A 144179-nucleotide genomic window follows, 5' to 3' on the forward strand; every position below is an offset into this window, starting at 1 on the left:
CAAGATCATAATCATCTCAATTTTACAAGAGAATTATTAAGATAGAAAATGAAGCATCTTATGATGGGTGAAAAGCTGGTAACAAAACCGTACCTATAGGAGTTGGGTAGATAGATATCTTTGATTTGTTGCAAGAACCACTACCCACACATGAAATTTATATCAAGATCGAATTGGAGGGACATGACATTTTACCCGTTAAATTTGATTCGATTCGATCCAAAAAACCTGGATATCCGTAAACTTTCGAAAAGCAAATAGTAAAAATCAATATCCGTTAAAATCAAAGAAAATCACAAATCAAAGCAAATATCCTCTTTTCTCCGGCAGATATATAAATACATGTATATATTGATTATGCTTAGAGTTTTAAATGTATAAGTTTATATAATTATTATTCTAACATATGATTTGATAAATTTTATTCACATTATACTTATAAAAGTATTAAATAAAAAAACATGAAAATTAAGATTTTTTCTTAAGTTTTGTCTTACTATTATTGTAAACTAAGTTTAAAATTTACAAAACATGTACCTTCACTACTATTTTCATTTTCATTTTATATATCACGTCAAAAAAATTTAAAGAACAAATTTGTGTCAAATTTTCTAGATTATTTATATTGAGAAAAACAGATGAGATATCCGCAAGTATTCGTAAATATCCGTAAATATTCATATATTTTTGGATATCTATTTTTCCAAAGCAAAGCAAATAAAAAAATCAGATATCCATAACATATGAAACAAATCACAAATACTGAAAATTCTGTTAGTATTTGATCCGTGCCCACCCCTACCTAAAACTGCATCAGTGTGAAAATCCTCTTATCACCTAAAAAAAAGTTGAGATGGCTGACTTTAGAATTAAATAAAGGACCTACCGGACTAAGGGTTCACACGACCAAGTTTTCACAGTGGGAGCATCCATTAGTTCATCAAAAAGGAGGGCTATGACTTTGTGTCAATTGTCGTGGCCTGAACAAGGTGAGAAATAAGAATAAATATACCTTGCCACCTATTGATGGGCTAGTGGACAAGCTATATAAATCATACTGTTGGTTCTCAAAGATCGGTGTTGCGTCAAAGTATAATTATATTCATATAGTTGAGGAGAATGCAAGGAAAACGACATTTTGAACACAATATGACCATTATGAGTTCATGATAATGTCTTTTGGACTGAAAAACGTGCCCACAAATTTTAATAAAGTTGATGAATAACATATTCATGAAGCAGTTTATAAGCGTATATATGAATGTATTCTAGAAGCAATAATGAACACAATTAGCACCTAAATACGGTAATGATAAGCATACAAGAATAAAGGTTGTATTCAGAACCTTTGTCAGAACCTGATCGGGAAGGATATTAAGTTCAAACGGATACCGATATTTTTGACACGAATGGGAGTCCCTTGTTTGGTGTATATAATTCACCGAGGTTATAGGGACATAGGGTATGCATCAAGATAGCTGTGAAAAATGAGGTTAAGTTATCAGACACATGATTAAGAGATAGCAGCAATATTTTCTCATAAGATATGGCAATCATACCTCTATTCGAGAAAAGTGTAAGTGTTTATGGATTATAAGAGTATGAATAAATAGCATATTCACTAAAGGATACTTCAGTTTAAAGTAGCACATATGGATGAAGCTATTAGCGGATTATGACATATTAGTGTTTTAATGGTTTTCAACTTATGTTATTTATAGAGTCAAAATATGTGTGTTGGTGTCTTTTGGGTGTGTATGGTGTTTTTACAGGTTTAGTTTTATTTGAAACAAAAGAAAATGAATCGGGTGCAAAAAACCAAATTAACTGTACAAAACTGTACAGATGTGTCATAAGTTTAGCAACAAATGTAAGACTTCCCTCAGTGCGATTGAACTCAATTTTTAACACAAGATATAGAATTGAATTAAATTTTCTATGTCGTTTTGAGGTCAGTTCATCGGTTATACCAAAATTTATGTACTACTGAAGGTAGTTTGTTTGTCGGTTCAGTAGTAGAAAAAAATGAAAATCTTGGTTTTATTTTCGATTTGTTTTTGCCTGTAATTCGACCAGGACGCGCGTGTTTTGGACATATATCTATTATTTTGAGCCTTTGTCTAGGCTAAGCTTTATCTGATAACAGACTTTTAAGTTTTACAGCTCTGGGAGACGAGAGATTATTTCTAAACACATGTTATATCTCTTTTAATCTAATTACACAGAATTTATTATTGATATTTTGTTCTTTAGTTACATCTTAGTAGTTTCATAGTTAGGTTTTCGAGTTTGAAAGGAATAGCAGAGAATGAATGTTTAGATTTGCTTAATTAGGGAATCTTCATTATATTTATTCACTTGGATTGCTCTTATTGCTTGAACATGATTGATCACCTACGTCATGATCTTAGGTTATTTGAATAGATCGGTAGTTGATTTGATTGCTTGAAAATAATCCATGTGAGAAAAGTTTCCAAAGCCAATGTGATTTGATGTTATTTTGCTTTGTGAACCTATCGAAACTCGAACTTAATGCATGTTCTCTTATATTCAACCGGAGTTAGTTCTCTATGTTGTTAGACATAATGTTTTGAGCTATGGGAGTGTAAAAATTATATAACTGTGTTTTGAGTCTTAGAATGGTGCTTCGTTGATTCCTTGATAATTATATGCATTCATAATCTGATTTCATGCAATTTTTCTAATGCTAACTCTTTTATTTAAGAGAAAATTTGCTAAAATGGAATAAAAAACAACTACATTGTCCCTTTCCCATAAATATTTTTTTGTTCCATTTTGGACCTAAGATATATATATATATATTCAATTGTTTAAATATGCATATGTATTTTTTTCTTAGCTTTAGGAAAAAAAAAACCTTTTTCGTCATAGCTTAACTATATTCTCGCCAAAGTGGTATGAGCTGCCAATAGCCTACATACTTGTGGTTGTGTTTGAAGGATCCAAACCTAACCTCCCACTTAATCTAATTGATTATATTTGTCTTGAAACTTGGTATAGAGTGGACCAATTTCTTGTTCGGGTTTGAAAATAGTAGTCCGTATGAATATGGCTTCCCGTTTCTCTTCCCTTCAAAAAAGAATATAAGGGATAAATGTCAATAAGAAGTGAGCCAACTTCTTAGTGTTAATACCATTAGTGTTTGGGTTTCATGGAACCATGTCCAATAAACTCAGTTGATAGAAATAATAAAATGACAGCCTACAAAGTAAGGAGAAATCAATTGAGAGAAATGAGAAAAGTAGAAAAAAAAGAAATGAGATTAAGATTGTTTGTTTGATCAGAAAGATGAATGAGTAAGAAAAAATGTGTCCAATGATTGATACCCCAACGTTTCGACTGCGCCTTAATTTTTTTTAATTGAGGTCAGTGGTGGTGAATTTGGATATTTTTAATGAGTTGTGGGCTAAAAGTGGTTAGATTGCTAATTTGCGATTGAATACATAGAATTAACTTCTAAGGTTGATATTTTTTTATGTCGCTTGCAAAAGTTAATGATGAGATGATGTTCTAAAGAATATGTGAGTTCTCATGTTTTCAAACGTTTTCACCATATTTTAAGTTTTTGTTTGTATGTATTTGAAGACAAGCATCAAGTCTGGGAGAATTGATATATTGGTGTTTTTTAATAATTTCTAACCTATATTTTTGAGTATTTTATCAAGTCAAAGTATGTCTTTTAGTGTTTCATAGGTTTAAGTCTATCTGAAAAAAAAAACTCGACTTGGATGCCAAAAAGAAAATGAAGATGCACAATTTTGCAGATGCGTCATACGTTTAGCAATAGATGGAAGACTTTCCACGGTGTGATTGAACTAAATTTTTTACACAAGCTATAGAATTGAATTAAATTTCCGATACCAGTTTGAGATCAATCCATTGTTATATCAAAATTTATGTGAATTTTACTGAATATTGCTCTGTTTGCCGGTTTAGTATGAGAAAAATGAAATTTTTTGTTTTCTTTATTTTTGGTTTGGTTCTGCCTAAAATTTGACGAGGACGTGTTTTTGACCCATATCTCTTATTTTGAGCCATTTAGACTAAGTTTTGTTTTTTTATAATAGATTTTTATGTCTTAGAGCTCTGAGAGACGAGAGATTTTTTTATGAATCCTTGTTATTTCTCTTTTAATCTAGTTATGCAGACTTTATCATTGATCTTGTGTTATTTGGTTATGTCTGAGTATTTTTGTAGTTAGGTTTTACATTTTCAAAGGAATTGAAGAGAATGAATGTTTATGATTGCTTAATTAAGGAATCTTCATTAGATTTCTTTGCTTGGATTGTTCTTATCGCTTGAACTTGATTGATCACCTATTTGATGATCTTAAGTTAATTGAATGCAGCGAGAGTTGATTTGATTGCTAGAAAATGATCCATGTGAGCAAAGTGTCCATAGCCAACGGGATTGATTTTACTGCGCTTTGTGAACCTATTGAAACTCAAACTTAATGCATGCCTTATCTCTTAGGTTCAACCGGAGTTAGTTCTCTCTAGGTTGTTAGACATAATGTTTTGAGCTACGTGAGTGTTTTGAGTCTTAGAATGGCGCTCATTGATTACTTGATAGTTACATGCATTCATAATTTGATTTCATGCGATTTCTCTAATGCCTAACTCTTTTATTTCATTGTTTATATTTGCATATTTATTTTCTGCTTGACTTAAGGAAAACAAAACCCCTTTTTCGTTTTAGCTTAACTCTATTTTTGTATACTTGTTGTGTAACTTTGGTTTCTGTGGATTTGATCTTTTCTGTACTACTATGATTTGTGTGCACTTGCAGTGTGATTAAATGGTTAAAATTTTAAGCTATCAGAATACGACTTGGACATTGTGTATTAACCAGTAAAAGCCAATTAACTGGTCGATGCACTAAGTAGGCAGAAGGATGTCTTGGAAGAAAGAAGTTGATGACCTTGTAGTGGTTTTGGAAAATCTACGCTTGTGCACAAGCACTGTTAAAACATGCAGTCATTCTAAATTTAGTAGGCAATGCAGATTTGTTATGGATAATATGAGAGACACATATAGGGGACAATGTTGTGCGGGCGCTATACTGGAAAAGTGGCTGGATACCACATTACTGCGAATGGCACATGTTTATTTCGGAATAGGACATGTGCCCCGAGTTAAACAACTTCGGCAAGGTATTTACATAAAGCTCACCGATCAAAAAAATTCTATGGTATGAAGAGAGACGTAACTCTATGGGTATCAAATGACAAATAAGCCAAATTGTGAGGGTAGAACACCAAATTACTATTGAATATGTCTATACCAAAATGGAATGGGGTATCTTTTGAGAAACCTTCCAGAAGAAACCAAATTCCACATGAATATTCTTTCCTTGTGGTGAAAGGACTTATGGGAAGTAGGCGTTTTTATTTTAGTTTCTTTTAATGTTTAAGTTAATTTTGTTTTGGGTTTTAGATTAAGGTTTAATTTATGTGAAGTTTGAAACAAGATTTCTTTTTACAGAAATTGAATTATATTTTTCTTTACATGGAAATATGACAAAATTAAAGATTATTTGTGGGTGAAAGTTAAGTGCATGCTATAGCGGATGACACTTTTTTGGTTAAATATGCCACATAGTATAGTATAAATTTGAAACGAATTTATGGATAAATAAGGTTACATTTTTCAAAATTTTAAAATAAAAAGGTCGAAAATTATGAGAGCATACCAAGAAAGAAAGACATAATTTGTGGTTTATTTATTTTTCTGAGTTCATGTGTAATGTTTTATATTTGGAAATTATATGCCCAGTAAAAATGTTATCTAAACGAGTGAACATACCATGTGTATATAAACTAATGTGTCATTCCTTTTTTTTTTTACAACAAACAGCTATTATATTACTCAAATTTGAGGTGGTCTGGATAACAAGACCAGAATATAACAACTAACAAAATAAAACTCTCTATGAAAAGACCGAGCAAACTTAGCTAAAGAATCATCAATTCGATATTACGCTCTTGGGATGTGAGATATCCTAAAATCTGAAAACCATATCTAAAAAGTATGTATCGCCTCCAATTCTGTTGATCCAAACTTGAGGTTCCTATATCATTGCAATTAAATTTTTGTAATATGTCCCAAAAGGTTTGACATCGCGAATATTGAAGCATGCTCTTTTTTGTCCATCTTGGTGCTTCTAATCTGTCATTATTTTTTATAAAAAAAATAATAATGCATTCTCTTATATATTATATATGTAATGTCGGTAAAACATATTGCGTAGAAAAGTGGCATGCAAAAAAAAACACACTCACACGATAAGCATGTTCCGAAAAATAGACGCATGAAATTAACTATACTAAAAATACTTATAAAAGAATATGGAAACAATCATCATATATTGGTTAACATGTTAATTAACTTTTAAAAATAAAAAAACACGCTTCAAAATTCATCACATCATCCTTTACAACTTTTAATTTCTATTCGTTAAATAATAACTTAATCTTATGGAGCTAGTGTTCCGTGTTTTTGTTTTTCTATTTTATCTCATTTCATTTTAAAATAGACAGTTAATACTATTCTATTAAGTGAAATATTCGTCATCTGACCTCACAACCCTATTTTCAATTTTACGGTTTAGGTTGTTCCCATTTTGTTTGCTGCTACTACGGAATGATATTTTCGTACAATATCTTAACTGAATTCTATGTAATGATCAATAAAAGGTTAAAAACAATCATCATATTTTATAATTGATTTTTCTTTGTTTTTTGCTAAAATTATTTTATAACTGTTTCCAGATTCTTTTTCCTTTAGTGGATATTTTTTTAGTCTCCTTTATATATTTTCTTTGTGAACCTTCGCCACTAAGAAACTAAAACGGAAATTTTTGTGTAAGCCCATATATGGGAAACTTAAAGATTCTCATCAAGAGACAAGAATGTGAAGCTGATAGTGAGGCTGCTTTACCAAGCTTGTCTATATCTGATTTGGAGGGAAAGAAACTCGAGAATACACTCTGGAAATACTCGACAACTAGGGGCGTTGATTGCTGAGATAAAGCAATTGATCAGACTACGATTCAATCTTTTGTCTCGTGCTCAGGTTTTGAAACAAGGAGAGATCTCGGTGTTCTCAGCATGGTTTGCTGTCTTTTAAAGTTGCACAGAGTAGTTTTTTGAGTTTGAGTAGAGAATTTTGGTAGTGGGCTGATGTCCAGGCAGAACCTGTTTTAGGGTTTGGGCTTTTTTTGTAGTCATATGTTATATAAATAAAAGAAGAAAGTTTAGGAAAAAAAAAAAAAAAAAAGATTCTCAAGCTTAGCATGCGAGTAGCCAAAGACTCCCGTACAATTATCATGTTATTATCATGCGAACCACTACTTTTCAGTTAATTTAATATTATTACACAAATATGTAATGTGTTTAGTACTGATATTACACTTTTTGGTAATTAAGAAATCGCAGATATTACGAGCTTTAGTTAAGTACTAACGTCAACTACTCTACTCTCCATCTCCCTTTACAAAAACTACTCTCTATCTCTATTGTAATAAATCCTCCACTTTGTTTCCAATACATATCTGGAACGTTCTTTGTCAAAAAAATATCTGGAACGTTAAATGGAACGTTTTCTCCAAAAAGAAAATGTTTAGTGGAACGCTGTAATCGCACCGGCAAATTTGCATGCATGCACATGCGTCACATAAAGGCAAAGAGTGTGACGTACACGCGAATGTATGTGTATATATGTGCTTAAATTAAATTCTATTAAAGACTTTCATGTTTATGTCAAAAAATGAATTGCATGTTTTTAACAAAAAATCTTGAGCCTCTTACTTTTTTTTGTATATATAGATATTACAAAATGATATTCGTTGGAAACTATTTATAAAATAATATTTTCGCTTGAATCTTATATACAATAACATAGAAGCGAATAATTCAGACAGAAACCATATGACAAAGAGATCTCCGTAATCTTTCTTGGAATCCATTGTACTAAAATCTAATAAAGTTTATAACTCCTTCAACTTGGGTTTCTCCACACTATTATAAAATACCTTTTTATGCTACCTTTGTGTTTGGTTAGGTATGATTGCATACCTGAGTTTTCCTAAAAAAAAACTTGATCCACCTGACAAATGACAACTAATTTTAGATGAAAGGTTAAGGTGGTAAAACTAATTATAGACAGACGGCTTGATTGTCATTTTCATTTTTTCCTGCTTTAAAAACATTTTTATATATATTTTTCAAAATTCTAATATATTTGCTTACAAAACCCCTCAATAGTTGAAAATGAATATACTTCTTACTTGAAAGGTTTCGGAGTAACGTATGATTAACTTAGTTAAAGATGAATGTAATCATCAGCTAATGTACTCAATGAGTTTTCGTATAAACTTAAAACATATAACTATTTTGATTAACCAAGTAGAACGAAAATATTCACAGTATAAAAAAATTTAAAACTATTACCATCATCATCACTTAATAAAATAAAATAATATTAATATATAGTTTTAAATATTGTGAATTGTAGACTAAATCTTTCTGCTTATAACTTTAAAATTTACTAGTTGGATGTTCGTGTCCGGTAAGAAGTGTAACAGAAACAAGAGTATTGTCTTTAATTAACACATTTTATTATTAATTTAGGGTATAAGATAGAAAGCAAGAACATATTTTTCAAATTTGATTACTACATTAGGAAGTACACTTAAGAATTTGAGTGTGTATATATATACAATAATATAATGTTATTATGGTAACTAAATTGAATATCGTGAGAAAATTATAAAATTTAATGAAATTACATCATGTATACACAACTCTTTCCCTAATTAAACCAAAAAAATATAAACGAACTTTAAAATAAATAAAAACAGAAATTAACAGAGTTTTCACAAAAAAAACAGAGTACCTCGTGATTCCTCGCTGTATATTCCAATAATTTCACGTGCCCAAGATCCAAGCTGACCACGCAATAGTACAAATTACTGATTAATAAATCACAAATATCAATTTGGAACTTTGTAATAATATACATTATTTATGTACCAATTTTTAATCCTCGGATTAATGATATGATAAAACAAAAAAGAAAACATATTTGGAAGGTGACTTCAATACTAAGACTACAAGTTGTAAGATGGGGTTGTTTAGTTGATGTCATGGTACGTTTTATAATTGTTTGCTACTAAAGTATTTGTGTCAACTGAAACCCAAACAATAATGGCCATTGACATGCGGGGATGCCCCTGAGATTTGGGAAGCTGTAAGCTATATAGTGTAAAAAAATTAATATTTTTTTTACAAATTTGGAAATCTATATCTATGTAATTTTTTTAGAAAAATTGGAAGATAATCATCCCTGCAATAATTTGAAGTCTTGGTAACTAGAATTTGTATGCGATCTCCCTTTCCAAATTAATTTGTATGCGATCTCCCTTTCCAAATTTGTATGCGATCTCCCTTCTGAAGTAATCATCCCTGCAATAATTTGAAGTCTTGGTAACTAGCATTTGGATTCCTTTCATTGAAACCCTGTTTCGAATGTACAAAAAATTACCACATTTTAATATACACGTTAGTTGATCATATTTATATAAGTATTGTATCTTGGTTTCTAACCTATTAAAAGATAATGATAATGGCTAGCCAGTTTTCTTTTAATCAAGAACATATGTTTATATATAATTGATGATTACTCATCGTTCAAGAAAATAAGACTAATTTGACAATACATAAGTTTTGATTGAACATACTTCAAGAAAATTTTACTATATTTAAAATTTCAAATGCCACACAGATATTCAGAGTTTGACATATAATTCATTATGTCATTTGTATTTTCGTTGTGGTATGTTAACATTTGTTAATTAGTAATTACCGTGGTGGCAAAAATACTACTTATATTTAGATTTAAGTTAGGTTTGGACGTTAATATCTTGTATAATTACATGATTTTAGTCATTAATTCTTGTACATTTTGATCATATAGATTAAGAATTAAGCATCTTTAGAATCCATATTGCATTCATTGTCCTTATTAGGTGTTGGAGTGTGCCATGGAGTGATTTGAGATGTTTGGGAGCATTGTGATCCAAAAAGGGGTGAAAGAGGAGCATGGATGGAGACCTTAAAGAAATCTTCTGTTGCTAAGATTTTGTGGAAACACAGCAAATTGAGTTAGCTTTCTAGTGGAAGTGGTTTCAAGTCATTTGGAGATGTAATGAAGGAGTTATGATCAATTTACTAGAGGCATATCCATCCTGGTCGAGCATCGCAGAGTGACCTTCCAGAGCGACACCATAAGGTAGTTCCCAACCCAGAGCGGCCCACCTACGTCACTCGCCTTTTCATCACCTTGGAGGAAAAAAAAATAGGCTTGGAGCGACCTCTCAGAGCGACTACCTGAGGTCGCTCCCAAGCCAGAGCGACTTCCCGGAGCGACACCACGAAGTCTCTGCGCGTCATTTCCTCAGTCGAAACTTATGATTTTTCAGGGACCTTTTGGTCATTTATTTTGACGTTTTACACTTTCTAAACCTAAGTTTAAGGACCTTTTGTAAGGGAAGGAGGCAGATTATCTTTTATCTTTGAGAAAACCACCAAAAACCTCTTGAAAAGTTCATCTTTTTGATTCATTTGATCATATGTTATCCTGTTGATTTCTAATCTATTATCTGTATTTCTCTACATGATTAATCTGAAATCCAATATGGGTTTAAGAGGAATCATGAAGAGTAGTGAGTAATCCACTCTTGAATTCATTGGTTAGGGAGATTAAGGGTGATTAGGCTAGATCTAGGATGTTATAGTGTAGATCCTTCTTATTCCTTGCTAGTAGAGTATTCATAATGCATCTTCTGAGTTGGCCTCTCAAAAGTTGATATTTAGGCATTTCCCATCCACAAGGTGTTTGATGAAATGTCTGAGACAACTCTCCTAAGCTTTTAACATACTTTACCAAAGACATTTGTTGTTAAAGGTGTTAAGATATCCAATAGACTTGTTAGTAATGATTGCTTTCATATTATTCAACCAAAGATATTTGATGTTTGAAATATGTTAGTAAATGAACATTCATCTAGACATAGAGTTTGTTTAAGATTGTATCTAAGCTTAAGGTTGATAGTTTGATTGATCATTTGCCATTCTTAGTTCGAAACTTGATCACCCATGGTCTAATTTCTATACCCATGAGTTCTCTTTTATCATAACCAAAGAAAGTCACTTCTTTTATTGTTTTATTGTTCTGTTATTGCATTCTATTATTAGTAGTAGTTTAAAACCATCCAAATTATCAGTTGCACTTAGATTAAGTACGTACTTGCATTCTCGGTGCTTTGAATCCCTTAGAATTGGTTCGATATTCACTTATATTACAACATTTGTTTTAGGAGCCTTGAAAACTCTTAACATCAAATTGGCGCCGTTGCCAAATTCTGAGTAGATTTGAACAATGAGATTTAGTCACTTGCTTGAGACTAAGTCATTTTTATTTTCTTTTGTTACTGATTCTCCTTCTTCACCTCCCTTTAACTTTCAGGTGTATGAACTTGAGGAGCAGGGGTCCATCAAACCTAGTTCCAAGAGTTGCAAACATCAGAGCTTTAGAGAGAGAGTGTGCTAGAGCGAGAAGAGAATAAGAGCAACATGATCACTTGCAGAGATTGGATATTGATATGGCAGATCCACCGCAAGGGCCAGAACACCCACAGCGAGCAGCTCGACCCATTGGCACTTATGACCGCCCCAACATTCATGGTCATAGACTGGGAATCCGAGCACCAGCTGTGGCAGCTAACAACTTTGAGATCAAATCAGGACTCCTCAACGTGATCGAGAACAACAAGTATAATGGCTCGGCTTTAGAGGACCCATTTGATCACTTGGACAGGTTCGACAGCTACTGTGGGTTGTCAAAAACCAATGGTGTGTCAAAGGACGCCTTAAAGATCAAGTTATTCCCTTTATCTTTGGTGGATAAGGCACGTCAGTGGGAGAAGTCTCTACCCAGCGGCTCTATCGCCACTTGGGATGACTGCAAGAAAGCATTTTTGAAGAAGTTCTTCTCTACTTCAAGAACTGCTAAGCTGAGAAATGAGATTTTCAGCTTTCAACAGAAGAACTTGGAAGGATTCAGAGAAGCCTGGGAAAGATTCAAGGACTACCAAGCTCAATGCCCACACCGTGGTTTCTCTAAGAAAAGCTTGCTGAGCACATTCTACAGGGGTGCTCTTCCTAAATACAGAGCCAGATTAGATACAGCTAGCAATGGGTTCTTCTTGGGAAGAACTGAGGAAGATGCAGAAGAGCTGGTTGACAACATGGTGAAGAGTGACGCAGTCTACTGTAGAGACCGCGACAGAGGCAGTAGAACTGATGACAAACAGACGAGAAAGGAACTAAAGGCTCTACAAGATAAGATAGACATACTCATTTGTGATAAAGCTACCCAAGAGCAGCTGCACTTTGTTGGTAACCCAAACCAAGATGCACCACCTGGGGTCAATGAGGTTGAGGGTTTGGAAGGTCAAGAAGAGCTGTGTTTCATCAACAACAATGGCAGTTGGTACAAGAAAGAGCTCAACTTTCAGTACAACAACTACCAACAGAAATCTTATCGTAACAACCAACAGAGTGGTTATCAGCCTAGGAACAACCAGCAAAGCAACTATCAGCCTGAGCAAAACCCTCCTCTAGGTTTCTCTAACAAAGGGAATCAGTCTTTTCAACAACAAGCTAATCCTTCTACCTCTACTCCTCAGGAAAGCAGTACTGATGTTCTACTGAAACAGATCTTGGAGTCTCTGACTAGAAGTGAGAAACAGGTTGGATATGAGTTGAAGAACCTTCACTCCAAGATTGATGGAAGTTACAATGAGCTCAACAACAAGTTCAGGGCTTTGGAAAACCAGTTTGCTTCCATGACCACTCACCAGAATCGCCAGCAAGGGTCTCTACCTGGAAAATCTGAGCAAAATCCCAAGGAGTATTGCAATGTTGTCCTCTCTACTACTTCTTCAGGGATTGAATTGAGTAACCACAAGAAAGAGGTAGATGAAATTGAAAGATTGGTGTTTGGAACTGAGATTGAACAGGTTGAGCATCTGATTGTAGCAACAACTGAGACAAAGATTGTGGAGGAAGCTGACAAAATGGTTGAAGCAAAGATTTTGAAGGGAGATGAACCTAGGGCAGAGAAACCAGTTGCGAAGAGAGCTGACCAGAAGCTGAAAGAGGTCAAGCTGGAGGACACCACTGAGGTTGAGCAGTCACCCTATGACAAGCTCACATTTCCACAAAGGGTCCTCACCAAAGCTCAGAAGAAGATGATTTCCAAGTTCAGAAAAGACCTCAGTGATATTGGACTTAAGCTTCCAGCGATCTCGGGTATGCGTGAGGCTCATATCCAAATGATGCTCATCAAGGACATTGTAGACCACCAAGCAGAAGTATCAAAGGTTCTCAACATCTCAACTTTGAAACTTGATCCACCAGTCACACCAAAGTCTCTCCCTAAACTAGAATCCCAAGGGAAGTTCACCTTGTCTTGCTCCCTTGGTAAGCTCATCTTTGATGATGCTCTTGTTGATTCTGGTGCAAGTGTGAATGTGATCTCAATGGAGATGGTGAAGAGTCTTGAGATTGAACACATGGAGCTAGATACTTCCTCTCTCACGTTTGGGGATTCTTCTTCTACTACCCCTATTGGTCTCATCAAGGACTTCCCTTTGAAGACTGGATCTTGCACCATCCCTATAGACCTCACTGTCTTGAAGATGGCAACTGAGAAGAGAGTTCCATTGATCCTGGGCACACCATTCCTTACTACTGGGGGTGCTTGCATCGATTTTGCCAACAAGAAGGTCACACTCCTCAATGTGAACAAAGTTGTCTCTTACCCAATTCAGTCTCCACTAGATGTTGAGTATTGTGGAACCATCACTTGTGGAGACCCCTCCATTGAGAAGATCAAGGATGCAGTGGTTGTTAGTAAGAAAGAAAGTCTTGATGGAGAGTCCTCTAAAGAGATGTGTGATGAGCACTTGAAAAGTGCTAAAAAGGAGGAGGTGAGTCGAGCCACAAAGGCTGCTCATGACAAGAAGGCCATAAGGACTCATCAACTCCAAGATGATCCAATCAAGCTTCAAGAGCCTCTCTCTCAGGTCCTCACCATCACTCTTGAAGGTGGGAAGGATCCTTCTTCTCCACTTTCCACTTGAGGTACCACTCCACCACTTTTCCATTGTATATACCAGTTTTTTCTGTGCATTTATCTCTCTTTTAGGTATCTCTTTCAACTTACTAACACAGAGACTGTGTGAACTAAGTTTGGGGGAGGTACCAAGTATTTGATCATGTTTTCTTTGATGATTTTAAGTCTCATGCATTGCATGTACATACATATTTGCATAGAAAAACCAAAAAAAAATTAACTAAAAAAAAAAAGAGTTTTTGAAAAACACAAAAAGAAGCATGTAGTTGCATCTTGCATCTCTAAGATTGAGTCTAGAAACATGCATATAGGTTGCATTCACTTGCATAGAGAGCAATGATTAAAAATGCCTTAAGGTACTTGTCTGGAATCCATCTCTTGTAAAAGCTTGCATGTTTCGAGCCTTGAAGAGCAAATCATTGTACGCATAAATTGCTCATTTTCTTAGATAAATTTTGCATAATGTTCTTGCTCCTATTTTTTAGTGTGAGTCACCACAAAATATGCATTTGAAAACATTTTGCTTCACATTAGACCAATTTCACTCACCAAGCCAAATGATTGAGATTATGTGCTCATTTGTAAGAATTCACCTTGTGTGTGTGCGTGTGAATAAATGTGAGAGTTGGTTGAAGGTATTTGTTGGTTGATGAGCATTGCCGCTTGTGTAAAGGCATAAGAGTATTGATAGGCCTAGAGAAGCTAGAGTATAACAAGAAGTTTTTGGCATTGAGCTCCCACCTTCAAACCTTTCCTCCCTATGAGTTCTTGAAAATTCACTTGAGGACAAGTAAAGAACAAGTTTAAGAGAGTTGATATCTGATGTTAGGAGTTTTCAAGGCTCCTAAGACAAATGTTGTAGTATAGTGATTGTCGAACCAGTTCTGAGGGATATCAAAGCACTGAGAATGCAAGTACTCACTTAATCTAAGTGCAACCAATGATTTAGATGGGTTTTAAGCTATGGCTAAAACTAGAAAGCAATAACAGAATGATACTTTCTTGACTAAGGGAAAAGAGAACTCATGGGCATAGGGATTAGACCTTAGGTGATCAAGTTTCGAACTAAGGATGACAAATGATCAATCAAACTATCGACCTTAAGCCTAGACACAATTCTAAGCAAGCTCTATGTCTAGATAAATGCTCATTTGCTAACATATCTCAAACATCAAATGTCTTTGGTTGAATAATATGAAAGCAATCATTACTAACAAGTCTATTAGCTATCTTAGCACCTTTAACAACAAATGTCTTTGGCAAAGTATACTAAAAGCGTAGGAGAGTTGTCTCAGGCATTTCATCAAACACCTTTCGGGTGGGAAATGCCTATTGATCAACTTTTGGGTGGTCAGCTCAGAAGGTGCATTAGGAATACTCTACTAGCAAGGAACAAGAATGATCTACACTAAAACATCCTAGAACTAACCTAATCACCCTTAATCTCCCTAACCCATGAATTCAAAAGGTGATTACTCACTAATCTCCATGATTCATCTTAAACCCATATTGGATTTCAGATTAATCATGTAGAGAAATAGACAAGAAATCAACAATAACACAAGAACATAACAATCAAAATCCAAGAGATGAACTTCTCAAGAGAGTTTTTGTGTATTTCTCAATAGATCAAAGATATTGTGCCTGGTGGCTACAAAAGGTGTTTAAAACATAGGTTTTTCCAAGTGCAAAACGTCCAAAATAAATTGCAAAAATTTCCTCGCGAAATCATGATTTTCGGCAGCAAAGTAACGCGGAGCGACTTGCAGGTGTCGACTTGCAGGTGTCGCTCCGGGAAGTCGCTCCAAGGCCGATTTTTGGTGTCTCCGGGTGAGAGGTCGCGAGCGACTTTGGTGTGTCGCTCCAACGGGTCGCTCTGGATCGGGAGCGACCTTGGTAGGTCGCTCTGAGAGGTCGCTCCAGGGTCATCTAAGACGGTTCGGAGTAACGAGAACGCGAGCGACTTCATGGCGTCGCTTTAGGAAGGTCGCTCTGAGAGGTGGGACACAGCGACTTCGTGATGTCGCTCCGGGAGGTCGCTCCCATGCTCTGCTCGTTTAATGATCACCTATTTCACCTCCTTTGAGCTCCAAATGCATCCAAATGTCCCCAAGAACTCCATGTGGCACTCCAGTACCTAATAGAGACTCATGTATGCAAAATGCAACCTAAACATGTCTAAATCCTAATCTCTATGATGAAAATGTTTATGAATGAATGGATAAAACAATGCAAATATGCAAGATATCAACTCCCCCAAACTTGTTCTTTTACTTGTCCACAAGTGAACTTTCTAGAATTAATAGGGAGAGAGGTTTGAAGATGGGAGCTCTTAGCCAAAAGAAACACAACTAGCACTCAATTCAACATCTAATCCAACATGAGCACACTCTCTTATTACACTCTAGCTTCTCTAGGCCTATCTCAACTCTTTTTGCCCTTACATTCATCATCAAGCATCCACACATTCAAATCAACCAACTCTCACATTCATTAAGCACAAAACATCAGGTTGATTCTTGCAAATGGTCAATTGGTCTAAATCATTTGGTTGGGTAGGGGAAGGCTTTTATTTAAGAGAGTCAAGAGGTTCAAGATATACGATCTTTAAGGTGGTTTACTCTCGAAACAAGTAGCCTTGACATTGCACATAATATATCTAAGAAAGGGACCAACTCATGCATACAATGCTCAATCTCCATTGTTCTACCATTTTCCCAAACATACAAATCACACAATCATTTCCCAATGTCAAAACCAACTCACACCTCTCACCAAAAGATCCTAAGAACATCAACTCTTTCTCTTTGAAATCTACAAGGGATTTTTCACAACCTCAAAACATTTCTTAGCTCCTAACAACTTTGCTAGTCCTTTTTTTTTTTTTTATATATATATATATATATTTTTTTAATTTTTTTTTTTTTTTTAGATGGGGGCCAAGACTTTTCATAACTTGAGCTAGAGGTTTTTCTACCTATCCCAATAAGACAATTCACTTAAACACAAAGAGTCATTTCTTTTCCTTTTTCATTGCTCCCAAATCATAATCACTACACTCACCCCCCACCTATAGCTAGACAATAGAATGCCCAATCTAGCAAGAATGAAGATCAAGAATTGTCGTTCCCGATACTCTCAACATATGCACATGTTAGACTTTCTGGAGAAGGTCTCACTCATCAAACAATGAAAGCTTAAAAGGAGGGAAGGGTTTTGGGAGTGGTCTACCACTAGAGTTTGTCAAAATAAGATTGGCATAAAGGATGTGACAACTCAAGTGTGTATAGCCATGACTCAGTACACAAGGGACCATGAGCAAGAAGCATTAAGTTCATTCAGTTCAAATAGGGTTTGTAGTTGGCTTCAAAGACTGAGTTTCAGCAATCAACAAGTTTCAGAAAGAGTTTTCAAGGCTCGAAACATACAAGTCTTTTTGAGAGGTGCAAAAGCTACTCAGGTGCAACGTAGTGTTCTTTACAAGGCATTTAAAATCATTGCTCCCAATACAAGTGAATGCAACCTATATGCTCTAGACTCTCCTAGAAATGCAAATGATGCAAACTAAATGATTTTTTTTTTATATATGCAAATAGGTATGCAATGCATGACTCAATGAAACAACATCAAAGCAAACATGATCAAATACTTGGTACCTCCCCCAAACTTAAATGACACAGTCTCTGTGTTGTCAAGTAGAGAGAGATACCCAAAAGAGAAAGCTAATATGCAAAAATGAAATGGTATATACAAGGGAAAGTGGTGGGTTACCATCTATGGAGAATGAGTAGAGGGAGATGCCCCTTCCTCGTCGTCCTCAGGTGGTAACTCTTCAAGGTGCTCATCAGTAAGAGTGCCCATCTCTTCAATGTAGAAGGCTTGCCCGAACACAGTTGGTTTCTTCATTTTCTCCTTGATGTCAAAGTGTAGAACATGCCCTTTACCCAAATGGAGATCAATCGTGCCCTCTTTCACCTTAACAATTGCTCCTGCTGTAGCTAAGAATGGCCTTCCAAGAATCAATGGGTCTTGAGCCTCCTCACCCATCTCAAGCACCACAAAATCTGTAGGTATCTCATATTTTCCAATCTTCACAGGTAGGTCCTCTAAGATGCCCACATGGTACTTCACTGAACGATCAGCTAACACCAGAGAGAGTTTACACTTCTTGTACTGAGTGAATCCAAGCTTCTTTGCAACAGACAAAGGCATCACGCTGACACTAGCTCCCAAATCGCAGAGACATTTCTCAAATATCATAGGTCCAAGAGCACAAGGTAGTGTGAAGCATCCTGGATCCTCTAACTTCTCTGGAACATCAAGCCTTTGGATGATGGCACTGCACTCATGGGTAAGAATCATCATGCTTTCCATTTCCTTTTTCTTTGCAGCTACAGCATCTTTCAGGAACTTGTTGTATTGAGGAATCAACATGAAAGCATCGATGATGGGCATTGCAACCTGAGCTTCACTCATTTGCTTGTCAAACAAAGCCTTGTACTTCTCTAGCAGTTGCCTCTTGAATCTACCAGGGAATGGTAGTTTGGGTTCATAGGGAGGAGGAACAAAAGAATTCTCACTTGCTGGAGCAAGAACTTCACCATCTTTCACTGCTTTCTTCTCTTCCCCAACCTTTCCTTTACCCTTGGCTTCCACAATCTTCTCCAAGATTTCATCATTGATTTTCTCATCAACAATCACCACTTCATCATCTAAGTTGATGGCCACCTCCTCACCAACTTTCTCAGCATCCTTGGTGAGGGTTGTAGGAGGTAACTGCTTACCACTCCTGAGGGTGATAGCTTTGGCCTCCTTGGGGTTTTGGTCAGATTTTTCAGGTAGGGATCCTTGCTGGCGAGTCTGGTGAGTGTTCATGGAAGCAAACTGATTCTCTAAATTCTTGACTGTAGAAGCAAGATGTGAGAACTTGTTGTTGAGCTCACTGTAGCTCCCATCAATCTTGGAATGAAGGTTCTTCAACTCATAACCAACATGCTTCTCACTTCTAGTCTGAGACTCCAAGATTTGTTTCAGCAGGGTGTCAGTGCTGCTCTCTTGAGGAGCAGAGGAACCAGATGAGGGATTTTGCGGAGGTTGATAGCTGCCTTGCTGGTTATCAAGGCGGATAACCACTCTGTTGGTTGTTGGGATAGGATTTCTGTTGGTAGTTGTTGTACTGAAAGTTGGGCTCTTTTTTGTACCAGCTACCATTGTTGTTGATGAAACACAGCTCTTCCTGACCTTCCAAACCCTCAACCTCATGGATAACAGGTGGATCGTCCTGCTTGGAGTTACCAACAAACTTCAGCTGCTCTTGTGTGGCTTTATCAGCAAGGAGGATGTCTATCTTATCCTGTAGAGCTTTCAACTCCTTCCTCGTCTGCTTATCATCTGTTCGACTGCTTCTGTCGTGGTCTCCACTGTAGACTGCATCACTCTTTACCATGTTGTCAACCAGCTCCTCTGCATCTTCCTCAGTTCTCCCCAAGAAGAACCCATTGCTAGTTGTATCCAGTCTGGCCCTGTACTTAGGAAGAGCGCCACGGTAGAATGTGCTCAGCAAGCTCTCCTTAGAGAAACCATGGTGTGGGCACTGAGCTTGGTAGCCCTTGAATCTCTCCCAGGCTTCACTGAATCCTTCCAAGTTCTTCTGTTGGAAACTGGAGATCTCATTTCTCAGCTTAGCAGTTCTTGAGGATGAGAAGAATTTCTCCAAGAATGCTCTCTTGCAGTCATCCCAAGTGGTGATAGAATCGCTGGGTAGAGACTTCTCCCACTGAAGTGCCTTATCCCCCAAAGAAAAAGGGAATAACTTCAGCTTTAAGGCATCCTCTGACACACCATTGGTTTTTGACAACCCACAGTAGCTGTCGAACCTGTCCAAGTGGTCAAATGGGTCCTCTAGAGCTAAGCCATGATACTTGTTGTTCTCGATCACGTTGAGGAGTCCTGACTTGACCTCAAAGTTGTTGGCTGCCACAGCCGGTGCTCGGATTCCTAGTCTATGACCAAGAATGTTGGGCCAGTCATAAGTACCAATGGGTCGAGCTGCCCGCGGTTGGTGTTCTGCCCCTTGCGGTGGATCTGCCATATCAATATCCAATCGCTGCAAGTGGGCTTGTTGTTCTTCTTCTCTTCTAGCTCGAACACACTCCCTCTCTAAAGCTCTGATGTCTGCTACTATTGGAACTAGGTTTGTTGGACCCCTGCTCCTCAAGTTCATACACCTGAAAGTTAAAGGTAGGTGAAGAAGAAGGATCAGTAACAAAAGAAAATAAAAATGACTTAGTCTCAAGTAAGTGACTAAATCTCAATGTTCAAATCTACTCAGAATTTGGCAACGGCGCCAATTTGATGTTAGGAGTTTTCAAGGCTCCTAAGACAAATGTTGTAGTATAGTGATTGTCGAACCAGTTCTGAGGGATATCAAAGCACTGAGAATGCAAGTACTCACTTAATCTAAGTGCAACCAATGATTTAGATGGGTTTTAAGCTATGACTAAAATTAGAAAGCAATAACAGAATGATACTTTCTTAACTAAGTGAAAAGAGAACTCATGGGCATAGGGATTAGACCTTGGGTGATCAAGTTTCGAACTAAGGATGACAAATGATCAATTAAACTATCGACCTTAAGCCTAGACACAATTCTAAACAAGCTCTATGTCTAGATAAATGCTCATTTGCTAACATATCTCAAACATCAAATGTCTTTGGTTGAATAATATGAAAGCAATCATTACTAACAAGTCTATTAGCTATCTTAGCACCTTTAACAACAAATGTCTTTGGCAAAGTATACTAAAAGCCTAGGAGAGTTGTCTCAGGCATTTCATCAAACACCTTTCGGGTGGGAAATGCCCATTGATCAACTTTTGAGTGGCCAACTCAGAAGATGCATTAGGAATACTCTACTAGCAAGGAACAAGAATGATCTACACTAAAACATCCTAGAACTAACCTAATCACCCTTAATCTCCCTAACCCATGAATTCAAAAGGTGATTACTCACTAATCTCCATGATTCCTCTTAAACTCATATTGGATTTCAGATTAATCATGTAGAGAAATAGACAAGAAATCAACAATAACACAAGAACATAACAATCAAAATCCAAGAGATGAACTTCTCAAGAGAGTTTTTGTGTATTTCTCAATAGATCAAAGATAATGTGTCTGGTGGCTACAAAAGGTGTTTAAAACATAGGTTTTTCCAAGTGCAAAACGTCCAAAATAAATTGCAAAAAGGTCCTCGGGAAATCGTGATTTTCGGCAGCAAAGTAACGCGGAGCGACTTGCAGGTGTCGCTCCGGGAAGTCGCTCCAAGGCCGATTTTTGGTGTCTCCGGGTGAGAGGTCGCGAGCGACTTTGGTGTGTCGCTCCAACGGGTCGCTCTGGATCGGGAGCGACCTTGGTAGGTCGCTCTGAGAGGTCGCTCCAGGGTCATCTAAGACGGTTCGGAGTAACGAGAACGCGAGTGACTTCATGGCGTCGCTTTAGGAAGGTCGCTCTGAGAGGTGGGACACAGCGACTTCGTGATGTCGCTCCGGGAGGTCGCTCCCATGCTCTGCTCGTTTAATGATCACCTATTTCACCTCCTTTGAGCTCCAAATGCATCCAAATGTCCCCAAGAACTCCATGTGGCACTCCAGTACCTAATAGAGATTCATGTATGCAAAATGCAACCTAAACATGCCTAAATCATAATCTCTATGATGAAAATGTTTATGAATGAATGGATAAAACAATGCAAATATGCAAGATATCAATATCTTGTATAATTACATGATTTTAGTCATTAATTCTTGTACATTTTGATCATATAGATTAAGAATTAGACATCTTTAGAGTCCATATTGCATTCATTGTCCTTATTAGGTGTTGGAGTGTGCCATGGAGTGATTTGAGATGTTTGGGAGCATTGTGATCCAAAAAGGGGTGAAAGATGAGCATGTATGGAGGCCTTAGAGAAATCTCCTGTTGCTAAGATTTTGTGGAAACACAGCAAATTGAGTTAGCTTTCTAGTGGAATTGGTTTCAAGTCATTTGGAGATGTAATGAAGGAGTTATGATCAATTTACTAGAGACATATCCATCCTGGTCGAGCATCGCAGAGTGACCTTCCAGAGCGACACCATAAGGTAGTTCCCAACCCAGAGCGACCCACCTACGTCACTCGCCTTTTCATCACCTTGGAGGAAAAAAAAAATAGGCTTGGAGCGACCTCTCAGAGCGACAACCTGAGGTCGCTCCCAAGCCAAAGCGACTTCCCGGAGCGACACCACGAAGTCTCTGTGCGTCATTTCCTCAGTCGAAACTTATGATTTTTCAGGTACCTTTTGGTCATTTGTTTTGACGTTTTACACTTTCTAAACCTAAGTTTAAGGACCTTTTGTAAGGGAAGGAGGCAGATTATATTTTATCTTTGAGAAAACCACCAAAAACCTCTTGAAAAGTTCATCTCTTTAATTCATTTGATCATATGTTATCCTGTTGATTTCTAATTTAATATATGTATTTCTCTACATGATTAATCTGAAATCCAATATGAGTTTAAGAGGAATCATGAAGAGTAGTGAGTAATCCACTCTTGAATTCATGGATTAGGAAGATTAAGGGTGATTAGGCTAGATCTAGGATGTTATAGTGTAGATCCTTCTTATTCTTTGCTAGTAGAGTATTCATAATGCATCTTCTGAGTTGGTCTCTCAAAAGTTGATCTTTAGGCATTTCCCACCCACAAGGTGTTTGATGAAATGCCTGAGACAACTCTCGTAAGCTTTTAATATACTTTACCAAAGACATTTGTTGTTAAAGGTGTTAAGATAACCAATAGACTTGTTAGTAATGATTGCTTTCATATTATTCAACCAAAGACATTTGATGTTTGAAATATGTTAGTAAATAAACATTCATCTAGACATAGAGTTTGTTTAAGATTGTATCTAAGCTTAAGGTTGATAGTTTAATTGATCATTTGCCATCCTTAGTTCGAAACTTGATCACCCAAGGTCTAATTCCTATACCTATGAGTTCTCTTTTATCATAACCAAATAAAGTCACTTCTTTTATTGTTTTATTGTTCTGTTATTGCATTCTATTATTAGTAGTAGTTTAAAACCATCCAAATTATCGGTTGCACTTAAATTAAGTACATACTTGCATTCTCGGTGCTTTGAATCCCTTAGAATTGGTTCGACATTCACTTATGACAACATTTGTTTTAGGAGCCTTGAAAACTCTTAACATCAGACGTTCTACCGCAACCGGTTCGGTTCAAATTTAATAAGATTTTGGTTTTTTAGGGGCAGGAAATTTGCCCTCATTGAATTTTTTTAAGTTTGGTTTGAATTCTATTCAAGTTTTTTGGGTTTGGTTCATATATATTAACACATCAAAAACTCAACTGAACCCGTTTTAACTCTGGGTTCAGTTCTACATTAGGTTTCGGTTATCCTAATACTTGTTTATGAATCAAAAGTACACACTTTAGTTTACAAACTTGGCAAATTTAAATAATTTACACTAATTCAGGAATGATCGTTAAAAGGAAAAATATATAAAAAAACTAAAATTAGAAATGCCAACTTTATAAACGTAAAAGAAAGTTAAACTTTAAAATAAAGCAACAATGTTTAAACAAAGTAATTGTAATTGTCAAAACATAAATACTTTGATGTTTGACCAATACCAAAAATATATGTTAAACTAAACATTTGAGTTAATTATTTATATAATATATGCTTATTTAGGTACTCATAAGAATCTTAAAGTATGCTGAATACTTATTTGAGATTTAGTTCAGGTTTGGTAAAAAATTTTTTGAAGAAAAACACTTTTAAACTTTAAATATAGAGTTTTGGAAACTTCAAAATATAGTTTATTTTTGGAGATGCTCTTAAACTTAGTCCATTCGTATAATACTTTCTTTTACTTATTTTTTTCTTTACACTTTCTTTTAATTGATTAGGTCACTCCAACATTAGTACAAAATAAGTAAATACGATTGTCAGTGTTATGTAAAGCTTTTGGAAAAATATTACATCAAAACCGAAGCTTTTGTAGCCTAAAAAACAAAATTAGATGTTGGGAAGAATTTGATCACCTACACCCGGAAAATACTTGTGTTTGTTTGTAGTACTATTAAATTAATTTATAGACCATTTCTATTGATTATTTTATCCTTGAAATATAGTTTAATTATCATATCTACATGAATTAAAATAAAAGAATGTTTGATTGATTATTCCAAATTTCTAATTACCAACTGATTGATGTAGATGATATGATATAAAAAATACGAGTGAAAGAGAAACCAAAAACAAACTAACTAATCAAGGAACACTCAAAATAGAAAAAAAATACCGATATTATAAATCTAGTTTCGTTTCAAATAAAACAAAACCTATTGATTATATTTGCATGTTGGTCTGTCCATTCATGCATACATTAGCATATGTAACATTTCTTGTCAAGTTAATTGATTAATCTTTAATTAACCCCCACCAGAGAAATAATCAGCAGGTAATTGATTAATCTCTATATATTTCGTGGGGTGTTACATGTTATCAGTTATGTTTCAAGACTCACTCGTGAACTGAGAGTCCTTGAGTTTGACTATATATAATAATTAATTATACTCGTAACTATCTATTTCGAATTTTTTTTTTGAAACCATTTCAAATTCATTTATTAGTTTAGTTTTTCTCTGAAGATGGATTTGTAGCAAACTTGATGTTTTTATTGATGTTACTTTCAATCAGACACCTAGCCATAATTATTAAAAACAATACCGATATTTTTTTATCATCATTGATTCCAGAAATTAAGCAAATATGCCAATATATGTGTGGCAATATATGAACAAGCTGATAATTTACTTTTTTCAAAAAGGTTAATAATTTAGTATCGTGCATATTTCTTTTATCTGTTAAGTGTTCAGTTTTAACATTCGTATCCTCCTATACTCGTGACCAAAAAAGGAATTCGCCTACACAATCAAACATTCACCACCTTCTAATGTTATTTATTTTTCAAATATTATTTATTTTCTTATTCTGAATGGTGACGGCACGTTAGTGATATAGGGAAACATGAGAATTTGAATAGCAAAAGAAATCATGTTCAATTTAACTGAATAGTAATATTATTATTTAGTCAGATAAAGTGGCAACATTTTCCCTAATAATTTTAAAAAATTTGCTGGTAGATAAGTGGTAATTTGGGATACGAAATAAATACTTTTGTACTGAATTCGATTTTTCCTATGAATAAAGTTGCTGAAATTTGACAGCTTGGACTTTGGCAAGCAATTTATATATTAATCCAGTAACAGATGATTTATCTTTGAAATTAGTCTGAAGACATTCTAAATCAGATTAGATAGTTGAATATTCAACTCACTCTATAACATTAAATGTGATTCTTCCAAAAACTCACTTGATAACCGATAGGATAAAAAAATTAAAAAAGTGAACCTAGCAAGACAAAAAAATATCAATCGCTAAACAAATTGTGTTGCTAATTGCCAATAAAATAACAGTTTTTCATTACAAATTTTGTCGATTAAAATCACCTCGGAACAGAAACTATATATTTAGATAGGATATTTAATATTTTTTGTTAAATGAATATTCACTTATTATATAGTTCGATTAGCGGTGGAATTCGTTTTGGCCGTAAAACCACCACTACTTCCATCGCAAAATTTATGGACAATTACAAAGATATGTTTTGCTAAAAATCTGTTTTTATGAAACACATTGCCTACCATGAAAAGATTAAATAAAATAATTATGTAAATCCCTTTATGTTTCTTTTTATTTTTTGACAAAGGGCTTCCCTTTATGTTTCTTTACCGTTAAAATAAACACAAACGCCGAGTTTTAACTAACACTTGAATTTTAGGAAACATGCGATAAGAAACATATATGTATTTTCTCATATTAAATTATTCTATGGAGTCAAAATGGTTGAAAATCTTCTTCTTTTTTTGCCAACTTGATAATCTTCTATTTAAACACAAGTTGAAACCGTTCATGTGTATTCTTTGAGTTGCACTCCCTTCCACTTCTATATTATTCATTTCTCTCTCTTTCTCCTGCTCTGATAATATAAATAGTATACACCAAAAAGCTTACACAGTTCCTCTCACATATCTACATTGATCAAGATCAATAAACCCTAAGATTTATAAATCTCTTCCATATTACATACATAATTATGTCTAGCCGAAGGTCACGGTCATCAAGACAAACCGGAGCTTCCATGATTAGCGAAGACCAAATCAACGATCTTGTCCTCCAGCTTCATCGTCTTCTCCCCGAACTTGGTAACAACCACAGACGCTCTGGAAAGGTACAATGATCGAACCAGTTCTTCATTCAAAATTATTTATTTTCAATGATTATATTGTTTTTATTCTTTCTTTATTTACTCTAATTTTTCTCCATCAAACGAAAGTGAACAGTATAATTTTTACTTGTATATCTACATATTGCATTCAAATTAGAGCCTTTAGTAAATTACAACCATAGAATAGCAAAGTCTCGGAGTTTGATTATATGCAGAATCAAACAAGAAAAGCAGATATACTAACTTTTAAACTATAAAAATGGTTTAAACACACACACAAACATGCATACCTAATCTTAAATACCGTGAATTCGTGAGGACTTCTCACCTTTTTTAAACTTGGTATACTCAGTGAGAAAATTATATTTACCTTACAAAAATGATTTAATTATTTTGGATAATTCGTGATTTTCTTATAAACTATTTTATAAACTCACTGTTTAGTAAAAAAAGTTAGAAGGGGTAAATATGATAACACAATTTTGTTACATTTCAGGTTTCAGCATCGAAGGTATTACAAGAGACATGTACTTACATAAGAAACTTGAACAAAGAAGTGGATGATCTTAGTGAAAGATTATCTCAACTTTTGGAATCAACTGATTCAGCTCAAGCTGCGCTCATCCGAAGTTTGCTTATGTAGTGCAATGAATCACAGAGTTCTTTTTTCTATAAACTGTCTTTCTCAGTTGTAATAATCACCGTGTTATTGTATTTTTAAGTGATGATCATTCTGGCCTTTGAGTTCTCTCGTCTATAATGTTTTTTTTTCTATTTAGGGTTTTCTTTGTCAGTTGTTGAACGAACTACGAAGCAACTGGTTGGATTTATGTTCACATTATTTAAGGCAAACAAGTTTCTCAGAATTGTCCTTTTCGTCAGACATCAAGAATATGTATATAACAAGAGAATATATATATAACAAGAGAATATATATATTGTTATAAATCATATCGTGGATGTCCATAACCGGTCCGGTTTATAACCGGCCCAATGCTAGAAGAGAGAGAGTCTATGATTTGTACTCTTTCCATATTTGTATTTTCTTTATCTAGTCTTTCCATTATTCTATGACGGTGTAATTCCGAATGCTTGAATTGAAATAGAAATTGCTTGCTAGGTTAAATGATTTATGCATTCTCGTCTTGATAATGATCCGGCTAGTATTGATAATTTTCATACATTCTCGAATGAACCCTAATTGATGCATTGCTCGACTGTTTGATTGCAATTACATATTGAACTCTTAGAAAATCGTTTGCTAAGATTGAAAACGAATGACCATTGTATTGATTGCATTGAAACCGTTTGCTAAGATTGTAGCCGTGCGGCTTGTTTGCATCATGCATGCATAATAGTACGAACTGATAGCATATAGAATCTGAATGCTAAGATTGAACATGTATGCATCATATACGAATGACCTATTTGCATCATACCTAGAATCCAGATTGCTTAAGCATATTGATTGCATTCGCTTGAACACTTTTAAATCTAATTATGAAACATATGATTTCAGATGTCGAAAATCAACAACTTGGATTTTGCTGTCCTAAGTCTCTCTGGAGATAATTACTTGCAATGGGCACTTGATGCTAAGATCATCTTAAAATTTAAGGGACTCGGTGAATGTATCACCGAGGGCAATAATGCAAGTGAGAAAGATAGATACAGTGCGATATTGATTATACGCCATCATCTTATTGAGAGTCTCAAAGATCAGTATTTGACTATTGAGAATCCTCTAGACCTTTGGACAGAGTTGAAAACAAGAGATGATCACCAGAGAACGATGTTATTACCAAAGGCTATGTATGATTGGAGGAATGTCATAATCCAGGACTTCAAGTCCGTGGACGAGTATAACTCGGCCCTGTTTAAACTGTGTGGTGAGGATATAACGGATAAGGATATGCTTGAGAAAACCTTTTCCACCTTCCACACAAGCAATGTGCTGTTACAAAAACAGTACCGTGAGAAGGGCTTCACAACTTATGCTAATCTGATCTCTTGTCTCTTGCTCGCTGAGCAGAACAATGAACTGTTGATGAGAAACAGTGAATTGAGACCTCCTGGAACAAACCTAATACGTGAGACACATGCGACCGTAGAGGCTAAGAAAGAGTCGAACCATGTCCAGAATGATAGCCAACACGACTGTGGTCGTGGAAAATGGCATGGACGTAGTGGTCAAGACCGAAACTCGTTTAGTCGAGGCCGAGGCAACTCATATGGTCGTGGCTCCTATGGAGGCCGTGGACATGGCCGAGGCCATGGTACATTTTTCAAGCCACAAAACTCGACCAAATTCGTGTGCCATAGATGTGGTATGGGTAATCATTGGGCTAAGACATATAGGATTCCCAAACATCTCGTTGACCTCTACCAAGAGAGTTTGAAAGGGAAGAATCCTGAAGCTCATATGACTTATTAAGATGGTGAAGATGATTTCAATCATGAACGAGATGATCTTATGGATTATGAAACTTCAGATTGTTTAAAAGAATGAAGTTGAATTCGACATCTATGTTTTTGTGTTCTTTGCTTTGTGTTTTCCATGTTTTGATTACTTTGAACTTATTTTATTAATGAATGAAAGTTTTATATGAAGTCTCTAAAGTATCATTCCGGGTATAGCCAGTCTCATAGAAGTCTACGGCCAGGCTAACATCCTGTTACCTAAGGGTACGCATCTAGAGATATCTGATGCATTGTATTCACCCAGCTCTAAGAGAAGCCTATTAAGCTTTAAGACATTTGAATGAATGGTTTTCATATTGAGACTAAGGGCGAAGGAAACAAAGAGTTCCTTCAGATCATAGAGATCGGCCAAGGCTATAAGAAAGTCCTTTAAAGACTATACGTCTTGATAATGATGGTGAGTTCACGTCCCAAGCGTTTAATGATTACTGTATGTCCATGGTGGTAAGTGTGGAACACTCCGTGGCACATGTACATCCTCAGAACGGCTTGGCCGAATCATTCATAAAACGAATTCAGCTCATAGCTAGACCATTGCTTATGAGGTCTAAGCTTCCGGCCACAGCTTGGGGACATGTGGTCTTGCACGCGGCCGAACTGATTCGTATAAGACCGTCTAGTAAACATAGATATTCCCCATTACAATTGCTTACGGGTCATGAGCCAGACATATCCCATCTTAAGACATTTGGCTGTGCCGTTTATGTTCCAATTGCACCACCACAGAGAACAGAGATAGGACCTCAAAGGAGGATGGGGATATATGTTGGATATGATTCCCCCACGATTATAATACCTTGAGCCAACTACGAGTGATTTATTTAAGGCCAGGTATGCGGATTGTCACTTTGATGAATCCGAACATCCAACATTAGGGGGGGATAGCAATAATCTGGTAAAAGAGATTACATGGAATCAAACATCCTTATTTTGGCAAGATTCTCGGATTCAGGAATGTGATTTCGAAGTCCAAAAGATAATACATTTACAAAATCTAGCTAATCAATTGCCAGATTCCTTTGATGACCCGAAAAGAGTGACTAAGTCATATATACCAGCTGTCTAGACAACGTTTGAAACGTGGTAGACCAATAGGTTCCAAAGATAAGAACCCTCGGAAAACTAAGAAAGGTGCAGATAATCAAACCGAGGTTGTTGAAACCCTACACACGACCGCGGCCGTCCCTAAATCCCGAGACTTAGCCGCGGCCGATCCCAAAACCCTAATAGTGATCGCGTCGATCATAAGATCTTAGATGCGCCGGCCCTGATGTATCTAATCATGTTTCTTGGGATGCCAAGATCCAAGGTACTGAAGGTCCTGATAATAATGAGATCTCAATAAATTATGTCTTGTCTGGGATACAATGGAACATAAAGAATGTCAACATTGATGATATATTTGCATGCAATGTAGCACTTGAAATCATGGATGATAATGAGGATCATGAACCCACGTCTATTTATAAGTGCACTCAACGATCAGATTGGATCAAATGGAAAGAAGCTATAAACGTGGAGTTTAACTCTTTAAAGAAGAAAGATGTCTTTGGACCAATAGTCTGGACACCATATGATGTTAAACCAGTCGGCTATAAGTGGGTCTTTGTGAGAAAAAGAAACGAACACGATGACGTCGTTAGATATAAAGCACGGCTTGTTGCCCAAGGATTCTCACAGAGACCATGAATAAATTATGAGGAGACGTACTTCCCTGTGGTGGATGCTACTACTTTTAGATTCCTAATAAGTCTAGCTATAAGAGAAAGCTTAGACTTGCGGTTAATAGATGTTGTAACTGCATACTTATATGGGCCACTGGATAATGAGATTTATATGAAAGTACCAGAGGGTATAGAGTTGAAAAACAAATCGAGTACTCGAGAACAACACTGTATAAAGTTGAATAAGTCACTTTATGGATTGAAACAATCAGGTCGAATGTGGTACAATAGGCTAAGTGAGTACCTAGAGAGAGAAGGATACAAGAATCCGATCAGCCCTTGTATCTATATAAAGAAATTCGGCCAGGGCTTTGTGATTATAGCAGTGTATGTTGATGATTTGAATATCCTAGGAACCTCTGGATAAATCTCTCAAACAGTTGAATATCTTAAGAAAGAATTCGAGATGAAAGATCTTGGAAAACCAAAGTTTTGTTTGGGATTACAGCTTGAGTACATAAGAGATGGAATCCTTGTGCATCAAATGTCATATACAGAAAAGGTACTCAAGAGATTCAATATGGACGAGTCTCACCCATTGTCTAGCCCCATGGTCGTGAGGTCCCTCGGCTTGGACACTGATCCATTCCGTCCTAAGATGGGCGATGAAGATGTCCTTGGTCCCGAAGTGCCATATCTCAGTGCGATAGGAGCTTCAATGTATCTGGCCAGCCACACTCGGCCAGACATATGTTTTGCCGTGAACCTACTGTCTAGGTTTAGCTCTTGTCCGACCCCAAGGCACTGGAACGGGATTAAACATGTTCTTCGTTACCTGCAAGGAACGAAAGACTTGGGTTTATTTTAAACTTTCCATAACAAAGAAGGTTTAGTTGGCTTTGCTTATGCAGGTTATCTCTCGGATCCTCACAATGCTCGATCACAGACCGGCTACGTCTTTACTCATGGTGGTACAGCCATATCATGGCGTTCCATGAAGCAGACGATCGCGACCACTTCATCAAACCACTCGGAAATCTTGGCTATTCACGAGGCCAGCCGCGAGTCTGTATGGTTACGGTCCATGACCAACCATATCCGAGTCGATTGTGGGATGACTGAAGGCAAAGACGCACCAACCGTGATGTATGAGGATAATGCAGCTTGCATTGCTCAGCTTAAGGATGGCTACATCAAAGGAGACCAGACGAAGCACATATTGCCTAAGTTCTTCTTCACGAACGAGCTACAGAAAGCCGGCGAGGTCCAAGTAGTCCAAGTGCGTTCCAGCGACAACTCAGCCGACCTGTTCACCAAATCACTTCCGACTTGCACGTTCAGGAAGCTCACGCATCAGTTTGGGATGCGTATACTGAAAGACCTTCAGTGATGTTCAGAACAGGGGGAGTAATACGTGTTGTACTATTTTTCCTTCACCATGGTTTTGTATCACTGGGTTTTCCTGGTAAGGTTTTAATGAGACAACATCTAAAGCGTATTACAATCCTTGTATAGTTATGGCATCCAAGAGGGAGTGTTATAAATCATATTGTGGATGTCCATAACCGGTCTGGTTCATAACCGGCCCAATGCTAGAGGAGAGAGAGTCGGCCACGATCTAGAGGAGATAGAGTCGGCCACCTTTACCTTTTCCTTTATGGTTTATGATTTGTACTATTTTTATATTTGTATTTTCTTTATCTAGTCTTTCCATTATTCTATGACGGTGTAATTCTCTATATATAAAGACCTCTTTATGTTTATGAATATACAGAAACATACCGATTCTATTCTCTAGTTCCAAAACATATATACAGGCATATAAAATTAAAAGGACGCCAAGAAAGTTTGAAACAAAGAAAAAAAATTAAAAAATACAGCCGAATAAAAAGTATAGTTTGTTAGGAACTATACCAGTGTCCAGCGACAAAGTTCATATATATATATTTGATCTAAGCATGGTTTAGGACCAGAGGGCAATTTAAACTAATATTATTACAGACACTTTATTTTCAAATATTTCATAATTTCAAAACTTGTTCATATATCTAATATTCTTGCTCATAGAATATATCTAATATTCTTGCTCAAGATGAGAGTATTTATGTTCACTCATGCATCTTTTGTATAGTTTCAAGGATTCTTGTGATTTGTAAAGAGTGGATTAAATTCTTGCTTCTTTCAAGAGTTATATTGGGGAAATCAGAGATTGTTTTTCCTTAAGAGTACTCGGCAACTAATCATATCCGAGTTCTTCAGAGTTTGATCCGGGTGTAGACAGTTTGATATATATCTCCGAAATAGTATGTTATTGTTTGGACCACACACACATTAACACTCATGCTCTGAGTTTGTGGTTTGCATCAAAACTCCATCTATCTTGAAAAGAAGTTAAAATGAAAGAAAAAGAAAAGTGTGTTCCCTTCTTCTTTGATTCACAATATGTCCATTTAGCTAATTTGGCATGTTCGTTGAGTAGCAAAACGGAAATCGCCATGGATCGAAGTTTCTAAATCCGTCTCATCCAGAAACCACTATAAACAACACGTCAATTTAAACCACTTTTGGTTTTGTTTTTCAGACACAATTAGTACAATGCTACTTTTTTTTTTGGCTGTATCTCAGTCATCGGAAGGATCAAGACCGATAAATGTAGAGTCCCGCTGTGGCTAAACCTTTATATATATACTGTATATGCATTCATACATAGGTATAATTAACCAATACGATTATGTAGAGTCCAATCTAATTCCTAAACACAACCTCTTAGCTATGTGGAACCCTACCATAGTTATTCCTTTTTTTTTAAACGATATTTATTCATGATCTTAAATCATACTATGAAATGAACATAATAGCAGTATAAATATTAGTTTTAGATCACAAACACCCATCTAATTTACATAATAATCACGTACACACAATTCAAATAAACAAACCTGTAATTCGTTTTTCGTGTGAGAATATAACAGAGCCGAGTCCGGTAAGTTGAGAACTGCAGGTGTGTGTTAGATTCTCATTTCAAAGTGAAGAACGTTGGGAAGCAAAGGAACCGCTTCTACTAACACGTCGGGAAGCAGCGGATCCGCCGACAAACTCAGGATCAATCACAATCCCCTGAACTTGTTGTCTCCGTCCTCTACGTCCCAACAAGCTTACTCCGCCATGTCCTGGTGCCACCGGGTCTGTCGCAGGAACATTGTCAGGAACTGGCATCTCCGTGGAATGTCCTGAGATGCACAATGATCCCGACTCGTCTTGTTGCCAATACACTTCCACCATTACTCCCCGTGGATTCTCTGCATTTTCGGTTCCTGGTATCCCAACAAATCTTGCCCCGACCGGTATCTGTAGATCGAATAGGATAAGCTCTGGTGTTATAAGTCTCTCTATCTTTGGATATATGAGTTTATGAGATGTAAGTAACTATACCTCGACGGATGGGCCAGATGTTAGTTCGAGAGTGACCATTGTACCATCAACAGCAGCGCTTTCAAGTTCAGCTTTTCTTGCTATGTTCAAGAAGACTTCTTCAAGAGTTGCGAGACCAAGTTGGATGTCTGAGATTCCAAACTCGGCTTCTCTGTCTTGCAGCTCAGCGAAAAACCTCTGTATCATTGTTAAGGAAAGTAAATGAGTTTTAAAACTACTTACGCTTAGTTCCACGGTAGATAGTAATTCTCTCTATAATGCTTACTGTCAGAAGATTCTCCTTGTCGTGCGGTATAACAAAAGTCATGAAGGCTTTGTTTTCTTCTACGGGTTTGACATTGAGATGCTGCAAGGAAAATATCACAACAGCTCAGAGGGAGCTACTCTAATTTAACCGCATTGTAATGTAGAAACATGTACAGGCTGCTAAAACAAACTCACATCTTTGAAGAATTTCTTCACTGGCTCGCGTGATTCTGCAGCACCAGCAGCTTCACCATTGCCGTTGTTTTCTTGGTTGTTGCTTTCAGTGAAGCTGATGTTAGCAATGAAGCCTGTGCCGAAGCGGGATTTCAACCTGATCGAGGTCCCAATGCAGCGGAGCCTACCCTTAGCCATTATCCCTATTCGGTCACTTAAAATATCAGCTTCCTCCATCGAATGTGTCGTTAGTATAATGGCGCGACCCTTCTTGGTTTCCTGTATGATATCCCACACGTGTCTCCTTGTGATCGGGTCCATACCTGTAGTCTGCGATCCATGCAAGGCAAAAAAAGTAAGTTGAACTTAGATAAACAAAATGTCAACAGAACAATTAAGTGTTACAACTTAGATAGGAAGGTTGAAAGTAACAAACCGGCTCGTCTAGGAAGACAAGCTTGGGATCACCAATGAGTGAAACTGCAACACTGAGTCGGCGTTTCATTCCTCCACTGTAACTTCCTGCTCTGATTTTCCCTGCTTCTGTCAGTTTTACCTCCGCAAGCGACTTCTCAACCATCTGCATGACCGTGAAGAAGCATTTTAAGCAACAAAGTAGGCACAATATTTGTTTTTATTTGAAATTAGAAACCATCTGTTCTGTTTTGAAACTGTTAAATAAACCAACCAACGCGTTTCTACAATTTGAGTGACATACCGGATTAATCGATGCAGGTGGCAACCCTTTGATGCTAGCAAAGAGGCGGAGGTGTTCTTCACCCGACAATGCATCCCAGAGTATATCAAACTGTGGAAGCAATAATAAAATGCCATTAATCATTTTAGGCATATATCAAATCATCCCAAAGTATATCATTTTAAGCAGATAGCAGCAGAAAATGGCCGACCTGAGGACAAACTCCTATCATTTTACGGATGTTGGACATACCAACAGAGCTTCTTATTGAATTCCCATAGATGAGTGCTGTTTAAGCCAATAAAAGAGTTTTCAGTATGGTGAAATGCTCAAGACACTAGCTTCCACGAAACAAAAACAATAAAAAAAAAGTGCAAGCTTCTTACCATCACCACCAGTAACTGGATTAATGCCTGTCAAACAATTGATAGTAGTTGTCTTCCCTGCGCCATTGGGTCCAAGAAGACAGAACAATTGATCTTTGGCAATATTCATCCACAGCCCCTGATTTATATTTATATTCCAAGAATTAAGTAAGTAAAAGTTGAAACACATATCATGGGAGACTCTCATCCTAAAATGCAATTGACCAACGTAAAAAGAATAAGTACCTTGAGAGCGTGATAAGCAGGCGTTTTCTTGCATTTGCAGCATCCAAAATTCGTAGTCCCAGGATAAGTCTTTGCAAGACCACGTATTTGAACTGCAATGTTCGGATCCACTAAGCCCTCTATAGAGTGTTGCTTAACTAAAGTCTCCTCTTCAAGGACATCTTCGTCATCTGGGGTAATATGATCCACACGTGGGGCTGAACCAGTACAGCTACAAATTCCACCTTCTGCTCAGGGCGGAAACGGTTAATTAGGATACATTTTTCTAGTAGAACATAGGAAACAAGACAGAGGAGAAATTACCTTCCACTCGGTTGCCACCTCTACCGGTCCAGTAACCAGGTTTCAGAAAGTAAAACACAGATTTTCTCACACCAGACGCATTTGGGACAATATTGTCAAAGTAGAGAGCCAGAACAAACCACAAGAAGAATGTCCCAAGAAGCCACAAGTAGATATCATTCTGCCCAAAACCAAATAAGTAATGATCAGAGAACAATAGGACACAGTTATTAAATGGAGTTTATTGTAATAGTTGACGTACAATTGTGATCACACAATCAGTGTCATCGTTGGGTCCGCATACTGCTCTCTTGCTCCAACTAATGCCAGGATCTTGAGGAGTTGAAGTTGCATCAGAAAGCATCTTTAGACCCTGAGAAAAGGCATTGGGTGGGAAGAGTGACCAAAGCGTCCTAATCGTTTGAGAATATTTCTTGGCATAGGGAAACCCACTTGATGCTCCAAGCTGCAGAGATATATATGATTAGTAACAAATTGTGCAATTCGAAGAAACCCACTTGATCCATTGAGAACCGAACCTGTGTCACAAAGCCAACCAGGAACACAAAAAATCCAACAGTTGTCGCTGAAGATGATTTGCTGATAAAAGCTGATAGCATGAATGCTACTCCAATCTAGCAGCACACACATAACAGAGATATAAATAACAAAACAGAAAACATAAGTCGTTAAATATATAAAACGTTAGTCTTCAGTTTTACCATATTTAACTGGAAAAGCATGAAGAGTAGGAAGACAACAGGGAAACTGTTCTTCAAGAAAAAGTCGAACTGAAACATCATTCCAAACAGGACAACCAAGAGAGCTGAGACTGTCGTAAGAATTCCTTCCCATGTAAGCCATGACAGCCAATAAGCAGTGTCAAAAACACCCATCATCGTCATTGCCTGGCGAAGTTTGAGCTCTTTCTCAGTGATCAAAGAACTGATTTGAAGAACAAAACCAAACATGGCAATGGCAAGGAAGAAAGTCGGCCCAATTGTGTCCAACGCAACAACGGCTTCGATAGTTGGATGTGGAAACTCCTTAAATCCGACAACCCAGTTAAACTTTGGATCTGCAGAAACACGTAGTAAAAAATTCAAATACTTTGTTCCCAGAACCCAGAAGCACAAAGATTCATAGCATATGCATCACACCTCCTATCAAGGACCTAGCGATTTCACGCTCAGCAGCAACTTGAAGAGGTATCTGGAACTTAAAGGTGGGATCTTCGAACCTTCCCCGATTCATCTCAGGAGTTGAATTTGTTTGGATACCATAGCTCATCACTGTAGCGTTTCTGTCCATAAAGTGCAAAGCTCCTGGAGTTTGCAACGGATTCGCCATGAGCCATGCATCTACTTCCAAAGGACTCTTGAATTGTAGAACCTGAATCAGAACACAACACACACAAATGGTCAACACGCACATTTGGATTCCACTTTCTTAAACAACACGTAAAGGTTCTCTATCACAGGACAAAAAAAAAACACAACTTAACACATACCTTGTCTTCCGGGATCGGCCTGCCCGGATTGTTAGCCCGAATGGCGTTGACAATGTCTCTCGCCCTCGGCGAATCGTTTCCGCTCCACACGAAGTCGTAACAGGGAAGATTCACGAAGAACTTATCCTCGCAAGGCGGAATCGGCGGAGAGACGAGCGCGGAGGGATCGGTGACGGTCTTGAGGGCGGTGGAGGAAGCGAAGCTCTTCTCCATAGCCTCCTGGATACAGAAGATGAGGAGGATGAAGAAGAAGGAAGCGAAGAGCTGAAGGAACGTGGCGCGCTTGCTCCGCCATGAGAGAAGAAGGTTTTTGCGGAAAAGAGCCGTGTACTGCTGCCAGAGAAGAGCCAAACCTCTCTGCAACGTCATAACCGCCGTTTCTCTCTCTCTCTGGGCCCTCTTTCTCTTCCACTCTCTGATCCGATTTTAATTTGATGACGAAACCATTTAAGGGAGACGATTGTTTTTTCTTTTCTTTTATTTGTACCCTTGGAGTTTTAGAAAACTACGAATTTGCTGCTACTCAGATTTGCCTAGGAAACTTCCTCGCAATAGATTACTTCCTGACAAACCCCCCCCCCTAATACTTAACTGCGTTGTATTTTTCTATTAGAAAATATAAAAAGATTAAATTAACTTCAAACTGATTGTAAGTAATATTTTTCAGTTTGAAGTACATTTTTTTATCTGCTTATTTACTACTTGAAGTAGGAAAAGTATTATTTTTAGGCTTTGACTGCAAGCATTTCCTTTTATATTAAGTTTTTAAAAATAAATATTGGCGTTGAAAATAAGAAATAAATATTCTAATCAATTTCTTGTTCCTTTCATATTTTTAACATATACGTGTTTTTATCATTTAAAAAAAAAATAAAGTTATATTAATTATTGTATAATGGTATATTTCTTTTATACTTGAGACTAAATCATGTGAATAGATATCTTAATATAGGCGCGCAGTAATCGCTGATATTCAACATTTTAAATTATGCTTTGGTAGATTTCAACAACACCGAGAAAAATAATGAAATTAATTAGTGATACATATAATATGGAATAGTCCAACAGGGCCATGTCCAAACTTCTGAAATCATTAATTTGAAAGTCAAAGAAATCTCTCTATCTAAAAAATGGAAGGTCAAATAATGTGTCGATTTATGTCAGCATCGTGACAAAAATTGTATTCATCTTTTTTTTTTCTTTTTTTTTTTTTGCCAACCAGGAGATTTATTAAAACGGGACAGAGCCCAAAAAGAGACTCAGCCCAACACAAAGATAAAACAGAAGGCCTAAACAAACGGGCCGCATTTACATAACTCCGTGGGCCTACAGCCCAACAGAGAAAACCGTTGAGGAAGATCAGCGACACTTGCCACCACGTGTCTGAGCGACAAACGACTCTAAAACACGTGTCAAGACGAAGCACCACCACCTCCACCGGAAAGAGTCACGTCGGAGCTCCGCCGCCCGCGGAGAAGGATCAGTGAAAGACCAACACAGTGGTCTTCACGAAAGGCCAAGACGCAACCGGACCACCGCTTCGGAAGAAAACCACCGTCTGCAATCGATCCAAAAGAACTTCGATCTTCTTCGGAGGATTAGATCAAGAGTCGATGGGACAAAGAAAGGGCAAAAGCGACGATCAAACGGAACCGAGAAAAAACCCGGAGAGGAGCCGGCGAAGAGATTTAACGGGAACACCTCTTCCCGGAGACAAAAGCCGGCGAAGATAACATTGAGAGAACTGCTACTTCCCGGAGTCAAAGCCCGATCAATCGGAAACCATAACTGGAAGATCCGGAGATGGAAAACAAAAACAGTCGACGAGATCTCTTCTTCTGAAAGATTTAAGGGAGATAAGAAGAAGAGAAATCGAGAGAACAACTCTCTCTCTCTAAAAAGAGAGAAGCCGACTCATTTTTACTTTTTTTACAAAAATTGTATTCATCTTATTTTACCTGAACAAAACTTACCCGTTTATAAATTAAAATATTAGTATGTTTTATTAAATTATTTTTCTTTTATAACATCAATTTTGTTAAATAATTTGAACTGATGCAGTTAAACATGTTATTTCTATTTTTTCTATAACAGTTAGCGTGTGAGTTGCTATAAAACATATGAGATGGAGTAACAGAGACGTAATCGGTGAATAAAATTTTGTCATGTTGATCAAATAGATGATAATATGGGTTTGCATCACGTGTCGATGCAATGTGTGTAATTTGATGCAGCAACGATTTAACCAAGTGGTTTGTACACTGGTGATAGAGGAAAATTTGAGGAAAGGCATAAATATGTTGATATTGGGTCTGAATCCTACTAAGAATTAAATTGACATTTGTTTAATTTGGCGAAGATGGAAACATGTTTTAAACCTTGTTCGAACCAGACTTATCATTGGTATTATCTCTTTAGAAAATTAGTTGGACTTCGGCCTCCAAATTAAACAGAAAAATATTTACTTTTAAAACATAATATATATATATATTGGAAACTCATTTTACAATATACATCACAGTTGAGAGGAAACTTTGAAGATATCTCTCAGATTCAACCAAGATTGGACTCAACCATGCATGTGTGATTGTTAGAACCGACTTTAGTGTAGTCAATTCCATTAAATCACGTAGAATAATAGCTCCACCAATTCATCAGTGTGGCATGGACCGCTGCATTTTTACTGTTTCCACAAATGCTGCAAAAGTAAAAAGAGGTTTTATAAGGTTTTTTGTCAACAAAAGAACATTTTATTATTTAACTTCGAGGTAGTTTGGATAATTAGATCGGAGTAAAATAATCAACAAAACACAAAGTCATATGAAAAGATCGAGTGATTTTAACTAAAAAAATCAGCAGTTTCATTCTGTCGTTGAAGAATGTAGAACATCATGAAATCTTGTCTTCAGTTCTTGTATCTCCTCCACCTTTTCCAGAGAGTCGGCCATGCATGCGGCTCCTCTATCATCGGTATCATGTCTTTACAGTCAGTTCCAAAATATTGTCATCTTGAATGATGGATGCAACATGCTTTTCATTGCCCAACATAGCGCTTCTAAATCTGAATGCAAATCAGATTCTCTTCGTTTTTGATTTCTTGTACCCATAAAGTGTGTTTATCCAGAGCTATCTTTCCAAACCCATTCACATCCGGTAAAGATCAACGTAAAGGTCCAACAATCATCTACTGAACATATACCCCCAACCTATTTTATATTTATATTTATCATAGTATTTAAGAGGTAAAACTTTTACAACTAATCTCTATATTTTTTTTGAAAAAATACTGTTTCCATTTATCTATAAAGAAAGTAACATTTCTATTAAATATTTGGAGATGCTATTTAAAAAAAAAATACATCGGAACAAATGTTATTTCTACTTTAGAGAAAAATAGCAAAATATATTAAAAATAGTCTTAGTGGTGGTTTCACTTTACAAAGAACGGAGTCAATCTCTGCTAAATTTAAATTTTCTTTAAAGTAATTAATTCAAAATTTTAGTTTTAAAATAATTAGCTTAAACTCTATGAAAGTATTTATGAGTAATTCAAAATTGATAATGATGTTTTTAAAATATAACGTATTAATTTTTTCCTTCCAAAATAGGTGTCAAAACAGGCACTTCGACAATGGGTTGAATAAAAATGTAGTTTAAAACATTTATACTAGACTCAGAAAAATGTCCAAAACAAAAAAAAAAGATATTTCATTTTTAAATCCTGGAAACTCATTTTACAATATAAATCTTGGAAACTCATTATAAAATCTTTCATTTGCAAATAATTCTAATTTACAATAATGTTATTGGTTAAGTATTTTTTTCTAAATCTGCTACTGGCTAGAACAAGTCATGTGGGAAAGGCATTAGTCCGAATTGTCTCCTCTATAAAAAAAAATCATTTCCAAAATAGTTTGCTAATTTTTTCTTCCAAAATAGAAAACCTCTATAGTTGAGGTGAAGTCTACTGCAATGTATTTCTCTAAATATTGTTCTTATACAATAGAGTAAAAAGAACAATAGATGAATGTAATTTGTTTCACTATTTATAGAGAAAAAGTAGCAATCTCTATTTTAAAGAGATAAATAGAAATGAATTAGAGTAAATTTAACTCTTAATGCTATTATAGAAACAACAATAAAATGGGTTGGAGATGCTCCAAAAAGCTGGAAATGATTTCAAGATTTCATCAGAAAGGTGGTGGAACCGTGGAACTTCTTAGAAAGAAAACGAAAAAGGTTTTCTACAAGCAACTTCTAATTTTCTAATTTCCTCATAAATTCTTATAAGGGAACATTCGTAAAGCAGCTGACAGAAGGGTTCTAATCCCAATCCTTTCACGATTGTAACTAACACAAACACATGCATAAGTATATTGGAGTTTAGATCTTCCGACAAAACTCTTCACTCAAAACATCTCATACTTCAGGCTCTCCATTATATATCATAAGGAAAACACCTTCTTTTTTTTTCTCTTCTCGCTGGCCTATTAGAGCAATTTTCTGTGTGCGTGTTGAGTGTGGGAGCCTCGCTGTGACCTTCCAAGCTCAATCCGAAGATTCAAAGTGCTAGGAGAACTTCATCTCCCGAAAAATGAACTCTTATTTTATGTTTACTGGATAGCAACCGTCTAATTACTAAAACATTTCTCTTTTCTTGCATTTTAGTATTTCGTCGGACCATGTATTGCTTGTCCTCCAAGTAACTGGCTTCTAGGAAGGATTTGAAAGATTTTTTGAAAAGCGCGTATCAATCACATCGATGGTGCGCACACGTAATAACTAATGCAATATTAGTATAGATCTAAAAAATAATTAATATCCTACGAAAACAAAACTTTTTTATTGTCTATAGGTCGATGGAGTCGTGGGGATCACTCCATGTAAGTGAATACGAAAGTTCCTATGTTAATTTCCTTTTTTTTTGAAAAAACAATAATAAAACAGTATTTTATTCGTGTTTTCAATAATTGATACTAGGTGATTCTTTCATGTTCATGCACGGATACAAAAATTTACGTAATAATTAAATTAAAATAATTAAAAAAACTAAGTTATTTTGTAACTTTTATGTATAATAAAAATATATTATGTATTATTATCTTTCCATCTTAATTGGATATGTGAATTCATATATAATATTTTGTATTATTTCAAATATTTATTTTTGATACATTAAATTATATCTATTATTTTAAATTAAACAATGATTTAAAATTATGTTAAAGTTGGATTATTATTTTCATAATTTCATATAGTTCAGTTTTCATCCTTTTATATTTGTAAATATATTTGTAAATTTTTGTTTAAATGGGTATATATTTTTTTATAAAAAAAACATAAATATTAAATCAGAGTTATATTAATAAACATAGCTTTTAATATTTTGAAAATTCGTAAACAAATTTTTAACACTACTACACACTAAATCATAATAAGTTTTTGATTAAACTTTTCATATTAAGAATGGTAGGTTATTCATATTTTAGTATATTGGATTATATCAACTTTCTGATCACAATTTTTTGGTTACAATTAAACTAAAATAATAACATCTTGTTAGGTTAGATTTTGTTTACTTTTATCTTAGGATGAAAAATATATTTTGTAAGATTATGGATAATTTTATATATGATGCATGTTTTCGATAAACTTAGAAACAAAATCAAGTGTTGATAAATTTTGTTATAAAAATTCTAATCATTCAAACAAGAATATTTTGACAAATAAGAAATATTATTTATTTGGTTTTAAAATAATCATAAGATATAATCATTTTTAAGACAAATAACATATTAAATAATCATTTATGTTGTTTAAAATTATTTACTTATTAATTATTAGATTAAAAGAAATTTTAATCAAAAATATTATTAGATCAAACGATATTTATAGTAAAAATATTACTATATTTTAGAAAAGAATATCTGAATTATTCTCTTTTAAATTTGTTTTGTGAAGTTATGTTTAAATATATTGATAAGTATATTTTAAAAATAATAAATATTTACATTAATTTATTATTTTTACTTTGTTTATTTTCCAACAATTATTCTGATCATATTTTATTTTTAAAATAAATTATATTAATTAAGTGGAAACCATTAATTTTTAAATACAAATAATATATAGATATATATCATAATCTTTTAATACATTAGAAGTATCGTTTGCATTTTACCAAATAAAAATCAATTGCAATTTCTTAGACAAAAATACAATTAACCACATAAAAATAAAATGGTGGTCTAAGTTTAAAGCATGAGGTGTTCTCTATGCTAAAGCTAAGAGTTAGAAATGGACAAACCTGTTTATTCTGGCTGCATAACTTGTTAGTTGACATTGGATGGACGGCTTCCAATTATTCCTCGTTGGCTCTTCTTCAAGAATGGAAATATCGGCCAATGCAACACTATCTGAGTTGTATTTGAAGGAAAGATTGCCCATACGGCCTGCCAGATCAGAAACACAAGTGTCCTTCTATGCTTTCCTTTCCACTATAATACAGCAATGAACCAGATAGGTATGAACGGGAAGTAATGATAAAACCATTACAAGATTTAAAACATGGATGATATATCATATCTTGCTTACAATATCTTATGTCCCTTGGAAGAAAATTGTGGAACTCCTATGGTATTCCAAAACACATTTTCTTATGTTGGCTCTATGTTGAATCGCTGCCCTACAAGAGATAGACTTCTTAGCTGGGATTCAATACCAACCCCAATTGCCTTATGTGTAATGCATGCTAGAGTCACATATACTTCGATTGTCCATTCTCTTGGGAGATTTGGAGGCTAACATCACACTACAAGAAAACATAGTAATTTCTTACGAAGAAATATTCGTCTGAAATTTCTGAAGAATTTCTGACTATTTTACGAAGAATATGAAATGTTACCATTCATTGGAATTTCGTCGGAAATATCCTAGAAATTTCAGCCGAATATTTTTTCATTGAAAATAATCGACGAAATACTGACGATTCCTGAGGAAGATTAAACGATTTAGGTTATAGATTTGGTGTTTATGTTTTCGTCGAAAAATTTCAGACGGATTGCAAAATTTTCGTAGGAAATTTGTCATAAATATCCGACGAATTTTCGATGAACATGAGTTTAGATATGAAATATTCAAATAAATTTTAAATTGGAGACCTACAAGATCACTAGGCCTGGGCGTTCGGGTACCCGTTGGCATTCGGGTCGGATTTTTCGGATTTTCGGATTTTCGGGTTTACGCTTCTAGGTCCCATACTAAAATTTTATTAGTACGGGTCGGGTTTGGATAATAACACTTCGGGTTCGGTTCAAAATTGTATTGCATCATAAAACCCATAAAGTAATCATATATCGTACAGATTCGGGTTATATCGGTTCGGTTCGGATATAACCAAAGTAAAAAACAAATTTTTTGACGTAAAACATAAAGAAAAACATCTAAATTAAATAAAAATTAATCTATCACATATAAAATTGATAAAATAACAATAAAATGTTAAATCAAGCATGAAAAAAAACATCATTTGTAAACAATATGTATTGCCTTATAGAGAGTAGACTTTTTATTTCAATGAGTCAATTATAAAATACATATTTATAATTAATTGTGTACTTAAAGCATTTATTAGAATTTTAGTATTTATTATTATATATAATATTACCACAAATATTTAATTTAATAATTGGAATACTTATATATATTTCAAAATATTTATATTGACTATTAATTTCGGATTTTCCGGGTTGCCCGTTCGGGTTTGGTTAATAACACTTCGGGTTCGGATATTTTTTGTACCACCCTACAAGACCCGTTCGGGTATTTTTACGTTTCGGGTCGGATAACGGGTCGGGTTTTTCGGTTCGGATTCGGTTCGGATTTCGGGTTCCGGATTTTATGCCCAGGCCTAAAGATCACCATGACATATATTAAGTGATAGATGTGATGTGGGTTAATAATACCTCAATTATTTAAAGCAATATATATTCTTGTGAAAGATGCATCGACGGATACATAAAATTTCTCGTTAACACTTATCCATTTAAGCAAATACTTTACAGTGATCCATCTTACAATCTTTAATTTGTGTGTTTTCAAGTGTTTTCAAACATTATGAAGATTATAAACTCCTAAAAATCATCAATATATTACCAATGGCTATTGTAGGTCTATTTTTGCTATGGTTCGAAGTCCCAATACGTAATTCGTCGGAAATTTCTGATGAATTTTTGACGAATATATTTCCAACGAATTTTCGACAAATATGGTATATTTTGAGGAATTTCCGACGAATATGGTATATTCCGACGAATTTCCAACGAAATTGGTATATTCGTCAGAAATTGAAATTTGCCTGGGAAAAAAAAACCGCCTAATTTTTCGTGAAGCGCCAAAACAAAAAAAAATCAGACGGATTTCCGACAAACTCAATCCGTCATATTTTTTAATGTAAAAATATAAACCCCTTCTTCTTCCATTTCTCCTCTCTCTCTCTAAAACACACAAATTCTCTCTGATTTTGTGTCTCTAATCCGGCGATTCTAAGCTTTAGACTCCTCAAATCCACCTCACAAATTATATAAGTCATCTCTTTCCTTTTCTCATTTGACTTATGTTACTTTTTGGGAGAAATTGCCAAAAATACCATATTCGCTAGATAGTAACCCGCGGTTTGTGCGGGATAAGATGTCTATATTAATGTTGAAATTATATATTATGATTATGTATAACATAAGATATACTTTAAACGATACTTAGATAGAACTAAATGTATGATTATCATCAGGAGTGAAGCCAGAGATTTTTTATAATGAGTTCACTAATATTAAAATTTAATATATGGTGTTTGCAAGTTTGAGAAGAAACTTTGGAAAATATTTGTTTCTATATTTCGCCTATCACGTTGTAGTAGTTATGGACTTAGAGGTTTAACACATAAAATCGAAAAAAAATGGATCAATAACATATTATAAGCAAACCAATAACTATGTGAAATAAAAAAAAAGTATAGCTCCTTTAAATTCCGAAAACATAGTTGCATAATAAAAGAAATTGAAGGTTATTTGACCCTCTAAATTGTAAAGGTTGTTCCAGATGCGACCAGCACGTGAGAATTGTTGGTGGTTCGTTCCTGGAAGTTTCTTCTCATCTTCAAGGTCGTCTAATGCAGAGCTCTCATGGCGGCGAAGGTGGTGACACTTGCATGCTTATATTGCTTGCTCGAGAAGACTAATACACTAAACCGAGACGATTTACAATGATTCAGTCTCTTCGAAACAGAGATCACCTCATCGAGCAGTAATTAAACCGAATACGACACATTGATCTAGAAATAGATTTTCAACGTCCTCTTTCAGCAATTAGAGGTGGTTCTCAAGAACGTGAGTGCTCTGCTAAATGCATGAAAGCATGTATGGAGAAAAAAGGTTTTTTTTATTAACACTTGGCATCGTACGAAAGTTTCTATCGCTTTGTCGTCTCTACGGATCGAACTAATCGAACTTGAAGCTGAAGGTTTATTAGGTAAAAGTGTTCGTCGAGAAAAGTATAGATGGTATGAAGTTCTTTTAAAGGAATGTTAGTGTGAACGCATTAAATACACAGTTTTGGTGAGAAACGTTCTCTGCGTAACACCTAAACGTTTTACTAATAAAAGCTTCTCGTGAAGCCATGTCACCACGTCACATTCCTTGCCAATAAACTTTTAAGGTAAGTTTTAAAAGTGCTTCTCCTTTAATATATAGGGGATATACCATTTTTTATGTTTGGACTAACCACTTTTATCCTCACTTTTAAAGAGAAAAAAACCATTTATATATTTTTAAATAAAAAATTAAAGAAAATAAATAAATAAAAAGAGATGGGGTAGGATTTTTGGAAAAATATTATTTTAAGTATTTATATATTTATTATAATCCTAAATTTCACATTCCAAAACTCCGACCCACCCCTTCATTCTAAACCCTGAGTCTAGATTAGTTGTCGTTCAAAAAAACAAGAGTCTAGATTAATTAATCCTAGTGTTATAAATATCTTTTTCCCTCTTTAAAAATGAGGGTAAAAGTGGTTAGTGTAAACATGAAAAGTGGTATTATGAATGTGGTATTTTGGCAATTTCTCTTTATAAAACATTTTCTGGTTTCTAAAATTTATCAAAACATTTTTTTGTTTCTAAAATTTATTAAAACGTCTTCACTTTTTAAAAACCTTTTCAATCTATAAAACGTTTTTGTGTTTTTTTTAGATTTAATTAAAATGTTTTTCAATTTTTAGAAAACGGTTTCAATTACAAAAAGTTTTGAAAATTTATAAAAATGTTTTCTCTTTGTCTTTAAATATTTTCAATTTATAAAACATTTATATTTTTAAATGTTTTTATTATAAACGATTGTAAAAATAATTATATTAAAAAAACGTTTTTCTAATTTTTAATTTTATTTTATTAATATAAAAATAATTAAAATATTTATTATAAACGATTTTTATATTTTTTTTAAAGTAATTAGTTAATTTAAATATTATATTTAAATAAAATTTGTTTTATTAAAAAAAATAATTTTCAAAATTTCCGATGGATAATATTCGTCGTAATTTCGTCGGAAATATATTTGTAAAATGTCTGTCGGAATTTCTTTAGAAATTTGTCCGTCAGAATTTCGTCGGAAATCTGTTCGTCGGAATTTCGTAAGAAATTTGTCAGAAAATTCGACAAATTCTTTTTCCTGACAGATAGAACTAGCGACTTTTTCAACGGAAATGGCTTATTCCGACGGATTTCTGACGAAACTGTCCATAGGAAACGAGCTATTTTCTTGTAATGTTAGCAAGATGCTAGATTATTTTTAATGGACTGGAAATAAAGTAATGCAAAATATAAATCAAGAGAATGAGAATTAACAAACACCATTGGCTTTATTAAAAGTCGGCTAAACAATCTATTATAAGAATTATTTAATCAGTGTGTTACAAAAAAAAAGAATAACTTAATCAGTTGTACACAATATGTGTTAAGATCATAACAATTGGTACTGAAAGATTTCTAATCTACCCAAACTTGTCTCTCCATCGTGTGTACTTCTGCTTTTGCTTCAGCACGACCCAAAAACATTTAAGGAATTATCCTTCCTCTTAACAATCAGTCTCAGTGTCTCATGGAATACAATGATAACAAATGAGCAAATCAATAGCACGATGTTTTGCTGGTTATCATGTTCTGTTGTTGTGTGCAGACTATGGAAGAATACGTCACCCGTAAAAACTCCCCAACAAACGGGTCAGATTTGGTCAGCTATTCTCAAGACCGCGGCCAGCTGGCCTGTCCCGCCAAGACCCGCTCGAAACTAAACCTGCAGCGGGACGGGATGGGAAGACACAATTCCCATCACTAACTACATGCCATTTCTTCTCATTTCCTAATTGTTTTCTAATTCATTCAGTTTTCTCAATTTTAGTTTTTACACTGAAATTCTTGTATGATTATACAAAGTACTATCACATCTTCTTGCGCTTCTAGACAATTCCAACGATCAAGTTATTTATACATATAAAATTTGATAGTTGTGATTAATTACATACCACGCCTCCCCATGCATGATCTTATCACATGAAAGGTGGAAAATTTATTGAATGACACCCTTGCAACTTCTTGTGAATAAATGAAGTTGTTCGTTCATTGACTATACTTATTACTATAAGACAAAAGCTTGCCATATGGATATAATGATTATAGACTTATAGTTATCTCACCAAATTAAGTAGTCTCCTCCCTTCCTAGTAATTGCCCAGCATCCAAATTAAGTGATATCAAAGCTTAAATGTAAAAACAGAAAGAACAAGAAGTCAAAAGATACAACCAAAACTTTCATCAATGGCAGATCTTGTTCCCGCCAGTTTCTTGACACAAGCCAACGCCCTGTCTAGGAAAAACTTAGCCTATCAGGTATGATCAAAACATGTGTTGGTTGATAGATACTAACTTTTGTGGTAAATGAGTTGCATAAGCATATGTGCATGTGTGTGTTGTAGAGACGAAACCTGTGGAGCAACGTGCGTCTGATCGTGATCCCCTTGTACCTCTGCGTGCTTCTAGTGAGTATTCAAGCTCTGTTCGATACACAGGTTAACAACTCTCCTGATAATCGATGCGGTTGTCAATGCATTGACGACAAAAACAGAGACGGTATATGCGATAAAAAGGGTTGCGGATTAGAATATTCATCTCAGAAACAAGCATTGTTTTGCGCCTTCCCAAAGCCTCCACTACTGCCTCCTTTGGTGCAGATTCCACGTCCCAAAACTCCCTCAGACTCGTGCAGAAGACTTAACGGATCTTGTCCTGTAACTACACTTGTTACTGGGAATAACCTTTCCCTTGGAGCAGCTTTATCTAGGAATATGCTAACTACTTCTTTCACTGTGAACTCCTCTGTACTCTGGTTGCGTAATCCAGCTATTAATGTCTTGGTATGTTCTTGTCTTTTTTTTAAACACCGTATGTTCTTGTCTTGTTTCCGTTATCATTAAGTTTTTTTTTCTCACTGGACTTATCATGAATATAGGGTACAACATCAGAGCCAGACTTCACCAATTATTTTGATCCAGGGATCCACTCTAATCTTCCCATATTCAACATCCAACCTCAATGCACTCCAAGAACTACATTTTCATTCTCTTTCGGACAATCTCCTCAAAAGTTTCGGAACGGTATGTAGATTAAAATGTCAATGACCAAGTTTGAGTGGATATGCATGTTCAAGTTCAGCAATTATAATTTATATCCATGCAAGATTATAGAAATTCCATGTTCCTAAATTGTGTTCATTAACTTAATGGTTGTGTTGTGTCTTAAGTAGAGGTGAGATGCGTTCAAGGGTTGAGTCTCTGGCGGAATAGCTCCATAGACGTCAGTCATGAGATCTTAAAGGGATATCAGAAAGGAAATCATGAGGAGGTTATCAATGAGGTTGCTGCAGGTAATTATTATTCAACTCTTTATATATCATTTGTCTGTGTTTTTTCTCAATATATAGAGGGAACTAAAACCATTAGACCACTTACCTACACTTGGTTTGTCCCTGTATTTACATATGCAATTTCTGACTCTTTCTCTATATTTTTATCTGTTTCTTTCATTAGCATATGATCTATTGGACACGGATAGAAAAAAGTTAAATGTGACCATCTGGTATAACTCCACATCCAAGACTAAGTTACTAGAAAGGCGTGTAAAGCTTGTCCGAGTTCCTCGCTCAGTCAACTTAGTAAGAAACCTATGTATTTTATGCAAGACATCCTCAAGCTTTTGTTAATACTTATGAAAAGTCTCTTGACCAAACTCAATTCTTGCAGATTTCAAATGCTTATCTTCAGTATTTGAAAGGGCGAGGGACAGAGATATTATTCGAGTTTGTCAAAGAAATGCCTAAAGTAGAAACTTGGCTTCGTGTGGACGTTGCTTCTTCCATTGGTCCCATTTTCTTCACATGGGTTATTCTTCTTCTGTTCCCTGTAAGTTATAGTGGACAGCTTTAGGATCTTACAAAGCCTATCATGAGATTTCAATAGTTACATACATGCATTTAAATTTGCAGGTGGTATTGAACACATTGGTCTATGAGAAGCAGCAGCGTCTAAGAATCATAATGAAGATGCATGGGCTAGGAGATGGTCCCTATTGGATGATTTCCTACGCCTATTTTCTCTCCATATCGACATTATACGTTATATGTTTGATGATATTTGGGTCAGTAATAGGTACTGAATCATTTCCATTATCTATTATAGAACAAGTTTTCTTCTATTGGATTATTATAGCAGCTATGGTTACCTGTAGGACTGAAGTTCTTCAGGGTTAATAACTACAGCATCCAGTTCCTTTTCTATTTCATCTACATTAATCTTCAAATATCCATTGCCTTTCTAGTATCCTCAGCATTTTCAAAAGTTAAGACATCATCAGGTACTAATAAAAGTCCTACTTTATAAAACATCTACTCATTAAACATGTTGGTGTTGTTAAAGTAACGGAAGCACTTTCTGTTTTATGCACAAATTGTAGTTGTTGCTTACATATACGTCTTTGGATCTGGGCTATTGGGCGCGTTTCTCTTCCAGTTTCTTATGGAAGATCCATCATTTCCCAGTAAGCTTTATCAATAACAACTTGAAGAACACATATATATTCTCACAAAACTGAGCCCAATGCTAATGTATAATCTTTCTACTTTTTTTTTTGTCCAGGACGCTGGATTTTTTTCATGGAGGTGTATCCGGGCTTCTCTTTATACCGTGGGTTGTATGAGTTCTCCGAGTATGCCCTTAACAGGAAGGATGGGATGAAGTGGGATGATTTCAGTAATAGTGGAATGGATGAAGTTTTCTACATCATTATCATTGAGTGGTTCGTGTTACTCATTGCAGCATACTATATTGATAAGATATCTTCATCCGGAAAAGACCCCTTGTTCTTCTTGAAAAACCCTTTCAAGTTTTTGCCAAGGCCTAGCCTTCAGAAACAAGGCTCCGTAGTTTCTGCAGAAATGGAGAAACTAGATGTAGCTCAGGAGGTATGTCAACAAAGGATGGATATTATATTACATGTTTTTTTGAAATATTTCTAGCTGTTTTGATGAAAATTATATTCTGTTTTCTAATCAGAGAGAAAAAGTTGATCAGTTGATGATGCTTGAGCCGACCACAAGATATGCTATTGTATGTGACAACTTGAAGAAGATGTATCCAGGGAGGGATGGGAACCAGCCTAAAATAGCAGTTCATGGGCTATCTCTCGCGGTACCTTCAGGAGAATGTTTTGGCATGTTAGGACCCAATGGTGCTGGCAAGACCTCCTTCATCAATATGGTCAGTACACAGAATGGACAAGAAAATCTTTTTTTTTTTACTTAGCTTCTGACTAAAAAACCTCTTGTTTAGATGACAGGGCTTGTGAAACCATCATCCGGGACAGCTTTTGTTCGAGGTTTGGACATATGCAAGGATATGGACAGAGCATACACCAGCATGGGTGTATGCCCACAACACGAGTAATTGTATTTTTAAAAAATCTAGAAGACATTATATTGTTCTTTATCATTCATTCTCTTATTGTCTGTTTGTTCATACCAGCTTGCTCTGGGAGACTCTGACAGGAAGGGAACATCTGCTCTTTTATGGAAGACTTAAGAACCTCAAAGGCTCTGATCTCAACCAAGTATGTTACCAGTATTTAACGTCTTTAGATTTTGTAGCAGACTCCTAATCTATCAAAACATGAATCCATGCATATTAGGCTGTAGAAGAGTCTCTTAAAAGTGTGAACCTATCACGCGGTGGAGTTGGTGATAAACCTGCTGGAAAATACAGCGGAGGTATGAAAAGAAGACTAAGTGTAGCCATTTCACTTATTGGGGGTCCTAAGGTACACGTCATTGTCTCTTGTACACATCTCCTGATAAACTTATAACAAGACCTTGCATGTGATTAAGAGAGAACACATCCATTTTTCATTTAATGTTTTTTTCTTTCTCAAAAGGTGGTTTATATGGATGAGCCAAGCACAGGGCTTGATCCAGCTTCAAGAATGAACCTATGGACTGTCATCAAACGCGCAAAAACAAACACTGCGATAATCCTCACGACTCATTCTATGGAAGAAGCAGAGTTTCTTTGTGATCGTTTGGGGATTTTTGTAGATGGAAGGTTACAATGTATTGGAAACCCAAAAGAGCTAAAGGGAAGATACGGTGGATCTTATGTGTTTACCATGACAACATCATCAGAACATGAGAAAGATGTGGAGATGTTAGTTAAAGATGTTTCTCCGAACGCCAAGAAGATATATCATATCGGTGGGACACAGAAATTTGAGATCCCAAAGGGAGAAGTTCGGATCTCAGAGGTGTTTCAGGCGGTAGAGAAGGCAAAGAGCAGTTTCAAAGTGTTTGCTTGGGGACTTGCGGACACAACTCTTGAAGATGTCTTCATTAAGGTTGCTAGAACTGCTCAGGCCTTTAATGTCTTGTCTTGAGTCCTCTTAATACTAGCATACTTGTCAGTTCAAAGTCAATATTTAGTATTTCTTGTTTGATAAAGTTGTAGAGGTTTGATTTATGTGCATTATTCAAAATAGTCTGCAAAGCTAGTATGTGAATTTATTTGAGGTTCCATGGAAAGTACTTGGGAAGCAGAAACGTCTCAGAAAAGCAAACGAACCAATACACAAGAACGCAACAACCAATTTAACGAAAACTTTAACCAGCTTACAGTGGCGAGACCACATCTTTAAGCAAGGCATAATAGAGTATTTCTCACAGCATTGTTTGACTTGCGGCACTTGACGCTAATGATAACCGTGGTTCTAAGGAACATGTCCTCCTGTGGTCAAACTAAATCATGTGACAATATCTTTGAGATTCGTGAGATATTGATTGTTATATCATCATCATCATGTTTCTCCGTAACCTTAGTTATGAAAACTTCTTTTCCACAAATGCTGTTGAAGAATTTATTGTTCGTGGTGTGGGATCGCTCCTTTCTTGGCATATACGTGAACCACTTAAAATATTCACAAGTTGAAATAAAAGCTTGTTGTATGGATCTTATTGTGAATTCACAACGTCGCTAAACGAGATTGCCTATCAATGGCGACGAACCCTGTTCCCGCTAGTTTCTTGACGCGTGCTAATGCCTTGTTCAGAAAGAACTTAACCTTTCAGGTCGATCTGACCAAGCAATATTATCTCATTTATATATACATATCTTGATACTAATATATCCATTGGTCTATAGAAACGGAACATATGGAGCAATGTTCGTCTCATCGTGATCCCTTTGTACCTCTGCGTGCTTCTAGTGGGCATTCAAGCTCTGTTCAATACACAGTTCAATAACTCTGTGGATAATCGATGCGGTTGCAAATGCATTGATGAGAAAAATGGAGATGGCAAATGCGAAAGAAAGAGTTGCGGTCCTGAATATTCATCTCCAAACCAAGCCTTCTTTTGTGCCTTCCCAAACCCTCCACCATTACCTCCGCTGTTACATATTCCGAGTTCTGTACTCGATAGTAACTCGTGCACACGAAACACCAGATCTTGTCATGTAACAATACTTGTTACTGGGAATAATCATACCCTTGGAGCAAGTATTCCTCAACCTTCTTTTAGTTACTCAAATAATTTTCACATCTATATTCTACAACATTGTTTTTTCTCCTCTTAAACACTAATCTTCACTTTGTAGCTATATCTCGGAATCTGCTGCCTACTTATTCCACGGTCAATTCCTCTGACGATTTCTTGCGTAATCCCGCCTATAATGTCTTGGCAAGTTCCGAGATTCTTGTTGTTTCCATTGTAAATTAGTCTCTTATCTTGGCTTTTCTGACTATAATGAATATATACATCTAGGGTACAACATCAGAGACAGGCAACACCAATTATCTTGATCCAGGGATTCACTCTAATCTCTCCATCTTCAACATCCAAGCTCGGTGCACTCCGAACACTACATTGTCATCATTCCCATTCCAACAACCACTTCATGAGTTTCATAAAGGTATATTCACAAAATGTTTACTACATTGATTTTATAATACCAATAAATGATTTGGTACTTCATAAAAAGACATCAAGTAGATCTATTGTATATAGTGAACATACGATTTTACAATACAAGTTTAAATCTAGTACTCTAAGTTCATTCCATGTTCTTAAGTCCACACTCAAAGCTAGATTCTGAGAAAACATTCTTGCAGCTGATTAATTTAGTGTTTGATGTGTCAAAGCAGAGGAGAGATGTGTTCAAGGATTGAATCTATGGCGGAACAACTCCATGGAGGTCAACAATGAAATATTCGAGGGATATCAGAAAGAAAATCACGAGGAGAGCATCAAAGAGATCGTTGCAGGTTACTCCATTTCTCTATCATGTATTTGTGTGTTTACCTGCACTTTTCTTACTGCTTTATTTATGCTTGAATCAGCATACGATCTCCTGGACACTAATAGGAACAACTTCAATGTGACTATTTGGTACAACTCTACATACAAATTTAATATAAAAGATAGGCGTGTAAAGTTGGTCCAAGTTCCTCGCTCAGTCAACTTGGTAAAGCGTTGTGTTCAAGATATTAATCATTTTCCTTATACATAGGATATTTCTCTTGATCAAACCCATCATTAGATTCTCCAACAAACTTTCAGGTTTCGAATGCTTACCTTCACTTTCTGCAAGGCCCTGAAACAAAAATGTTGTTCGAATATGTCAAAGAAGTGCCTAAACTAGAAAGTAGACTTCGTCTAGACATTGCGTCTCTAATTGGCCCTCTTTTCTTCACATGGGTTATTCTTCTTCTGTTCCCGGTAAGTTTGTTTTCTAAGTATTTATTCATCTCAATACACGATGGTCTCTAAATCTTGGATGTTCTTTTCCTTTACGACCAAAACCATTGTTAAAATTTAGTGCTAGCTTAGAGGTTGTATAAATGCTCTTCTGCGTCATTCCACATTCTACACTCAGATGAATTATCACTAGTTACATGAATTTGTATGCAGGTGATCTTGACCTCATTGGTGTATGAGAAGCAGCAGCGTCTAAGAATTATAATGAAAATGCATGGCCTAGGAGATGGTCCATATTGGATGATATCCTATGTATATTATCTCATCATATCCACCTTATACATTATAAGCTTGATGATATTTGGATCAGCAATAGGTAATGTATTCTCTGTCATATCATATGTTATTATATATATATATATCAATTTTCAGAGCTACAATTTCTTGCAGGACTGAAGTTCTTCGTGTTTAATGACTACAGCTTCCAATTCATTTTCTGTTTTCTCTATATAAATCTGCAAATATCCACTGCCTTTCTAGTCTCCTCAGCATTTTCAAAAGTTGAGACAGCATCAGGTACTAGAGTCAATTCTTTTTCTTTCAAATTTGCTCAGGAACATGTTGAAGAAACACTTTTTTTTTGTTTAATGTCCAAATTGTAGTTGTTTCGTACATACACATCTTTGGATCTGGACTCTTGGGTGCATTTCTCTTCCAGTTTCTGCTCGAAGATGTATCATTTCCCAGTAAGATATTAAAGATTTTATATTTCTCCCAAAACTAACCACAATACTAATATGATCATTACTTTCTTTTTCCAGGACACTGGATTTTTTTCATGGAGTTGTATCCAGGCTTCTCTTTGTACCGTGGATTGTACGAGTTCTCCATATACGCGTATCAGAAAAACGTGACTGGGAGAGATGGAATGAAGTGGAAAGATTTCACTAATAGTGCAATGGATGAAGTCTTCTACATCATTATCGTTGAGTGGTTTGTGGCGCTCATTGCAACATACTATATTGATCAGGGTTCTTTATCCGTGAAAGACTCTTTTTCATTCTTTAGAAAACATTTCAAGCAATCTCTTTATCCACAAAAACCTAGGACGTCAATGCAGAGCTCTTCAGTTACTGTAGAAATGGAGAAATTAGATGTCACTCAAGAGGTATGACAACAATGATCCACAATATTTTACATGTTCTTGATTTGCAATTTCCTAGCTGTTTTTATAGGTAAAATTTTGTTTTAATCAGAGAGACAAAGTTGAGAAACTGATGCTTGAGCCGAGCACAAGCCATGCAATTGTATGTGACAACCTGAAAAAAGTGTATCCACGTAGGGATGGAAACCCGCCAAAAATGGCTGTTCGAGGGCTGTCTCTTGCAGTGGCTTCAAAAGAATGCTTCGGCATGTTAGGACCCAATGGTGCTGGAAAGACTTCTTTCATCAACACGGTCAGTGCCCAATTTGATTGGAAATTCTATAAATGAAAATTTATATCTAGCAAAGTCCTAAATAGTAGAAGTTGTACTGTATTTTTTTTTTTCAGATGACTGGACTTGCGAAACCAACATCAGGCGCAGCGTTTGTTCAAGGTTTGGACATATGCAAGGATATGGATAAAGTGTACACAAGCATGGGTGTATGCCCACAACAAGAGTAACTATTCAACTTCATGAGAACATTTTATTTTACTGAACTATACAGAAAAGACTATTATTAAGTTTGATAGTGATCGTATATTATCGGTAGATATCCATTGTATAATATTTTAGAATTTAATCTCACTTATGATTTGTATCAGCTTGCTATGGGAGACACTGACTGGGAGAGAACATCTGCTCTTTTACGGAAGACTTAAGAATCTTAAAGGCTCTGAGCTCAACCAAGTATGTTATATCCATCTTCCTTCCCTTCTATATAACTCTAGAGGTACTAATCCATGGATGGTCCATTTCATGCTTATCAGGTTGTAGAGGATTCTCTTAAGAATGTCAACCTTTTTAATGGAGGAGTTGCTGATAAACCTGCTGGAAAATACAGTGGAGGTATGAAAAGACGGCTAAGTGTAGCCATTTCACTTATCGGGAGTCCTAAGGTATATATGCATTTAGTTGGTTACCAAACTATAAATGTAATATTGTTTCAAGCTGTAACAAAATTTATTATTTCATTTGGTTATTCTTTCAAAAGGTGGTTTATATGGATGAGCCAAGCACAGGACTTGATCCAGCTTCAAGAATGAACCTATGGACTGTCATCAAACGAGCTAAAAGACATACTGCGATAATCCTAACGACTCATTCTATGGAAGAAGCAGAGTTTCTCTGTGACAGATTGGGTATTTTCGTAGATGGAAGGTTACAGTGCATAGGAAACCCAAAAGAGCTAAAGGCAAGATATGGTGGATCTTATGTGTTTACCATGACAACCTCTTCAGAGCATGAGCAAGATGTGGAGATGTTGGTTCAAGATCTATCCCCAAACGCCAAGAAGATATATCACATCGCAGGGACACAGAAATTTGAGATTCCAAAAGTAGAAGTTGGGATCTCGAAAGTGTTTGAGGCGGTGGAGAAGGCAAAGAGCAGTTTCACAGTGTTTGCTTGGGGACTTGAGAACACAACTCTTGAAGATGTTTTCATTAAGGTTGCTAGAGGTGCTCAGGATTTTAATGTACTTTCTTGATTGATCTTAATACAGATTATAATCTCTGGTTTCTTCTGGTTTAGTATCACTCGTATATAAGCTGCATATTCTACACATTGTACGATACATTACGAATGAGAGAGTTGATAACCGAAATCAAATCTGTTTTCAATCTTTTTCTTCGTAAAGTTTCGCTCCACTACCGTGTTCTCTCTAAATTTGTTATTATCTGGACATACTGAATATCATGGCTTTTTCGTAATGAAGAGTTTCATTTTTGTTTGTCTTTTGACAGGATCATGCATTGCTTCTTTTCCAAGTAATTGCCACACTGGAAATTTTGTTTATAATATAGTCATATATTATGTTAAGAGAAATAGTCATAATATCATAGTCAACCATATTACCCGACACTAGATACGTGAGACGATAAACATAGACTAATTGTTGTTTAATCAAGTACGTCCACACGTGATGACATCTGAGGTGACGATATTTACCATACTTATGCACCAATCAAAACTTTATTCAATAATAAAAAAACAATTGAAACTCTCCCTCTTCCACTAGCTGGAGAATTAATGATCGTGAGATCACACTTAGGCAGCTTCGTGCAAAATTTACATTGACGATTGTTGTCCCTATATGGCCACTTTCTTGATTTCCGTTGAAATCTCCTTTTTTTTTTTTTTTTTTTTTTTTGGTCAAAACGTTGAAATCTCCTTTTTGTATGTTGTTTAACCCAAGAGATTTTTTTGGTGCAACTGTCTGACCAAAAAAAGATAAAATAAAATAAATAGATGACTGGTGTTACATAGTATTTGAATAGTTGTTGTAATGGCTTGTTTTCCAAAAAAAAAATGATAGTTTTAGAGATGTAAGATGATACGACTTATTTTTCAATTTTTTATTATCATGGATTAGCTATCAAAATTTTAAATATTATAGTGCTAAGAAAATATAACTAACTAGGTTAAGATCCGCGCAATTGCGCGTGATGAATGTTATATATAAAAATAATTTTTATATATTATTATTTATTTATGTTCGTTTACGTATTATGTATATAATTAAATTAGAGTAAGCACATAGATCAAAACAATACTTCTTGTTTATTTACGATATTTTTTGGTAAATAAATCAAAACAATCATTTTATTTATTTTATATGGTACATAACTAAATTTCAATGATATGAACATAGATATATAGTATATTTTAATATAAATATTTATTATTGAGAATTCATACTCATATGATAAACATAAAATTTCTAATGTGCAAATTTTTTAATGCAAATTTCAAAATTAAAATATTAAGGTTTCGATATTTTTTCAATACAAATTTAGAAATTAACATATTTATGTATTTTTATATGTTATATAGTTTAATTTTAAACTATATTAATATATAATATCAATGTCTATTAATTGAAACTCATATTCATACGATTTATGATCATTTGTATCTTGTTATTACAAAAAGTTAAACCATTGATCACAAAGTTTTAGTGTGAGACATTTAACGTTTTCAGTAATTTATAGTCATTTTAAAATTCAAAATATAATATATAAGAAAAAATATTTTTTATTATATTGTTAATGTGATTGTTTAGTATCTTTTAATAATATAAGATTAAACAGAAAAAAGAGCTAAGATACAAAATTGATATCAAATATTTATTATTCATAATTATTAATTGTCATATACTCCCTCTGTTTCATAATAGATGAAGTTTTGGTTCTTTGCACACATATTAAGAAATTATTTTTTCTAAACAAAAAATCATTAAAATATAATTTAAAACTAATTATTTAATTATAAACAAAAATAATAAAAACACAATTGACTACACAGTTTTTGATAAAGTTAAAGTTACCTAGATAGGTGAAAACATCATCTATTATGAAACAAAAACAATCATCTAAAACATCATCTATATTGAAACAGAGGGAACATATGTTAATCATATTAGGTAATTTCGTAGTTTTTATTTAAAGAATGTGCGAGAATATTCTTTTGTACATTATTTATCAATTTAATAGTTAGTTTAAAAAAATATAATATAAGTCAAGATGGACCAATCTATTTTTCTAAGAATTCTGAATTTTATTCTGATGGTGACACATGGGTAGAAAACATTTTTGTTGTAATGTTTCTGGGCGTACTAAACACACTGCTAATTAACGAATCTCAAACATAAACCGTGTGTCTAAGGGTATTAACGTAATTCCGCATTCTGGCATCTGTGTTTCTGTGTCTCTGTTCTCCGCCCGCTATATGAAGCAAAAAGGTCGGTGATTTGTGATTCATATTTAACGGTTTGGCAAAAATCAGATACTAACCCAAACCTAACGATCAAGCGAGGAAGAAGAAGGAGTAAAATAAAATCTTCTTCTTGGTTCATTAATGGCGGATGCAGGTCCCGCCAGTTTCTCGACGAGAGCCAATGCCTTGCTCCGTAAAAACTTATCCTATCAGGTATTTTAACGGAATCCTATTCGATAATCTTTATTATACGAGTTTCGTTTTCGTGTACGTAGTAGAAACGTTTCATGTCATGATTTGGAGATCCTAAAACGTGCTATTTAGTAGGGAACCACTTTTACATCAGACATAAACTACTACCTATGTTTTCAGTGTAATCAGATATAAAGTTATCAGACAAAAAAATCCCAGATTTTCTAACAACCAATTGCAAGAACCTAACTGTAATTTTATAAACCAACAACCTGAAATCCAAAATCAGAAGAAGAAAAATGACTTGTATGTGTGTGTTGTGTGTAGACACGGAACATATGGAGCAATATTCGTCTCATCATGATCCCTTTCTACCTCTGCGTCCTTCTAGTTGGCATTCAAGCTCTCTTCGATTCCCAGATCACTAACTCTGCTGACAATCAATGTGGCTGTCTATGCACTCTCACCAATGAAAACGGCAAATGCGTAAACAAGACTTGCGGTATAGAGTATTCCTCCACGGATCAAGCATTCTTCTGTTCCATCCCTAGTCCTCCCCAATGGCCTCCCTTGTTACAAGTCCCTCCTCCTCAAAGCCGCGCTGTTCGTGCCAGTTTCCTCCCGGAGATAGGCCTACCTGGTGAATCTTGCAGAAGAAGTGGATCTTGTCCTGTTACCTTTCTTTTCACTGGGAGTAACCATTCCCTTGGAGCAAGTATGTTTCTTTGTCTTCTTCTTCTTCTTTGTAAATTGTTTTCTCTGGAAGTGACATTCTTCATTTGTTATATAGGCTTATATGGGAACATGCTTCCAAGTTCTGTAACAGTGAACTCGTCTGATCTCTTGCAGGGTTTAGCCTATAATGTCTTGGTAAGTTCTCTGTTTGTTTCCGCTGTGAAGTGCGTACATGTTTGTCTTATGAGCTTGTTCTATCAGGGTACAGAGACTGAGGCAGAGCTCACCAATTATCTTGATCCAGGGATCGCCTCGGATCTTCCCATCTACAATATCCAGTCTCGGTGCATTTTAAACGCTGCCTTTCCATTCTCATTTGGAGTAGGACCTCTCAAGTTTCAGAAAGGTATTAAGGAGGTAAGCTAGCTCTTAGATATTGTCTCAGTTGATTAACTTAGTGGTTGTGTCAAAAACCAGACTTGAGATGTGTTCAAGGATTGAATCTGTGGCGAAATGACTCCAAAGAGGTCAATGATGTGATATTCAAAGGTTATAAAAAAGGAAATCCCGAGGGAAAAGCAAACGAGATCGCTGCAGGTTGTTGTTATTATTCAACTTCTCTCTGTCGTCATTTTATGTTTTAACATTTCTGACTCTCCCTGTCTGCTTTCTTGTTGCCTGTAGCATACGATCTTTTGAACACGAACAGGAACAACTTCAATGTGCACATCTGGTATAACTCAACATACGAGGAAAATTCAAGAAATAGGCCTTCAACGTTGGTCCGAGTTGCCCGTTCAGTCAATTTGGTAAGATAAGATAACACGAATGTACTCAAGAAATCCTCATCATTGCGTTTTCAGTATGCTCTTTTCCATGTGAAACTCTCTCTCTCTATTCATGATTGAGCTGATGCCTACACTTTACCAAACTGCAGGTTTCAAATGCTTACCTTCAGTTTCTGCAAGGCTCAGGAACGAAGATGCTGTTCGAATACGTCAAAGAAATGCCTAAACAAGAAACTAGCCTTCGTCTAGACATCGCATCTCTAATTGGCCCCCTTTTCTTCACATGGGTTATTCTTCTTCTCTTCCCTGTAAGTTTGCTTTAGGCTTTCATTCACAAATACTCACCTTATCGAATAAACGATCTATAATAGATCTTGGAAATGACAAGAATATGAACTTAACTACTTAGTGGAATTTGTACACAGGTGATCTTGTCTTCATTGGTATATGAGAAACAGGAGCGTCTAAGAATCATAATGAAAATGCATGGGCTAGGAGATGGTCCATATTGGATGATTTCTTACGCCTATTTTCTTACCATATCCACGTTGTATTTTATATGCCTGATGATATTTGGGTCAGCAATAGGTAACCCGAAGCCTCTCTCTCTCTCAATACAGTTCTTACATTATGGTTTCTAATATAAAATGTTTCCTCTCTCTAAGCTTGTTATATTTGCTGCTTCCTTGCAGGACTCAAGTTCTTTCGGCTTAATGACTACAGTCTCCAATTTGTTTTCTATTTTCTTTATGTAAATCTGCAAATCGCCCTTTGCTTTCTAGTTTCTTCAATATTTTCAAAGGTCAAAACATCGACAGGTACAAACGTAATTCTTGAATTCGATCAAGAACATGTTGGAGGGTTTAGAGGAACTAACGGGATTCCTGTTATGTCTAAATTATAGTTGTTGCTTACATATACGTGTTTGGATCTGGACTTTTGGGCACGTTTCTGTTCCAGTTTCTGATTCAAGATTCATCATTTCCTAGTAAGTTATTGAGACTAAAACTTGAAGAGCAGTATTTAGTACACTCGTTTATGTGTTTATTCTCACAACTTACTACGATTGCAAATCAACACTACTTTTACAGGAGGCTGGATTATTTTCATGGAGTTGTATCCTGGCTTCTCCTTATACCGTGGCCTCTATGAGTTCGCACAATTTGCCTTCCAAGGAAACTTGAGAGGGGCAGATGGGATGAAGTGGAAAGACTTCAGTGAAAGTGCAATGGATGAAGTTTTCTACATCATCATCGTTGAGTGGTTTCTCGCACTCACTGCAGCATACTATATCGATAAGATTGTTTCATCCGGAAAAGACCCCATGTTCTTCTTGAAAAAACCTTTCAAGAAATCCCCTTCTATGCGGAAGCCTAGTCTGCAGAGGCAAGGCTCCAAAGTCTTCGTTGAAATGGAAAAACCAGATGTCGCTCAGGAGGTACGAAGACAAATGGATTCACCATATATTTCATGTTCTTGATTATTCAGGCTCTAACCAAAAAATAAAAACTGTTAAAATCAGATAGAAAAGGTTGAGAAGTTGATGCTTGAGGCTAGCACAAGCCATGCCATTGTTTGTGATAACCTGAAGAAGGTGTACCCAGGTAGGGATGGGAACCCACCAAAAATGGCAGTGCGTGGATTATCCCTCGCTGTGCCTTCAGGAGAATGTTTTGGCATGCTAGGGCCTAACGGTGCTGGCAAAACCTCCTTCATCAATATGGTCAGTACCCAAATGGGAAAAAGCTTTTCTGTTTTAGTTTAGTTTAGATTCTAATCTTTGTAATTGATGTAATATGTACTGTTGTCTTTTCCTGACCAGATGACTGGACTCCTGAAACCAACATCCGGAACAGGGCTTGTCCAAGGTTTGGATATATGCAATGATATGGACAGAGTATACACCAGCATGGGCGTATGCCCTCAGCACGAGTAATTGAATTCTTGAAATTCATTTCAGTTTGGCAAAAAAGCAATTTCTATAATCATTGTTCCACTATAGACAGTAATAGTATAGTTGTTTTATACTTCTCCTATTGTCTGCTGTGTATCAGTTTGCTCTGGGAGACGCTGACAGGAAGGGAACATCTGCTGTTTTACGGGAGACTCAAAAATCTCAAAGGCTCTGTTCTCACCCAAGTATGTAACCAATCTTACTTCCCTTCTGTATTAGTCCATAACATACCAAAACGTCAATTTCGTTATTTAACTTGTATTAGGCTGTGGAAGAGTCTCTTAGGAGTGTCAACCTTTTCCACGGAGGAGTTGGTGATAAACCTGCTGGGAAATACAGTGGAGGTATGAAAAGACGGCTCAGTGTTGCCATTTCACTTATCGGAAACCCTAAGGTACGCTATTGTGTCTGAGTTAAGTTTTAGAAGTAGTACACTAAGTTCTTTCAATCTTAGCAAGCTTTTCATCATTTTTTTTTTGTCTCCCTCTGAAGGTGGTTTATATGGATGAACCAAGCACAGGACTTGATCCAGCTTCGAGAAAGAACCTATGGACAGTCATCAAGCGTGCAAAGCAAAACACTGCCATCATCCTCACAACTCATTCCATGGAAGAAGCAGAGTTTCTTTGTGACAGATTGGGTATTTTTGTAGACGGAAGCTTGCAATGCATTGGCAACCCAAAAGAGCTCAAGGGAAGGTACGGTGGATCTTATGTGTTTACAATGACAACATCGTCAGAACACGAGGGAAACGTGGAGAAGCTGATTCAAGATGTGTCTCCAAACGCCAAGAAGATATATCACATAGCAGGGACTCAGAAATTTGAGCTCCCAAAAGAGGACGTTCGGATCTCAGAGGTGTTTCAAGCGGTGGAAAAGGCAAAGACCAATTTTACCGTCTTTGCTTGGGGACTTGCGGACACAACTCTTGAAGATGTCTTCATCAAGGTTGCTAGAACTAGTCAAGCTTTTAATGTCTTCTCTTGAGGGGATTCATACAACGTCAGTATTTGTTTGTTGATATTAAATTGCTACTACTGATTCAAAGTTAGCGATTATAAGATTTCATGTATGTTACTGGATATATATTTATATATATTGCAATTCTGTGAATTTTATCAATTTCGATTATATTTGTCAAAAAAAATCAATTTGGACTATATATCTACTATCAAATTTGGGATTTAATTTAGCTTTCATCTTTTGACAAACTAAAATTTAGCTTTCATAAATGGAAGTGAGAGATTTTCACTTGTGGCAATGGACCGACCCTAATGACTTTTAATTATATGTTTCCGGTAAGGAGAAACTCAGTTATTGGGAGCCGGAAATCAACGTAGAAGAATTTCACCACTTCATTCGGAGCTCGAAGTCCTCTTATGGACTATGGAGTGCATGCTACAGCTATCGACGTCTCAGGATTTTGACACCTTAGTCTCGGTGATTCAAGATCCAGAAGCATGACCTGAAAAATAGATTTACAAAGTTTTCGATTGTGTTTATTCTTCATATTGAAATGTATCGTTTGATTCATTAGCTAAGATAGCAACATCTTTTCATAGGGACATGTACTACATTGATTATTATGTTCCAGTATGGTTCTTCATACCACCTCAAATTTGAGTAATAGAATAGCCGTTCGAATAAAAGAAAACACTAACGTTTTATTTACTCCTAAATATTATAGTCTCCTTGACTAACAAATGATTTTTGAAAACATTTGAAACAGTTGATAGAACTAACAGAGAGCGTTTTACTTACATCTTATAATCTCATTGTTTCGAGATATACCAAATATAACAACTTTTAAGGGAAAAAGGAAGAAAATGAAAATTTCCATTTCTTGTTGGGGATACCAAAGCCATGCCTAGTAAAAAAATTGCAACGTTAGATTAGGACATAATTCTAAGCTGAATCTTAGTATGCATCCGCAAAAAGTGAATTGCTAGTATCATCCAATAAGGGACTGAAGTGGTAACATAAGAGAAAACATAATTCTTTGTCCGAGCATGTCTTGCAACGTGACTGTTACTCAATCTGGTCTGGTTGACTACTTTGCCGTCTAAGTAGACATTTCACAGAGTTTTAAACTCACTAATTCAGCTTCAACCACTGGCCAATCCTCAGGTATAGTTATCATTTTGACTAATTTTTGAGTCGGTAACAAATTGGTTGCAATAAAGTTGATGACGAGTCAAACTATTGATCCATCTTGTAATTTTAGGATAAAACCCACTCCACTTGTGGTTTCATCATTTTTCCATTATCCATCCACACGATAAATGAATGTCGGTAACTCTGGAAGGTTCCATGGTATGCGTTTGATGGTGGTTTCACCTTGTTCCTCCCTTTGGTTTGCCATAAACCAAGCATTGCATTCATGTAATGTCTGATCTGTTCAGGATATAATTAGTAAACTCAGTGATACGTAAATAACATGATTCGGTATTAAGGAAAAACCCTTAACTAAAAACCCAATAAAACCCGATAACAACCCAAAAACCTAGCATTAACCCACGACCCGACACCGGTTAACTTGGTAAAAACCCAATTTTTATAATATTTATAAAAAAAATGTATAAAATTTCCATACACTTTCACTATTACAAAAAAAATTGAATAAACCAGAAAATTTGTGATTCTCTAGACTTTGACGAAAGTTATACTATGTTATTCAAAAAAATGATAATAAAGAAAACCAAAATTTATTCATATGACATTTTTACACTATTATTTTATTGTTGTTATTGAAAAGCTATTATAAAATTAATTTTATAATAATTCTTATTTAATTAATTATTTTATTTTTAGCCAAAGTTCTTATTTGTTATTAAAAATTAAAAAAATGATTTATTTTATGGTAAATGAAAATTGAAGTTAAAACAAAAATTTTAATATTTTGTACAAAACTTGATATCATCTTATTTTCAATGATTAAGTATATTATGTTCATATATACTACAATTTTTAATCTATTGACAGCGGTTCAACAACGTTCGACCTAGTGACCCAGTGACTCAAAAAAAATCCGGTTCAGAATCCAGATCAGATTTAAAACATTATATAAAACAAATTTGTCCTTCACTAAATTTTATAAGGAATAATTTTTCCTCATCGTTCGTATAATGTTATTCTTATCCGTTTTTTTCCTATTCGTTTGTAATGTTTCTTTGATGGTTACCAGTTAGATCCTAAACAAAATTAAAGGACATAGCTATCTTAAATCACTTGCATTCTCTAATATAATTTGCTGTTTAAAGTTTTCTGTTTATTTTTTAAAAAGCCAAGAATATATGAATTTGATTTTCCATTTAGTCATAGACTATTATTTCAAAATAAAATAATCCACATCTTTTTTATAAAATTTTACGTTTACATCTAAAAGCTTTTGATGTCTTTTAGATGACATACGCAGGATATTTTAGTAAAGCAATATTTGTAGCTATTTCTATAAGAAGCAAAATGTTTAGTATAATATGAAACTAATTATGTAAAAAGTTAGTTTTTTAGATTAAGTACAACTTATATATTTGAAGTATATAGCAAAATTAAAATGAAGCATACAAATTGATTAGTTCTTTAAGAAATTTGAATGGTGAACACAAGCTTATTTTCTAGAAGGGGGAACGACGAATAATATGATAAGTCTTTAGCGTGATCGTTCTCATCCACAAATATTAAATCAGACGAGTCATGCTTGAGGTAGCTATATTTATGGGAGAGTCTTTGCATCTTATCCCTTTTGTCTAGGTTTCAAAAGTCTGATCTGCCCTATTTTCGGTCTTTGCTTTCTTTTTAAATTATAATTCACTATTTTTTTCTATTACAAAAAGGTAAAACATGTTTAAAATGGCCTACATTTTTTAAAGTTTAACCGAGACAAGTTCAGAGGTTTGATTGTTTGTGGTTTTTTCTTTAGTTTTTGGTTTTTGCTTTTGTAGAAACCATTTTTCATCCAATCAAGTTTTTGGTTTTAGTTTTTGTTTTTATAAAAACCATTTGAGTTGCCAATCAAGATTTTCAATAAATAGATTCCCTAAAATTTAGGGAAACTGGTTTTTGAAAAGATTAACCAATTTATGAAGAAAAACCAAAAACCAACTTTTGTGAGCTTTTATGAAGAAAAATGAATTTTGATTTTTTTTTGTAGAAACTGCTACATTATAATTAATTAATAATTAATAAATAATATTTTCATAAAAATTAAAATTATCATAAAATATTTTGTACATTAGATATCATTTAAACAATAATGTGAAATATTTTAATTTGTGTTTCATATCTGTAAATAAATTTATATATTTTATAAATAATATTATTTAATTTTAAAACTTAGTTATTAGTTTCTATAAATAAAACAATTGAATAATTTTAATAATTATTAGTCACATTAAAAATAACAAAAAATTATAAAAACATAATATGTTTTATTAATAAAATATATTGTATAATCCTGAATTATAAAAATTGCCATTCAACTTTAAGAAAATATAAATAATTTATATAAGAAAATTTATAATTAGTTTCAAAATTTTATGTATTTTTATTTTTGTATCATTTATAATATTTATATAAGAAAAACTATTTCTATTCAAGTTTTAAAAATTAAAAATAATTTATATAAGAAAAATTTCTAAGTAGTTTCAAATTTTAATATTTTTATTTTTGTGTAATTTTATATATATATTATGATTTATATTTTACTATAATATATTTTTTATAAAAATATAATAATTAAAGTATGTTATTGTATTTTATTTTAAAATAATAATCACAGCATTTTGATAAATTTCAATTGTAAAATCTAAATATTTATTTCTATTTTATTATATTATTTTAAAATAATGTATTAGTTAATTTTTGAAATTTTTTAAAAAAATACAGCAAATCCAAAAACCAAAATCTAAATCTAAAAACCAAAAACCAAAAACTGAAAACCAAAAACCAAAATCTGAAAACCAAAAGCTAAAATCTAAAAACCAAAAAATAAAACTAAAAACTATTGAAACAATCATCACCTCAATATATTATATTTTCTCAATTCTCTATTTTCTTATTGCCTTAACCACTTCCAGACTCTAAATCAAAATATAATTATTATCTCAATTCTTCTATTTTCTAAGAACAAAAAGTAAATAATGAGACCACGTACTTAGGGGTAAACTGCTTGTAGATGCTTACAGATTTGATTTACAAATTGGTTTCCATTAAAAGAAACTAGAAATATTAGTTACGACTTACGATATACTTTCAAAAAGAATATATATTATAATAGATCAGTTTTTGCTCACTCCTCAGCGCGCCACGTCATCGTTTTGTGGGCCCCACTTTTAAAAAATGTAAAAAAATGTCAAGCCCATAGCTCGAACCCGGGTTATTGAGATATAAACACCAACATTTATACCACTAAGCTAACCGATACCTTTGTACATTGATGGCCGAACCTAATATATATTTATGAAGGTCGGAAGCCATTGCTTCTTCGGCTTCCTCTGAGGGTCGGACCTACAAGTGTGTTATGGGTTTCATTTTTAAATGGATTCATCACGTTATATGAAAAAAACTTAAGTTTGCAACAATTATGGTTTTCCTATATTGTAAACTGTTGTAGTTTAATATGAGTTCTTTTCATCATTGTCTCAAACAAGTATGAGTTACAGAGTTGCGCCGTGTGTATGTTCGTAATCTATTTTTTCACCGGTGAACTCTTCATGTCTCCATCTTAAATCGCTTGATCATAAATGTTCCTGATTTGTAGCCCCTCTGTAAACCATATATATATGATTCTCATCTTTGATGAACTCAATCTGCATCTCCACAAAACTCATTGATTCCTCTTAGCTTTAACCATCTTTTAGAAAATGTTTCTCCCTGCCTCTCCAGTTCGTCAAACCGGCGTCCCGGCGTCCGTCACTCAACCTTCGAGTCTCTCCGTCTTGGTCTTAGTAGTCAGAGCATAGCCTCTGGCTTCCTCCGCTTCTGGGATTCCCTGAACTTCAAGAAAGACAGGGAGTTTGTGGGAATCACGGTTCTTTTCCTCGATGAAAAGGTAAGTTAATCTTCGATTTATCACACTTATTTAACATAATTGTTTTAATTTATTTTCTGATTCTTTGTTGGATAATACTATTTGCAGATTCCGTGATTCATGGGTTTACTCCCGTCGGACATGCTAATCATTACATGTCATCTTTGAAAGGAGATTCCATTGTGAAAGTCGATCGTTTTGAGGTTGCTAGGTGCTCCAACTGATTGCGAACACAAACCTAGAAATTGGTAAACATAGCATATTTGGCAGCTCCAAGCAAGATTACAATCAGGCAAATTCAAGTGGAATGACATACCAACAACTGAAACTGGTAATTAGTCAACAACTTATCCAATATTTTCCTTGTCTGAAAAAAATCTACTGTGTTTCTGATCTATTTTTTCATCTACGCAACTTTAGCCTCTGTCATGGATAGCTCTCTCACAAGAATTGCATTGACTATGGTTTCTGGGAAGAAAAAGATCTTGCTCCTGAAAAAAGACCGTGACAACCCTGTTGTAAGATTTTAGTTTGTGCAGAACAAAAAACCTTGATTTATTTTCTATTTAGTATAGTGATAGTTGTTGACAATCATTAGTTATTTGCCAATATGTTTTTTATGCGGCATTTCAGAACTCTCCATTCCAAGCGGAACAATAGATGAAAGCTAATTTTTCTGGAAGCTCATCGACTTCAAGACAGAATCAGAAGATAGATGTTGGTGGGAGGTTAATCAAGGGAATACTTCAGAGAAGTGAGACGGCCTAGCCAGACTTCATCTTTTGTACAGCCTGAGCAAAGAGTGGAACCCACAAAACACGAGAGAAGAAAAAACAAAACACGAAATTAACATATTCAGATCTTCTCTCTTGCATGTCTAACATCTGGCGCCGATGAAACTCAACACCAACGGCAGACGAAGCTGATGCAAGTAAACCTCTCATCAATCATGCTTAAAATCAATCTACGCTTTTCAATCTCACAAACTAAGAAACAATTTTACCTACATGAATCGGGAAATTAGTGCCCACATTCCCGACATAGAGAAAAAAAGGAGTTGAAATCCTAATAGTTTTTTCAGTATTAGACTAAACCACATATTCAAGGCCCAGTTATTTTGAAACCCTAACATTTTAAATCTAAATTTATTATCTTTTTCCATGCACTATTTGATTTATATACAAACAACTACCTAAGTAAACACTAACAAGTTCCATCACCCTCAACTTTGAACATATAAGATATAAAAATATCAACATATGACTTCATCGTTCATTCTTATATCAAACTCATCAACTTATGTAATATCCAAAGTCCCATCAATCACATTATAGACAAAAAACAATAAATCCCTAAACAAAACTATACAATACACCTATAATGTAGCCGACTCTGCGCTTGCGCGGGGACTATGCACCTAGTATTTAGTAACAAATCAATTTCAAGAAATTTATCCATTGAAAGAAAAAAGCGTGTACCACAAGTCCGTGAATGCATTTACGCATGGTATATCCAACTCAAAAGAAAAGTAAAACAAAAAATAGTCGAATATACACCTTTAAAAAAATCGCCAAAATATAGTATAACTAAAAACAAAATATATATTCATTTTTATTTTAAATTTTTCTTTAAACTGAGAGGTTTCTTCAAGTATAAGATATTTACCAATTTCACTTAGGATGTTTTGTCTGAGAAAGTTTTGTGAGTTGATAAAGTGAGTTTTGAACCTATTTATGATAATATATATAAGAGAAATAAGGTTTAAGAAATAAATCCCAAAATATAAAAGTCAACTAAAATATCTTCTAACAAATTGAAATTACAACCAAATTTTTTGAAAAGTCTCGGATAATAATCTCATCTCTCTCATTTACAGGCTAGTATAAAATTATAAATAGGATACAAATACATACACACAGTACAAGGAGAAAAATCCAAACTTTCAGTTTCTCTCTCTCTCTCTCTCCATTTCTCTCGCATTACTCTCTCACTCATCAATTTTAATCGATCTGGAGAAAATGGCGAACAAGCAATTGTCTTTGCACGTTGTGGGCCTGACTGTATTGGTGTTGTTGTTGTCATGTTTTGTTAACTACAGTGTCTCTAAACAGATCAAAACCTATAAGCTCACCAGAGGAAAGTTGTCTGTTACATTCACTAACTATGGCGCTGTTATGACCTCTCTTCTTCTCCCAGACAGACATGGTCTCTCTCTCTCTCTCCCAAATCTTCTCTCTTCTCTTCCCATTTTCTGATTTAGATCTGATTTTGTTTTTCTTCTAATGTAATTCAGGAAAGCAAGATGATGTTGTTCTTGGATTTGATACTGTTGATGCTTACAAGGTAATATCTTTTATTATTTTTTTCATGTTATAACTTTTTGGTAAAAAACATATATGCGGTTTGGATAGAATAGAACTGGATGTTCGGCTCAAAAGCACCTTACTTATCGTCACGTCCTTCAATGTCTTCATTTATTAAAAACGATCGTTTTTTTATTTACTTTATATTATAATCTCACTAGTGGTGAGTCCACACTTGTGGTGTTATTTTGTTCGAAGAAACGACAATACTTTATAATTTACTTTTTTTTTTTTTTTGGATTTTTTTAGAGTAATTGACGTGGATACACCAAAAAACCTATATAATTTGCCATATACCCTTGTTTTTTTTTAATATTTTTTATGACTATAATACCCTTATCTCTAGGTCTGTCTCTTTTCCCTTTTCTTTGTTCTAATCTCTTTATCTCTGGTACAAATTCTTCAAATCATCTTCTAATTCAACATAAATCTTTATTTTTTTATTCTGATTCTTTTGACACCCATAATGCTAATCTTATTATCTCACCCTAATTCCAATGTTTCCAATTTCGAATCACAATTTAGATAATATATATGTTGGTAGGTATTTTATTACTTAACTGCTATTATTTAGATTTTAGTGGATTCTTAATCGATACGTGGAGTGTTAGCTGTTACAAATATATTTGAGGCTATTTGATAGATAACTAATTAATTGTTAATAGTTTCATTAACTGATATATAATTTGTTAGTCGATACATTTGTTTGATACACAGATTGTTAGCTGATACTGAAATTATTAGCTGATATGTTAGTTGGTATGTAGATTGTTATCTGCTATGTAAATATTTAGCTGATAGATCTAGAGTTACATGGTTTCGATATATTTTTGTCTGCACAGTGTCAAAAGGTTATTCTTTTTTTGGTTATCTATAATCATGGGCATTCAGCTAATTTGGATCTTAATTGAGTATATTCAACTTATTATCCCTTTTTTTTTTATATTAGAATGATACAACTTATTTTGGGGCAATCGTGGGAAGAGTCGCTAATAGAATTGGAGGTGCTAAGTTCGAATTAAATGGTCAATTGTACAAGACCGATCCCAACGAAGGCCATAACACCCTTCATGGTACCCCTTTTTCAGTTGATTATTTTTGAAATATTTCTTTTCAATCAGATAAAAAAATGTTATTTATGGTTATTTCAGGTGGTACAAAGGGATTCGGCGATGTGACTTGGTCAGTCGAAAACTACGTTCCCACAAGCCACATCACTTTCATATACCAGAGTTTCGACGGTGAAGAGGGTAATACGATCTATATTTATAACTTTAAAAATACATAGATCGTGTCATCAACTTATGAAATTAATGATTCTTCAAAACATATTTTAATGAAATTAATAAAGCGGGAATTAAAATACTGGAAAATGTTTGGGTTATATTGCTTTTTTCAACTTAAGACAATAAAAATATCTTAGTTTTCGAAAGCAAAATAGATAACCGATTGTACATATTTACATTTTTGGGAGATTAATCCAAAATGTATTAATCCTTGGGTGGTTTAAGTTAACTGAATAGTATTTAACAGTGGAAAGAATGAATTTATTGGCACAGACTTTCATGCTGTCATTCATAGAACTATAAAATTATTGGCAGAGACTTTAATAGAACTATAAAAATTAAATTTGGCAGGTTTCCCCGGGAATGTGACGGTGAAAGTGACGTACATGTTGATCGGAGAAAACAAACTAGCTTTGAAAATGGAAGGAAAGCCACTCAACAAACCCACACCGATCAACTTAGCCCTCCACACATACTGGAACCTCCACGGCCACAACTCCGGCGACATCCTCTCCCACAAAATCCAGCTTCTCGCCAAAAAAATCACTCCGGTCGACGAAGAACTCATCCCCACCGGCGAAATCACCTCAATCGAAGGAACTCCTTACGACTTCCTCGAGCCCCGCGAGATCGGAAGCCGGATCCACGAGTTACCCGGCGGCTACGACATCAACTACGTCATCGACGGGATTGTGGGGAAGCATCTGAGGAAAGCCGCTGTCGTGTCGGAGAAAGTGACCGGGAGGAAGATGGAGCTGTGGACGAACCAGCCAGGTGTTCAGTTCTACACGAGTAATCTGCTGACAAGTGTTGTCGGGAAAGGGAACGCGGTTTATAAGAAGTACGCAGGGTTGTGTCTGGAAACGCAAGGGTTCCCCGATTCCGTGAACCACAAGAATTTTCCGTCGCAGATTGTGAACCCTGGAGAGAGCTACTTGCATGTTATGCTCTTTAGGTTCACTGCTCATTGATTCCTTTTGTTTTGTATATTGCTTTCACAAGGTCGGCTTGGTTTGGGTTTAAAGGTTTATTGTTCCCGATAGAGTAATAATTTGAATGTTAAGCGTGTCATTCATTGGTTTCTAAGGAACAAGAGTGAAGCTGTTAGAATCATGAATGATATCTGAATAGAAGAGGTTGAAATTGAGGCAGTCCCAGAAGCGAGAGAGGCCAGACCTCTCGTGTTCTGGTGATTTCAGGTGACACAAATGCAGATCCTTCAACTCTTTCTCAAACTTCTGCTTCACCACTATCACCTGTTCAATGTTAATATGAATATAATAAGCTCAAGCTCAAGCAACAAAACTGGACAGCGTATCTGATAATATCTTCTTCTTTTACCTGAGATGTGTTTATGCCTAGCGTTTTCGTCCATGAATCATTTGGAACTCGAGCTGTATTTTGAATGCCTCCGGCAAGACAAGACCGGAAGTCCAGTACGCATTGTAAGATGTTCTCTATGGTGTTTGATATGACTCGGGTTTCATCAGATAGAAAACATCTGCAAGCGTTTGAGTTACGTTCAGTTATATTATATGATTGTATTTCCAAAGAGCATCAGATGAGGTCAGTTAAATTACACTGGCACGACACTTTTGAACCTGATAGTAAAAACAAGACTTACATGCGCAGAGCTTTACTTAGATAACCCATATGCACAGACTCAAGATCCATCATATCCTTAACCTGAAAAAAAACAAAAAAATCTTAATGCAGGAAACCAATAAAAGCAGAAACCTCCACTGAAGTCGCAATTAAAGGTTGCACTATGCACTTTGGTTTTAGGGTAGATAAGCGATGATGTCAAACCGGTACCAATAAAGCTATAGTGACAGAAGTTCGCTTGAAAGAAAGAATCCTAATTTTTTTCTATTTTAATCAAATAAACTGTAAAGTGTACATATGTCCCCACCTTATGCTTCAGGGAATGAAGTAACTTGGCCCATGATACGTGAGACAATTCCGAATGTACATATTGCTGTAGTGTTGATACAAAATGGTTGATCTGGTGCCTGGAACAATAAAGAAAGGTGTCAAAGATACCAAGGGAGAACATAGAGACTCCATCATCTCAGAAAATATTGCGTATCATACAAGCATAATGATGAAGAAATAATAGAGAAGTTTATCACAAGATATTTAGCATTTTCAAAAGTATTGCATATAATGAAATCAATGCGTTCTGTTACTTTTATAAATGGTCATGCGCCAGAAGACATAGACATATGCGCCAGAAGACGTGTGGATACCTAGCTCAATGAGTCACCAAGACATTATGTAAATATGAAGCTTTTATATATAAATTTACCTTAGTTTCATCAACATCTTTAACCACCGGAGTTCTTGCTTCGCTATCCCCTCTTTATTCTCATGCATCGTATGTCGTATATCCTGAAAGGACGGTACAGGTCACTGTGCCATCAAAATCCAAGAAGACGAATAGTGGTACTACAAGAAATGTCACAAGCAGCTTATCAACAAAGCCGAACCTATACCTTCAGTGAACACCAGACGTCAGTTAATACATAGGCTGCTAGTTTCAATTGAACAAGAAAGCTAAATACATCAGCATATGCTTTTAGCGCATCACATGTTAAAATCATACTGATTGGCCAGTCAACTCGATACCCCAACCCTAGGAAATCAAAAGAACGCACTCCTGCAAATTTGCACACATCAGTATCAGATTAACAGTTCAGCAGACATAATGAATAAATTTGCGATGTGGAAGACCATACCAATGGTTGATGGCGGAAGATGCACTGAGCCTTGTCTTCTGTACAAAAACAACCTGTCCTTACAAATGTCTCGTTCACATGATGATCTCTGAAGTGAAGATTCTAGAAACCCTTGGATTTCTGCTATTCTCTTATCTGCCTCCGTAACAAGCCCTTTCTGGAAATCCATAAGAGAAAATATGTATATATATATTATCTATAGATGTTAAAAAAATTCATCAGAATAAAACAGATTGTAACCAAGACTTACATGATGCCATAGGGACACAACAAATACATCAGCCCAGTCTGCTAGTTCCATAAAGTGATATCTGCGTAGAGCTAGGAGATGTTCTTGCAAGCCAAATCCTTCTTCGAGCAACTTGATAGCTAGCTTACTGACAAAGTTATATCTTTTGTCTGTTAAGAGAAATTTGATATATGAATAGTCATGTTATCATGAGAAAAACACCCCTAAAATGCTGCCAAATGTTGAATTATAAATCATCGAGAAGGATACTGAAGAAGTATTTCCTGCAGTAGACACTTGTCTATAACAAAATCAAGCGGCAATTCAAATGAGCCAGAGGTGTTCTCTCTGCGATCACTAAATGCACTCGTTTCAGGTTTATTTGATTTGAGAAGCATACCCTCCCATCTACTTCCACCAACTGCATTTGATTTTTTTTCTTCAACACAACCTCGCAAACCCGAAGATAAATGACTGCTAGAAACTTTAGGGTCGTCAACATCAAACCTATTTATCAAACATTCTTGGTTGGCATGGGAAAGACACTTTCTAGCAGTCAGAGAACTGTGGGATTCCACGTGAAAATCAACAGGGAATCCTACAGGTATCCTGGCAACACATGTTTTGGAAGGGTTATCCACCACAGAGAAATCAAACAAAGGCAATAATTTCCCCTGGTCCCTCCTGTTTATGTTTCCATGCTTGTCTACGAAATCACATCTCAGAACAGGGTTCATGCTGAGCACCTCGTAAGGGTAGCTTACCTTTGTGTCTTTCCACAATTTTGTTGAGGAACAGTTTTTCAGCATATCATGGTTTATCTCCTGCTTCGAATAACTACCGCCCATGGGAATATTATTTAATAACAGCGTGCTAATGCTATCATCAGTATTCATTAAGTGTCTTTGTTCCATCTTAGCTCCTGAATCACTTCGTGGATATTCTCTGTTATCTTCCGCGTACTTATCAACACAAAATGGATTCCTAGGTAGTCCACCAAGGGGCCATGACTTAATAGAAAGAGGCCCACCAGATTTCTCATCCTCACATACTTCACCTGACTCTTCTGGCTCAGTGTCCATCCACTGGCGATGAGTATCTGCCTTCTCAGCCTTCCTCACCAAATTATTGTCTATAAAACCCGTTTCACTATGCTGAACCAAATTCTGATTACAATTTCTATCGGAGGCAACAGAGAAACGTAGAGCCGATAAATAATTTTGTGAAGGTCCCATCAATGTACTTTGTGAATCAAGGAGTCCAACATCGGATGCTTCTGAAGAGTCCCTTGTCGATGAACATTCAGATGAGCATGACACATCTATCTCTGAAAACCATCTGTCTTCTGTTTTCTGGTCATCTGAATCTGAACCATTCTGGTCCCTGAAACTCCAAGAAAATGTCATCAGTTCACGCAGGCTGGGGGTATATGATACATATAATCAGGAAGATTACCTGGTCAAGTCCATTGCCACTGTTGAAGGAATTAGTGCGTCACGACAGGATATTGGCAAAGATATTGCTCCAGGAACCTAAATTAAAATGTCAATACTAGATAAAACAAAAAAAAAAATTGTGCAGAAATAATTGCTCGATAGCTTCAAATGCAAAACTGATGCTAGAATGAGACGCAAAGTGACGCTAATGATGTAGCATGCATTTAAGATCTGCACGTATATGCAACACAAGGTCTTATTTAAATTAGACAGTTGCCTACTATATCAGAGAGACTCCTCTTGATAATGATTTTGATATCATAGTTTTATAGTGTAGTAGAAAAATCTCGTTCGGAATATACAATACTCATAACAAAGAACTACACCACATTACAGAGAATAATTAAACTGAAGCAGTAGTCAGATACCAAATTACCTAGGTAAAATTGATTCACGACCGAGTAAAACCACATATGACCAATAAAACGAGTAAAGTCAGAGCTAGCATAGCAATGAGAGCACAATGACACATCAACCAAAAGACTATAGCTTTGGAAATAAGAGAAAAAGCTAATAATTGGTAAATAATAATCAAAAGAAGCAGGATACCTGTCCAAGGAACAGTTCAAACTTTTTTGAAGGATCACCAAGTTTTTTTTGCAATCTTCTGTAGTAGTCCTTTCTTTTCTGCATCATCACTTCTATATGCAATTTATTGAAAGTTACTGGAGATGGGTCCAGTAGACTAGTAGAGGAATAATATGTCCAACAGGGAAGAAGATCTGCGAAAGTTCTGTGTCCACATGCAGGATTACACAGTTCAAGAAGTTTTGTAATTACTTGGAGCTGTTGACCGGCCCTCAGTATAGGTACCAAGAAGCCATCCAAGAAACATGGAAGAAGCCCTACTTCTTGCTCCTAGAGTGCAGAAATGAAACCAATCTGCTATCAATGGTTTAAAGGTACTAAAATCAAAGATGCCCAAAAACGAGAATAGAGTATTACCCTGACCTTCTTCAGTGGGGAGATGCCAGGCTTATTCCAAGAAAATGATGTCGATTCACTGGCGCAATCCATAATGAACTCCTTATGAGGATCGTTAAGTTCGGCTTTAAATATCCAAGATCTTATAAACTCGCAATATGGCTCACAAGCTTTTAGGAACAAAAATTTAAGCATAGCACTGTGAGCAGGATCAGCAACCTTCAACGAAATATATTGGGAAAAGATAGTCAGAAGAAAATATTTAAATTGCACAAACTCCTGGCTAACTATAATAGTTTAACCAAGTGTGAATTCCACACTCATCAAGCTATATCACCTACTTTAAGCATAACTTGGAAGGTCAATCATCAAAAGGATCATAGAATTCTATAATGTCTTTCAGATTTCTTTAAAACTGTAAAACCATGAGTATTGCTAGCCTTTGAGAGTACAGAGATGCAAAATTTAATGACGCAACCCTTCCATCACTGAAATGTAAATGAGAAATAACTGACACAGAAGGTGCCTCTAGGCTACATTAGCTGATAACTATGTGCAACAGGAAAGAAAACAAAAAAAAAAAAAAAAACGAAGAGAATGATTACTACAGTAGGAATTTATTTTAGCCTGACCTTAAGTTGTGAATACAAGTAAGTAAGCAGGTCGCTTCCTCTGTAGAACCCATGAAATCGCACGGTTGCTTCAGTAATCAAACATTCCCAAGGAGAGCCACAATAAGATAGGGATACATCATACAAACCACATATGCTCGCAAGAGCTTCAATCTGTGTTCGTAAGTCTCTAGTATGGAGAAAAACTTCCAATAATGTTATCTTTGGATGAACAACATTCGTAAGGCAGCCACGCCAAGAGGAATCATTTTCAGACCCATCAACAATGTTCGAAGCACGCCTCAGTTCTATTGATGCGCACAAAGTATCCAGTCCAGATATATAGCCTTGTAGGACCTTTCTAACAGCAATAGCAAAAGCCTGATTAACAAGAGTGTAGCAGCTCTTATTACTGGCTTCTTCATTTTCACCCACTTTATAGCTCCCCTGTCCCTGAACAGCTGTTTCCTCATCCAACCTCACGCTTGTGAAATAGTCTACAAACTTATGGAGAAGAAAAACCAAAGAACCAAAGCAGCCTATGTTTCTAAGAATCTGTCCCAACGCATCCGTGCTTGACAACCGATGCCACAGGCTCGGAATTGTGTGGGTGGTCCTGTCAGCTGGGTCAGAGCATAACACAGAAGAGAGCTTCTCTATGCTAATAAGAGACGACTCGACACCTTGCAGAGCAGTCAACGCCAACCTAACCAAGCTTGATTCCTGTTACAAGAAACAAAAATGTAACTAAATATACAAACTTTTATCACTTGATAACACCAACACGCTATTTCATAGCAAGAGCTAGACTAAGAGAGGACTATATACATCTATCGTTGAAGAAGTAGAGATATTTTGTTACTTTCAATAACAAGTTGCCATTACTAACATAATCTCAGGACACCTACACATCATAAACTTCCCCAGAGAAATGATTCGGCCCCAACTCATAGTCTATATCGAGCATTAGCAAATGACACACTATCCCTTTACTGAATTCACAAACCAAATCAATATCGTCACCTCGAGATAATTGACATTTTACCAAATCCCTTTTTTTTTAGGTTTTCGATCCAAAAAGATATTCACACAAGAGCGAAATGATGCAAGTTCCTCTTACCACACATGAAAAGCTTTAAACAATCGTTGAGGCACTAAACTTACACAGACAGAGGAAGAAGACGAAGTAGAAGCACGAGTTGGAGGAAATCGGCCGTGCTCAGAATGGAAGGATTCCCAATTTCGCGGTGTAAGGTACGGATCCTCCACTTTGAGCTTCTCCAGAAGCGAATCGAGGCTCGTCACAACCGCCATTATCGAACAGTTAACAATATCAAGCAGAAACACTGAGAAGGTCAGATTGTGTGTGTTCACATCTCCCACCGGAAAAAAGGTAGGAAGAGGATTTTGAAAAGAGCCTCTTCGTCGCCAAAAAGCGAAAGACTATCAAGATAAGGCCCAATGGGTCTTTTCGTTTGATATCAGCCCGTTCACAAGCCCAATTGCTCACAAAAGAAATAACATGCCATCAAAGACCAAGAAAAAAAAAGGTTAAATTAGTTTTCAGATTTGGATTACAGTAAATGAGTTTGGATTACTTTAGATAGGGATTTGACTGTTCCATGAAAATGGATCAAATTAACCCATAAATTTTCGAAACAAAGCAACCACTCCGAAGAAGGAAAACAATTTAGTAGGAAAGAGGTCTTTCTATCATTTTTAACTTGCTTTTGAAAAATGGAAAGTTCGAAGATGGCGATTCAAAAGACTGCCAAAAAGTAGACATAATTCCTCTGAACTTTTAAAATTTTGATACTTCAAATTGTTACCTATTAGACCAATCATGGATCGGTCAGTTGAATAAGGCCCTGTTTGTTTCTTCATTTAGATGAATCCATTCAGCTGATCCATTTATGTGCTTCATCTAAATGATCCATTCAAATTTTTAGTCATGTTTGTTTCTCCATTTGGATGAGTCATTTGAATGAACCATTTGAATGAATTTTATGTTTGTTTCTCCATTTAGATGGATCATTCAAATGAGTTTAATAACTAAATTACATATATACTCATGTTTTGATTTAATCATATATTTTATATCAATTTTAACTACAGAAAATTTTATTATTCATTCTAAAATATATTTACACTGAAATTATTTTAAAATTAGCATTTTGACATTTATAAATTTTTATTTCATATAAATTTCATATAACTTTATTTATAAAATAGACTCAAATTTTAATAATTTTTTAATAAACTTTCAAACAACTCTAAGTAGATATTCAAATTTTAATAAACTTTCAAACAGTTCAAAGTAGATATTCAAATAAAGTAGATATTCAAATGCCAACAATAATGTTTATAAAACTGAAATTTAAAAAATGTCTAGTATGGAAGTCTAGTTCCTCTTGCCATCTCCATAGTAATACAGTGACGCACACTCTCCATTAGTCTATCACCCTGCGGAATGTATCCAACATGCTCTTCTTGATCATCACCATGCTGTTCATATGATTCCACTCCTTCCCAATAAGAAAAATCAGTATCTCCATGTTGTGAATCTCGAATAAAGTTGTGGAGGGCCATGGTTGCTGTCACAATCTTTATCCATTTCTTCAACTCATACTTGGGATGCTTTCTGTCTAAAATTCTCCACTTGGCTTTCCAAACACCAAAAGTCCTCTCAATCATTGATCTTAAACCGGAGTGCTTGCGGTTGAACAATTCCCTAGTGTTTGATGGTGGACCTCCTCTGTTGAACTGATCTATATGGTATCTAGTCTTGCGATGAGGACCTAAGTAACCAGTTCTGGTTGGGTAACCTGAGTCGACCAAGTAGTATTTTCCAGCTGGTGGGTGAGGAAAAGAAGCTTCTTCAGTAGCACAGTATGTTAGCACCTTCGTGTCATGTGCTCTCCCGGGAACTCCAACATAAGCGTAGATGAACCTCATGTCAAAATTACAAATAGCCAGCACATTCATGGTTGGTTCACCTTTTCTACCTCTAAATGGCTCACTATTCCCAGATGGTGGACGGACAGCAATATGAGTTCCATCTAAAGCACCTATGCAGTTCTTAAAGTAAGGCCAATATTGTGGTTTACCTTCTAGAAAAGGACTAGCAGTTGCAAACTCATTCCTAATCGGTTTCACAATGTCTGATGCAAGCTTCAAGAGAAACTTAATACCTGTAACAGAACATAATACCAACGTTAAAATGCAATTCTAGAACAAGGCGCCTACAACAACAAACACCATATTAATAAGAACAAGGCCACTCTTTATCAAATCCCATAATAACGTTGGTATTCTGTTCATATTAATAAGAACTATAGGATTTGAACAAACACCAAGCTTCAAGAGAGAACTTAATACCTGTTCTAACTTCTTTTTCACAGTGTCAGTTGAATGCTGATAATGCTCTGATATAGCCCGTACAGTTGCGTCTTGTCTGACCGTCTCTAAGAACATTGCAACACTCTCCTCAACGTAAACATTGTGAGTCTCCTTTAACCCATACTTTTCTGATAGCACCTTACACAAACTCTTAAATGTTTCCTGGTTCATGCGTAGAATCTCATAGCATTGTACCTCAGACCCGTTCATAAAACGTTGCACACGTCGCCAACCTTCACCTCGGTTTGTCCTGACTAATTGCCTATCAGCATCAGCTTCTGTTGCTCCACCCATCTCCTCCAAAAGAACACATGTACTGATTCTCATCAAATAACAAATCCAACTCATTATCCTCAATTAAAAGTCTTAATATGCTCTGCAAATACACAAAGAATTTAGTAACAGATATTAGAATTTAGTAACAGGTTTATACACAGATATTTGATATTAGAATTTAGTAACAGATATTAGACTTACGTTACTGTCCATCTCGACTTCTTCTACTTCACCAAACTGTATCCTCTACTTCACCAAACCTGAAATATCAAAACCAAATGGTTCACCAAAGGTCAGAACCATTGCACTCCAAACAAAAGTTCATACAAAACACAAACAGAACAGTAGAGTTTTGAACATAACAAACACAAACCAAAAGAACAGTAGAGTTTTGAACATAACAAACACAAACCAAAAGCTGATTCTCATAACAAACACAAACCAAAAGAACAGTAGAGTTTTGAACATAACAAACACAAACCAAAAGAACACTAGAGTTCATACAAAACACAAACAGAAACACAAGCATAACATAGTCTTCAAGCATCTCTACTTTCACCAGTAGCATACTCCAAGTAGAGAACCTTGTCCTCATCATCTTTATAGAACAAGAAGGTCTGACGATTGGTAGGGTCCTGCTTGAGATGATCGATGGCTGCCTTGTACAAAGGAGACCAGTGCCTGATAGCAGACAGTGAGTGTAAGGCTTCCATAGCTGTAAGCTGGTTGCAACTGAACTCAGGGTGGTTCCCTATCATCTTGTTCTAGTCAGAAAGACAATCTACTACAGCCTGTCCTACTTGAGCAGCCCTTGATCTCTTCCTGTTAGCTTTTGTTCTACTGGATGAAGGGCCAGCAGTTATTGATTCAGCTGGAGCACTGATATCTTGAGTAGGAGGAACTTGATCCACATCAGTGTCTTCAGCATCACCATCATTATTGTCGCTTTGCTTATCCAAAGAGTCTTCGCCTTGCTGAGCAGTCCATCCTTCACCTCCACTTACATGAACCGCTCCAAACACATTCTCCAACAAGTCAACATTTGCTAGTGGATTCTCTTTAAGCTTCCTAGCTGATGGGAATTCCTAAAAACCACAACAACAGACATACATCACATGAGGAGACAGCAACAACAGACAGACATCACTTAACATAAACAAGCAAGCCAAGGTTGTACCTTAAAAGTTGATCCCACCAGTCATCAGACATGTCTACGTACTCATTTGCATCATAGCCAAGTCTGGTCCTCTTGTTGATCAACCGTTTGAACCTTGCATACTGAGTTTTGCAAGTAGTGTGTTTGATCCCAAATTTTCTCCAAACGTGTCTTTCCCCATAAGCTTCATAAAACTTGTCGATAATGGACTGTCTCCCAACTTCATTAAGATTTCCTTTTCTTTCATTTCCTTTCAGCTTCTCCTCAACTCTCAGTTTGAGGTAGAACCGGGTTTGCCCATCAGTCCATGCCAGGGACTAACATTCAAATATTCAATACCAGAGACTAAACTAAACTAAGAGAACCATTCAAATATTCAATACCAGAGACTAAACTAAACTAAGAGAACCATTCAAAGATTCAATACCAGAGACTAAACTAAACTAAGAGAAGCATTCAACAAGCATACAAATATATAAAATATACTCACATCAGTACCAGGGACAGATGTCATTGCAATCCAAGTAAACTGCAAGAAACAACCTGCCATATAAAGAGTTTCCTCGTCAGTGTCAATGTTTCTTGAGCACATAAACACACAAGAGATGCTGTGATTGAAAACCACACATAATATGAACTAAGAATTGAACTGAAGATCGACCATTAAACTCAAGAGACCCATAAGGCACACAACATTCTAAGACACATACGTAAAGATATGTTTATCAAAAACACATGACCAAACGAAAGCTAAAGATATGTTTATAAATCCTATGAAACAAGAGCTAAATATATGTTTATAAATCCTAACGAACACTCCTCACAGCAAACCCATGAATATCCAGCAAACCAACCAAGTTCATTAGAGCATAAAACACAATGTTGCTTTATGAATACAAGCAGAACATATACCATAAAATAATTCACAAGCTATGAGATTTCACAAGCTACTAGTGAGATAAGCTAAGCTAACAAGAAACTTGAAGCATACTTATGTAATCAAACCAAGCAAACCCATCAGTATTTCAACACATTCTCAAGCATAAACCCATGACAAATTCAAAAGGGAAATCAATACATAACATAAACAGAAGCAAACCCATAAACGAATTCAAACATATAAGCATAGATCTACGAAGAAGAAGATCAAACCGGTGAGAGAGATGACGAGACGACGAGATAGACGACGAGATAGACGGCGAGAAAGAGAGAGAGAGAGAGAGAGAGAGAGAGAGAGAGAGAGAGAGAGAGAGAGAGAGAGAGCGACGGTGAGGTGAGAGCTTCAAGCTCCTTTCATGGTGGCTAGAGAGAGAGGACGAGAAAGAGAGAGACGGCGAGAGAGAGAGAGAGAGAGAGAGAGAGAGAGAGAGAGAGAGAGAGAGAGAAAGCGATGGTGAGGTGAGAGCTTCAAGCTCCTTTCATGGTGGCTAGAGAGAAACTGAGATTTGAGTTTGTCGCAGAGAAAAAGCTACGACGGAAAAAAAATGAAATTTGGTTTGTAATATTTGAGTTTTTTCAAGGTCAAAATCGACATTTGGATATTTCGACTGAATCATCTCCATCTAACTGCTTCGTTTCGGTTCATTCAACTGAACCATCTCCATCCAACCTAATTTTCGAAAATCATTCAACTGATCTATTCGAATGAGTGATGTTTTTTGTGTCCAAACGAACAACGTGCTCAGCTTCAGCCAAATGATTCAGTTGAATGAAGAAACGAACATGGCCTAAGCAAGATGACTTACCTCGTATAAGATTAAACAAAAGTTATGATTGGTTTGACAAGGTTCTCGTGATGTTAGTCAGCACTTATTATATGGAAATGTGACACTGTGGGATACTTGAACTAATTTTGGTGAATTCCTGCTATGCATCTGTGGATAGTGCTGTGCAATGGCGCACGTAATTAGAAAAATATGTTAGATCATAGTCGTGTGGGTTACTGATTTTCCGGTTTTCAGATTCTAAATTGTGTGTGTATGGCTCGATCATAATTTCTAGAGAACAATATTATATCTTACCAACAGCTTTTAGCTAATGTTACATGAACTCTCTGTTAACAACTGTATATAGAGATTTCAAAATATGATGATGAGGTTATTTATATTCTTCTTTTTTTTTTTATCAACAGTCAATATTATATTCTAATCAGGATTGAAAGAACAAGTATAACTACTCTGTACACAGATTAACCAAGTCTATCAACTTCAAGTGACTTGCAAAACATTGTTATCAGTGGTCCAATTTCCAAATCTTTGAATATTATTTTCACAAGCAAGCTAAAGAAAGTTCCAAATTTGACGAGTGATTCCAAACGAAAACGTAAAAAACAGGGGTTCAGGCCGCTAAGGAGCAGAGCTGGAAGTGGAGGTCTTCTTGAAATCGATCTTGTCGACTTTAACCTCTCCGTCGACGAGCTCATAGACATAGACCACAACTCGAAGACCATCGATATCCATAAGAACAAAGCTCGGGTTAACATCTTGGTTTATGCTACTATAAGCTCCGGTTGCAGAGCCAGGGTTAATCACGACTCCTCCCTCGTGTTTGTAGGCGGTGAACTGGTGGGTGTGGCCTGTTACAAGTATGTCCACGTCGAGTTGTCTCTGAAGCATGGCAAGTGAATCTAGATCACCCCATGGGATCACCTGTACAGCAAATAGAGGAACAAAGTTAAAGGAGGGAAGGCATATCTCCTTAATAATTTAGTCTAAAACCTTGAAACAGAAAATAAACAGTGACGAAGCATTTCAAATCCTCCGTTAACTATTCTCCAAACGCAGGTTTTAATCAGAACTAGAAAAGGTAAGTGCAGACTGAGGAATGTAGACAAAAAGCAAAATAATAATTGTTAACGAAGGATTACATTATCATCCAAACACCAACAAGGCAAAAGGATTATTCTCATTCATGGTAGCGTCTAACTTGTGAAGCTCATCATAAAACGCTAGTGAGTAGGAAAAGAAGTGAACCTGGTGGCCGTGGCAGAGTCCAAGCTTGAACTGGCCGATGGTCAAGGTTTTGGTCTCAGGGTAGCGTGCATCTTCGTCAAACTCCCCACGAACTATATGCAAATCAGGGCATATAGTCTTCAAGTAGTCATGGATTTCCTAAGCAAAACAGTAAAAAAAAAAAAAGATGCTAAGCTTAACCACCACAAACATGAACCAGAAAAGACCATAAGCTTTAGCAGTTAGCACTCCCAAACTAAAAGAAATATCCATTGAATTCTCATATACTAAACGAGTAGATGAACATAAAGATCACATAGAGTTTGTTCTAGCCTCTGAATCCTTTCATATGTAAGTATCCCAGAAAGTTTTACATCAAACAAGAATGATTCTCCTGATAATGAACAGAAGAGAAAAAAGCTCTACTTTGATGCAGAGATTGCCAGTGCAGATGATGTGTTGAATCTTTCCGGGAACAAGCATCGATTTGAATTTCGGAGGCAGATCAGCCGCTCTATGTGGTACATGGAGATCCCCCAATGCCAGAACCAGCACCATTTCCCGATTAAAATCTGGAGATTCCCTTAAAGTTGATGACAGCGCGAATCGAAGAAGATCTAGCTTCAGGGGCGATCGAAATTACGAGATTTGGTTCGGAGGAATCTCAGAGATCGCAAAAGGAAGATCCCTTCTCCTTCTGATGATCGGCTCCTCTCTTGTTTGTCGAAACTATACCCAAACGACGTCGTACGATACTTTTGACATTAACCGGTTTCTTAAAATCGGTACATGAAAGTGAATAACCGATTCAACTCATTGACAACAATTTCTATCAGTCACTACACGGTTTTTAAGTTAAACTAAAACTTAAGCAGTTCCGAAAAAGCTTTTGTTTAATGATCCATCATTCCGTCAAAATCCAACAATACGTTATATCATTTCCTATAATATTATACCACCAGTGCCCGTCCTGGGAGGAAGGGGCTTCCGGCCGTTGAGTTTATTCCCTAAATTATTTATAAAATCGCTTTGCACTTAATCCAGAGGTAATACGTATTCTTCTTTTCTTAAGAGGTCATGAGTTCCACACTCATATTGAACATTTTCTCTTTTTATATATTGTGGCTCACAAAAATGTTGTGCTTCCACCCATGAAAACTTCGGGCCGTTACTGTATACCATCCATCAAGGCTTAAATTTTACCATGACTCGATTGTAGACTTCCATTCTGGTTTAATGTTTTATAGACCCTACAATTGCATATGCATCTATATCTATATATATAAGAGGGTTTGAATCCCTCACATGAAGCCACATGGGATGACAGCTTGGAAAGTCGTTTCACGACGTGCTGACACGTGTCCCATGAAGCCAAAACGCAGCGATTCATTAGGCATCTGTTCTTCTGGGCTTCGTTTGATATGGTGTAATTGGTCTGTTTGATTGGTAATAGTCTGGGCCCGACTTGAAAGAGAACACTCTAACCCTAATACTCTGCATCGACTAAACAGAGTTCGTCTCTTCTCATGTGTGGCGGCGTTCCGGTGACCTGAAACGGTGTGATTAAATGTCTTCCTCATAAATCTCATTTATTGGCTCCATCACAATGTGTATTCAAAGCTTTCTTTCGATCTTAAAGGCGGTGCCAGAATCTGTATAAATAGAGGTTGGATTCCTCCCCTTGAACCCATCTCTTCTTCCTATCTCTTACATCTCATACTGCAAATGCTCCTCCATCGTGGAGGCCCGGCTTATGAGATTCTGGGAAGCAAGAAACATGAAACGTCAGGGTGATCTGGTGGATGTCAATGTGAGTCTATTTTCCTTTTTTTTAAGGGTTTGTGCTTGAACAAGAATTCTGGTGAACTTTTGTGTTTAGTTAGAATTTTTTTTTTATTAGAGAGAACCTCTTTTAAAACAGAACCTCTTACTGATTGTTGAATAATCGGGATTCCGGAAAACTTCTTCTTGATTGTTCGTTTTTATTTTAGTTTCTCCACAAATTTCAAATTCTTTATTTATACAAGATTCCTGCGAACTTCTTTATGCTTTGTTAGATTTTAAATTTTGGTTTTGATTTTAGAAACAAAACCTCTTATTGATTGTTGAGTTTGCGAAATACTGTCGAACCCCTTCGTGTTTGTTCGTTTTAATATTTAAGTTTATATGATTTTTATTCCGGTGACTCTTCATGTTTTAGTTTTTTTTTCCAGAAATTTACAGTTATTTGTCTAACAGTAATCCGGAGAACCTCTTTATGTTTTGTTAGAATTAATTTTGGTTTTATATCTTTAAATATAAAACCTCTTACTGATTGTTGAATTTGCGAAATACTTACATACCCCTTCGTGTTTGTTTTATAATCAAAATCTCATACTGAATATCTAATTTCCGATATATCCAATTGTGAGTAGGCAACAATAATGCAAGCAACCATCAATTCTAGCCGGCTTCCAAGATTCCGTTCAAGACTCACCGCCGGTTCCATGTATACCATATCCGGTTTCGATGTGGCTCGATGTGCTCAGAGCTTCAGACTCTCGGACTCTCCTTTGATGATCCGTTTCAATGACTTAACTTCCTTTGATGAGATAACAGAACCAGTTTCTCCATTGCCTGAAGAGGGATTCCGGTTCCGCAATCAAACCGAGTCGGTTGGATTGGCTAACACAAACACACAGCTACCAGGTAACAAAAATAAAATGGATGTCATTTGATTATTTTGTTTCATGGATTATTCACTTTTTCAGTTCGAGACTGCTGAAGGCGCGTTCGGGTGTTTTGATGGTGTGATGACTAAGCTGCATAACCTCAGAGCTGCTGAAGCCGGTCAGATGTTGGTAAGAAACACGTGGGTCTTATATCTTTATATCTGTACACACATATATCTAATATGCCTGTCGGTTTAACTCTGGCAAACAGGCTGCAGAAGGAGTGAATCCTGAGGATGTTACAATGCCTCTGTTTATCACGGACATGGAAGGAAAGACATTAACACTTATAACTTCACTGCACACCATCAGACATTCAAAATCACACACATCCTCACTGAACATGAGCGTGTTCCAGTACCTGACTATGTCGTCGATGTAAGAATGATTTGAGAACATCTGATTATCCGTCTACATATATTTGTATGTGTGATTTTCCGATTGGATCAGGAAGGAAACAATGGTGATGATGCCGATATGCCGGACGGTAACAAATTTCCTTACCAGGTTGAAACTGGAGAACGCAGTAGTGATGGAGATAAGAATGTTAAGGAAAACCTTACTGCTGCTGCGCCAAAGAAGAGGACCCACAGGCCCACTTATGCGACCAAGAAAGCCCCTGTTGCTTGAAATGGAATTACCATAGTTGTGGTTTCATATATGAAATTTAAATAATGATAATCTACTTGCATTGTATCACAATTTTAATTATCTTTGTTTCGGCATCAACCTGTTTCGGGTACCAGATGTTTGTTTTAGTCGGTTTAAGATAAGTCGCTCTCTCTCGAACTACCAAGTAACCTTCTAAACTTATATTAATAATAGTAGATATATGTATCAGAAATTTAAAATATTTTTAAACATGTATAAGAAATTTAAAATATTTTGTATTCTTTTCCTTTTCATTTTGGATAAAAGTTTTAATAAAATGTCTGTATACTAAAATAATCGATTTGAGATTGTTATGTTATTTAACTAACTTTAGAAAACAAATTGTAAATTGATTCATTTTTACATGATCTAAAACAATAAAAATGTATAAAAAGTACCAACACATTCAAAACAAATATATAAGAACGAAAAATAATTCATAATTTATGTATTGAATTTCAACTGCAGTGACAAGTACTTTTACATACTTTTATAATAAAAATATAACTAACAATAAAAATATAAAATAATTTCATTAATGAAAATTTAAAATCTTTTTATTAATTTTTCAAACCTTTGATTTCTAATAAAAACAACAGAAACAGTAGTAAAAATTAAAATTGTTTAAAATTTAGAGTACACTGCATATTTTTAACGTATATGAAAATACAATATATGTTTTAATTGATCTATCATTTGTTTTTCTGATACTATTTATGTGATATAATATGTTTTTTTTTGTAGTGTATCATACATCTTTTGCAAATGCAAACCTAAAACATAAATCATAAAATCATACAAAAAATAATAATTTAGATCACAAGTAAAGTATATCCCGCCCGTAGGACGGGCCGACCCTAGTATAATATATACATATATACACATGTTTAGAATTCCAATGGGTAGAACTTTCCATCCCCATTAGAAGTGCTCCAAAAGGACATGTTGGAAAACTCTAAATTTAACTACTATTGACGACTAATAGCGAGCAAGTAAAGAAAGAAATAGCTAAACTCATCAAATAAATAAATAAAATAGACAGAAATAGCTAAAGTCATCAAATAGATATGTGTTAGTCAAATCTTCTATAATATTTTCTTAAAGTTATTATTTAACTAAATTATATTAAACTATTAGGATTTGTTTTGTTAAAAACTTATTTGGAGTTTCACTTTTGTAAATGTTAAAGACGCCTTGACATGTCATCACTTTGATCATATTGACATACTATCCATAAATGTGGGGTTTTTAAATAGATCAAACTGTTGTCTATAAATTGATTTAGTTTGTTAATTAACTATATGCTTATAGAATTAACTATAACTTAATCAAACACAAATTGCACATAATCTATAGAAGTGTATATTCCCTTGGTAAACCTTTCTTAGTCAAACTATATTTGTAGACAAATGGGAGCCTGATATCAAGCCGGTTAAACCAGAGCTCACATCGGCTTCCATTTGGATAGAGTTAAAAAGGTGTCTTTTCAATTCTTCAATGAGGACGGATTGGAGCGCATTGTGGGTCTTGTTGGTCACCCCAAATTCATGCACCCCATGACTACCAACAAGACAAATTTGGAGGTTGCAAAAGTCTTCACATCATTGATTCAAGGAAACCTCTCCCTGAAGTGGTAAACGTTCAGTTTGAATCAGGTGAAATAAGTAGAGTTTTTGTCTCTAGCCCATGAATGCCTCATGTTTGTGACATCTGTAAAGAGATAGGCCACACTGCTAAGCGATGCCATAGAGCTCCAAGAACTTGCGCTCGATGTGGTTCCTCTACTCATGTTTAGGCAAAGTGTCAGCAAAAGCCAAGACATAAGTCTCATGGAAGGAAAACTAAGAGGAGTAAATCCAAGGATAAACATAAATGGATTGTGGCTGACCCCCGACTGGTAATGATCTGTCTGCTAAAGCGGTTTATAGAGATCCTCCTGCTCTTTCATATCCCCCTGCTCTTTCATATCCCCCTGCTCATTCAGAACTTCATGCGTCTTCCTCCCCTCCTCTCACCATTGAGACAAGATCAGGCCTGGCTGAGGCTACTCCTCAGTCCAAGCTGGGTACAGAAAAGGAAAAAAACAAGAGGTGAACATAGTGGTTCTGCTACTTATCTCCAGTATGCGATTCCTAGAACTAGCTCTGGTATATCTCGTGTTTCTCGCTCTTCGCTTTCATACGTCCAGCAATATTTGTATGATGTGGAGTCCTCTGATTTGAAGTTAGAAGAAGGGAAATTCATTAAACATGAATTGGATTTCGAGGTTGTTCGAAACATGAAGAGATTCTCATGTCAGAAAGGAAAGCGGGGCAGGGGCCCCAAAATCAACTAATTTTATGTCGTTAGAATTTTTTTTGCTGGAGTGTTCGCAGTTTAAATAAGTATAATCACCACAGCGGATTACGTATATGGTTTAGTAAGCATTCTCCTCTTTTTGGTGCCCTTCCTGAAACTCATGTTAAGCAACTCAAAATGAATAAGTTTATTTCAGATATTTTTTCGGGTTGGTCCGCTGAAGCCAACTATGGTTTTTCGCCTCTTGGCAAAATTTGGATCATTTAGCATCCATCTCTTTTGGTTACTATCATTTACAAGTCTCTTCACATGATCACTTTCGAGGTCACTTGGCCTTCCAATCAATCCGAGATTGTTATTTCGCCTATCTACCCTTCAAATGATGTCACTGAGCGTGGTAAATTTTGGACAGAGATCACTTCCCTGGTTTCTTCAAAAGGTCTGGACTCCAAACCATGGTTGTTTCTTGGTGACTTCAATCAAATCAGCGACCTGATGGAGCATTCCAACCCTTCATCTCTAAATATAGATACAAGAAACAGGGACTTCAGCGACTATTTACTGAATGCTAATGTTGAGAACCTTAACTTCAGAGGTACTATCTTCACACGGTGGAACAAGTGCAAGAGAGCTCCTATAGCAAAGAAGTTGGATAGAAGTTTAGTAAATGATGAATGGTATTGTATATTCCCGTCATCAGTTACTCATTTTGGCAGCCCCGAGTTCTCTGACCAAGCAGTAATCTCAATCACCCTAGAGCCTGGTCGTGTCAGGGTTAAAAAGCCCTTCAGATTCTACAACTTTCACACTCAGAGCCCGGACTTCCTCGATATGATATGCTCTAGCTGGTACTCTTTCGATATCCCTAGTTATACAATGTTCAGTCTCAAAGAAACTTAAGCTGTTGAAGAAAAACATCAAAGATTTTATCCTTTTTAATTACTCGGGTATTGAAAAAAGGCAGTGTTAGCTCATGAAAAACTTATTCAAGCTCAAGCCTCCCTGCTTTCCTCTCCTTTTGAGACCAATGGATCAGCGGAACTACATGCTTCAAATAAATGGGAAGTGCTTTCCACGGCATAAGCAACTTTTTTATTTCAAAGATCTCAAATTAATTGGTTAGCGATTGGAAATGGCAACTCTAGGCTGTTCCACAGATACGCTGCGTCCAGACAAGCTATAAATCATATCCATTATCTTACTTCATAAAGTGGGGAGCGTATTGAGTCTCAGCCTGCAGTCTATCATCTGTGTGTTGACTACTTCTCTAGCTCTTTATCAGTGAAACCTCTTAACCTATGTTCGTTCAGAGCGACCTTGGTCTACTCTTCAACTTCATATGTTCTGAGGAGCAAGCTGCAAATTTTGAGAAGGAATTCACGTCGGATGAAATCAGGAAGGCTTTCTTCTCTTTGCCCAAAAATAAAACATGTGGTCATGATGGATACTCGGCCGAGTTTTTACAGCTACTTGGCATGTGATAGGCCCAGAGGTCACTGATGCAATTCATGTATTCTTTCACTCAGGCAGGCTCTTAAAACAGTGGAACACGAGGTCTCTGGTTCTCATTCCAAAAATTCCCAATGCCTCTCGTCCCTCAGAATTAAGACCTATCGCATGCCTTAACACGGTATACAAGGTGATTTCAAAGATTCAAATGGTATTAAAGCCCCAATCCGCCTTCCTCCCAGGACGTCTTCTAGCTGAGATTCTGGCTACTGACCTCGTAAACGGCTATAACTCTCAATCGATTTCTGCTCGAGGTTTGCTAAAGGTTGACTTAAGGAAAGCCTTTGACTGTGTTAGATGGGATTTTATTCTCGCCTCCTTGTGGGTTTTCGCCATCCTGAAAAGCTACATCAGTCTTATTTCGGAATGTCTCTCTACTGCATCGTTCTCTATCAATGGTGTTTTGGCTGCTTCTCTAAGAGCACTAAAGGTATCCGCTAAGGAGATCTTTTGTCACCTTATATCTTTGTGCTACCAATATAATGTCTGTCCATACTGTTCATTTCTAGGTATGATGAGGGCAGAATTGGCTACCACCCGGGAACATCGAACTTAAAAATCTCTCACCTCATATTGCGGATGATGTTATTGTGTTTTTCGATGGGAGCAGTAACAACTTACACGGTATCTCTGAATGTCTTGATGAATTTTCCTCGTGGTCCAGTTTGCACATGAATACTACCAAGACGGAGCTCTTCACAGAGGGTTTGGACCAAAGTGAATCCTTGGCTATTGCTGGCTATGGATGACCTTCTGGTACTTTCCCCATCAGATACCTTGGCCTACCGCTAATAACCCGAAAGCTAACAATTTCCGAGTATACTCCTCTAATGGTCAAAATCGCCAAGACATTCCAATCTTAGTATGTTAAGCTACTCTCTTATACTGGAAGAACTCAACTTCTCAAGACAATCATCTTTGGCACGATCAACTTCTGGGCATCATCGTTCATGCTTCCAAAGGGCTGTATTAAGAATATTGAATCCCTCAGTTCTCTCTTTCTCTGGCTGGGCTCTATTGACAGGAGAGGCATAACTAATGTTGCATGGTCAGCTGTTTGTCTACCTAAAACCGAAAGAGGACTTGGGATTCGTAATTTTCCAGTTTGGAACCAGGTTTTATTTCTTAATTTATTTGGTTATTGTTGTCTAATTGCTCCTCGCTGTGGGATGACTGGCATATGATTACTCACCTGTCTTGAAATTCCTTCTGGACCACTGAGCCCACGCAGCAAGATTCTTGGGCTTCGGAAAATTTATTGAAGCTCATACTCTTAGCTCTTCAATTCTGCAAATCAATTATTGGGAATGGGTTAACAACAAGATATTGGTTTGATGTATGGACCCCATTGGGTCAACTGACCACTTACATTGGAGCTAGAAGATCGAGAGCTCTTCGACTTAGGAGAAATTTGGTGGTGGCTGATGCTATAAATGATTCAAACTGGAACATGTCTCACCTACGCTCTCAGCAGGAAGTGGATCTTCATTTTTTTTTAACTACTATATCACTTCTCTTACTTCATGATATTGATGATGGCTATGAATGGATTGCTGGTAATTCCTCTTCGTGTGTTTACAGTTCATCAGCAACTTGGAATGCTTTGAGACCAAGACAAGAAATACAAGACTGGCACGATGTCGTCTGTTTCAAAGGATCTGTTCCGAAGCACTCCTTACAATGTGGATTGTAAATTATGATAGGCTGCCAACAAGGAACCGGCTTGCTTCATGGGGAATCTCGGTCCCTGCATACTGTTCTTTCTGTTCTAGAGAAGTGGAAACAAGGGACCACATGTTGCAGTTTTGTTAGTACAGCTTTGACGTGTGGTCTGAGGTCTTTAACAGATGCTATCCGCCTACTTCAATGTTTACAGACTGATCTGAGCTCTTTTCTTGGATCTGAGACCCATCCTCAAAGAAGAGGTCTCTGCTGAGGAAGATGGCTTCGCAAATAGTTGTTTACCACCTTTGGAAGATGAGGAACAACCTGATTCACAACCAAATTTCCTTACCGGCGTCAACTGTTTTCCAAAGAATAGACAAAGAGCTGAGAAACATTATCTCCTCTAGGAGATTTGAGAAACATCATCTCTTCTAGGAAACAGAACCAGAAATTTAGGTCTCTTATGGCCTTGTGGTTGAGATAAAGATAAACTTAGTCTTTTAGGTTTAATGATTTTAAACATCTTGTTTTTTAATTATTTTTTTACCAATATGACTCAGTCTTAAGATTTTTTTTTTTTTTTGATATCAAATGGGTCTTAAGATATTACTTTTGTAGAATATTTTCTTCATTTCAATGATATTTACACCTTAGCAAAACAAAAAACTTTTTTATTCAATTGTCTAGTTTTTAATGTGGAAACTAAATCTGTCAAAAAAATGTAGACACGAATGATACGTGCGTCGACAAAAAATGATATGTATACAAATTTCAAATTCTTTTGCAATATTTCTTTTGAATAGCTCGATTGCAGTGTTTCAAATTGGAAATATTGTAAGGGCAGTTTTAAAAATCAAAATAGGGATTTGTTAACCGATAAGATTATGAAAATAATTATCTTTATAATATTATTTGAAAAGTCGTTTATCACGTATCGTACTCATATTAGCTTTTACAATGATCAATTACATATATACCCCTAATAAATTAAAGTTATTATGTAATTGTCATTTTGAATATTTCAATTTTACCATTTTACTAATATTTTTATTTATTTAGCAATAAGCAAAAAAACAAGATATCTAATCATATTTCTAAGAATATTTGAGTCATTTTTAAGAATCATGCTTAAGATGATTTTTTTCAGAGTCAGTAACATAATTATACTTGTTTAATAAAAATTATTATATAAAATAAATACCTTTTAAAAAATATTGTTGATTTTTAAAATATATACATAATCAGTTATATAAATGAATATGTGAATTCTTTTTTAATTGTTTTCTTTTTAAAATAATTATGGTTTTGCTTTACAGATAATTTATAGATTAAAAATTTTAATTTTTTTTTTTTCAAAACCGCTAGAAACTTTAAAATTAATCTTTAGTTAATAAATCTTTTAAATATTTTTAAATCAATAAATTTAATTCTATTTTTATGAAAATTAGTTCTCACATAAAATATTAGATATTGAAATTATAGAAGTAACAATAGTTATGCATGTATTTTGATCAAATGATTAGAAAATTTGTTTATTAAATAATATAACTCAGTCACTATATATCATCTTTCTTTCTATTTTTCTATTTTTATTTTAGAAACTAACTCAATATCAAATAAACAACTAGAACGTGTATGATATAGGGCATGACTGGTTTCTCCGCTACCGTCCGCAAACGTAGATTTTGCGGTTGGTAGCAGTTGTTGGCGTTTTGAAACAATCACAGAAAACGCCATAAATCGCTTCAAGCCGCTCTGAACCTTTTAAATTCAAAAGTTGGTTCCAACTAACAATTGCGGTTGCGGGAGGATAAGACAAATGTTTTTTTTATAAAAAGCTATATAAATATAAAATAAAATGTTCAATTAAATTTTAAAATTGAAATAATAGAAATACTAAAAAGAAAATATTATATTTAAATTTATATTATTAAAATTTAAAACAAAAATATTTTCTATAATTTTAAAAAATTTAATAGTATAATTTTATAAATATAACTTTTATATTTATTATAATAATATGTATTTAATATTTTTATAATTATATAAAATGTAAATATTGTTAATTTATTATTTAACCACATATGCGTTTGCTAGTTCGTCAGTCATAAATATCCCGCAAACACACCAATTTTTAACCATTGTACCAGTCGTTGAAATCTCTTAATAATACTTAAAACCGTAACCACTAGCATCCGCAAACGCCGACAATCGCCGGCAACCGCACCGGCAACCACTCTGGTTACACCAGGCATGCCCATAGTATCAAATTGATGGAATAAAACATACTTGTTTTTGGCCAGTACTATACATATAAATTATAAAACATCTTAAAATTTTAAACAAACGAAAGTTTAAAATTAATCAACTACTATGATTTAGTTATTTTATAAATATTTAAATATGTATATGCATTTTAGAATAATACTGTTGATATTTGCTAATTCAACTCTAATTCCATTAACACTTGGCGTGACTGGTTTTCCCGCTACCACCCATAAACGTAGTTTTTACGGTTGTTAGCGGTTGACAGCGTTTTGAAACAATCATACAAACCACTACAAATCGCTTCAAACCACTCCGAACCTCTTAAAGTCAAAAACTAGTTCCAGCTAGCGTTTGTGGTTGCGGGTGGATAAATAAATATAAAATTATTTTCAAAAATATTTAAAATTTTAAAATTTAAATTTAAAATGAAACTATTATAAATAAAAATATATACATATTTTATATATTAATTTAACTTCACAAACAGTATCATAATTTGTTTTATAAAAACTTTAAACTAACTATTCATTAGAATTTTTAAAAATTAATATGCATACATATATAAAGATATACACATATATAAAACGAAACAAAATATTCTTTTAAAAGTTTTAATATAAATCTTCAAAAAAAAATTTATTAAAATTATAAATTTCAACTAATTTAAAAAATTAAATAAATAAACATAATGTTATTAATCATATTATATTTTATTGCAATAGTGTGCTTTTATATTTTTTGTAATGTTATAATATGGTAATATTGGTAATTTATTATTAAATAGCTGTAATATCTTATAATCAATCAGTCACAAATATCTCGCAAACGCAACAATTTTCAAATGTTGTGTCAATCATACAAAACGCTTAATAACGCTTGAAACCGCAACCACCCACATCCGCAAACTCCCGCACCCTCAACCGCTGCGTTTGAACCAGTCGGGCTTTTAGTGTTTTTCTAATTCTTCTTAAAAAACATATATAAAATTATCCAGACTGTTTTAAAATATAATTTTTGAAAAAGGATAAATCAAACTAAACACAATTAAAAGTAATCTGATTTTTTTATAATAATATGATTTTAGTATATTTAAAACCAAACGTGGTTCTATTGTTTTTTTTTTGATAGCCGTAGTGTGATCCCAAAGGCTTTCTACGCCCAAGGACTAATCACTACGAGGCCCGCAGGATCCGCGTTTTTTTACCATTTAAAGCGCTCCGGGTGGCCAAGAAGAATCGAACCCATGGCGGTACTCATAGCTGTGAGTCTTTTACCACTATGCCAATACCACTTGGTTAAATGTGGTTCTCTTGTTAATAGATAAAATCCAATATACTAAAAAGAATAACTAAACCATTCTTATCTTTATACATGAAATCACATATTTGATAAAGATAACAACGTAGTCTAATATTACATAATCTTCTATTTAATTTCCATACATATAGATTACAAAACGTTTTATAATATCATCAAATGAAAATAACATATTAACCAATTATAATCAAATTATGATTAGTAGGGAAGAACCACCTAAGTTTAATTTATATAAGAGTATATGTTGAAGTATGATTTTGAGCACATAAATCTGGTTAGCATATTAGAAATAGACTCATTTGGCAGTAAAGATATGATATATTGGCCAAGCCGTTATGGTCGAAAAGGCTACTTCGTAGTTTGAGGTAGCGAGTTTTGAGTATACAGATAACAATGAGGATTCGGTCATCTCATGGTCAAGCAGTTATATAACAGGGCGAGATCTCCGGAGCAGATACATGGAGTAGTTTGAGCGAGTTAAACAGTATAAAGAATGAGCCAATACCATCATTTCATATACGATTTTTGACTTACATGAGACTTAAAATATTTTTTTCGAGCCGTATTATCTTGTGTTTTGTTCTTTGTATTTATCATATTTATTGTCAATAATATTAGGTGGTGTTGTTCGTTGTAGAAGTTAAACTCAACTCCAACAGATTTTAAATGTGTGATATTTAGAGTGATTCATTAATGATTTGTAGTTCTTTCTTATAATCAATACCAATGGATTTTAAAATAGATAAGATTTAAAAATATATATTTTTGATTTATCAATTCAACTATGCCAGATTTTAGAAGGATTCACTATTGATTTTTGGATGATTTTTGGATGATTTTTGGATGATTCAGTATTAAAATCATCAAAAAAGTAGCAAGCATCTCTTCGACACACATATGTCGTGTGTTTCTTAAATCAGTCTTCATTCTGATCAGATAACACAAATCCACAAATACATCCGGATACATACGATATAATTGCCGAAAATGATGAGGATTTTCTTTCAAAGCCTTTTGAATATAAACATGTCCTTCTCTAGTGATTTGTCTCCGAATCGGACGTTCAATTTGATTCTCATATGCAGTGACGAGTGTTAATAACAAAACGTCTATATCAGAATCATCTTCCTTATAAAGAATCTGTTCCATTGTTTCGAAACCTACCACAAAATATGATAATAATACTGATCATAACCGTTATAAATAATAACAAGGTTTAAACTTCAAGCAATCAAATATCAGCACAGATTCGTAACTTTTTTTCTCCATTATAATGTAATCATTTATTACTGCCCGTCAAAAGAGCATTGAAGATGATTCATTGGAGTCAAAATAATACATTTTGAAATTGATAGAATACATACCTTCGTTGTTGCAGCAGGAACTCTATCGTGGAAATCTTGTGATGAAAATATTCAAGATTGAGTCAATAAAAAAATTGAAAAATCTGATTCACCATGTTAAGACTCGCCTGTTCTTTTGTGAAGAACAAGAAAATGTGAAAGAAGAAAATGAAGAAAATAAAGACGACGCACACGAGGAAAAAAATGGGCTGATAACTCTGAAATTTCAACTGAAAATCTTTAGGCAAAGCTTGGATTCTAATTGTTAAAATTTACTCATAAAAATAATATCAAAATCATTCAATTTTTTTATAACTCTTTTTACTATGAAAATCAATCTATACTTGAATAACACTAGATTTTAAATCATAATATCAAATCTTAGATTGAATAACAACAAATTTTAAATTCCTATATTAATGATATTATAAATACAAGAACCAATTCTTGATTTAAACTCTTTCAATAAAAAAATATTTTAAATACAAGAATCAATAACACTGGATTTATAAAAAAGAATTAAAATCAACTATTGAATAACAGCATATTGTTCTTAGATTTAAAGTCTATTCAAGTCCATCAACGAATAGTCTAACTCGAGCAAACTATCTTAGAGATTTATTCATAAATCATTTTCTACTGTTTCCCTAAATCTTACTCTATTCACATTAAAATTTTGATTATGGGTTCAAGATCCTAAACTAAAAGTCTATACTACATAATAAGACCTTGATTTGTAATTAAGGAGTTGTAATATTTATTCATATTAGTAAATGTTTTTGCATAGTTCAAGCACAATATTCATCAAAGTTTTTTTTTTTGTTTACTCATGCTTGATGCAATGATAAACTAGATCAAATTTTCCTATTTCTGTGCATTAAAAGTTATGTTATCAATCTCTTTGTATTTCAAAACGATATTATCTGATCTATTTGTGCTCTCTTCTACAGTTCTATTTAGATTTTTTTTAACTCGAAAGTCATTGACAGTAAGGGCCTGCCTGGTTCAAATGCAGCGGTTGCGGTTGCGGGAGTTAGCGGATGCGGGTGGTTGCGGTTTCTAGCGGTTTTAAGAGATTTGTATGACTGGCTCTGCGGTTAGAAATTGGTGCATTTGCGGGTTACTTATGACTGGTTAACTAAATGCATCAACGGTTAAATAATAAATTAACAATATTTACGTTTTATATAATTATAAAAATATCAAAAGTCATAATATTATAATAAATATAAAATTTATATTTAGAAATTTATAATTTTACATTTTTAAAAATTATAGAAAATATTTTTTTATTTTAAAATTTTATAATATTAATTAAAATATAATATATATATTTTAGTATTTTTATAATTCCAATTTAAAACTTTTATTGTATATTTTTATTTTTGTATTTATATTGTTTTAAAAAAAAATTATCCTCCCGCAATCGCAAACGCTAGCTGGAACCAGCTTTTGAATTTATGAGGTTTAGAGCGGTTTGAAGCGGTTTGGAGCGGTTTGGGCGATTGTCGCCAACAACCGCTACCAACCGTAAAAGCTGTGTTTGCGGGTGGTAGCGGGGAAACCAGTCATACCCTAATTCACATTGTTGATATAATCATATATCTAAATAACCGAGATTAGACTAAAAGCATGGTCATTTAAAGTATCTAATAAAAATATTTCATTAATATATTTTATTTATTATTTTATCAAACAATGATTTCAAAAACAAAATTGAATTTCACCCAAAAGTCTATAAAATATCTCATTTGAGATATTTTTGGATTGAGTTCCTACCTTTTGAAAGATCTCTTGATTAAAATAATTCTTCTCTTGTTTGAGATATTTGTTGAGATAGGGTTGACGATAGCTTGAGAGTCAAGCAATCTATTCCTAGTTAGTTTATGATCTTAGAGATAAGGATCATAATATATTGTTTGTGTTACAATTAGGAATAGGAAAATATAATGTCTCTATATAAAGCAATGTCAAGTATGACATATGCTACTAATTGTGTGTGATTGAAAGCTTTAGTTTTTGAGTTATTTTTCTAAAGCAATAAAGAAAAACGTTCTTTATATTCTGATTCCGAGTTCTATATTTGGTATCAGAGCCATCGATACCTGGAAACACGAATCGTGAACAACTGGTATCACAAAAACCAACGACTGAAACGATGGCTGACATCAAAGACGATCCATATACGACCACCAAGGAGACAGGACCCTCTTCGATAAAATTTCCGATGCTAACCACCTCAAATTACACTGTTTGGGCCATGAAGATGAAGACTGCGTTGAAGGTCAACAAGGTCTGGGAAGCTATCGACCCCGGCAACAAACATGAAGAAAAAATAACATGGCTATTGCTTTGATATTCCAATCTATACCTGAGGCTCTAACCTTGCAAGTAGGCGACCTTGATACAGCCAAGGCAGTGTGGGACGCAATCAAAGCAAGGCACGTTGGGGCAGAGAGAGTACGAGAGGCACGATTACAAACTTTAATGGCAGACTTTGATTACTTAAGATGAAGGAAGCAGATGCTATAGATGACTTTGTAGGGAAGCTTGCCGAAATCTCATCTAAATCTGCGTCTCTCGGGGAGATTATCGAAGAACCGAAGTTGGTGAAAAATTTCTTGAAAAGCTTACCGAGAAAGAAGTATATTCATATGGTCGCGTCTCTTGAACAGGTCTTGGACCTAAATATGATGAGCTTTGAAGATATTGTGGGTAGGTTAAAGGCATACGAAGAACGGATATGCGAAGAAGAAGAAGAGAACCATGATGATCAAGAGAAACTCATGTATACAAACATGGAATCTCAGTGTGATAGCTATGGAGGAAACAGAGGACGTGGCAGAGGCGGAAGAGCAAACTGGAGAGGAAGAGGACGAGGCCGTAATGGAGGCTTCTACGCACAGAGAGAGGCATATAAACAGACTCAAGACCGAGATACATCTCATATAACATGTTTTCGATCTGACAAACTCGGTCATTATGCAGCAGATTGTCCGGATAGGTTGCTTAAGTTGCAAGAAACGGTAGAGAAGAAAGAAGATAACACTCAAGAGGCTGATGAGTTGATGATGCACGAGGTAGTTTACTTAAACGAAAGGAAGGTAAAACCAAGCGTGTTTGAAGCTGAGCAAGGCGTAGAGAACTTGTGGTATCTCGACAACGGAGCAAGCAACCATATGAGTGGTAACCGTTCCTTCTTCCTCTCTCTGGATGAAGAAATCACAGGAAAAGTACGATTTGGGGATGATTCTAGGATTGATATTAAGGGGAAAGGCTCGATTCGGTTTATCCTAAAGGGAGGTGAGAAGAAGATACTAAATAATGTCTATTACATACCCGGTCTGAAGAGCAACATTGTGAGTTTGGGTCAGGCCACAGAGGCAGGGTGCGAAGTGAGAATGAAAGACGACCTGCTAATGCTTCTCGATCGTGCGGGACATCTGATAGTTAAGAGAACGAGATCAAGGAACCGCTTGTATAAAGTAATATTGCAAGCGGACACCTTTCAGTGTATGTTAACAACAGTTCCTAGTAACTCATCAAGGTGGCATGCACGCCTTGGGCATGTTAACCTAGAGACAATGAAGTTGATGATAAAGAAGGAACTTGTCGTTGGCATACCTCAGCTGAGCATCGAGAAGGAGACGTGTGTATTGTGTTATCTTGGAAAACAAACGAGGCAGCCATTCCCACAGTCAACCGGATACAGAGCAAATCATCTTCTAGAGCTTTTCCATGGAGATTTATGTGGACCCATTACCCCGACTACACCAGGGCACAAGCGCTACGTATTTGTGCTAATAGATGATTGCAGTCGATACATGTGGACAGTGTTGCTTGAAAGGAAAAGTGAGGCATTTGATAAATTCAAAACATTCAAGAGACTTGCGGAACAAGAAACAAGAGCAGAAGTAAAAACATTCCGAAGTGACAGAGGAGGAGAGTTCATGTCACAAGAGTTTATATCCTATTGTGACAAGAACGGTATCAATCGACATCTAACTGCTCCCTACTCTCCCCAACAGAATGGAGTCGTCGAATGACGAAACCGTACGTTATTGGAGATGACACGAAGTCTCTTGAAGCACATGGGCGTACCAAACATCCTGTGGGGTGAAGCTGTTCGTCATGCTACTTACCTAATTAATCGAATCGCAACAAGATCCTTGATCGGAAGAACGCCGTATGAAGCATTACGAAGTAAGAAGCCAAATCTTGAGCATCTCAAGGTCTTTGGGTGTGTCTGCTTTGCAAGAACAGAGGAGGCAGGTAGGAAGAAACTCGACGAAAGATCAAGAGTCTTGATGCACTTAGGAACCGAACCGGGCACAAAAGCATATCGCTTACTGGATCCTACAAACAAAAGGATCGTAGTAAGCCGGGACGTCCACTTTGATGAAGAACGTAGGTGGAACTGGGGGATGTCTGAGTCTAAGGGAGCTGAGAGTTTTGAAGTAGAGCTGTGGCCATTAAAGGATGATCACAATCTTCCTGATGATACGACGATGGAAGAGAACACACATAGCGAAGAAGAAAGTGATAAAGAAGAGCACGAAGAAGAAGAAGAACAGCTTCAGTCAGAACCAAGACGATCGTCGAGGATAAGTTCCAAACCATCCTATCTAGACGATTACGTCTTAATGGCAGAAGAAGAGTGTGAAAGGTTGCTGATGGTAATTAACAATGAACCATACGACTACAACGAAGCTAAGGAGTTAAAGGTATGGATTGATGCCTGCTTAGACGAGATTGCGTCCATAGAGAAGAATAATACTTGGACTCTTGTTGAGCTACCAAGAGGGTTCAAACCTATTGGACTGAAGTGGGTTTTTAAGATTAAAAGAAACGCAGACGGGAGTATCAGTAAGTACAAAGCTCGGTTAGTGGCGAAAGGATATGTTCAGCAACATGGCATTGATTATGACGAGGTCTTTGCACCAGTAGCTAGGATCGAGACAGTCAGATTAATCATCGGAATTGCAGCATCATATGGTTGGGAGATACATCATCTCGATGTTAAAACAGCGTTTTTACATGGTGATCTCAAGGAGGAGGTATATGTTTTCCAACCTGAGGGTTTCGAGGTAAAAGGGAAAGAAAACAAAGTCTACAGATTGAGGAAAGCTCTTTATGGTTTAAAACAAGCTCCTAGAGCTTGGAATATTAAACTTAATCGGATTCTACAAGAGCTTGGCTTTACACGGTGCTCTAAAGAACCTTCTCTTTACAGAAAGGAGGAGAAGAAAGATCTTCTCATTGTGTGTGTTTATGTCGACGATCTACTTGTAACAAGCTCCTCTCTACAACTTACAATCGACTTCAAGAAAGAGGTGGGAAACAAGTTTGATATGAGTGACTTAGGTAAACTAACCTATTACCTAGGCATCGAGGTACGACAGTATGATGGAGGCATCGTTCTATCTCAGGATAGATATGCGAGAAAGATTCTTGAGGAAACAGGTATGAAAGCGTGCAACCTTACTCATATTCCCATGGAAGTAAACGTAAGACTGTCGAAGTCTCCACTTGAAAGAAGCATTGATGAAAGGGAATATCGACGCAGCATTGGATGTTTGTGCAATTTGTTGCATACAAGACCTGATCTGTCCTTTCCTGTTGGAGTGCTTAGTAGGTTTATGCAAGATCCCAAGGAGTCTCACGGCGCAGCCTTGAAACAGATTCTGAGGTATCTACGCGGAACAACCACCCTCAGTCTACGTTTCACTCGAGCAACAAGATTGGTCTTGACTGGTTTTAGTGATAGTTCACACAGTGTGAACGTTGATGATGCTAAATCAACAACCGGTCACGTTTTCTATCTCGGCAATAGCCCTGTGACTTGGTGTTCTAAAAAACAAGAGATAGTTGCACTATCCTCTTGTGAAGCTGAGTTTATGGCAGCAACGGAGGCTGCAAAACAGGCGATTTGGCTTCAGGAACTTTTGAGTGAAGTTGTCGGAGAAACAACTAAGAAAGTCATCATCAGAGTTGATAACAAATCTGCAATAGCACTCACAAAGAATCCTGTGTTTCATGGGCGTAGTAAACACATTCATAGAAGATTTCACTTCATACGTGAGTGTGTGGAGAATGAACAAGTTGAAGTTGAGCATGTACCGGGAAATGAACAACGAGCTGACATACTTACAAAGTCACTTGGCCGTTTGAAGTTTAAAGAGATGAGGCGACTAATTGGAGTACTTGAAGTGTGTGAAAGTGAGTTCAAGCTTAAGGAGCAGAATGTTGAGATAAGCTTGACGATAGCTTGAGAGTCAAGCAACCTATTCCTAGTTAGTTTATGATCTTAGAGATAAGGATCATAATATATTGTTTGTGTTACAATTGGGAATAGGAAAATATAATGTCTCTATATAAAGCAATGTCGAGTATGACATATGCTACGAATTGTGTGTGATTGAAAGCTTTAGTTTTTGTGTTATTTTTCTAAAGCAATAAAGAAAAGCGTTCTTTATATTCTGATTCCGAGTTCTATAATATTTTATCATAAAATCTCCCAAAAGCTTTGTATCATTGTTTTTTTAAGATATATATTTCTTTGTTTATGATTTTTGATTCTCGGTTATTAGACTTTGGATTTTATTGGTTGAAGTTGTGGTTTTATATTTTTTTACTCTAGAATTATTCTTTAGATTTTTAGTTGTGGTTTTAATTCTTTTTTATGTAGATTTTCTAAAGTACTGAAAACTCTAGAGAAATTGATTTCTACGGCTAATATATTCTCTTCTATAATGTTTTTGCTTTATATTCAATTTTTAAAAACTAAAGCATGATGTGTGTTATGTGTTGTACTAGATGTGGTGCATCAGGGGAATCAATAAACCATGTGTTTTTTGAATTTTTACCGGCGGTTCAAGTATTGGCACTTTCTAAGGTTCCATCGAATCCAAATACTTTTCTTACTCAATCAATTTTTGCATATGTGGATCATCTGTTTTGGAGAATCTCTCCGCAAATAGAAAATCACCAATTTGCATGGATATTATGATACATATAGAAGAGACAAAACAACAAAGTTTTTAGTAATGTGGATATCGATCTCAGAGACACTTTTTTGGTCAAACTACGATTTCATTGCTAGAATAAAAAAAAGTTTATCCCCCACTAGGGGAGAAGGAGTTTACAGAAACGAGCTCTGACTTTGCCACTAAGTCAGCCTCCACATTACATAAACAAGAAATGTGATAAAACGAGAATGCCCTCAAACGGCTACTAAAGTAGTGAATATCGATGAAGATATTGTTCAGGTCAGACCTTGATCCCTTGTCCTTGATAAGCTTCACCAGAGTCTATGAGTCCGATAGAACCAGGAAAGAGGCAGCATTCGAAACAAACACCTGCAACACCGCTTCCCGGACCGCTAGTGTAGAAACCCGTTAAAACAAAAAAAGAGAGAGAGAATGGTCGAGTATCTTTGTGGTGGTCGAGTCTTAGGCGATAAGGATCGATCGAGAAGTTTTGAAGTACGAGGTGGGCGAAGAAGTGATCGTGAGTAAACTATGAGTCGAATAAGTTGCTCGACCATAGTTAGAAGATTTCCTAGATTGATGTGAAGGACGTTTTGGAAGCACAACATTATTGGAAGCACGACGATTTAGAAGCTCGACGTTTGGGAAGAATGACATTTCTTCAGCACGAAGTTTTCCGCGAAACTTCATATCAGCGAAATATTATTTCGAAGACATTGGAAGCAGGACGGGAATTAAGGTGGACGAGAATTAAGCACGACGGAAAGCAAGCACGACGGGATCGAAGCCCGACGGAAAAACCCAAAATTGGGCAAAAACCCTAATTTCTGTATTATGGAATTCTTCGAGGAGGCCGGAGGCTCGGGAAATATTTTTACAGGATATCAGAATTCATCTGGAGTCTATTAAAAATATTTAGAGCATCAGAACGGGAGCAGAAAAATATTCGGGATTGATCGCGAGTCAGAAATTTGCCGGAAGGGTCAAAAATCGCGTAAACCGACCAAGAAGCTCGAGGTGTCTCTACGTATATGGCCAGGACGTGATAACTATCATCTAAGCAGCTGAGTGTCTACAAAAGCTCGAGTTGTCACCATGCATGGAAGCAGCACATGCAGCTTGACATGTAGAAGCACGAGGTGTCGTCGTATCTGCAACCGAAGCATGTTGATCGACACGCAGGGGAGCCGTGTGTCGCGACGCATGAACTCCAGCCATGCAGCAAGCCATATGGACGTGTATGTGTCTCCTTGCAGGTATCTTAGGCATGTATGAAGACATGTGTGCGCCCGTGTGTCGCCGCGCATGCGACCAGAAGCATGCGGGCTGACACACAGTCGCTCGTGTGGCCTCATCTTACTGGCCAGCGGTTTCTATAAATACCCAGCCACCCCCTTCAGTTTCAGACATCCAGATCACACAAAAGCCACTTCAAAAACGTGGCTAGAGAGAGAGATAGAGAGAAAGAAAGTGGTCGATTTAAGAGTATGGTCGATTCTGAAGACCGATACTCCACCGAGAAGGCCAGTTCCGTCCAATCGACGATTCTCTACGATTGTGAGGCGGAAGCTCTGTCAAAAGCAATCCATCCACGCAGTCAGATTCTTCTAAGGTCAAGTGGAGGTACTGTCCAGAGTTAGTTCAGTTCCACGGGTTAAGATCAATCGAAGTTCTGCTCGATACTCCGCCGGGAAGTCCGAAGAACTGTCCAGAAGCTAAAGGAGGTTCTGTCCGAATCCATATCAGTCCGTCCAGACCTGTTAGTATCTTCATGATGAAGCCAAGGTAATGTCCAACTCGAGATCAGTCCAGTCCAGTCAAGACGTTCATCTTGGGTTTTGGCCATGTCCTCTCCGATCAACCAGCTGCTTCTCGCCTGAACACTGTGAGTTGGTTTTGTGTGAATTCCATTAGGAATTTAGGGAAGATTGAGTATTCATATAGATTGGATTGATCATTCTATTGAATGGTAGATTCCTTAGGGTTATTTATTTATGGAACCGGACTCAGTTTAGCAAGGGCTAAGCTGAGATGAATGGAATTAAGACTAAGATGATAACCTGACTATGACTAGGGCTAGGATGCATCATGTTTTCTATTCTTGCGTGTTTATATGGTTGAGTGCAGGTTCCCGTTATCTTTAAAGATAGTGTCGTAGCAGGAGGCTGAACTATCTGGGTAACAGTTTGATTGAGTAGATTGATTGAGTATATTTAATTATATGCTTGCTCGTTTAATTAATCTTGTTGATTGAGGTTAGTCATCCCTTGGTAAGGGAGTAACTAACTGGTTGAGTTATTTAGTGATAATGTTGTTGTTTAGGAGATCTTTGGCCATATAGGTCGATCTCCTAGTTGTGATGTTGATACTACGGGTCCTATGCCATATAGGTTGGACTACGAGTATTGGTTGATATTGTTGTAGACTCCTATATATTGTTTAGTTTTGGGTTGGAGTCTGGTCCCTTAGGTCTTTCCTAGGGATAATTGTGTCGAGTGTGTGTTATGCCGACAGCAGGTGCGAAACCCGCCCATGCTAGGCATGTTTTGGGGTGGACTAGTGTTTCCTCGCCCTCGTACCCAGCGGGTTCAAGGAAACCCCTTATTCGCTGGATCGGGAAGACTCAGACGAACGGGGTCATGTCCTATGGCTGAGTATTACACGACGGTATAATGTGGCAGTGACCCGAAGGACTGTGGGCTGTCGCGCGGTGACCCGAAGGACTGTGGGCCGCGGTCGGTTGAAAGTTCCTTCTTCTGGCCTTTGTGGTAGGAAGATAGGATATTGCCGATAGAGAAGATGAACACGAAGTCACCAGGGCCTAGGTTAGAGTGTTGTGTTAGTGTGTCGTAGAGGGTTATGGAACCCTCGAGTTAATGTAGCACCGATATACGGTGTTACGAGTAAGATCGAGTCATTGGTTGTTACTATCTTATTATTGTTGTGGTTGTGGTTGTTGATTGCTTTGTTTGCAGGTTCTGACATTAAGTCCTAAGTCTGGTTTAGGTACCAGACTAGGCTTGGTGTGTATTTTGTTAGTGTATGCCTGATGTTGGCCTGTATGTGTTTGAAGGATTGCTTGTGAAGGGTGGTGGATATTAAAGCTATGCGGTATCATTGGTTGGCCGATCATGTTCTTGTTTGATTGTTGGTCGACCGGCTCATGATACTTGTATAGTCTAAGTATCTAACACTACATGATTACTGAACTCAGGCGTATATATGGTTAACTAGGGAATTGGTTGTTGACTTGTTTTAATGCAGGTTCCCGTTACTTGAAGCTAGATCATGGCAGGAGGCCAAGTCTAACTTAGTAACGGTTTGCTTAGCCTTAGCTTTTATTGCATGCTAGGGCTAGATTGATTGTTATTTTGGGTTGTCTGGGTTAGAGTCTAGGTTGCGGGTAGAGGCCGCCAGCTCACTGAGTAATACTAGATTACTCATCCAAATCCGTTCTCCTTTTTGCAGGTCGCTTTAGGTAAGGTTGATCGGATAGCTTGGTGTTGGACGTTAGGACCTCCGTTGTAGATTTTCATGCCTTTTGTAAACGGTATTGTGAATTGTGTTATGTTAACTCAATTTCGCATTAGGCCAGGCCCAGTCTTGAGTACTCTGATATTTGACTAGTCCGGTCTAACACAACGTTAGGTCGTGGTACGGGTTGAAAAGCCTTAGGCCTTGACCTAACGGAAAATGCTAACTCTAGGTACGGGTTGCAAAGCCTTGTGCCTTGACGCAGCGGGACGAGTTAGTGGATGAACTGGTCTAGGTCGTAGAGTAAATTTTGTGACTCTGACCGGATCGTCCCTAGCCCGTCAAGTCGCGCTTCGGGACCATGGTGTTGGATTGGACGGTCAGTCATGTTCTTGTTTGATTATTGGCTGGCCGGTTGGCCTTTCATCTCCAACCCTTGGTGTGGGTCGTCTGTCTGTTATGTTCTTGTTTGATTGTTAGCCAGTGGGTTGACCTATGCTTAGGACGGTTTGGGGGTGTTACAGAGGTGGTATCAGAGCATGGTTTCGTCCATGCTTCCGTAACTCATGATTTAATCGGTTTTTTAATATTTTATCGAGTCAAAAAGAGTCACAAAAAGCATTAGGGAAACCGGTCACGTCCAGCGATGGGGTTTATTGTTTTAGGAATTAAGATTGAGATAGCGGAATCTAGAATTGCTAGGTTGCGTGGTTAGAACTGCTAGGTTGCTGGTTAGCATTGCTAGGTTGTTGTTAGTAGACTGTTGGGCCTAGTTGTCTACTAACTTGCGTGTGAGGTGTTCTTTTGAATTGCAGCGAGTAAGTGTGTTCGTTGATCGGAACTTTAAGGGATGAAAACCTTAAAGTGGAGGGAGTTCGAGGCTTAACCCAAACCCGAAGAGAAAGAGGAGAGACAGATTCAGAGAACTGGGCTGTGGTATGGACTGAACAGATGGGGGGAAACAAGACTTCGTTGGGAAAGGACTTCATCAAGAGTTGGGAAGACGAAGATCGAGAAAATGGTTGGAGTAATCAGGAACGAGCATGGACAAGTTCGTATCATGGGAATCAGAGTGTTATGGCAGAGCAACATTATAAGAAGTTCTAGCGATCATTCAACTGAAGACGATTGTGGAGGCCTTGAGGAGGACATTTAAGGAATTATTGTAGACAGCGTAAAGATATATGGAGACGAGTGGAGAATGTCGTGAAGATGAGCAATTGCGCAACTAAGAATTCGAGGACGGAATCTATTAAGGGGGGGGGGAGGGAATGTAGAAACCCGTTAAAAAAAAAAAAAAAAAGAGAGAGAGAATGGTCGAGTATCTTTGTGGTGGTCGAGTCTTAGGCGATAAGGATCGATCGAGAAGTTTTGAAGTACGAGGTGGGTGAAAAAGTGATCGTGAGTAAACTATGAGTCGAATAAGTTGCACGACCATAGTTAGTAGATGTCCTAGATTGATATGAAGGATGTTTTGGAAGCATAAAATTTTTGGAAGCACGACGGTTTTGAAGCTCGACGTTTGGGAAGAATGACGTTTCTTCAGCACGAAATTTTCCGCGAAACTTGGTATCAGCGGAATATTATTTCGAAGACATTGGAAGCAGGACGGGAATTAAGCTGGATGGGAATTAAGTAGGACGGGAAGAAAGCACGACTGGAAATCCCGAAATTGGGCAAAAACCCTAATTTCGGTATTATGGAATTCTTCGAGGAAGCCGGAGGCTCGAGAAATATTTTTACAGGATATCAGAATTCATTTGAAGTCTATTAAAAATATTTAGAGAATCAGAACGGGAGCGGAAAAATATTCGGGATTGATCACGAGTCAGAAATTTGTCAGAAGGGTCAAAAATCGCGTAAAACGACCAAGAAGCTCGAGGTGTCTCTACGTATATGGCCAGGACGTGATAAATACCATCTAAGCAGCTGAGTGTCTACAAAAGCTCGAGGTGTCACCATGCATGGAAGCAGCACATGCAGCTTGACAAGTAGAAGCACGAGGTGTCGTCGTATCTGCAACCAAAGCATCCTGATCGACACGCAGGGGAGCCGTGTGTCGTGACGCATGAACTCCAGCCATGCAGCAAGCCATCTGGACGTGTATGTGTCTCCTTGCATGTATCTTAGGCATGTATGAAGTCATGTGTGCGCCCGTGTGTCGCCGCGCATGCGACCGGAAGCATGCGGGCTGACACACAGTCGCTCGTGTGGCCTCATCTTACTGGCCAGCGGTTTCTATAAATACCCAGCCACCCCCTTCAGTTTCAGACATCCAGAACACACAAAAGCCACTTCAAAAACGTGGCTAGAGAGAGAGAGAGAGAGAGAGAGAGAGAGAGATAGAGAGAGTGGTCGATTTAAGAGTATGGTCGATTCTGAAGACCGATACTCCACCGAGAAGGCCAGTTCCGTCCAATCGACGATTCTCTACGATTGTGAGGCAGAAGCTCTGTCAAAATCAATCCATCCACGCCAGTCAGATTCTTCTAAGGTCAAGTGGAGGTACTGTCCAGAGTTAGTTCAGTTCCACGGGTTAAGATCAGTCGAAGTTCTGCTCGATACTCCGCCGGGAAGTCCGAAGAACTGTCCAGAAGCTAAAGGAGATTCTATTCGAATCCAGATCAGTCCGTCCAGACCTGTTAGTGTCTTCATGATGAAGCCAAGGTTATGTCCAAGTCGTGATCAGTCCAGTCCAGACAAGACGTTCATCTTGAGTTTTGGCCATGTCCTCTCCGATCAACCAGCTGCTGCTCGCGTAGAACACTGTGAGTTGGTTTTGTGTGAATTCCATTTGGAATTTAGGGAAGATCGAGTATTCATATAGATTGGAATGATCACACTAATGAATGGTAGAGTCCTTAGGGTTATTTATTTATGGAACCGGACTCAGTTTAGCAAGGGCTAAGCTGAGATGAATGGAATTAAGACTGAGATGATAACCTGACTAGGACTAGGGCTAGGATGCATCATGTTTTCTATTCTTGCGTGTTTATATGGTTGAGTGCAGGTTCCCGTTATCTTTAAAGATAGTGTCGTAGCAAGAGGCTGAACTATCTGGGTAACAGTTTGATTGAGTAGATTGACTGAGTAGATTTAATTAAATGCTTGCTCGTTTAATTAATCTTGTTGATTGAGGTTAGTCATCTCTTGGTAAGGGAGTAACAAACTGGTTGAGTTGTTTAGTGATAATGCTGTTGTTTAGGAGATCTTAGGCCATATAGGCCGATCTCCTAGTTGTGATGTTGATACTACGGGTCCTATGCCATATAGGTTGGACTATGAGTATTGGTTGATATTGTCGTAGACTCCTATATATTGTTTAGTTTTGGGTTGGAGTCTGGTCCCTTAGGTCTTTCCTAGGGATAATTGTGTCGAGTGTGTGTTATGCCTACAGCAGGTGCGAAACCCGCCCATGCTAGGCATGTTTTGGGGTGGACTAGTGTTTCCTCGCCCTCGTACCCAGCGGGTTCTAGGAAACCCCTTATTCGCTAGATCGGGAAGACTCAGACGAACGGGGTCATGTCCTATGGCTGAGTATTACACGACGGTGTAATGTGGCAGTGACCCGAAGGACTGTGGGCTATCGCGCGGTGACCCGAAGGACTGTGGGCCGCGGTCGGTTGAAAGTTCCTTCTTCTGGCCTTTGTGGTAGGGAGATAGGATATTGCCGATAGAGAAGATGAACACGAAGTCACCAGGGCCCAGGTTAGAGTGTTGTGTTAGTGTGTCGTAGAGGGTTATGGAACCCTTGAGTTAATGTAGCACCGATATACGGTGTTATGAGTAAGATCGAGTCATTGGTAGTTACTATTGTTGGGGTCAAAAACGGTTACGACGAAGTTAACGTCCAAATTCTCGAAGAAGAAAAAACATAGAAAAATTCTTCGACAAATATACTTTCAAAATAGATTCTTCGACAAATATACTTTCAAAAAACCTTTGCGGAAGAAATGCGAATCATCGGAAAAGAGCTCGAGAAGGATCGTTACGCAGCGACCAAACGCGTGCTCCGCTCGGTCGCTACGTAGCGACCAAGTTCGAGCCAAAGCTCAGTCACTACATAACAACCAAATGCCCATTCCGCTCGGTCGCTACGTAGCGACCGAGCTCGAGCAGAAGCTCGGTCGCTATGTAGCGACCGAGCACTCGCTCGGTCGACCGAGCTCGAGCCGGAGCTCGGTCGCTACGTAGCGACCGAGCTCGAACCAAAGTTTGGTCGCTACGTAGCGACCGAGCTCTTCCGAAACGGCGATACGACATCAGTCCATGCATTCTCGTCTACCCTTCGATGCTATCTCCCGAATACCGTAGCGAACCCATCTCACGTTCCCCGCCATTTCTAAGTTATCAATCGAACTTTATCGATTCTTTATCGAAAGAAGCCGTAATAAACGCTTCGAGTCGAAAGTTTATTCTTTATCGAAAGAAGCCGTAATAAACGCTTCGAGTCGAAAGACGGCCCAAAGGGACCTAGGACACGACCCGAGGCCCAACTTATGATTTCTTAACCAACAGCCCGTAAACCGCATGTCGGTTTACGCTTGGTCCGCAAGGGGAGATAAATGTCAAGTTTCCGCGGATAAAAACGAAATTTTGAAGATAATTACGAAGATCGGAAAAAATGAAATATCTCCATTTTTATGCTATGGCGGCTTCAGAGCAGAAGAGGAAAGGCGTGAACCGACCTTGGAGTCAGTATATAAGGGGTCCTAGGCGAGAGGCATAAAAGGAGGATTTTTCAGAGCGAACTTAGCACTTAGAGCAATTAGGCATATTTCCGTTTTTGTTATTCGAGCTACGACTCAACTAGGTTATTGCCGTCTTAGGGTTTTAGAACTAGGAATCTCGCCGACAGCTCTCGTAGCCCAGACTCTTACCTTGTTGTAACGCTCAAACGCGAATTCGGAATAAGATCTACTTTTCTCTCTTTTCGATTTCTTATACTTTATCGTTGTCATTATTGGGTTCTGATTGCTTGGCGTGTGGTATTAGCAGATATCCGGGACCTCTGGGAAATTAGGGTTTTCCTAGTTTCCTTATTTAAACGGAAATCGACAGTGTGAATTTCGGTTCCCACAACTGTCTTATTATTGTTGTGGTGGTGGTTGTTGATTGCTTTGTTTGCAGGTTCTGACATTAAGTCCTAAGTCTGGTTTAGGTACCGGACTAGGCTTGGTGTGTATTTGGTTAGTGTAGGCCTGACGTTGGCCTTTATGTGTTTGAAGGTTTGCTTGTGAAGGGTGGTGGATATTAAAGCTATGCGGTATCATTGGTTGGCCGATCATGTTCTTGTTTGATTGTTGGTCGACCGGCTCATGATACTTGTATAGTCTAAGTATCTAACACTACATGAGTACTGAACTCAGGCGTATATATGGTTAACTAGGGAATTGGTTGTTGACTTGTTTTAATGCAGGTTCCCGTTACTTGAAGCTAGATCATGGCAGGAGGTCAAGTCTAACTTAGTAACGGTTTGCTTAGTCTTAGATTTTATTGCATGCTAGGGCTAGATTGATTGTTATTTTAGGTTTTCTGGGTTAGAGTCTAGGTTGCGGGTAGAGGCAGCCAGCTCACTGAGTAATACTAGATTATTCATCCAACTCCGTTGTCCTTTTTGCAGGTCGCTTTAGGTATGGATGATCAGATAGCTTGGTGCTGGACGTTAGGACCGCAGTTGTAGATTTTCATGCCTTTTGTAAACGGTATTTTGAATTGTGCTATGTTGACTCGATTTGGCATTAGGCCGGGCCCAGTCTTGAGTTATTCATTGTATGAATATTTCGTAAATCAATAAAAGTTATTGTTTTATATGCGCTTCATGAGTACTCTGATATTTGACTAGTCCGGTCTAACACAACGTTAGGTCGTGGTACGGGTTGAAAAGCCTTAGGCCTTGACCTAACGGAAAACGCTAACTCTAGGTACGGGTTGCAAAGCCTTGTGCCTTGACGCAGCGGGACGAGTTAGTGGATGAACTGGTCTAGGTCGTGGAGTAAATTTTGTGACTCTGACCGGATCGTCCCTAGCCCGTCACGTCGCGCTTCCGGACCATGGTGTTGGATTGGACGGTCAGTCATGTTCTTGTTTGATTGTTGGCTGGCCGGTTGACCTTTCATCTCCAACCCTTGGTGTGGGTCGTCCGTCCGTCATGTTCTTGCTTGATTGTTAGCCGGTGGGTCGACCTATACTTAGGACGGTTCGAGGGTGTTACAGCTAGTGCCTCTGCAATTAGTGCTAAATCAATGTATCTTCTTGAGTCCTTAAATCCCTGGTACTTCTCCTGCTCACGCCTTTAAAGACCCCGGCAATACCGCAGTTTCGAGTGGTAGCGTCCCAGTCAGCATCTACAAAACACACAAGACTCTCATTCTCAAAGTTTGGTAAGGGTGGAGGCTCCTTGGGTGAGTTGCGTGATAAAGGGGTAATTTCCGTTTGTGTTGCTTGCCATTCCTGAGCATCTAGAACCGCTAGAGTAATCACCTTATGTGCTGTTAAAGAATTTTTTTCAAACACAAGCAATTTCGAGAGTTCCAAAGTCGCCACAAAATCCAAGGCCATAACGGGTTTGTGATATCAAGAGGTGGTAGAGCAGTATATTGCGTACCCGTTTTCAGAATGTGGCATAAGGTAGGAATTGACACCTGAGGTTTTGGTGTGATCAGAGCCAACTTCCGCACCTCTTGGGCGTAGGGGCATAAGAGGAAGGTGTGGAGGTCATCTTAAATCCCACCGCAACGTTTACACGGGAAGGCTGGAAGTCCTCGTGTTTCCAAATTGGCGCTAACATGAATTGCTTTCTTCACCACTCGCCGTAGGAAATCTTTGATCTTGGGGGGAAGTCTTAATGGACCAGATACATTTCTGCCAGTCCAGTGACTGATCTCTCCCAAAGGTCTTTGAAGTGCTTGCGAGGTTGTACCCTCCTGGAGCCAAATCCGCCTGTCATGGTGAGACACTGAGCTAGTAACCAGGCTGTAAATATGGGCCTCATACTGAGGAAGATGAAGTTGGACAGAGTCTGTAATAACCCCCACAAGCATACATAATTTGGTTGAGAAAATTGAAGATTGATCGATCGAAATTAAATAATAATAATAAAAATCGACCCGGTGAATTAATGTCTCGACGGTACTGTGTTGAGGTCGGAATACCTTTCATTGATAGTTTAGATCGAGTGTTAATTATTATGGTCGAGTTTTATATAAGCTGGACGTAAACCGATGGACGGGAAACATTTGATCGAAAACTGGTCTGGAATACTTTCAACTGCTTGTGAGTCATGTATTGCCTGGCTGCTTGCTTCCTTCCTGTCTTGAACATGTGACTTGCACCTTCCTGCTTGCTTGCTACATTAAATTCATGTGATTTGCACACCTGCTTGAAGTTTCTTCATGGAAAGGAAATGACATTACTTCATGGGAAGGAAAGTGTGATTCAGCTCACCACATGTCTCATACTGATCTGAAACTTTTGTCCTTTCTTGCTGACTCTTCTCCTGCTGTTTCTGCTGTCATTTATTACCTTATCCTTTTCCTGGTTGAGCTCACTCATCTCAGAAACAAGAAAGAAAAATTCAGAGAGAAAGAGAGAAAGAAAGAGAGAAAAATCTGTGAGGAAAATACATGAAAAATTCAGAAAAAAAATAAGAGAAGAGAAGTGAGCTTGGACGACCCTTTATCACCCTCTTCTGACTTTAGTCAGTGAGTATTGGTGTGGTTAAGAGCTGAATATTTGGTGTCTTGAAGTTCAGAATCATGTTCTTCAGCCTTTGGTTTTGATCGGTAAGATGTGTTTTGATCAGTTTTCAGTGAGAAGTTTTGTTGGTTTGGAAACGCTTGAGCTTTCGTCTGAATGAATCCGACCTTGGCTTGATATGGCATTGATCAGGTTAGGAGTGGCTTCAACTATAAATTGTGTACCATCTGAGTTCAGAAGATTGTTGATTTGAATCGGTAAGAGCTTATGGGTTTGATGAGATCAGTTTTTGTTAAGCTTCAGTCTCCTGTTTCAGTTCTGTTTGATGATAACCAAGTGCTGTGTCTTGATAAACCTATCAGGATCAGTTGTCTAAATTCATATATGGTTCACTCTTGGTTGGTGTATGATTGAATTTGTATCATAGAACCAGTAGCTGAACTTATGTGAATTGTCTGAATTAAACCGAACTGATTTTATCTTGTCCTCAACTGATCTGAGCCGAGCTTTCTATCGTCTGAACTTGTCATGTACTGATATAGTCTGAGTTTAACTGAATTTTTAGGACCAGAGCTGAAATTGTCTTGTACCGAACTGATATTAGCGGAACTAGACTGAAACGTTATGAGCTGAGATGAGTTTCTTCTTGAACCGGAATGATGAACCTTATGTTCCAACAATTTTGTTTTGTTCAGTTACCCGAGGATATTGGAATGGTCAGCCCGATCATGCCTTGTCTTTATTCTGAATCTGGAAGTGAAGAAGAAGTTGTGTGTGATTAGCTTGAGCTCGAGTCTAGTCTTCCTTAGCCAATCTCTTGGACTCAAAGGTGAGTCTAGATAGATGATTGACGAGTAGTGAATGAATATTTCTTGATTGAATGTACTGATTGTAGATGATTGATAGGCTTTGTCTCTTGATCAATATTGAATTAGTGATGTGTTTACTTAGTGTAAACGCTTATTAAATATTTATAAATGTTCATAGAGGTTTACTCCGGAGCCATAGTACTTGTTCACAAGTACTAATATATAATATAATTAAGTATGGAAGTATTAATCATGTGAAGTCTTATTATAAACTTGTCTTCCAAAATATTCCCGTATGAATGATTAATACCGTGAATTGGTCCTGCGATATGGAACAAGGTCACGAAGACACGTTGATGGGGTCGCACCCTGGAGGCCATATAACTGCATGCAGCGTTAGATGTTCGATCTTTGAATATCTGATGGCAATGATGGTGATGCTAACTCGCTAGACTCGTTTAGCCTTTGTGGTTTCTCGGGTCTGGTATATATATATATAAGTATGATTATATGAATGATATGAGAGACGGGAATATGAAGTGAGGTATATGATTAGATTCACAATGATGGAAGGATAGACCTTATATATAAATATCAGTTATAGAATATATTTCCACTGCATATAAATGGAGTTGACTGCTTGAGATATTATTAATATATGTTGGGGTGAGGGACTAGGCTTACTAAGTAAACTAGTTACTCATGACTCATTTGTGATGCAGGTAACCAGTAGACGGGAGACCTTACTCTAGGACGGGATGGAACATCATTAGCCAGCGGTAGTTTTATTATCCTTGCAAAGGCGTTTTGATATTTCTTATGTATAAGATTTGTTGACCGAAAACCTCGAGGTTAATTTATAACAAATTTTGTAAGATGCTTTTAAATGATATATAAGGAATGTTTTTAAAGTACGGGTTCCATATGATACTAGTCCTTGTCAAGACGAACTAACTATCAGATATTTCTTTTTCGGGTTGAAAATCCTAGAGTGATATTCGGTAGGAGCGTTGGTGTTCTTTGGTTGTTGGTCTAAGGTGATTGGAAGTATTCTGAGAACCTCGGATCGACCATCGAGGAACATCGACCGTGTCATTTCCGGTCATCTATGATCGGGGGTGTCCCAAAGGTGGTATCAGGGCATGGTTATACGATGCTGGAATGGGACTTGTTTCAAATGTTTTTCGAGTCAAAATTAGTTGCAAGGATAACTAGGATATGCTGGCTGGTTCCTTTATTTTAGGATAGATAGTCATGGGTAGTTACCTAACCGTAATCTTTCATAGCAGAAGCACCGAGACAAGCTTGAGCGGGTGGACCGTTCTTACCGATGTGACTATCATCATGCTCGAGTTTGCTACCCTCATGGTCGGGTTCACTACCCACTACAAAAAATATGGGTATTGGTAGCAGTTCGTGGTAGCACGAATTCACGAACTGCTACCAAAAATACCAAAATCGGATCACAACTCAATCGTAGCCCTAAATTCGCGCCATGAAAATTTTTCTTAAGTTAAAACAAAAAAAAATCAGTTTTGTAGCTGAAATTTTATTTTGGAGGGCAAAACACTTAACAAATTTCACATTCCCACCAAAAATTTATGTTTTCGTAGAAATTGTTATTTTTTTGCCCAAGTCATCTTTATTTTACAAAAAAAAAAAACAAATTCATTTTCTCTATCATCATCTTCATTGTTTATTTGAATCAATCTATCCATTTCGATCGAAGAAACACATATGGATTGGTCTTGTTCAAAGTCGAATTCAGAAACCCTAATCTGTCAAGCCGTTGGACCCTTCTTCTTCGTCATACCCAAACTCCTCCATACACGGCGAATTGGCTCCTTCACCTTCCTCCGCTGCTTTTCACCACCATCACATTTGCCGCTTCTTCTTCATATTCCCTTTGTTTTTATCAATCTCAATTGCACAGAAGTCAAAACTCTAGAGGTCATCGACCTATATCCTTGGACAAGGTATGGCTCAGCGTGAAGACGTTTATGACCTAGATAGCCACTAGATTCAAGGTTTTGTTCTACTCCAAAGCTCCAGTTTCAATTGGGTCTATAAAAATCTCCCTTTTTTGTTGTTCAGTTTTCACGAGTTTCTTTTGTTCGATTTCGCTGACAAAACCCCCTTGCTTTTGTTCAATCGATTTCGGCATTACTGTTTATGTTTCTATTAAAAATCTCTCCTTTCTGCTGTTTCCTCTTGACAAAACTCCACCTTGATTTTGTTCACTTACTTTTGTATTTGTTTACGGTATGACCAGAACTGGATTGTTTATGTTGGATTAGCAGAAAAAGGTTTGTCTTTTTGGTGTGTGATTCTGATTGTTTCTCTTTTATTGATTTATGCAGCTAGGAACTGAGTTCTTATATGAGTTTTCTGTGAAAAGGTTTACTATTTTAATGATGCCTCAAGTAGTTGTACCAGTTCAGGGATGGACCCCTACACCGTAAGTTGTGTCATAAGGGTCGGCTCGGCTCAGTTTCTCCTTCAGGTACCGGAACTGATCACAACAACTACAGAAACTTGTAGCAAAACGGGTCAGGCTAATATGTCCTCTTGGCGGGATCTATGCATTGTTCTTCCTTGAAGGTTTGAAAGTAGGTTGAAGTTTGTTTGTTATGAATATATAAGTTTAAAGTTTGAGTCTTGGTTGCTTATTGATCCCTCTAAGTAGTCTCCAAACTCATAACTCGTGTACATATTCTAGTTTATGTGACATTATCAGCTGAGAGTTGAGGCTTAGCTGTAAAAATGCTATTACATAACTCGTGTACATATTCTAGTTTGTCTCAGATTATGATGAATTAGACATTTCTCTGTTTCTCTCTGTGAGGTTCTGAGAACTATTGTTTAGTGAAACAGTCTTATTCAAAGACGCCTTATTACAAGTATCGTTTACCGTTTTTGCAGGTCATCACACGAGAAGATGAGAACGGAAACGTCAAACTTGAGTGTCCCGCCATTAATAAACAACAGTTTACAGCTGGGAGATTTCACATTGACTCACCGATGACAGCTACTAAAGATGCTGCTCGCATTGCTAGGCTTGATGTTATTCGTATTATCTATCAATGAGCCTACTGCTACTTCTGTGGTTTATGCTTTTGAAAGCAAAAGCAATTAAATAATTCTTGTCTTTAATCTTGGTGGTGGTACCTTTGATGTCTCTGTCTCTGGTACTTTACATTAAATTGTTGCTATATATATTAGTTTGATAAAACGGTTATAGTTTTGTAAGCGAATTTTGATTTATAAAAACTCAATTGCAATGTATCTCAAATGGTGACAAAAAATATATATCTAATTTGGGGTATATGATTAAATTGCAATGTATAAATGATAATTAAACTCTTAGATTAAATTTAATATTTGAAATTAAATAACGAACAATAGAGTTTAAAGATTTTTAGTTAGCTTTGGGTATGATTAATTTGGGGTTTAAACCCTTACCCTAAACATAAACATTAAAATTTCAATATTTTCATAATATAATTTCAATCTTAAATTTAAATTTAAAATTTAATAATTTTAAAAATAGAATCCCAAATTTAAATTCTAAACCTCAAAAATTAAATCTTAAAATCTATACCCTAAATATAATACCCTAAACCAAAAACTTAAATCTTACATATAAAGTCGTAAATCTATTTTTTAATTTATAATATAAACTTTAAACTTATATTCCAAATATATTCTAAAACTCAAATCATATACTTAATTATAAATATTAACCCTAAACCCTAAACCACCGTATCTCTCCTTTATTTCCGAATTCGTGTAAGTTGTTTCCGTTTGGATTCTCCTTAGATTTGTTGATAAGATTCATTTTCTATTTGTCTACATACTGATTTGCTATTTTGGAATGTGGAGGAGACATGAGATTTTATGGTGGAGACAGAAGATTTGGCAGAGGAGAAGGAGGTGCCACCACCTCCATCTGTGATTCTATCCTTAGATGTGTTGATGAAATTCATTTTGTATGTGTTTATATACTGTTTTGTTTTTTTTAGAATGTGGAAGACATGAGATTTTATGGAGGAGACAGAAGATTTGGCAGAGGAAAAGGAGGCGTGACAGGCAGATCGAACAGTGGCTCCAACACCATATTGAATCCCTTCTTCAGCCATAGAATCCAGAGCCGGTTGAGGCGTCGGTGTAGAAGAAGTGGTATATGACTGAAAGATGGTGACGTTGAAGCGCTGTGGCGATGGAGACGAAGGCGCAGCTGATATGCGGGGCTTAGGTTTAGGTTTTGTTAGTTAGGTTTTGGTTAATTAGGTTTGGTTTAATGTGTCTTAATTAGTTTTGGTTTAATGTGTTCTGGTGTATTTAATTTTTTAATTCTGGTTTAGTGTTACATATTTTGTAATTTAATTTTAATTAATAAATAAAATTTTATTTTAAATTAAGAATTAATTTTTGCATTTAATTAATTAATCAGTATTAATTAATTAAATTTAAGTATTTTATTTTAAATTATAGCATTATATTTATGTCATTATAAAATATTTTACAACATTAAGAAAAAGCCATAGAAAACAACATAATATCACAAATCAAATGCTATAAATGACTATCGTATAACTCATGATTAACGCTATAACATCTATATTTAAGATAGCACACAAAAAAACGCTATGATAGGGACGGGGTCTATAATAGCTGCGGCTGTCATGGCGTTCTTTGAAACGCTACGAAAACGATATAGTAGCACATTCTCGACGCTACTAATGCCGATATTTCTTGTAGTGACCGCCCCGTTAGGAGTCAGTAACGTCATGCCTTCCTGCCGTTCTTTTGAGTTCTAGTGAGGGATACCAATTCATTAGAGAGATATATGGGACAGATTTTATACATCGAATACATCTTCAGACTCGTGTGTTATCGATGTCAAGGTGGGCGTTGTTTGTGATCCGATTCAGAGCGATGCGACTGCACATGATCACTTAGATGCACTTATTCTTCCGGCTTCTCAAGTCTCCAGCTTATCCTGAAACGTACAAAAACCAGAGCCGTACAAGCCTGAATTGTTCAACATTTGTTTAGAGCTTAGCGTTGGAGGAAGAGGTGGTTCAACTATAGTACAAGACGATGGACACACATGCACCTTTCTGTTGGCAACAAGATATCTTAAAGCTTATGATGGAAAGAAGTAGTGGGACCACAAGATACGGAAGAAGGACTAAACCGTTCGAGGTATACTTTGGGTTGAGGCAGATTTGGGATGCAACACTCAGAGAAAAATAGTTTCTTCAGAGAGGTGAGATCGAGTTGGACAGATTTCAAGAATTCAAGAAGTAGTATTTTATACACAAGGTATGGGACCGATTGAAGATTCAGTTTATGGAGTTGGTACAGTGAGATGTCTCCGCCAGGAGGTTCAGGTTGAGTTAATCATATACAACAATTTCAGCATCGAGATATGTAGTCGAGTGAATTTGATTCATCGATTATGGTTTGGAGGATAAGCCAAAGATCATAAGGAAAATCTTTGGGAACTTAGCCAAGAATTTTGGAGCAGATAAAAGACCATGGAGTTTCAAAGCTTCGAGGAGATGTTAGAGTATGACGTGAATGTTAAAGACGCTATTATTGCTGAAGAAGTTAACCAAGTCACGCAGACTGTTTATTTTCCAACCGGCACAGATCAAAGGTTAGTTTCAAGCAGTGAGTTAAGTAAATCGTTGGGGATGATTTTGGGTGTACATTTCATCAGATCAAGATCGAGGACCTTAAGCTGTTATGGTTGTGACTAGCAAGAACAGAATGGTTCAGATTGCCAAAGTGTGGGAAATCCTGGAACGTTTGCATCATTCGCGCTTTGGTGGTTCTTGTGAAGAGTAAGGATTTTAGGTTACCCTTCCTCATGAAGTTACCCGATCTACGTTACCTATACCTAGGAGACCACTTGTTGAACTTGTTTGCTTTTCCTTACCGTTAGTCCACATCCTAGCGTTAGGCTATTTGGGTAGAGCCTACACTTTATAGTTGTTTGGACCGTTAAAACCCCTGAAAGGTCCAATCACAGGTTTGCTTCTTATCCCATTGTGTGTTGTGTGCATTTTTAAAATTTTATGAATGATTGAAAAATATAAAAATAAAAATTAATTGTGATCAAGGTGTCGTAAGAGACTTTGCCTATGGATGAAATTTTCCGTCCATATTGTGTTTGATTCGGGAACCACACATAGTTGTAGTTCCCGAGTAATGTCATAGTTGTAAGTAGGATTCACTTTAGTGAATTTAAATACCCGTTATGGAAAGTACTGGCTGCCAGTTAAAATTTATGGTATGTCTTTCCCCATTCCTTAGTACTTCCGTTAGAGCGGTATGTTTCTATCTAGAGTGAGATTGGCTATCTAGTTACCGAGCTCAATTAGGATGTCAAGGAAAAAAGTATTTGGAAGAAGACCTGTCACCGTTGTCCTACAATGGTACTCTACCAAGTGTTTGAGCACCACTCATATCAGTTTGGCAAGTTAAAACCTTTTGAGAAAATGGTGAAGAAGTTTACTCTAGTAACTTGACTGTTTAGAAAGTAGAAGATGAAAATGAGCAGAGTAGAGGACAGTCTGATAATCATGGAAGATGAACATGTGTTTAAGGCATTGAAAGGATGGTCGACATCTAAAAATAACCTGTTCAGTATTCTTGTTGAACCTGGATTCTCTGCAATAGCCTAGGGATCTTACCAAGTGGTTCTCGCCGAGTTCTAGTAGCATTTAAAAGATTTGTTTTAAGAAAGATTTTGTTTGACCTAGATCTTTTATGGGGGAGCGCCCATGTGAGTGATAAAGAAGAAGGACGAGATTTTGTGGTTATGTTCAACTATAACTGACGTGTCTATGGTCAAGTATGAACTTTCTAGAATTTATGAGTGGATCAGATCAGTTGCAAGGTGCAATTGGTTTTCAAAGACGCTCGATGGATGCATCAAGTTTTAGTAAATGCTACTGCTGGGAAATTGGAAGTTGGATCAGTTAGTCATCAAGTTGCAACAAGGATTTATTGGAGATTTAGAAAAGATGTTGCTTCTATCGAATAATGGTCGTGTCCAATCTCTGTTATCGAGATTCAAAGTTCTTTCGATTGGTCGGCTACTATCAGGATTTTGTTCAAGAGTTGACACCCATATCAACCGCTGAGCTGATTGATTGAGAAATGTATTACCTTGGGATGAAGTAAAAGGAGTAAAGAAGAAGGCAAACATTTAGAGGAAGTCTCTATGTCTACGTACATCTTAGCCATGCAGGAGCCTAATCAGCCATTTATTTTTTGCTTGGACGCATCGCTGGTTGGTTTAGGTGAATGCTGATGCAAGATGATATGGAAATCGTTTATGCATGGAGCTAAAGAAGCATAAGGTGAATTATTCGATGAACAAGTGGGAGTTGCAACAGTTTTGTTTGCACATTAAGTTTTGGCAAGCATTTCATTAGAAAGAGGAAATGCAAGTTACACTGATCAAAGAAGCCTTATGAAAAGCAAGCATGGTTGCTTATGCTTTAAGGAGTGGGAAAGCTAGTGTAGATATTGACAAGGAACTCAAGAATCATTAAGTTGAATTTGGAGTGATTGATTTGGCCGCTTTTTGATATACCATGGATTTCACCCATTTTTAGTCATGGTATATAAGTGTTTTAAGATATATTAATTATGTTTTAGAGTCTTTTCAAAGCAATTACAGGTTCAGCTACTTGATAGAAGGAAATAATACTTTTGGGACACTTTGGAGTACTTTTACGCGTAGAGAGTCGATCGACGCTTGAAGAGCAATATCGATCGACCAGAGCCAATTAAAATAGATCGACATCCGTTGAGCGCCATCGTTCGATATTGGATCACTCGAGGATTAATCACGAAATTAGAAGACTTCATTTCCATAAAGTTTATTAATTGCAACCTAAGCCCTTAGCCGCCTGTGAGGCTATATGTACTACGGTTTTGTATCATTTTAGAGGCTGGCTGGCCTAAAGACCTAGTTTGGGAGAAGAAGCATTTTGGCTACCATTAGAAGAGCTTATGAATGGAGAGATAGATCTGAGACTGCATAATAGAGAAGATCTTGAACTCCTTTATTTCTATTACTTTTATTTTCTGTGTTCAATATTTCATTTGAGTTCTATTCAAACCATCATGACTTTGTGTCTCATGAATATGTCTGAGTAAACCCAATTGTTAGATTTAGGTTTCTCATAAAGGTTGAAAGTATGTGCTGCTAATAAGACTGTTAAAAATGTATTTTGATTGTTCTTCCATGCTTGTTAAGCTTAATGCTAAAATTAGGATTGATCACCCTCATTTAAGGTCTTAGGATTCATTGAGATAACCAACTGTTACCCTCAATACCTGAAATAGCCATCATGATCTAACTGACTAGATATCAACGAGAGTTGGTCTAGAAAGTTAAAGAACAGCTTCAAACCCTCTCGCAAGGCTTGCTAGAAGAACCGTCGATCGACACGACAATCGCTGTGTCAATCGATTGTTTAAAAGGTGTATCGAACGATGTGCATCACGTCACATCGATCGACTCTTTCTCGAGATCAAAAGACGACAGTTGAAATCCGAGATCTAGTAAAGAAAACCTATCTGGTTTTACCATTGTTTGAGTTCAAAAACCGTCAAACCCTTTAGTCTAAACTAAGTTGCATGCTTTCATACCTGAGAATTTGCCAAAGTCTAGCAGTTTTCTCATCCTTAAAACAACTTCAACTTAAACATCCGAACAATTGCCTTGTTCGACTCATCATTTACTGCTTTTAAAAAAACAAACCTCTTAGTCTATCTTTACTTCTAATCCCTTAGATCTGTTGAGTAATCCTAAAATCCTTGTGGATTCGATCCCTAAGTACTGCATCTGAACCTCTTATTTGAGAGAGTAATTCACTCCTTAGAGTAATTTGAGTGATATCAAATTTGGCGCCGTTGCCGGAGACTCTTTCTTATTACCATTAGGTTTAATTTAGAATTTAGTATAGACTTGTTACGAAAAACTTGCTAAGTTTTCTTTCTTTCCCTGTCTACGCAGACACTAAGAATGGAGAACATAGAACTCGGCCGAGCATCTATCGACGAAGATGTAATGTTATCGAGCGACGTGGAGACCGAAGAATCGACTGACACGGAGCTCCTGACATCGATCGACACCGCCCAGCCGGAAGCAGGTAAGTCTTCTCTTACCGAGCTTATTAATGAGGAAGTAATCCAAACTGAACCAATAGGTCAATTGGGCAATGAGACTAGCCAAACAAAACAGGGACTGAAATCCCTGTTGAGATAAATCCCACCTTGATAAAAGGTGAAGAGATAAGATTGCCTTTGCAAGACAACCTAGACCCTGGTAGAACCTATTCCAATAGGTCCGCTATTAAAATACCAGGAGACGATACCAAGAAATCTAAGTTCAACGCAGATTACTACTGTATGGTTCGTCGAAACCCATTCCGTAGATCTCTCTCTGAGAACCCGCAAGATCACATCGAAGTTTTGGAAGAATTAATCCCAGATGAATACAATCGTTGCAAACTATTCTCATTTTCTCTAGAGGGAGAAACTCTCAGATGGCTAAACTGTTTAGCAACAGGATCCCTTACTTGTTGGGAAGAGATTAGAAACGCCTTCCTTGAGAAATTTTTTGATGATGATCGCTATTGGGAAGTAAGGAGACAAATCTTTTCATTCCGCCAAGATCCACGTGAATCGTTTAAAAACGCCTGGGGAAGATTCAGGAGTTATGAACTTGAATGTCCCCATCATGGTTATTCAGAACCACAACTCCTTAACATCTTCTATGGAGGTGTTAACTTGAGCTAAAAAACTACACTCAACACGGCAAGTGAAGGAAATTTCGTCACTAGGAGCCCCGAAGATGCTAGACGCCTTATCGAAAATGTAGCAACGGGAAAATCCTATGAAAAGAAGGTTGAAGAAATAGGAAATTCGATAAATTCAGAAGATAATTCAGATTTGGTAGAGATTAAGAATTCCCTCAATTCGCTTCACTCTTTTCTTCAAAATCAACACCTATCTGATAAAGCCCAGATCGAAAACGATGCCTTGTCTGATATGAAAAATCAATTAGAAGAAGAGACAAGCTATTCAGACCCCTATCACGTATTTAACATTGATAGTTTCACCCAAGCTTATGACATTGCTGTGAACACTGGAAAGGAAAAGTTTAATATCAGACAAGCACTTACTGGCAACCGTAAAACAAAGTCAGATTCTTACGGAAAAATAAATATGGTTTACGGAAAGTTAATGGAGAAGGCAGATTCTTTGAGTGAGCTTATCCGAAAATTAGAAAGTCAAGTAGCTGAAATTGTGGCTGCCATTAAAAAAGAAACAGGACGTCTTCCCGGGAGAACTGATTTAAACCCGAGACGTTAAGTCACTGCCGTAATGTTGCGTAGCGGAAAACGTCTCGCGACAAACACGAAGAACAACACCGAAATTGGTAGTTCTGCCAATGCTGATGAAACAGGCAAGAACAATTCTCAGCCTATACTTCTTGATGACCCTGACCCAAAACCTTCTCGCGAAAACAGGAAGTCTACCACTGAAAAAAATAAGAAAAAGACTATAGACTTAGAAGTAGAAGACGATTCGGATATTGAGTCCGAAATCGATCGACAGTATGGTAACCACGTCGATCGACCGGTGAACCCTGTCGTCGATCAACTTTCAGATAACCCTATCGATCGACATTCCACTCAACCCGAACCAATGATTGAAAGAGTCTATAGAACCCTACCCCTTATCCTCCTAAAACGCAGACTAAGAAATCATTAGAATATGCAATCTGCAAGAAAGCATTGGATAGAATTACTATAGAGATGTCCCTTAGTGATGCTATGAAAATAGCACCTTCGATAAAGAAGTGTGTGAAGGATATGACGTCTCCAAACTATCCAACTGCGGAACAAAGTGTGATGATTGTGTCAGAGGAAGTAAGTGCCATGATTCGAGGAGAAACTCCAACTAAGAGGCCTGAGCCTGGTAGTTTCGTCCTAGATTGCAATATACAGAACACGCGTTTTCCTCGATCACTATGTGATCTTGGCTCTAGCGTGAATCTTATGCCTTACTCCATCACAGTAACCTTGGGATATAACGAGTTTATGCAACTCCGATAACCTTGGTTCTAGCTGATCGGTCTATCAGGGTACCTGAAGGAATTTTCGAAGACGTTCCCGTAAAAATTAATGATTGCTTCGTGCCTACGGATTTTGCTGTGTTAAAATACAGACAAGAACCAAAAGACCCCCCTCATTCTGGGTCGGCCATTCCTAGCTACAGCTGGAGCGATCATTGATGTGAAAGAAGGTCGAATAAATTTGAACATCGGGGACATTTCGATAACCTTTGATATGGAAAGGCTAATCAAGCAATCCTTGATAGATGACCAAGCCTTCTATGTGGAAGAAGTTTCTGAGCTAGATAAGGAATCTTTCATAGACATGTGCTCAGACGACCCCTTAGAAAATGCTCTTACCAATATGGAAAAGGAAATCTTCAGCATAGATAATAGGACAGACGATTACGTGCTAGTGATGGATGCAAGTATCGAAGTTACGAACATCGAAGAAGATGATGACTCAGACATTATAGTCGATCGATACCTCAGAGAGGCCGTCGATCGACAACCATCTTCATTATCTAATTGGTCTAAAGACAAAGCACCAAAGGTTGAATTAAAACCCCTCCCCATTAGTCTTAAATATGCATTTCTTTATGACCAATCCTACCCTGTTATTGTCAACGCCAATCTCACTAGCGGAGAACTTGCGTTATTTTAAAATAAACTACGCAAGCACAGGAAAGCAATCGGGTATTCTCTCGATGATATTCCTGGTATTTCTCCTGATCTTTGCATGCACCGTATTCATTTGGAAGACGACGCTAAAACGTCGATAGAACAGCAAAGAAAATTAAATTCGAATCTAAAGGAAGTAGTCAAAACGGAAATTATTAAACTTCTAGATGCTGGAGTTATCTATCATATTTCAGATAGTAAATGGGTAAGCCCCGTACATGTTGTACCCAAAAAGGGAGGTATTACAGTAGTGAAGAACGAAAACGATGAACTCATCCCGATCCGTACCGTCACTAGACATCGGATGTGTATCGACTATAGGAAATTAAATTCCGCTACTAGGAAATATCACTTTCCCCTGTCCTTTATTGATCAAATGCTGGAACGTTTAGCCAATCACCAGTATTACTGTTTTCTTGATGGATATTCCGGATTTTTCCAAATTCCCATACATCCAAATGATCAAGAAAAGACAACCTTTACATGCCCATATGGAACATTTGCGTATCGCAGAATGCCATTTGATCTTTGTAATGCCTCCGCCACTTTCCAACGTTGCATGATGTGAATTTTTGCAGACATGATCGAGGACTTTATGGAAGTCTTTATGGATGACCTTTCAGTCTACAGATCAAATTTTAAGAGTTGCCTCGATAATTTATGCAAGGTACTGGAAAGATGCGAAGAAAAGAACATTGTCCTAAATTGGGAAAAATGTCATTTTATGGTTAACGATGGCATCGTATTAGCACATAAGGTTTCCGCCGCTGGTATAGAGGTAGATAGAGCTAAAATCGAGGTAATGACCGGTCTACCAGCACCCAAAAATGTAAAAGACGTGCGAAGTTTTCTCGGACACACCGGCTTTTATAGGAGGTTTATACAAGACTTTGGCGAAATTACTAGACCTTTAAATAACATCTTACGCAAGGAAGTTCAATTTTACACCAGAATGCATGAAAGCTTTCGAAGATTTAAAAAATCCCTTATAACTGCCCCCGTCGTTCAAGCTCCCGACTGGAATCTCCCTTTCGAGATCATGTGCGATGCGAGTGATTTTACGATAGGAGCAGTTTTGGGCCAAAGAAAAGATAAAAAGCTGCATGTTATCTACTACGCCAGTCGTACGCTTGATGAAGCGCACCAGAATTATGCAACAACAGAAAAAGAACTACTCGCCGTAGTTGATGCATTTGAAAAATTCCGTCAATATCTAATTGGCACACATGTGATAGTTCACACTGACCACGCTGCCATTAAATATATGATGCAAAAGAAAGATGAAAAACCTCGACTCATACGCTGGATTTTACTACTCCAAGAGTTTGATATTGAAATTAAAGATAAACGAGGAGTAGATAATGGAGTCGCTGACCATCTTTCTCGGATCAGAATGGAGGATAACGTCCCTATAGACGACTTCTTCCCAACAGAGAACGTTGCACAAATAGACACATCTTTCGTAGGTCAAATTTCTCTCACTTCCGATGAGACATCGATCGATGCAAAAGAAAACATATCGATCGATTCCAGTAGTGATACATCGGTCGATAACGACAGTATCGCAACGCCTCGATCCCCTAGTAACAACAATCACGACACCTCGTCTATAAAAATAAATATTGACATAAAGGTTAAAGTTGCTAGTGATGAGATTAATCTCACACCTAATGAAGAATCACAATGAGAGGTGCAAGCAATTGGTTGGAACTTGAAAGATCGACCCTGGTATGCTGATATAGTAAACTATTTGGCAGCCGAAGTCGAGCCTGAAGAACTCAAGGAGTATATGAGGAAGAAATTCTTCAGAGAAGTTAGAAGATATCATTGGGATGAACCATACCTCTAAAGGCATTGCTCTGATGGGATATACAGACGATGCGTATCCGAAGCTGAAATTCCGGACATTATATACCAATGTCATGGATCTGACTATGCAGAACATTTTGCCACCTACAAAACTGTTTCGAAAATCCTTCAAGCAGGATTCTGGTGGTCGACGACTTTTCGCGATGTCCATGCATTTATAACACAATGTGACAGATGCCAAAGGCGAGGAAAAATCAGCAAAAGACACGAAATGGAACAGAAGTTCATTCTGGAAGTCGAAGTCTTTGATTGCTGGGGGATAGATTTCATGGGTCCTTTCCCATCCCCATACGGAAACAAGTATATACTAGTCGCTGTGGACTACGTATCCAAATGGTTTGAAGCAATAGCTTCCCCAACCAACGACGCATCTGTAGTTATTAAGCTTTTCAAGAGCATAATCTTTCCGCGGTTTGGAGTTCCTAGAATAGTCATTAGTGACGGTGGAACCCATTTCATCAATAAGGTCTTTGATCGATTGCTTAAAAAGAACGGTGTTCAGCATAGAGTAGCTACACCCTACCACCCACAAACCAGTGGACAGGTAGAAGTCTCTAATCGGCAAATCAAAGAAATTCTAGAGAAAACTGTAGGAATTTCCAGAAAAGATTGGTCTAGGAAACTAGATAATGCACTTTGGACCTACAGGACCGCCTATAAGACACCGTTGGGAACAACACCATTCCACCTCCTTTATGGCAAATCCTCTCATTTACCAGTCGAATTGGAGCATAAAGCAGCTTGGGCCACTAAACTTCTGAATTTTGATATAAAGCCTGCTGCTGAAAGGAGACTCATCCAGCTTAACGAGCTTGATGAAATCAAACATTTAGCCTATGAAAATTTGAAACTATATAAAGAAAGGACTAAAGCGTACCACGATAAGAAGATCTTATCCCGACATTTTGAACCGGATGATCAAGTCCTTCTTTATAATTCTCGGCTAACGCTATTTCCTGGAAAGCTTAAATCTCGTTGGTCTAGACCATTCACAGTAACAGACGTAAAACCCTCCGGAGCCATAACTCTACAAAGTGATAAAGGGGATGAATTCACAGTGAACGGCCAACGAGTGAAACATTATTGGGCCAAACCGCCAGCAAATCGTCCCATTATTCTAAAACCCCCTGATAACTAGTTTATTCAGGAAGTCGAGCTAAAGACTTTAAAATTTAAGCGCTGAATGGGAAGCAACCCATTTTCTTTAAAAAAAAAAAAATTATTTTTATTGTATTTTTATTTATATCTATATTTATATTTATATATATTTTATTATTAGCAAAATATTAGGAGTAATAGAAATCAGGAGTCGTTTATTTGGAGAAATATCGATCGATGTAGCTGTGTTGCCATCGATCGATGTGGACATATCGAGGGTTAACCTCATTTAACTCGACATCCGCCTCCTTCTCCTCTCATTCCCGAAACCCTAACGAAATCCAAACCTCTCTTTTCTCTCTTGATTCTTGACGGAATTCCTCCGTTTCTCGCCCTAATCCACTCGATTTCTCATTCTCTATCTGTTTAGTTCATTCAGTCACCCAATCTACAAGGTTTGACTTCGCAATTCTCTATTGATAGGAATTTTTAGAGTTGAGTTTTGAGATGCACTAGAACTTATGATTAGGCGCGGATTTGGGATGGTTTTGACGTTTCTAACGATTATCTAGTGTTAGGATTATGGATTTTATGTTGTTAATGCCCTGAAAGTGTGATTTCGAATTGAGTGATCTTTGCAGGTTTCGCGATTCGACATCGATCGATGCGAACTCTATAGCGTCGATCGATACCCTTATTGTCGACTAATTCTTAACGACATATATCGATCGATGTCTCACATACTTCATCGATCGAGGAGGAGATACGACGAAGCTAGTACATCCATACAGCACCGCGACCCTTGGCCTCGTGACGATAAAACACACATCGACACATTCGGGGAGTTCGCTGACCCGAAGAAAGGGGTCAACAGCAAGGAGTGCATCAACCGCGTGCTCAAGGACGAGTGGGACGACTACGACAGCTTGTTCTACAACGCTTGGCTTGGCGTCTCTATCGAGCCCACACGGTTCATCGACCCATATATCTTACGGAAGCTCCGGATCGAGACAGACATCAGGTAGATGATCACGTAGCTCGGACTTGGTACCATGGCCACTCGCGCATACGATCACCACGTCGACTTGGTCTGACAGTTTATGGCCACAATCGAGCTCAGCTACAGCACCTAGAAGGCGAGGGTAGCAGGAGATGGTACACTGACCTTCTTCGCCAGGGGAATTCGATACAGGATCTCCATCCCCGAGCTCTGCCGCATCTACGGTTTCGATGAGGCTGCATCTGCGAGCAAGATTCCACCCTTCCTAGGCCTCAACGGATTCTGGGAGATAATCGGCACGGGAGCGTGGGACTCCAACTCCGCTACGCAGACAGACATCTGTCACCCCACCCTCCGGTACTTTCTACGGGCTCTTGCAAACACGTTGGTTTGCAAGATGGAGCCCAACAAGGTCAGGATACAGGAGCTTACACTACTCTTCTGTGGAGTAAACAGCTTGGTGAACCTGACTCATCTCGATGAGATCGACGACGTGGTGACTCCAAACCTCGGAGCCATTTTTGCTGCGCACTTGGTGGACCTGAAGAAGAAGCCCTTCACGGGCAAAGGCAGGAAGAAGGAGACGGTTGGGAGTTTGCTGACACCGATCTTTGAGTATCTAGGCATCCGCCTAGACCCGAGCACAGCCGACCGCTCCCACCGCTTCTTGGATGAGCAACACCTGATGAACTCAGGTTGGCTCAAGGAGGAACTTCTATGGAGTTTTAGGATTGGGAACCAGCACCGTCTACTGCAGATGCCGAACAGGATGATCACAGACTTTGATGACCAGGTCGATAGGCTTTTTCCGGTTCATGCCCGATCCCCAGCTCCTCCACGATCTTCCGGCCATCCCGCGCAGACCTCCCGGAGTGCGTCAAGCCAGAGCTACACAGGGACCACCGGAGGCACCTCTTCCTGATTTCCCGATCATACCAGACATCCCCTATGCGCGATCAGGGAGACTTTCAGAGGGTAGTTGTGGATGCTCTTCGTGCCATATGGGCTAGAGTATCTAGCAGCAGCAGAAGGACCATCAGAGCTCACTCACTAGCAGCAGCAGAACCTTCTAGGCAGCGCAGGGATCCTTCATCCGGGAGCGACGACGAGTCCAGCGAGGCCACCGACTAGTCCTCCCATTTCTATCTCTTTCGCTTATGAACTTGTTTTTCTATTTTTTGAACTTGTAGGATTTATATTTTAGACATATCTATGCTTTATGTTTGCGACTGTTTACTTATTTCTTATGTTTGGAGTGTCAAACAGAGCTAACTACACTGACAGATCACATGAGTTAGATTCAAGACATGACGCAGAATTTTATGTTCCTCGCCATCGATCGACACGGAGAGGACGGTATCGATCGATGTGCGGGACAGATAGGACGGTGTAAATTAAGTCTGGGGTCGGTTGTACTAACACCATCTTCTTGAGTTTTGTCAAAAATATTTTCAAAAATAATCTTATTAAGTCAAGAAGGGGACTATGAACTTATGATTTTTACTTGAATGTCTAACCACTTTTTAGCATCATTCGAGATTTACTGATTGCAGATAGTACTAAAGATGCTAAAGTGGATCAACCTGTCAATTATACACACTTGTCTAGCTTGTCTGAAAGAACCAAAGCTAACCTCCAATACTAAACCTGACACAACTGCTTGTCTTGGGGCTTGGTATACACAGGATCAGATTCTTCAAACAAGTTTGGAAGGTAAATCCTTGTGTAGATTTATCACCTTTTTCTCTCTATTTCGACCCTAGATTTATAGGTAGAGATATTTATTTTTCAAAAAAAAAAAAAATATATATATATATATATATATATAATAGGTGACTAGTTAGGTGGAATCCGAACAGGACTTGGTGGCTACAACCATTAAGGCTTGCTTCATAAGGATTCCAACAAAAAGAATTCGAACGGGACTTGGTGGCGGCAATCTTCAAGGCTCGATTCATATGAATTCTTGGATATATGTCAAAAATAAATGAACATGACTTGGTGGCAACCACCATTAAGGCTTGATTCATGGAAGCCTGTCCAATCTTGGTCAATGATCTTGCAATATAAGCAGACTTTGACTAAAGAGAGAAATTAGTAGAGAGAAAAGATAGGAACTAACTTTTACCTGCAGATCCAGATACTTGTTTGAAAATCCTTGCATCCTGTGATCGATACTCCCAAGGTAAAGACCTAGTTTGGGAGAAGAAACATTTTGGCTACCATTAGAAGAGCTTAGGAATGGAGAGATAGATCTGAGACTGCATAACAGAGAAGATCTTGAACTCCTTTATTTCTATTACTTTTATTTTCTGTGTTCAATATTTCATTTGAGTTCTATTCAAACTATCATGACTTTGTCTCTCATGAATATGTCTGAGTAAATCCAATTGTTAGATTTAGGTTTCTCATAAAGGTTGAAAGTATGTGCTGCTAATAAGATTGTTAAAAAGGTGTTTTGATTGTTCTTTCATGCTTGTTAAGCTTAATGCTAAAATTAGGATTGATCACCATCATTTTAGGTCTTAGGATTAATTGAGATAACCAACTGTTACCCTCAATACCTGAAATAGTCAGCATGATCTAACTGACTAGATAACAACGAGAGTTGGTCTAGAAAGTTAAAGAACAGCTTCAAACCCTCTCGCAAAGCTTGCTAGAAGAACCGTCGATCGATGTGACTATCGTTATGTCGATCGATTGTTTAAAAGGTGTATCGAACGATGTGCATCACGTCACATCGATCGACTCTTTCTCGAGATCAAAAGACGACAGTTGAGATCCGAGATCTAGTAAAGAAAACCTATCTGGTTTTACAGTTGTTTGAGTTCAAAAACCGTCAAACCTTTTAGTCTAAACTAAGTTGCATGCTTTCATACCAGAGAATTTGCCTAAGTCTAGCTGTTTTCCCATCCTTAAAACAACTTCAACTTAAACAGCCGAACAATTGTCTTGTTCGACTCATCATTTACTGCTTTTAAACAAACAAACCTCTTAGTCTATCTTTACTTTTAATCCCTTAGATCTGTTGAGTAATCCTAGAGTACTTGTGGATTCGATCCCTAAGTACTGCATCTGAACCTCTTATTTGAGAGAGTAATTCACTCCTTATGGTAATTTGAGTGATATCACTCTTATAAGGAGAAAGTGGAGTCTTCAAGATTAGAAGTAGTAAACCAAGATGGCTTTATAATTTATATTTGAGATTGCATTTGAAGGATGCGAACTTAAGGAAATCATTGGAGGAACTGAAAAAAAAAAAGAATTTCAGAAAATAGTACGAGAATTGTGTCATGTACAAATTCTGTAAGAGGAGACATGGGAGAAGGAGCCCAAGTCCTACCTGAGGCTAAGAATGATGATTAAAAAAGAGATGACAAGTTGTACACAAGGTTAGTTAGAAAAGACGTGGGAGAAGTAACTCAAGTTCTACCAGAAGATTAAACTAGATGAGTAGAAAAGAGATGTTAAGTGAACGCCAAAGAAGATTGATGAGTTAAGGATTAGGTATGACCGTAAGGCATATGGGAATGCCAAAGTTGTTAAGATATCAGAGGATGTATCAATACATAAAGTATGAAGTCGTTGTACAAGAGTACTCAGTTGGTGAATCAAGCTTGGTATAGACGAACCTTTTGAATCCTCAGTTGCTGGACAGAAGAAAGAAATCAGAAAACAATAGAACCAGACTTGGTCATGGGAAACATTAGAGAGATTAAGTTGTTCAGAATATTATGAAGAGGGTCTCAGATAGATCAAAAGTGTATAGAATACTGTTAGGGAAATCAATCTTGGAATGGGTGAGTGTGTGTATTTGAGAGTAGCACCCTTGGTCTGAATCATGTTGGCGTGATTGACCGTGCATGTTCTTGTTTGATTGTTGCATGGTTAATCACGTTAACATTCACCAGACTCGAGATGTTACCTTCACGTATGACACATCACCTAATGTTCCACATTTTCATGTTGTTGCTATGAGGGAAAGCCAAACAGAAAAGGTTGAGAAGTGATAGTCTTCAGAGACTCGTGATTGTTAGAAAAAGTATCAAGACCGCAATTGACAAAAGTTGTGTAGTAGTAATGAATTTGTTTCTTCCTCGAGGTGTTCCCTCAGAAAAGAAATGATTGATTGTAAGAGTTGAGGAACCGACAATCAGTTGTTTAAACATAGGCTGTGAAGATAATTTCAGAGCTGATATCAAGAACTCCTTTCAGAGACTGTTCAGTAAAGTATGTACAACTAATTTTAAGAATTCGGGGATGAATTCTTTTGAGGAGGGAAGAATGTAATAACCCTCACAAGCATATAGAATTTGGTTGAGAAAATTCTGTAAGATTAGTTTGAAGATTGATCGATCGAAATTAAATAATAATAATAAAAATTGACCTGGTGAATTAATGTCTCTACGGGACTGTGTTGAGGTCGGAATACCTTCCCTTGATAGTTTAGATCGAGTGTTTATTATTATGGTCTAGTTTTATATAAGCTGGACGTAAACCGATGGACGGGAAACATATGATCGAAAACTGGTCTTGAATACTATCAGCTGCTTGTGAGTCATGTGCATGTCATGTGTTGCCTGGCTGCTTGCTTCCTTCCTGACCTGAACATGTGACTTTAACCTTCTTGCTTGCTTGCTACATTAAAGTCATGTGATTTGCACACCTGCTTGAAGTTTCTTCATGGAAAGGAAATGATATTACTTCATGGGAAGGACAGTGTGATTCAGCTCACCACATGTCTCATACTGATCTGAAACTTTTGTCCTTCCTTGCTCACTCTTCTCCTGCTGTTTCCGCTGTCATTTATTACCTTGTCCTCTTCCTGGTCGAGCTCATTCATCTCAGAAACAAGAAAGAAAAATTCAGAGAGAAAGAGAGAAAGAAAGAGAGAAAAATCTGTGAGGAAAATACATGAAAAATTCAGAAAAAATAAGAGAAGAGAAGTGAGCTTGGACGACCCATTATCACCCTCTTCTGACTTTAATCAGTGAGTATTGGTGTGGTTAAGAGCTGAATATTTGGTGTCTTGAAGTTCAGAATCATGTTCTTCAGCCTTTGGTTTTGATCGGTTAGATGTGTTTGATCAGTTTTCAGTGAGAAGTTCTGTTGGTTTGGAAACGCTTGAGCTTTTGTCTGAATGAATCCGACCTTGGCTTGATATGGCACTGATCAGGTTAGGAGTGGCTTCAACTATAAGTTGTGTACCATCTGAGTTCAGAAGATTGTTGATTTGAATCGGTAAGAGCTTATGGGTTTGATGAGATCAGTTTTTGTTAAGCTTCAGTCTCCTGTTTCAGTTCTTTTTGATGATAACCATGTGTTGTGTCTTGATAAACCTATCAGGATCAGTTGTCTAAATTCATATATGGTTCACTCTGGGTTGGTGTATGATTGAATTTGTATCATTGAACCAGTAGCTGAACTTATGTGAATTGTCTGAATTAAACCGAACTGATTTGATCTTGTCCTCAACTAATCTGAGCCGAGCTGTCTATGGTCTGAACTTGTCATGTACTGATATAGTCTGAATTTAACTGAATTTTTAGGACCAGAGCTGAACCTGTCTTGTACCGAACTGATATTAGCGGAACTAGACTGAAACGTTATGAGCTGAGATGAGTTTCTTCTTGAACCGGAATGATGAGCCTTACGTTCCAACAATTTTGTTTTGTTCAGTTACCCGAGGAGATTGGAATGGTCAGCCCGATCATGCCTTGTCTTTATTCTGAATCTGGAAGTGAAGAAGAAGTGGAGTGTGATTAGCTTGAGCTCGAGTCTAGTCTTCCTTAGCCAATCTCTTGGACTCAAAGGTGAGTCTAGATAGATGATTGATGAGTAGTGAATAAATATTTCTTGATTGAATGTACTGATTGTAGATGATTGATAGGCTTTGTCTCTTGATCAATATTGAATTGGTGAGGTGTTTACTTAGTGTAAACGCTTATTAAATATTCATGAATGTTCATAGAGGTTTACTCCCGAGCCATAGTACTTGTTCTCAAGTACTAATATATAATATAATTAAGTATGGAAGTATTAATCATGTGAATTCTTATTATAAAATGTCTTCCAAAATATTCCCGTATGAATGATTATTACCGTGAATTGGTCCTGCAATATGGAGCAAGGTCACGAAGACACGTTGATGGGGTCGCATCCTGGAGGCCGTGTAACTGCATGCAGCGTTAGATGTTCGATCTTTGAATATCTGAAGGCAATGATGGTGATGCTAACTCGCTATACTCGTTTAGCCTTTGTTGTTTCTCGGGTCTGGTATATATATATAAGTATGATTATATGAATGATATGAGAGACTGGAATAGGAAGTGAGGTATATGATTAGATTCACAATGATGGAAGGATAGACCATATATATAAATATCAGTTATGGAATATATTTCCACTGCATACAAATGGAGTTGATTGCTTGAGATATTATTAATATATGTTGGGGTGAGTGATTAGGCTCACTGAGTAAACTAGTTACTCATGACTCATTTGTGATGCATGTAACCAGTAGACGGGAGACCTTACTCTAGGACGGGAAGGAACATCATTGGCCAGCGGTAGTTTTATTATCCTTGCAAAGGCGTTTTGATATTTCTTATGTATAAGATTTATTGACCGAAAACCTCGAGGTTAATTTATAACAAATTTTGTAAGATGCTTTTAAATGATATATAAAGAATGTTTTTAAAGTACGGGTTCCATATGATATTAGTCATTGTCCGGATCTAACTAACTATCAGATATTTGTTTTTCGGGTTGAAAATCCTAGAGTGATAATCGATAGGAGCTGGTTGTTGGTCTAAGGTGATCAGAAGTATTCTGAGAACCTCGGATCGACCATCGAGGAACATCGACCGTGCCATTTCCGGTCATCTACGATCGGGGGTGTCACAGAGTCCATGCGCCATGTGTTGGTAAGAGGACACAACAGTTCGCTGACTTTCATATGGGCAGAGCTAACATTTGGGGGACCGATAGGTGTCAATAGCGAAGACAGGTATAACCATGAGTCATTCCAAACCTGGATGGACTCTCCATTGCCAACTTCCCACCCTGTTCCTAGCTTCAAGATTTCTCGTCCTGCTAAGATGCTTCTCCAGCCATGAGAGGCATATGTTGGCGCCGAGCAGTCCCAAAATGACACGTGTTGGGGTCAAAAACGGACACGACGAAGTTAACATCCAAATATCCGTAAAAATCAGCATGAACGCTTTTACGAAAAGTAATCTTCGTAAAGATTACTTTTACGAAGAACTTAGCGGTGAAATCTTGCACTAATCTCGGTTGATGCATCGAAACTAAACACTCGTAGTCCAAGAACACGTTCATAAAACGTCAGAAAAGGATCCAAACAAGGTCGCCACGTAGCGACCGGTCCGCGAACGAGCCGGTCGCTACGTAGCGACCGACCCGCGACCGACCAAGCCACTCGGTCAGTCGCTACGTAGAGACCGACCCGCGAACGAGTCGGTCGCTACGTAGCGAACGATTCGGTCGCTACGTAGCGACCGACCCGCGCGGATCAGGTCGCTACGTAGCGACCAAACTGTCTCGGACATCGATCAACGGCTATGACCCAAATCCATGCATTCTCGTCTGCTCCTCGATGCTAGCTCCCATGTACCGCAGCCATATAATTTCT

At 36.8% G+C, this 144179-nt stretch overlaps 8 protein-coding genes, 2 non-coding genes and 1 pseudogene across 12 annotated transcripts; 6 read left to right on the forward strand and 5 right to left on the reverse strand.

Moving 5' to 3' along the window:
* Positions 1-12090: 12090 nt before the first annotated feature.
* Positions 12091-12197, reverse strand: LOC125584752. Its single transcript, XR_007321661.1, has one exon. It is a non-coding gene; the product is annotated as a small nucleolar RNA R71 (small nucleolar RNA).
* Positions 12198-19795: 7598 nt separating this feature from the next.
* Positions 19796-19902, forward strand: LOC125584687. The gene has a single exon (XR_007321597.1). It is a non-coding gene; the product is annotated as a small nucleolar RNA R71 (small nucleolar RNA).
* A 3798-nt stretch (positions 19903-23700) lies between these two features.
* Positions 23701-28119, forward strand: LOC106351703 (transcription factor PRE4). The gene is made up of 2 exons (XM_013791465.3): positions 23701-26576; positions 27070-28119. Exons 1-2 carry the CDS (start codon positions 26442-26444, stop codon positions 27214-27216), a joined length of 282 nt encoding a protein of 93 aa, XP_013646919.1. The 5' UTR covers positions 23701-26441; the 3' UTR covers positions 27217-28119.
* A 5265-nt stretch (positions 28120-33384) lies between these two features.
* Positions 33385-38149, reverse strand: LOC125583594 (ABC transporter A family member 2). Its single transcript, XM_048750787.1, has 15 exons — positions 37671-38149; positions 37321-37552; positions 36883-37238; positions 36700-36795; positions 36423-36626; positions 36182-36341; positions 35879-36105; positions 35654-35771; positions 35479-35555; positions 35289-35378; positions 35007-35150; positions 34592-34900; positions 34416-34496; positions 34151-34327; positions 33385-34066 (listed from the first exon to the last, which is right to left on the reverse strand). Exons 1-15 carry the CDS (start codon positions 38037-38039, stop codon positions 33740-33742), a joined length of 2967 nt encoding a protein of 988 aa, XP_048606744.1. The 5' UTR covers positions 38040-38149; the 3' UTR covers positions 33385-33739.
* Positions 38150-49199: 11050 nt separating this feature from the next.
* LOC106351702 (ABC transporter A family member 4-like) lies at positions 49200-53780 on the forward strand. Of its 2 annotated transcripts, XM_048750788.1 has the most exons (15): positions 49217-49611; positions 49698-50135; positions 50231-50375; positions 50525-50644; positions 50808-50932; positions 51021-51179; positions 51263-51425; positions 51505-51630; positions 51730-51813; positions 51912-52237; positions 52329-52532; positions 52605-52714; positions 52797-52881; positions 52960-53088; positions 53203-53780. In XM_048750788.1, exons 1-15 carry the CDS (start codon positions 49540-49542, stop codon positions 53695-53697), a joined length of 2781 nt encoding a protein of 926 aa, XP_048606745.1. In that variant the 5' UTR covers positions 49217-49539; the 3' UTR covers positions 53698-53780. The 2 variants fall into 2 exon arrangements, 1 of the variants encoding a protein (XP_048606745.1); XR_007320623.1 differs by lacking the exon at positions 53203-53780 and having other exon boundaries at positions 49200-49611; positions 52605-52720; positions 52960-53001.
* A 190-nt stretch (positions 53781-53970) lies between these two features.
* On the forward strand, positions 53971-58824 carry LOC125583595 (annotated as a pseudogene).
* A 2104-nt stretch (positions 58825-60928) lies between these two features.
* Positions 60929-65652, forward strand: LOC125583596 (ABC transporter A family member 7-like). The gene is made up of 16 exons (XM_048750789.1): positions 60929-61143; positions 61450-61837; positions 61913-61992; positions 62059-62203; positions 62275-62394; positions 62482-62606; positions 62735-62893; positions 63011-63173; positions 63278-63403; positions 63490-63573; positions 63677-64023; positions 64108-64308; positions 64408-64517; positions 64640-64724; positions 64805-64933; positions 65032-65652. Exons 1-16 carry the CDS (start codon positions 61072-61074, stop codon positions 65524-65526), a joined length of 2829 nt encoding a protein of 942 aa, XP_048606746.1. The 5' UTR covers positions 60929-61071; the 3' UTR covers positions 65527-65652.
* A 6658-nt stretch (positions 65653-72310) lies between these two features.
* Positions 72311-75287, forward strand: LOC125575209 (galactose mutarotase). The gene is made up of 5 exons (XM_048750790.1): positions 72311-72772; positions 72861-72910; positions 73880-74003; positions 74082-74180; positions 74568-75287. Exons 1-5 carry the CDS (start codon positions 72586-72588, stop codon positions 75185-75187), a joined length of 1080 nt encoding a protein of 359 aa, XP_048606747.1. The 5' UTR covers positions 72311-72585; the 3' UTR covers positions 75188-75287.
* Positions 75229-81631, reverse strand: LOC106347600. 2 transcript variants are annotated; one of them, XM_013787174.3, is made up of 14 exons: positions 81379-81631; positions 80236-80937; positions 79631-79822; positions 79229-79537; positions 78639-78715; positions 77454-78566; positions 77205-77346; positions 76955-77111; positions 76712-76875; positions 76525-76607; positions 76129-76228; positions 75841-75902; positions 75558-75717; positions 75229-75472 (listed from the first exon to the last, which is right to left on the reverse strand). In XM_013787174.3, the coding sequence occupies exons 1-14, from the start codon at positions 81526-81528 to the stop codon at positions 75299-75301; spliced, it is 3585 nt and encodes a 1194-aa protein (XP_013642628.2). In that variant the 5' UTR covers positions 81529-81631; the 3' UTR covers positions 75229-75298. The 2 variants fall into 2 exon arrangements, with proteins under 2 accessions (XP_013642628.2, XP_013642627.2); XM_013787173.3 differs by having other exon boundaries at positions 79625-79822.
* A 971-nt stretch (positions 81632-82602) lies between these two features.
* On the reverse strand, positions 82603-83907 carry LOC125583177 (protein ANTAGONIST OF LIKE HETEROCHROMATIN PROTEIN 1-like). Its single transcript, XM_048749780.1, has 3 exons — positions 83593-83907; positions 83450-83456; positions 82603-83405 (listed from the first exon to the last, which is right to left on the reverse strand). The coding sequence occupies exons 1-3, from the start codon at positions 83905-83907 to the stop codon at positions 82603-82605; spliced, it is 1125 nt and encodes a 374-aa protein (XP_048605737.1).
* A 3326-nt stretch (positions 83908-87233) lies between these two features.
* Positions 87234-88815, reverse strand: LOC106347599 (vacuolar protein sorting-associated protein 29). The gene is made up of 3 exons (XM_013787172.3): positions 88423-88815; positions 88018-88155; positions 87234-87693 (listed from the first exon to the last, which is right to left on the reverse strand). Exons 1-3 carry the CDS (start codon positions 88552-88554, stop codon positions 87391-87393), a joined length of 573 nt encoding a protein of 190 aa, XP_013642626.1. The 5' UTR covers positions 88555-88815; the 3' UTR covers positions 87234-87390.
* Positions 88816-144179: the final 55364 nt, after the last annotated feature.

This window comes from Brassica napus, chromosome C3 (assembly GCF_020379485.1).
Source record: "Brassica napus cultivar Da-Ae chromosome C3, Da-Ae, whole genome shotgun sequence".
Taxonomy (NCBI): Eukaryota; Viridiplantae; Streptophyta; class Magnoliopsida; order Brassicales; family Brassicaceae; genus Brassica; species Brassica napus.

What these genes read in the sequence shown, in the direction of transcription:
- LOC106351703 (XM_013791465.3), top strand. Translation starts at nt 26,442, where the DNA reads ATGTCTAGCCGAAGGTCACGGTCATCAAGACAAACCGGAGCTTCCATG. An exon ending in ACCACAGACGCTCTGGAAAG is followed by an intron (nt 26,577 to 27,069) that starts GTACAATGATCG and finishes GTTACATTTCAG; the next exon opens with GTTTCAGCATCGAAGGTATT.
- LOC125583594 (XM_048750787.1), bottom strand. Translation starts at nt 38,039, where the DNA reads ATGACGTTGCAGAGAGGTTTGGCTCTTCTCTGGCAGCAGTACACGGCT. An exon ending in CTGCTTATCACGCTCTCAAG is followed by an intron (nt 35,772 to 35,878) that starts GTACTTATTCTT and finishes AATATAAATCAG; the next exon opens with GGGCTGTGGATGAATATTGC. An exon ending in TGATAGGAGTTTGTCCTCAG is followed by an intron (nt 35,379 to 35,478) that starts GTCGGCCATTTT and finishes TTGCTTCCACAG; the next exon opens with TTTGATATACTCTGGGATGC.
- LOC106351702 (XM_048750788.1), top strand. Translation starts at nt 49,540, where the DNA reads ATGGCAGATCTTGTTCCCGCCAGTTTCTTGACACAAGCCAACGCCCTG. An exon ending in TTCCTCGCTCAGTCAACTTA is followed by an intron (nt 50,933 to 51,020) that starts GTAAGAAACCTA and finishes CAATTCTTGCAG; the next exon opens with ATTTCAAATGCTTATCTTCA. An exon ending in CACTTATTGGGGGTCCTAAG is followed by an intron (nt 53,089 to 53,202) that starts GTACACGTCATT and finishes CTTTCTCAAAAG; the next exon opens with GTGGTTTATATGGATGAGCC.
- LOC125583596 (XM_048750789.1), top strand. Translation starts at nt 61,072, where the DNA reads ATGGCGGATGCAGGTCCCGCCAGTTTCTCGACGAGAGCCAATGCCTTG. An exon ending in GTAAAAACTTATCCTATCAG is followed by an intron (nt 61,144 to 61,449) that starts GTATTTTAACGG and finishes TGTTGTGTGTAG; the next exon opens with ACACGGAACATATGGAGCAA. An exon ending in TAACCATTCCCTTGGAGCAA is followed by an intron (nt 61,838 to 61,912) that starts GTATGTTTCTTT and finishes TTTGTTATATAG; the next exon opens with GCTTATATGGGAACATGCTT.
- LOC125575209 (XM_048750790.1), top strand. Translation starts at nt 72,586, where the DNA reads ATGGCGAACAAGCAATTGTCTTTGCACGTTGTGGGCCTGACTGTATTG. An exon ending in TCTTCTCCCAGACAGACATG is followed by an intron (nt 72,773 to 72,860) that starts GTCTCTCTCTCT and finishes AATGTAATTCAG; the next exon opens with GAAAGCAAGATGATGTTGTT. An exon ending in GAGTTTCGACGGTGAAGAGG is followed by an intron (nt 74,181 to 74,567) that starts GTAATACGATCT and finishes TAAATTTGGCAG; the next exon opens with GTTTCCCCGGGAATGTGACG.
- LOC106347600 (XM_013787173.3), bottom strand. Translation starts at nt 81,528, where the DNA reads ATGGCGGTTGTGACGAGCCTCGATTCGCTTCTGGAGAAGCTCAAAGTG. An exon ending in ACTTGTATTCACAACTTAAG is followed by an intron (nt 79,823 to 80,235) that starts GTCAGGCTAAAA and finishes ATTTCGTTGAAG; the next exon opens with GTTGCTGATCCTGCTCACAG. An exon ending in TTCATTCCCTGAAGCATAAG is followed by an intron (nt 75,903 to 76,128) that starts GTGGGGACATAT and finishes GTTTTTTTTCAG; the next exon opens with GTTAAGGATATGATGGATCT.
- LOC125583177 (XM_048749780.1), bottom strand. Translation starts at nt 83,907, where the DNA reads ATGGGTGGAGCAACAGAAGCTGATGCTGATAGGCAATTAGTCAGGACA.
- LOC106347599 (XM_013787172.3), bottom strand. Translation starts at nt 88,554, where the DNA reads ATGGTGCTGGTTCTGGCATTGGGGGATCTCCATGTACCACATAGAGCG. An exon ending in CTGGCAATCTCTGCATCAAA is followed by an intron (nt 88,156 to 88,422) that starts GTAGAGCTTTTT and finishes TGTTTTGCTTAG; the next exon opens with GAAATCCATGACTACTTGAA. An exon ending in GACTCTGCCACGGCCACCAG is followed by an intron (nt 87,694 to 88,017) that starts GTTCACTTCTTT and finishes TTTGCTGTACAG; the next exon opens with GTGATCCCATGGGGTGATCT.